At 46.7% G+C, this 144,179-nt stretch overlaps 1 long non-coding RNA gene across 1 annotated transcript; it reads left to right on the forward strand.

Moving 5' to 3' along the window:
* The first annotated feature begins 12,857 nt into the window (after nucleotides 1-12,857).
* LOC147122008 (uncharacterized) lies at nucleotides 12,858-103,444 on the forward strand. Its single transcript, XR_015075419.1, has 3 exons — nucleotides 12,858-13,137; nucleotides 91,754-91,803; nucleotides 102,689-103,444. It is a non-coding gene; the product is annotated as an uncharacterized LOC147122008 (long non-coding RNA).
* Nucleotides 103,445-144,179: the final 40,735 nt, after the last annotated feature.

Below are 144,179 nucleotides of genomic sequence, written 5' to 3' on the forward strand. Positions count from 1 at the left end.
GTATGAGAGTAGAATTGACTAAAGTGGACTGGGAAAACAGATTAAAGTGTAAGACGGTACAAGAGCAGTGGTCTACATTCAAGGAGATATTTCACATCTTTCAAGATAAATATATTCCACTGGAGGAAAAAGGGGAATAAAAGAAAAGACAGCCATCCGTGGCTTAGTAAAGTAATAAAGGATAGTATCCGACTGCAAACAAGGGCATATAAAGTAGCCAAATCTAGTGGGAGGATAGAAGATTGGGAAGCATTTAAAAACCAGCAAACAATAACTAAAAGATTAATTAAGAAAGGGAAGATAGATTATGAAAGTAAACTAGCAAAAAATATAAAAACAGATAGCAAGAGTTTCGACAGCTAGTAAGGCCTTCGATAAAGTCCCGCACAGGAGACTGGTCAAGAAGGTAAGAGCCCATGGAATCCAGGGTGCCTTGGCACATTGGATACAAAACTGGCTTAGTGGCAGAAGGCAGAGGGTGATGGTCGAAGGTTGTTTTTGTGACTGGAAGCCTGTGGCCAGTGGGGTACCACAGGGATCGGTGCTGGGTCCCTTGCTGTTTGTGGTCTACATTAATGACTTGGATATGAATGTAAAGGGTATGATCAGTAAGTTCGCGGATGATACAAAAATTGGTAGGGTGGTAAATAGCGAGGAGGGTAGCCTCAGTCTGCAGGACGATATAGATGGGCTGGTCAGATGGGCGGAACAGTGGCAAATGGAATTTAACCCGGAAAAGTGCGAGGTGATGCACTTTGGGGGGACTAACAAGGCAAAGGAATACACAATGAATGGAAAGACCCTAGGCAAGATGGAGGGTCAGAGGGATCTGGGCGTGCAAGTACACAGATCCCTGAAGGCGGCGGAACAGGTGGATAAGGTGGTAAAAAAGGCATATGGGATACTTGCCTTCATTAGCCGAGGCATTGAATATAAGAGCAAGGAGGTTATGATGGAGCTGTATAAAACACTGGTTAGGCCACAGCTGGAATACTGTGTGCAGTTCTGGTCGCCACACTACAGGAAGGATGTGATCGCGTTAGAGAGGGTGCAGAGGAGGTTCACCAGGATGTTACCAGGGCTGGAGCGCTTCAGCTATGAAGAGAGACTGGGCAGATTGGGTTTGTTTTCCTTGGAGCAGAGGAGGCTGAGGGGGGACATGATTGAGGTGTACAAAATTATGAGGGGCATAGATAGGATGGATGCTGAGGAGCTTTTTCCCTTAGTAGAGGGGTCAATAACTAGGGGGCATAGATTCAAGGTAAAGGGCGGGAGGTTTAGAGGGGATTTGAGAAAGAACTTTTTCACCCAGAGGGTGGTTGGAGTCTGGAACTCACTGCCTGAAAGGGTTGTGGAGGCAGAAACCCTCACAACATTTAAGAAGCATTTGGATGTGCACTTGAAATGCCATAGCATACAAGGCTACGGGCCAAATGCTGGAATATGGGATTAGATTAGGCAGGGCTTGATGGCCGGCGCGGACACGATGGGCTGAAGGGCCTCTATCCGTGCTGTATTACTCTATGACTCTATGACTCTAAAAAGAAAAAGGGTGGCTAAAGTGAATGTTGGTCCCTTAGAGGATGGGACCGGGAAACTAGTGGTGGGGAACATGGAGATGGCAAAGATGCTGAACAAATATTTTGTATCAGTCTTTACAGTAAAGGACACTAAAAATATCCCAACACTGGACAAACAGGGGGCAATGGGGGGGGGGGGAGGAGCTAAACACAACTAAAATCACTAAGGAGATGGTACTCAGTAAAATAATGGGACTTAAGGCGGATAAATCCCCCGGACCTGATGGCCTACATCCTAAGGTCTTGAGAGAAGTGGCAGTAGGGATTGTGGATGCATTGGTGATTATTTTCCAGAACTCCCTGGACTCAGGAAAGGTCCCGGCAGATTGGAAAACTGCTAATGTAACACCCTTATTTAAGAAGGGAAGTAGACAAAAAGCTGGAAACTATAGACCAGTTAGCCTAACATCTGTGGTTGGCAAAATGTTGGAGTCCATTATTAAGGAAACAGTAACAGAGCATTTGGATAAACATAATTTAATAGGACAGAGTCAGCATGGTTTTATGAAGGGGAAGTCATGTTTGACAAATTTGCTCGAATTCTTTGAGGATGTAACATACAGGGTGGATAAAGGGGAACCAGTGGATGTAGTGTATTTGGACTTCCAAAAGGCATTTGACAAGGTTCCACACAAAAGATTACTGATCAAGATAAGAAATCACAGGATTGGGGGTAATATACTGGCATGGGTGGAAGATTGGCTATCTAACAGAAAACAAAGAGTTGGGATAAATGGTTCATTCTCGGGCTGGCAATCAGTAACTAGTGGTGTTCCGCAGGGGTCAGTGCTGGGACCTCAACTCTTTACAATCTATATTAACGATTTGGAGGAAGGGACCGAGTGCAACATATCCAAGTTTGCCGATGATACAAAGATGGGAGGGAAAGCAGTGAGTGAGGAGGATATAAAAAACCTGCAAAAGGACATAGACAGGCTAAGTGAGTGGGCAGAGATTTGGCAGATGCAATATAATGTTGGAAAGTGTGAGGTTGTGCACTTTGGCAGAAAAAAATCAAAGAGCAAGTTATTATCTAAATGGAGAGAAACTGCAAAGTGCTACAGTACAAAGGGATCTGGGGGTCCTGGTGCAGCAGGTGATCAGGAAGGCCAATGGAATCTTGGCTTTTATTGCAAGGGGGATGGAGTATAAAAACAGGGAAGTCTTGCTGCAGTTATACAGGGTATTGGTGAGGCCACACCTGGAATACTGCGTGCAGTTTTGGTTTCCATATTTAAGAAAAGATATACTTGCTCTCGAGGCGGTTCAGAGAAGGTTCACTCGGTTGATTCTGGAGATGAGGGGATTAATGTATGAGGAAAGGTTGAGTAGGTTGGGACTCTACTCATTGGAATTCAGAAGAATGAGAGGCGATCTTATCGAAACATATAAGATTGTGAGGGGGCTTGATCGGGTGGATGCGGTGAGGATGCTTCCACTGATGGGTGAGACTAGAACTAGGGTCATAATCTTAGAATAAGGGGCTGCCCTTTCAAAACTGAGATGAGGAGAAACTTCTTCACTCAGAGGGTAGTAAATCTATGGAATTTGCTACCCCAGAGAGCTGCGAAAGCTGCAACATTAAATAAATTTAAAATGGAGATAGACAGTTTCCGAGCTGATAAGGGAATTAGGGGTTACGGGGAGAGGGCAGGGAAGTGGACGTGAGTCTAGATTCGGATCAGCCATGATCCTATTGAATGGTGGAGCAGGCCTGAGGGGCCGTATGGCCTACTTCTGCTCCTACTTCTTATGTTCTTATGTTCTTAGAACATGCAAGTACAATTAAACTGAATCAGCAATAAAGAATGCAAAGCATTCTGATCATTGTAATTGCGTGACATTTCCAAGACAATTATGGTAGTTATCAATATAGATTGATTGCAAAGGTGCTTTAAGTTTAAAGGAATGGAGGCGGCATTTTGCATTGAAACTGCCAACTCCTGTGTGGAAGTCCTTGGCCATTATTTGTCCTTAGCTCAGTTAGTGAATAGCTCCACTGGATCAATTGGGAATTTTCATCCTCTTCATGCCTGCCTGCCTGATAGACAATCTAAAGTTATCAGGCATCTTGTACCTCTGTGCCACTGCATTGGGTCTCCAAGAAGCACCTAGATTCCATTCTCAAAAATGGGTGCTGCTATTGACTAACTGCTTCAAAAAGGAGATGGATAAATAATCTTATTAGGAATGGAATTGAAAGTAATAGGGATAGACATAGCCTAATATGATCAAATAGTCTATGGGGCATGATGGTTCCTGAGCTTCTGGGATGTGGGGAGAGTTGTTGACTGTGGTGTGCAGATGACATTAGATCAGGGTTGAATAGGGGAGATATGATGATGTTTAAATATTCTGGAGTATGCTTGATTATCTTTGGGGACCAGGGAATATTTATATATAATTTTCCCTCAGGAAATTAAAATACTCTTTGATCCCAAACATACTCAAAGAAAACATTTTGGTGGAGCAGGCACACAACAAAGGACAAATGTCTCCCTGGGTAGAGGAAGGAGAAAATTGTTCAGGGAAGCTCCACTAAACTGCACTTTTCCTCAACTCCCAACAAATGTGGAATTAATGATGACTTGGGAATAGCCCTCACAGACCTCCCAGTCAATTAAAGAGGTATATAGTACAGAGGATCAAGCACGGGAGTAAACTGGGAGAAGGAGAGTTGCATTCCCTCATAAGTGGGCACAGTCAAGATCTCATGCTCATTTTGTGTTCCTAGGACTACAGAATAATTATGGATGTGTAGGATCATTCAGCCCATATTAGTTCATCCATCCTGAAGCATCCTATAGTTCGCTCCCTATTTAGAATCTAGTTGTGTCTTAAATGCATTCAGGTTTTTTACCCCCATCACTCTACCAGGAAGTCTATTCCAAGTGTTAATTACTCTCTGCGTGAAGAAGAACTTCCTGATATCAGTCCTAAAGTTAACTTTTACTAATTTGAACCTGTGTCTGCTTGTTCTACTCCCACAATTTAATATGAGGTAATATTCTGGATTTTCCTTTTCCATATCATTTACTATGTTATAAACCTCGATAACATCACCTCTCAGACATCTCCTTTCCAGGCTGAAAAGTCCAAGTGTCTCCAGTCTGAGCTCAGATGTCTTGACATCAGGAATCAGCCTTCTGGCTCTTCCTTGCACAGCCTCCAATGCTTGAATGTCTCCTTTGTTTCTAGGTAACCAGAACTGGACACAGCACTCAAGGTGTAGTCTGACCAGAGCACTGTACAGTTTGATCATGACTTCCTCTGACTTATATTCAACTATTTTGGCTATCTAATTCAACATTCTGTTGGCTTTGTTGATTACTGCTCTGCATTGGTTGGACATGTTGAGCATTGAATCTACTAAGATTCCTAAGTCCCTTTCCACTTCATTCTTAGCTATTGGAGTAGCTTGTATTGCTTACTTTTCTATACTATATACAGTACTTTACACTTGCTAAATTTCACCTGCCATTGATCTGCCCACATTCTTATTTTAACCAACTTGCTTTGTAATTTCTGAGCTGCTTGTCCCTTCCAGCTCAGTAACATGAACAAATGTAACAACTTTGCATTGAGTATCTGAGTCTAGGCCATTTATTTAATTGAGCAACAGTGATCCTACCACTGAGCTCTGGGGGACACCATACTGAGTACGTTACTCCCCCAACATAACTCCTTGAGTACTTGTTGCTTTCTACCCTTCAACCAGTTTCTTATCCATTCCCATGGTTTATTCTGAATCCCCACAGTTTTGAGTTTGGCTATTGGTTTTTTATGAGTGACCTTCCCAAATGCATTTTGGAAGTCAAGGTACACAGTCCACTTGGGATGTTATTTCTTCAAAGAGTCAAGGAGGTTAGTCAGGCAGGATTTTCCCCTTTTGAATCCATATTAACTAGGTTATCGATGTATAGATGAATCTTCAAGTTTGTTCCTGATAATCAATTCCATTATTTTACATGGAACAGAAGACTAATGGGTCTGTGGTTGCCTGTGTCTGTTTCGGCACCCTTTTCGAACACAGGTACCATATTAGCCTACTTCCAATCTACTTGTACTTGTCCACTGACTCCCTCATAATGATTGCTAGTCTCCTTCAGCACTCTGGATAAGTACCAACTATCCCTGGTGATTTGTTTGTTTTGAGCCATTTTAGTTTGTCTGGGACTTCCATCTCATTTATATCGCAGTCAGTAATTTTACTTTGGTTAACTCTGTAAAGGCCATATTGCCTCTATCCTCCTTTGTGAATGAGGAATCATTCAGAATATTAACTATCTTGTACTCAGTTTCAGCGCCATTTGCAACTTTTATAGTTTTCACCAGTTCTATAACTGCTCTCTTACTGTTATAGTACTGAAATTTTTTTTAACTAAAATAATGTTTTACTATTATGCATAGCCTCTGCTGCTATCTTTTGTTAGTGACACTTTTGAGCCTGTTGTGACTTGATATCCATGAACTTTCTGAAAATACCATAAATACCCTAACAAAAAGTACCCCACAGAGGCAAGATCAATAGAGTTGTGAATTTTCACAGAAACTGGCCTGAGAATTGCCTGGGAGAGACTCTTGGGCACCACCTTACTTTTCAACAATGTCAGCCTGGAGAAGAGTGGCTTAACAACCCTGCTGGGGAAGGAAAGGCCTGCCACAACTTGTTATTGGATCCAGTACTACAAAAGGAAAGAGAGCCCTGTTGACAAGTCAAGGGGTGAGTTTTGTCTGGTCACAATATGTTGCAACTATAGTGGGAGGATCTCCTATGTTCACAGTTCCTGGTGAAATTGCTGATGTGTTTACTAATGAATTTGTTACAAGTTATGTCGAGTTTGCTATCCACCACAAAATCATTTGGCAGTTTTGAAATTATTTTTAAAATGTGAAAATTACTTAAGCATCTACCCTGACATTGCAGGACAGGACTTGAGTAGGCATTACAGGCACAAATCGTGCAACAGGCTGTATTTAAATACAGACTGTAATTCTATTACATGATATAGAACCACACCCAGTTAAGTAAAATATTATATCTGTCCCAACCTGCACTATGCAATAAGATTTGAATGTTGAAATTGGCTGTATTAGTCTGCTCGCTGCTGTAGTAAAAATGTAGTTTCTTTGTCCAAACCTGGCTCTTGTCTGTACTAACACTTGAATAAAAGATGCTAAAAGAAAGTCTAAGGAAGAATATTGAAAAAGCAATTCCATAAGAGTAATTTTAACTTTTGGCAATGGCATAAAATGGGCAATATTGGATTGGACACTCGTTATACACACCTCCTGATTTTCCTTTCCATTGAAGTCCTGTCAGACTATTCCTCCCAGCAATCCAACTGAATTTCATCAGAACCAAAGCATTCTGCTGGCGTGTTTCAGCCAAGATCTATACATTCATCCAGCAACACATAATTCCACATTATGCTCTTAAATAAATGCACTGCTTTAATGTCATGGAGCTAAGAATTATGATTACCATTGATGTTGAAGATGGTATTATAGTGCCCAGTTAGGTAAAGATATGATGGTTGTCTCAGCTGTTGAATATATCCCTGGGGTGATATTAAGCCTAACAACAGCTTGCACTGATGTAACATCTTTAACATAGTGCTATATCCCATAGAGCTTTACAAAGAGGAAGTCAGATGCCAGCCAGGACCTTAGAAGGTGGGTTAGGGGAAGTGACCAGAGGTATGCTTGAAGAGCTGCATTTTGAGGAGGCTTTTCAAAGTAGGGAAATGTGTCAAGGCTTTGTGAAGTGAGTTCCAGTTTCATGGGGTACAGTAGGTCGGAGTTGGAAGAGTACTGGAGGGGGTTGTGGAGGTAGATAATGGAAGGATTTATAGACAAAGACGATAATTTTGTCCTGATTGCTATTTATCAACATTCTTAACCATTTAAGATAATGTTAGCAACTTTGTTAAAATAACAATCAGAGGAATTCACATAAATGTATTAATCAATTAGTTAAAATAGGGTAGAGAAGAATTTCTCCTTCCTCGATCATAAATTAGACAACGTTTATATGCTTTTAAAAAAGGTATAGGAAAAAATTGTTGAAGCTGCCTCAAACAGCAGCTATCTTACTTCCAAAAATAACCCAGACTTTAAAAACAGCCTTCAATTGAAACAAAATCACTGACTTGGACTGTGCTGTACTTGTTTACCTTCAGAGCTGTAACCATATGGGTATGACAAAAACCACAGTCTCCAGACTTACCACAGCCTGTAGCCACCAACGCACCCTCCTAGCTAACGGGTAGCTTAAAGGTTATAATGTATACTATACTTATACTTATGTGCAGTCTTATTAAGCCAAAATATCTTAACTAGCTTCACGCAATACATTACTCTTTTGAAGTGCAGAGGCTGTTGTTATGTAGGGTAAACATTTAAAGAAATACAACATTGTTCATATCACTGCAATCTCAGAAACTGGGAGGTTTTTGTTTTTATGTTAGGGATATGTTGTGAAAGAATGTAAAGGTAATAAAACTGTAAGGTCATGCAGCTCTGTGACCAGTCACACGTACAATAAAGAAAACTTCTTGTATGACGATTCTTTTGAACATTTCTTTAAATTGACTTCCCCTTTGGGTCCTATTACATGAACATTGTGCTGCTAAATCGTTCTGGGGGCTCTGGTTGTGATTTGAATATATCTGAGTACAGCTCCATTAACACAACATATTGTTAAGATGAAATTGTTAATTCAAGTATATAAGTAAAGAATGGATGGTTTATACATGTTAAAATGTTTTGTATCAATCAGCCTGCTACAGTTAACCCAGCATCCAAAGGATGCTGGATAGTTCATTAGGTTCCAGTATTTTCAAAGTGGTTCCTTTATAATAGACATATAGAAACAATAGGAGCAGTCCAGTAGATTAAGATGACCCAGGAACCATCCTAATGGCTGATAGGTAACCAGATGGTCAGAGGTTGAAGCTGTGTCCCCTGAGTAGTCTGATACATGAAGCAGTTTAGTGCTTGACCAGAAGATCAGAAATTCAAACTGCAGTGTTGCTTGTCATCCTGATTCACTTGTCTCAATTACAGGTTTAATCAGTTCTTATTTTTCCCTCCTGTCCTGAAGATGCTGACTGAAGCTTGAAATTCCATGGGAGTAGGGCTCTATCCAATATCTCACCCAAGTGCCCATTCTTCATCTTTGAGCTTAGATAATGAGGGTTGATGACTGGCTATTTGACTATGTGGGGCATGGCAGCCAAGCCTTATTTTCTCTTCATCTAATGTCCACACACACAGAGGCGGAGCTAAGGTCGATGGATTAGGGGATCTAAGTCCAGATTTGTCCGACTTGGCACTGTACAGCCACGCCAGTGTCTTCCAATGCTGCGTTGCCATTCACATCAGACTCAAAGTGGCAACACAATTGTGATCGGGAGTTTAAAAGTTAAGCGAGTAAATTATTTGCAGTCAGTTCTGGACAAGCCCTGACGTACAAAATTGGCAGACCTCAAAGTGATTGGGAGGGTCATGACCCCACTCCACCACCACCCCCAGTGGCTCTGCCAATGTCCACACACATGAATTTTCTAGCAGGGATCATTGGGTATTGATCAGAATGGGATCTTTGGCTGATTCTTTCCCCTGTCTAATGCCAACTGTACCACCACTGCTGCCTCACCCCAGTTGAGACCAGCTAACATAGCACAGACTGGGGAACAAACTTGCTGTGTATTGCTCAGTTCCATATCAAGTCAGCATTTATTCACTAAGCCACTGATTTAATCACTTCTGAGCTGGAGTTTCAAAGAGAGTTTGTGAGGAAGATGCTCAACCAGGGGAAGGTTAGAGATGACAATAGTCTTTTTCACACTACCTGATTCGCAACTATTCAGTCAATCATGGCCCTGCACTTGTAGAACCCATGGAAATATCTGCAGTAACAGCACAGACCAGTGCTCTGAAACAGAGGCAATTTTTAGTTTTTCCACAAATGAAACTTGCTTAAGAACTGTTCCAAGCTACCCCAATTTCTTGTTACATTTTTGGATCTTTAGGTAGGTATTCTACTTGGTTTCAGTATCACCAGCTATTCCTGTAAACAGACCTTTTGCATCCTAGACTGTAATGTACATTCTTGTAACTTGCAGAAACAGCTAGCAGTAGCCAATCATAACCCGTGTGTCGTGAGCATCAAGAAAGAATGCAATCTTCTAACAAAGATAAAAGTGCTTCATTTTTGTCGCAGCCTCTTTAATTTATCAACAGCTCTTTCTCTGCCCATGTTAACCACAGTGCTATGCTTCAGAATTAAGGTTACTGAACCATTGGTTATCAAAGCCAGTGGCAGATTATGTGCTTGTAACAAGCCTGTGCAGGAAGTTGGCTAAGTGTGGAAGCACAGCACAATGATCATGAACTGTGTTGAGACATATTGCTCTAGTGTATGTGTCAGTATTAATTCTGTGCTCTGAGAACAATTTTTAACAGAATTAAGAAGATTATCCTTTATTCTAAATAAGCCAAAATAACCCAAATAACTACCTGATTTGTAATCTGTTATCTACTTTGAGATAAGTTACACAACACAGTGATACTCAGACAGGGGCATTTTAGCAGCAAGTCAGGTATCATTAATAGTGGGAAAAAGAGTGAAGTTGCAGTCACAGGACTTGGTGAACAAAATGTAAGTCACCCATTGGGTGTGAGATGGAGACATGTTAGTGTATAGTGTACTTCCTAATAGATGAAGATATGAAGGAAGCAGGGACAAAGACACAGATTTAATGACCAAAAATCCTAAAATGTATTTAAATACTGTAGAAAATATTGCAAAAGAATTCAAAAGCTAACTCCATAGTTTCAAATCATGTATGAGTTGCTGCAAAGCATCAGTTACCTTGAAGGAAGGAGACTGAAGTTGGAAGGTGAGTCAGCCCATGTGTTCCTGTGCAGATCCTATGAGTTGGTTAAGAGCAGCACAGGCAGCAACCTGTGAACAGTTTGCCAGCCTGCCCACTCAAACAGAGAACCATGCATGAGAAGGTGGAGGGGAGGAAGACCTACTACACAGGACTGAACACAAACTTGGAATGGTAAAATGGTGTTTGTGTCACTGCATTTTGTGAGGTTTTGGCGAGTTAATTTTTAGCATAGTCAGAAGAAACCCACAATAAAAAACAAAATGGCTTCTAGTTGGAGATAAAGCAAAACCATCTTACAATATTTAATAACACATGGAGGTATGGCGGTTGCATTCAGTCAAGGAAATAATAGTGCACAGCCCTGTAATGTAATCTTACACTGACCATGAATGTACCACAGTAAATTACCCTTATAAAACAGAGCAATGCAACCTATATCTGACCACCCCAAGTAGTAACTCAATTTTTTAAATATGATACAAGAAAACCCAAGCCTGTGGTCACCCAATTTCCACACCGATATGCACTTTCCTGGAGGGGTCATTGTACAGTGTTCACAAGCAGGAGCCCTCCCCAATTGGGGGAGCCAACCACAGTATTCCACTAATGTTTCATAGTTGCCTAAGCCTTGGCAAGGTGGCATTAGTATGACTGGGCAGTAAAGGTAATACTAAGATACCCCTCCATATTTCTGTCAGTCAAAAAAATTACAAAAAGTCTTTTACTGGGCAAGGGGCCTGAAAATCAGTAAACACATTCTGTCCATCTTTGTGTCTTTTCCTTTTGTGATCAGGAGATGAGCCTCTTTAACTACTGATGATTTATACAATTATTCCTCACAGTAACAGGAGTTTGCATGGGAGGCAAAAACTTAATAACTGACCCTCCATGTCACAAAGCACAGAAGTAAAAACACAGGCTTTGGAAGTTAGGTTTACACTAGAGATTTCCAGGCAGTCCATTCAAAAAGTCAGACAGGTGGCAGTGGCGAACAATTCAATGTTGCCAACAGTGATAACAGAAAATGTTCCATGTTCTATATCTGTTGTACTTACAACATTTTTGAACAATTTTTTAAAAATCTATTAAGTTTGAACCTCTTTTTTCAGAAGGCTCTCAAAAAACCCTTCTCTTTACCTTGAATTTGGTCCCCCAAACATAGGAACATAGGCACAGGAGTAGGCCATTCAGCCCCTCGAGCCTGCTCCGCCATTCAGTTAGATCATGGCTGAGCTGTACCACAACCCCATTTACCTGCCATAGCTCCATATCCCTTAATACCCTTACCAAACAACAATCTATCGATCACAGTCTGGAAAGTTCCAATTGTCCCAGCATCCACAGCCTTTTGGGGGAGAGAATTCCAGATTTCTACTACCCTTCGTGTGCAAATAAGTGCTTCCTGATTTCACTCCTGAATGATCTAACACTAATTTTAAGATTATGTCCCCTTGTTCTTGATTCCACCACCAGAGGAAATAGATTCTCCATATCTACCCTATCGAATCCTTTTAACATTTAAACACCTCTATTAGATCACCCCTCAGTCTCCTATACTCAAGGGAATACAGGCCAGGTTTATGCAACCTGTCCTCATAATTTAACCCTCTAAGCCCCAGTATCATTCTGGTGAATCTCGGCTGCACTCCTTTCAATGTCAGTATATCCTTCCTGCGGTGTGGTGCCCAACATTGAACACAGTACTCCTCTCTCTTAATTCTCTTGCCTATTCCTGCTTAATATCCACTTTTTTCCAGGCTCTGAGACATTTCTTTTTGACAAAGGGTCTACACCGAAAACGTCAATTTTGTTCTCTCTGCAGACGCTACCTGACCTGCTTGAGTGTTTCCAGCATTTTGTTTTTATTTAGCTTTTTGACGCTGTGTTGTTCAAATGCGTGTGTCAACCAGCACAGGCGATGTAACATAATTTCTACATGACAGCGCCAACTTATACTCCTGTTGACAAGGACCTTTAATTAAAAAAATAAGACAATAGAACTCCTTTAAATAAGCACCATCACAAAGTTCAAAGGTCAACTAGGAAAGCCATGTCAGCATCAGATATCCTGCAATGTTTAAAGCCCTTCTAGTTACAGTAAATTTTAAGGAACTTTTCAAAGAAATTATTTTTGTTTACAGCCTGACAACCCCGCAGACATGAAAAGGATTTGGACACTTTCCCTCGAATTATTTTTTTTTATTTTGGGGACTTTAAATCCTTATTGGCCAGATGCCCCCGAGGTGGGGTAATCTCCACCCCTTCAGCGGGACAGTGGCGATATTTCACAGCCTACCTGGCATTGACATTCCTGGGCAAGCAAGCAGCTGCGCCGGCTGCATAATGAGCAGTGGGAGGCTGGAGCCTGGAGCGCGAGGACTGTCAGTGAGAGCCCTGTGCGTGTGCGCGCGCGCGCCTCTCTCATCAGCCGCTTTGACAGCTGCACACCCACACACATATACACCGTGCCTCTGACCCCCCTCTACCCGTGCCCAGCCATGCAGTCTCCTCATCTCAGGCTCCACCAAAGGGACCAGATGGATTAACGCACCTCCACTCTCTGGATGCCGCGCGAGAAACCATTCCACGCAGACAGCCCGGGGAATGGATTGGGGTTGGGAAAAGGATGAAACTTGGAAATGCAGCGCAGGAAGGTAAGTAAGCACATTGCTGGGAAATAAAGCGACGGCGCAGTCGGAATGTTTGACACGAATTGCGTTTGACTTTGCTGGGATTGGACGCTGTCTCCAATCCAGCCCTTGGTGATTGATGGTCACTGGAATGATGACCATGCTCCTTGTGGTTTGAATTTCCAAATTGTGATTTCGGCAGCAGTTCAATGGTTTTTGCTGCAGTCCTTCGCTATTCATTCCTGTGGAGGATTTTTCTCTCTCTCGGAGGATACATGCGGCAGCTTGTCTCCAGAAAGTCTTGTCTTCGATGAAAAGATTACCTCTGGGTCCTAAAGCCCCCGGATACAATTAAAAAATAAATACATATGTATATGGTACAACACTGGTGAAAGGTACCCGACTGTGTTAAATTGATCATCACACAAGTCAAGCGACCACTTGTGCCTTCCACTCATTCGAGTATCATAGAAGTGCTAGAGGGAATCATAATTGATTTATAATAGAATGTCATTACAGGTCAAATCAAACCTGAACATTTGAAGCAGTTGAAGGGCCTTCTCAATAAGTAATGTCTTTAATATTTGGTACTATTACTCTCTACAGAGTAATATTCACAGGCCTTAGAAGGGAGAAGGGGGGTTTAAAAAGTGTGTTACACCTGGAAGGAAACCTGCAGGAGTACTTCCTGTAGAGATTATTTTTTTCCACTTTATCCAGTTTATCCTAAGGGTCGTAAAACAGGGCAAAAAAGTGTGTTTTATTTTATAAAGCAATTTGATAGGACGAAATAAAAGAATTGGTCAACCTTTTTTTAAGGCTAGCTTGGATGTGTGAGCATGTTTTGTTGAGAAACCAAGGTGAAGAATCAAAACCCATGGTGCAGGACACTATCAAGGTTGAAAAGAGTGAAAGAGAAGACAATGTAAATCAGGAAGTAGTGATAAAATGATACCAAGCCTGAAGATTGTAGAAGGAAGGAAAGAATGATGATGGAAAGGAGTCATACAATTTTGATGTCATGGGGGAAAAACAAGCTAGAATAGGAGATTGCAGAATGAGTCTTGATTTCAACACAGTATGCAAAAATGACTGCAGTATAACGTTTAGCTGTTCTCTGAAAATCCTGGACTCAACTCAATACTTGCTATTAAGAGGGAGCAGTGTGACAGGATTGGTTAACAGAGAAAACAGAGAGTAAGGATAAACGGATCATTTTCCAGTTCGCAGACTGTAACTAGTGGGGTGCTGCAAGGATCAGTGCTTGAGCCTTAGCCATTTAAAATTTATATTAATGACTTGGATGAAGGGGCCCAGTGCAATGTATCCAAGTTTGCTGATGATACAAAGCTAGGTGGGAAAGTAAGCTGTGAGTTGGGCACAAAGAGCCTGCAAAGGGATGTAGACAGGTTAAATGAGTGGGCAGTAAGGTAGCAGATGGCGTATAATGTAAGAAAATGTGAGGTTATTCACTTTGGTAGGAAGAATAGAAAAACAGAATAATTTAAATGGTGAGAAACTATTAAATGTTGGTGTCAGAGAGATTTAGGTGCCCTTGTACAGGAAACACAAAGAGTTAGCATGCAGGTACAGCAAGCCATTAGGAAGGCAAATGGCATGTTGGCCTTTATTGCAAGGCGTTGGAGTACAAGAGTAAGGAAGTCTTGCTGCAATTGTACAGGGCTTTGGTGAGACCACACCTGGAGTACTGTGCACTATTTTAGTCTCCTTATCTGAGAAAGGACATACATGCCTTGGAGGCGGTGCAACAAAGGTTCACTAGATTGATCCCTGGGACGAGAGGGTTGTCCTATGAAGAGAGATTGCGTAGATTGGGCCTATACTCTTTTGGAGTTTAGAAGAATGAGAGATGATCTCATTGAAAAATACAAGATTCTGAGGGGGATTGATGGGGTAGAAACTGAGAGGTTGTTTCCCCTGGCTGTAGAATCTAGAACTAGGGGGCATAGTCTCAGGATAAGGGGTCGGCCATTTAAGACTGAGATGAGGTGGAATTTCTTCACTCGGGGTTGTGAATCTTTGGAATTTTCTGCCCCAAAGGGCTGTGGATGCTGAATCGTTGAGTATATGCAAGGCTGAGATAGATAGATTTTTGGACTCTAGGGGAATCAAGGGATATGGAGATCAGGCGGGAAAGTGGAGTTGAGGTTGAAGATCAGCCATGATCTTATTGAATGGCGGCGCAGGCGCGAAGGGCCGTATGGCCGACTCCTGCTCCTAAATCTTATGTTCTTAAAGACAAGCATATGTACCATGGTGCTGATTTTGTATTCGGTGTAGGCTGGTTGGTTCTGAATAGTGTAATGACTGCATCATTTTGTTTTCATGCTGCTCTTACATTTTTCCTGGTCAGCAGTGGTGAGGACATGGCAGGCAAAGCAAAGCCCTCTCTTCCACCCATGTTCCATTTATATAGATTATTATGGAATAAAAAGATCTTGTTATTTAAACGCATCCCACTGCAAAAGAGAGCCCCTTGGATTTCAACAACAGATTGGTGGCATAGTGATGGTACTGCGCCATTCTCAATTTGGGCCTGAGGTCGGCCACTTGACTGACTCCCTTCCTCTAATCAACCACTTTAAGCACTTTCCATTACCATAGACTTCTTGCCATTTAATTGGTCCTAACCCTTTCCGATGTATCTGGACAGAATATGGTGGGGACACCGAAGCTAACAAAGAGTAACAGAAATACGTGATGTGTTGCATAAACAAGTTTTGTGCTGTTTCCAGTAAAAAGAACGCTGACTGCTTTCATTTAAACATATTTAGGAATGACTGATTCACAACAATATTTCTTTCTTTGTTTTTCTCCGTAAAGGAGCCATCCTGCTTAACTGAGTAATTCAATCCTGTTATAAATATGACTTAGTGATTCAATGTAAGTATTTATTTAAGGCAATATTCCATGATAGGACTTCCAATAGGCTCATCCTCAAATAGTCACTGGAAATATCCTATCTGTACCCCATCCTTAATTTCAAAAAAGATTTATAATAAGTTTTAACTTTTTGAATTCACTCCCAAAGGAGTCTCTCAATTTCCAGGGCTGGAAATTCCAGGCCAGGAAACATAATGGGGTAGATTTTCAACTTGCTGTCCCTGCATAAAACTGGCATTGCAGATTGGGTGCCAGTTATAGAAACCACCCAATTTTCATTTCTATTGAAATCAATAGAATTACATAGAACTTACAACATGGAAACAGGCCATTCAGTCCAACCAGTCCGTGTTGGTGTTTATCCTCCACATGAACAGTTATTCCATTAGCCTTATCCATTTGTGGTTCTGCTTTTAATGTCGTATGAACCTGAACCCCTGAATCCTTCTGCTCTTTCATATCATCCACTCTTCCTCCATTTAAAGTATAATTATTCCTTTTGTTTTACCAAAATGTGCAATCTCACATTTACTGACATGGAATTCCATCTGCCACTTTTTTGACCATTCCACCATCTTATTAATGTCACTTTGCAGCTTCCTTTGGTCCTCAGAATTATTTACTCTGTCTCCTATTTGAGTATTATCTGCAAATTTGGACATCACTCCCTCTAGCTCTTTATCCAAATGACTGCTAGGCACAGTGAATAGAAACAGTTACAGAACAGAACCCTGGGGGTCACTGCTACCCATGACCAACCACCCTGAGAAACTGCCCATAACTCCTGTTCACTGTTTCTTCCCCTCAAACCAGTTTTTAAATGTATTTGCTACCCTCTAATTCATAGAACTCTAATTCCTCCCCTCTAATTCCATACACTTCAGTTTTCTTCAATAGTGTCCTGTGTAGTACCTTGTCAAAGATTTTCTGAAAGTCCATGTATACCACAGCCAGTGCATTTCCCCATCCACCATATCTGTTACCACTTCAAAGAGCTTCGGTTTGTCAAACACAATTTTCCTTTCTGTACTCCAAGGGAATACTAATTAAGTTTTTGCAACCTGTATTCATAATTTAACTCTTTATGTTTTTGTATCATTCTGGTGAATCTGCACTGTAGCCCCTCCAAAGCCAATATATCTTTCCTGAGGTTCAGCGACCAAAACTGAACACGTTCCTCCAGATGGGGACTGACCAAGGCATGGTACAACTGAAGCATTACTTCCTCACTTTTGAATTCCAACCCCTTTAAGATAAAAGCCAATATTGCATTAACCTTTTTGATTCATTTTTGTATCTGTGCACTAGCTTTTAGTGATTTATGTACATGGATACTTAAATCACTTTGCTCCTCCACAGCTTCTAGTCTTTCCTCATTAAGAGAATATTCCCATTTGTCTTTCTCAGATCTTTGTTTTTCTCAGTTCCAAAGTGGATGATCTCACACTTCCCCACATTGAACTCCATCTGCCGTAGTTTTGTCCACTCGCTTAGTCTGTCTATGTACCTTTGTAACTTTGTGCTCCTATCCACACAACTTACTCCTAACTTAGTGTTATCTGCAAACTTTGATACACAGCTCTCCCTTCATTCAAGTCATTAATATATATGATGAAAAGCTGAGACCCAGTACAGATCCCGGGGAGCACCACTTGTTACATCCCACTAATCAGAGAATGAACCCTTTATCCCTACTCTGTTGCCTATCTCCTAACCAATTCCCAACCTATATCACAAGGTTCCCTCCAGTTGCATGTGCTCTCATTTTTGCTAATCATCACCTATCAAATGCTTTCTGGAAGTCCATAGACACTCTTCTATCCACATTGTCAGTGACCTCCTCAAAAAAATCAACTAGATTAGTCAGACATGACCTACCCTTCACAAATTCATGCTGATTCGCTTTGATTAGCTCATACTTGTCCAAGTGCGCAGTCACTCTGTCTCTGATGATAGTTTACCATTAATTGTGGGGAAGCTACTGGAATCTAACAGGTCTGTAGTTACTTGCTTGCTCCCTCCCTCCCTTCTTAAATCATGGAGTGATATTTGCAATTTTGCAATCCTAAGGCACAATTTCTGAATTTAGAGATTTTTGGAAAATTATGACAAATGCATCTGCAATTTCCTCACCTACTTCTCTTAATGCCCTGGGGTGAAAACCATCAGGTCTTGGAGATTTGTCTATCCTAAGTCTCATTATTTTCTCCATTACCATTTTTTTACTGGTATTAAATCCACTAAGTTCCTCCCATTGACTTATTTTTAGGTTCCCTTGTACTACTGTTATTTTGTCCTCTTCCAAAGTGCTCATTTAACAAGCCTGCCATTTCCTTATGATCCATTATAGTCTCACCTACATCCATCTTTAAAGGGCCCACCTTCCCCTTTACCTCTCTTTTTTAGTACATTTATAAAACCTTTTTCTGTTAGCTTTGATATCCCTTGCAAGTTATTTTTTGATATTCTCTTTTTGCACCTCTTCTACTTTCTTTGTATTCCCTTTGTTGTTTTTTATAGCTCTCTAAGTTTGCTGGTTTTATGCTTTTCCTTGCATTTGTGTAACCCTTTTCCTTCAACTTGTTACTGTCTCTTACTGCGTTTGTTAACCATGGTTGCTTAACTGCACAAGAGGAGCCTTTTCCTCTTAGGGGTATGTATTGGTTTTGTATCATACCAAATACTTCTTTGAATACTTCCCACTGTTTGTCTGTAGGTTTACCCATTAACAGCTCAGTCCAATATACTGTGGTTAATTTATTTCTTATCCCTTCAAAACTTGCCTTACATAAATTCAAAACCCTGGTTTATGACTCTCCCTCTCAAACTTAATATTAAATTCAATCGCGTGGTTATTGTTTGGAAGACGCTCCCCTACCGTCAGATTGTTAATTCATTCTGGTTCGTTACTCATCACTAAATCCAGTATGGCCTGTTCCCTTGTCAGTTCTAAAACACATTGTTCTAGGAAAATGTCCTGGAAACATTCTAGAAATTCATTGGCTTTATGATTTGAGCAGTTCTGCTTCTCCCAGTCCATGTGGAAATGTAAATCTCCCATTATAACTACATTGTTTTTGCTACATGCTTTCCTGATCTCTGTATTTATTACCCCCACCCCAGACTATATCACTACTGTCAGGTGGTCTGTAGACAACTTATACTAGTTTTTAGTATTTTTCCAATCACTTGGATCTTAGTTTTGTTACTAAGCCTTAGACTCTGTAAAAAGTTTTTGGTACAAGCATCACACTTGTGAGATTATAATCAAATGCGTCTGAACTTTGTCATTGTGAAAATATTAAAGAGGTATTGTTTAAAGACATCACTTAAAGGGACTTGTCAGAGTGTAGGGAGAGATTTCAATCACTCAACTCCAGAAGAGCTAACCTCATTTATGTCAATTTGGTGTCATGCACAAGCAATATGATGGCTTTCCTTGGGTGTCTGTGATATTTCTAAATTAAGTCATTATGTTATGTATTCATAAAAGAGCTTTTCTTACAACTTTGTGGGGGAAGGGGATGGTATTGCCCCTTGTCCCATGAATAATTTGCATACATGTAGTTGCAGTAATTACAGTATTATGGGCTGGCATTGCTAGATATGCTTTAATCACTGATAACATAACATCTCAAAAAGGAATTCACTGCAGAAAGCACTTTGATACATTTTGACATATCAGGCGTTAAATAAATGTAGGGTGTTATATAACACATATAGTTAATGTTCTCTTAATAATGTGGGACCCATAGATAGGACACGTGATTTGTTACAGCAAGTGATTTTTTTTTAAATCACTGAGCTGCACTAGGAAACCAGTATTTTCACTGCCTCCAGATTTTTTGTGCAAAATAGCAGCACTTAGGCAGCAAATCAGGTAAGTGTAGAAATTCGATTGATCAGCCCACAACAAATCGCATGCCTACCCATAGGAAACATTACCCATTATAACAGATATAACATTAAAGAGGTGAAGGTTAACAGTGTAGTCCATGAGGGAAGAAAACATTTTGTATTTTTCTTAGGGTTAGAGACTCTGTGATTTTGCCAGCCGAGACGGGATCGCGGTGGGAGAGGTCGTTGGCGGGTCCCGGTTCCGCTCCCGGCACCAGCCACTCTGTGAAAAGGATTTTCCCCTGATTGGGCTTGTTAAGCCCGCCCTGCGCATTTGCCGGCCAATTAAAGGGAAGCGTCGTCAGCAGGTTTCCTTAAAGGGATCATGGCCACATTCATTTTGACAGTTGTGCTGTCGGTGTTCTACAGCATTGAGGTGCTGCAAACACTGACGAGCACTGCACAAAGGTGTACGGCTGCACCCAGGCTTTCGCATGACTCCCTCCATATGCTTATGGAGGGAGTCACAGCATGCAGGGAGATTCTCTTCCCTTCCAAGGGCAGAAGAGACCTCCCCAGGAGATCAACGCAGCCTGGTTACACATTGCACAGGAGGGCACAAGCAGGGGTGTGGTCAGGAGGACCTGCCTGCAGTGGCACTGTTGCTTCACAGCGCCAGGGACCCAGGGTCGAGTCCGGCCTCGGGTGACTGTCTGTGTGGAGTTTGCACATTCTCCCCGTGTTTGCGTGGGTTTCCTCCAGGTGCTCCGGTTTCCTCCCACAGTCCAAAGATGTGCGGGTTAGGTTGATTGGCTATGATAAATTGACCCTTAGTGTTAGGGGGATTAAATACGTGGGGTTACAGGGATAGGGTGGGATATGTGTTGGTGTAGGGGTTACGGGGATCGGGTTGGATATGTGTTGGTGCAGGCTCGATGGGCCGAAATGGCCTCTATCTGCACTGTGGGGTTTCTGTGATCTCAATAGATCACGAAACGTTACTGCAAATCCACACCCAACCTCATCCTGCTGTGCCACTCATCACATCCCCATCACTCTGCCTTCCCTATCCTACTCACACTAACTTATCTTGCACCTCCACCCATCCTTCTCTATCTACATTATCACTTCCCCATCTCACTAGCCACCCCTCACACTCACCCTCATCCTACTGCAAGCATACGAACTAACAACACACAAGGGTAGGCACTTGGGTGTTTTATGCAATGTTCATGTAAATTTTCTTGTAATGTGTTGTCAAACATTGAAATCTATATTTTCAACACTTTACCTTATTGGAAGGATCTGTGCTCACCTTTGGAAGTGTCTTAGTGAGTTGAGTTGCAGTGAATGTTGAGACATAACTTCCCCATCACCCCCCCCCCCCCCCAAATTGTGATGAGTGTGAAATGAATGGCTTCGACATTGTCGGGATGCTTTATGGTGCTGGTGTGGGGTGGTGTTAACCTGGCGCATCATGTGGCAGCCAGGGTGTACAGTGTCAAATGAAGTAAATCTGGCCATGGTGAGGCCATTGCTGGCCTCCCAGGCAGCAATGTTGTCGGGTGCTGATGCCCTGTGTTCTGTGCAGCATCAGGTGAATGCGGAGAAGGTTGGTGATGTTGGTGTTGGGGCTAATCGTGAAGGGATTCAGAGGAGCAAGGTGAGATTTTTTTCAAGGGCACCGATGTTGCTGGAATAGATGGCAGCTGAAGTTGAGATGACAGAAGCAATCTGTTAATGGTGAGAGCTTGCTCCAAGGAGGTGACAGTGGATAGAGAGTTTACTCCAAACACTTCCAAACTGCATACAGCTCAAAAGTGTCTTCCAAATCCTGAAAGCTTCTGACATTGGAAAGTGAGTAGCTGTGAAATGTTATCTTTCATACCACTTTTGCAGCTGTCACCTATTCACAGCAATGGGGAGACATAGAGATCTCTGAACGTCGGGAACCTCATTAAAAAAGTGGATAAATAGAAAAAGGCTGGCAAAATAGTAGTTAACAGGCATTTAACTATCTTAAATGCCTCCCCCGCTGCTTGGTGTCGGGTCTGTTCTGAAATCGCAGACCCAACACTTTGGAAACTTACATGGAGGCGGGTTCGGAGCAGGTTCCCAACCCACTGACAATCATTTTGATTTTGACAGCGGGACCCACCTCCAAACCCGCACTTTGAGCGCCGGCAAAATTCAGTCCTCTCTGTTCCCTTAATGTCATTCAGAAGCACCTTCAATGGACACTAACTGAAAAGTATCACAAACCCTATGTGGCATTGTCACTGAGGGATCAACCAATCATGTGACTCACATATTGCAAGGTGTCTTTTTAAGATCCTTTCCTGGTGTATTTTCTATATGATTATATTAGGAACTCTAAATAAGGATGCTGGATGCATGAAGTGTGTGCTCCTTATATACAAATTCAAATATTTACTGTGAGACAATCTCACTTATCCCTTTATCCAAAATAACATCAACAAGGCTCTCGAATTGCTCAGTTGGTGAATGCACGGCTTGATGTGATACTGAGCCGAACAGACCAAAAATCCTAGGTTCCATCCCTGGTCTGTGCTGTTTTTGTTGACCTCCGATGGGACTGCAGCAGGTGTGCTACAATTGGCCGCTGCACCCCTGGCCTAGGGAGGAACACAGCTGTAATAACCCCCATGACCGAGCAGCCTGCCAACAGTCACTGCCTTGCTTCACATGTGAAAAATGGCTACTTGGGCAAATGACTAGAGAACTATGGGTACTTGTAGAACTGTATTCGTGTGTTTGAGTGCCTTTACAGGAGAACATTTTAAAATTGAAAAGAGACCAAACATGCTGCCAGATCATTTTACACTCCTGTTTGGGTAAATATGTAGCTCTCTCTTAATAACTCCCATGCAGACTGTGGGGTGAAATTTCCTGTGGGGCATAATTGGAAAGTTACACCCGAATTTACCACCACCCCTGTGCCCATTTTGCCCGTTTCAATTTACACCTAAATTTGCTGCCAATCTCATTAGCATACAGTGCAACATAAAATTTGGCATAAGCAAGTGGAAATCAGCATAAACAATCGGGGCCTGAGGAAAGTGCAGAACTCATACCATATATTCCTTCCTTAAATATTAAAATTTAAAGTTTCAAGCCATCTAACCATCATTCATGCATTTTAAGCACAACATGTTTAAGAACATGCAATCGTGGAAGAATTTCAATTTGTAATGTGACTCATCCTGAAGCTGTAAAAAAAAGCATTGAAATAAACAGAAAATACAGAGCAAGTAGGCCTCATCAGAATAAACAGTAAAAAATGCTCAAAAATTGTGATAAAACACCAGAAAAATGACTGTTTCCTGCTGCGCCTAAAATTCTGGGCTAAATTTTGCACCCGTTTTGAACCAGTATAATTGCAAGGCATTCGTGTGCATAGCTCTTTAGACTGGGGGCGGAGCCATTATAATGATCCAAAAGGCATTTGGGTGTAAGGATCAATAGATGGGCATAAAAGATCGAGGAAATACACCCGTAGTGTAATTATGAGTGCCCGAATTTGCTCGATCTTTTATGCTGGGTAATTGCTTTAAGCCCCAATTACTCATGTCTCTGGATGCAACTATACAGGAAATTCCTATAAATGGGTCCTAAATAGATCCTAATAGGAGGGCCTTAGGACCATGGAGAACTGGCTTGAGCAGCTGTTTACCACAATGATGGAAAGTCAGGAGAAATTAAACTGTGATGGGATATGCTAATTGTGTGCAAGCTAAGTGCTTCACACAAAAGAATAGTATCCTGTGGCACGGTTTTCCCCACACAAGTTCTCTTTTTTTTTAACTTAATTGCTTATTACTGGTGCTACAACTTTCCTCATGCCTATTTTGCACATTACCGACCCCACTGTCTCTGACCTGGCAGCATTCTACTGTGCTGATGGTCACAATGTTAAATAACCAGCTTCTGAGTAGTTGAAGAAAACAAAAAACAAATAAATCATTAAGCACATAAAGGAATGATGGCAGATCAAACAACTTCTGGGCTTTTTGTTTCCATTTTTCTCCTCCCATCTTGCCTCCTTTCCTGAAGGCACTAACTATTACCAAGTTATGATTTCACAGATGCCATCCACCCAAGTGACCACTCTTCATGTGCGAGTAAGTGTTGGCAGGCAATTCGATTACGAATGGCTTTGCTTTTGAGGCCGATCCTGTTCTTGCCCAATATGCTTTCCAGCGGGGTCGGAGAAAGGAGGTCATTGGAAGGTTCTTTGAAACCCTGGATGATAGTTTTTTTCCTTAGCCCAGGACACTGGGATCAATTTTAGCACTCTTACTGCAGCCTCAGATGAAATCAGATAACTCATTGCAGTTTGGAGATTGGACCTGAGACCTTCTTGACTGTAAGTGTTCAGTATCATACTGTGTGGTGCTTTAGTGAACTGATCCCTTCAGGGAGCATTCCTGACTTTACAGGATTGGAAGTGTTTGGTTTATTAGGTTTTTTTTTATTCGTTCATGGGATGTGGGTGTCGCTGGCAAGGCCAGCATTTATTGCCCATCCCTAATTGCCCTCAAGAAGGTGGTGGTGAGCTGCCATCTTGAACCGCTGCAGTCCGTGTGGTGAAGGTACTCCCACAGTACTGTTAGGGAGGGAGTTCCAGGATTTTGACCCAGCGACGATGAAGGAACGGCGATATGCTTCCAAGTCAGGATGGTGTGTGACTTGGAGGGGAACTTGGAGGTGGTGGTATAAAAACAAAAAGTGCTGGAGAAACTCAGTGAAGAGAGAAACAGAGTTAACGTTTCAGGTCGATGACCTTTCATCAGAACTGGAAAAAAGCAGGAAATGGAACAGATTTTTAAGCAAGTGAAGAGGCTGGGAAAGGGGGGAGGGGATGAAAGAACAAAAGGGAAGGTCTGTGATAGGATTGAAGGCGGAAGAGGTTAAGAGACATTAAGAGATATTCAAGGCAAAAGGAGATGGTAATGGGACAGGTTAAGTAGATGAAGTGTAAATTGCGCTGACATGTAGGGGAGGAGAAAAAAAGACGGACGGAGTGTGGATAAAAAATATATATATATGATAGGGGCTGAGGTTTCATTTGGTCTATCTCTGACTCTTCCCTTCCCTTCCTTGACTTCTCCGTCTCCATCTCTGGGGATAGGTTATTGACAAACATTCACTACAAGTCCACTGACTCCCACAGCTACCGGGACCACACTTCCTCCCGCCCCGCCTCCTGTAAGGACTCTATTCCATTCTCCCAGTTTCTCTGTCTCCGCCGCATCTGCTCTGACGATGCCACCTTCCATACCAGTGCTTTTGACATGTCTCCCTTTTTCCTCAAGCGAGGATTCCCCTCTACAGTGGTTGACACGGCCCTTGACCGTGTCCGTTCTATCTCCCGCACTTCTGCGCTCACCCCTGCCCCTCCCTCCCGGAACCACGACAGTGTTCCCCTTGTCCTCGCCTTTCACCCCACCAGCCTCCACATTCAACTGATCATCCTCCGCCATTTCTGCCACCTCCAGCGTGATCCCACCACCAAATGCATCTTCCCCTCACCTCCCCTTTCAGCATTCCGTAGGGACCGCTCCCTCCGCGACACCCTAGTCCACTCCTCTATCACCCCCAACACCCCTTCCCCTTCACCCGGCACCTTCCCGTGCAAGCGCAGGAGATGCAACACATGCCCTTATACCTCCCCCCTTCCAACTGTCCAGGGCCCCAAACACCCCTTCCAGGTGAAACAGCGATTTACTTGTACTTCTTGCAATTTAGTATACTGTATTTGCTGCTCACGATGTGGTCTCCTCTACACTGGGGAGACTGAACGCAGATTGGGTGACCACTTTGCGGAACACCTCCGTTCAGTCCCTAAAGGGGACCCCGAGCTCCCAGTGGCCTGTCACTTTAATTCCCTGCTCCACTCCCACTCAGACCTCACCGTCCTCGGCCTCTTGCATTGTTCCACGGAAGCTCAGCGTAAGCTCGAGGAACAGCACCTCCTCTTTCGATTAGGCACTCTACGGCCCTCTGGACTCAACATAGAGTTTAACAATTTCAGATCATAACCTCGGCCCCTATATATATATATATAGATAGATAGATTTTTTTTTATCCACACTCTTTGTCTGTCTTTTTTTCTTCTCTCCCACATGGCAGCTGTCTTTCATTCTGCCAGCGCAATTTACACTTCATCTAGAGCCATCCTTTGTTTCTTAACCTGTCCCATTACCATCTCCTTTTGCCTTGAATATCTCTTAACCTCTTCCGCCTTCCATCCTATCACAGACCTTCCCATTTGTTCTTTCATCCCCTCCCCCCTTTCCCAGCCTCTTCACCTGCTTAAAAATCTGTTCCATTTCCTGCTTTTTTTCCAGTTCTGATGAAAGGTCATCGACCTGAAACTCTCTTTCTCTCTTCACAGATGCTGCCTGACCTGCTGAGTTTCTCCAGCATTTTCTGTTTTTATTTCAGATTTCCAGCATCTGCAGTATTTTCTTTTTGTATTGGAGGTGGTGGTGTTCCCATGCGCCTGCTGCCCTTGTCCTTCTAGGTGGTAGAGGTTGCAGGTTTGGGAGTTGCTGCCGAAGAATCTTTGGCAAGTTGCTGCAGTGCATCTTTTAGATGGTACACACTGCAGCCACGGTACGCCAGTGGTGGAGGGGTGTTTAAATGTGGTGGATGGGGTGCCAATCAAGCGGGCTGCTTTGTCCTGGATGGTGTCGAGCTTCTTGAATGTTGTTGGAGCTGCACTCATCCAGGCAAGTGGAGAGTATTCCATCACACTCCTTACTTGTGCCTTGTAGATGGTGGAAAGGCTTTGGGGAGTCAGGAGGTGAGACACTCACCGTAGAATACCCAGCCTCTTGACCTGCTCTTGTTGCCCCAGTATTTATGTGGCTGGTCCAGTTAAGTTTCTGGTCAGTGGTAACCCCCAGGATGTTGATGGTGGGGGATTCGGCGATGGTAATGCCATTGAATGTCAAGAAGAGGTGGTTAGACTCTTGCTTGTTGAAGATAGTTGCTGCCTGGCACTTGTGTGGTGCGAATGTTACCTGCCACTTATCAGCTCAAACCTGAATGTCGTCCAGGTCTTGTTGCATGCGGGCATGGACTGCTTCATTATCTGAGGAGTTGTGAATGGCACTGAACGCATCATGTAATGCAGTGATATTCTGAACGTATCTTGGCTTTTTTAGAAGTCGGTGCAGCAGTGAATACGTAACATAATATGGAATAGAGTAGGTGTTTCTTTACTGCAATGTTTTCCTCCATTTCCATTGACATCTAAACTCCACTCCCACCCACCGACCACCCCCTTATGCTCTATCACATGCTGTGTCAAGCAACATGACAGCTCATATTTGGTATCACACTCTGTATCTTTAGTATCAAGTTCTAAAACCAGTGGTCAATATTAAAAACACTCCTGTGATGAATCTGTTTGAATTCTTCCTTTCGTTCATAGGTTTATTTATTTCATTACAATGCCAGATGGCACACCTCAGTCAGAGCCTGTCTACTGAGCTTGAGCCTGCTCCTTCATCATGCCCATGTAGTTTACTGTATTGCAGGACACTCTCAGCTTTAGCTCCTGCTGCAAGCTGTAGACCCTCTTTGTCCTGTGCGCTCCCAGGCCACCCTCTCCTCCTCCACTGGGATATTCCTGCCAATAGAGCCTAAACCCATGCTCTCTAACAAAAATTCCCTATGTACTATTCAGTTCTGTTACTGCTGATACTTCAAAAAAAATCATTTTGTAAACTTCATTAACACCAAGCCTGACCTCAAATGAAGTACTCAGGTTTTGATTTGATTGTGCAGTTGCAGAATGCTGCATGAGTTCATCTTTCATTTAATTAACACCATATTGCATTTCAGAAACACCTTGAAGCACTTCAGATAAAATTAATTACTTTGAGATTCAGTAACTGTTGTTATAGAGGCAAACGCAACAGCTATTGTGTACACAAGAACCCAGATTCAGCAGGTTGATGAATGATCTGTTGGTTGAGGGAAGATTTATATCCCTTCATTTTTGGAGGGACATGAATCCTCAGAACAGAATGACCACAGACAAATTTATGCTTTCCACCATCTTTTACTCCATCAACTTTTTATTGTTAAAATTAGCAAATTCAGGAATGTTAAAATGTGTCACATTTAAAGGGCTCTTTATTGTAGGAGAAAATATTGGGAATGATCAGCGTTACCTTTAGATTAGTGCATTACACAAAAACAGTAAATGCTGGAATTTCTTAGCAGGTTGTGCAGCATCTGTGGAGAGACCAGATTAGTTAACGTTTTGAGTGCAGACACTTTTGTTTTGAAGAAGTGTCCACACCCAAAAAGTTAACTCGTCTGTTCTATCCACAGACATTGCCTGACCTGCTGAGTTTTTCCAGTGTTTTCTGTTTTTTTTGTTTTGGATTTCCAGCATCTGCAGTTTTTTGCTTTAAGTACATTACATTTCCGTTTCCTTCTGACCTGTGATGTTCCTCGCTTGCATTATATTCTTGTGTTCTGCAAAGACACTAGTAGGAAAATATAACAAAGACAAGCAGGTGCACAACAAACATGATGAGCATTAAACTATTCTGCAGTGTGTAATTTTTAATGAGCAGGAGCTTCTGAATGGTACAAATAAGTGGACTATTGATGTCTGAAATTTGAATTATTAACATCAGACAAAAGGAAGGGAAAAGACTGATATTGATGTGAGTACAGACTTACAAAGTCAAGGGAAAGTGATACTGCGATTTTTCTGACCTCCCAACCCCCTCAGGGGTTTCCTATATCCTCAATGACGTGTGCTAAGTGTTCATTATCCAGGGAGCTCCCTGCACTTAAATAGCATGCTTCCGGGGGAGCTCTGCTACAGTGCACACACAGAAGAAGCAAGTGATACCTTGCAAAAATTCTTCACATACATTGCAGATGGAGGTAACCTAACGAATAAGTTAGCTTGCCTGCCTTAGTCCACATATTCATTTTGATCAGAACTGCAGTGCAGAATATGCCTATTTACATTGGTTATGCATGTGAGGTCAACAAGAAGATGAGCAGTTAGTTTTTTTGGTGATTGATTTTGATTTCTATGACAGAAATCTTAGACCATGGCTGGCTGCCAAGGGATGAGCCCCCAGAGAGGCAGTGGCTGCCTAATGAATGGTCTAATGTGTCTGTGTATCAGTTACACAGTATGTACAACGTGTTGTGAATATCAGTGTCCAATAAGTGATGGGATTGCTTTGTCGAATTTCTTTTCCAATTTCCTTTCTGCGTGAATCTTGACTTCTGATTTATCTTTCCTAATTTCCTTTGTTATCTAAGTGGATGTTACTCACTCAGGCCTAGTAATTTATAAGTTGCCCACTTTGGTGATGAGCATTCAACATGCTATTCTCTGCTGTGGTATTGTCCTGGATCTTGCGCTCCTGTCATGGGTGGTGCTTTATTTATCATGATGTAGACATAGGCCTAGAAATTCAGTTGGGCGCACCAGCCATTAGCGCCTTAGGAGGAGTAGATCTCGAGCGCTAGGCGCTTATCGCCCGGGCGCAGCGCGATCTGCGCCTCTCCCCAACTTCAGGACACATTTAGCGCCGGCGCAAAGTCTTAGCGCGCACCCTGCTGCGCACGCAGATCATGACGTCATTTAATAGTGCAGCGCCCTTTGTGCGCCCCAAACCGGAACTTCACTCGCGCCGGCCCATTGTGCGCCGGGCGGCCCTAACGACTGTGAAGTGGAACGGTACACAGCCGAGCCGGGCCGCGGGGAGCGCTAATTAAAGAGCACTTACCCTGCACTATAAAGGCCAGCCATTTTGCAGCATTCACTCTTGTGCCATGGTTTTTTGGACAGAGACCAAGGAGGAGAGCTTACTGGTTTGGACCAACACTAGGACAGGTATTTTTGGCTCAGGCCAGAGCTTAGCAATTATCTTTGCCTTCATTGAGAGCTCAGTGTTTGCCAGCATATAATGGGGGCTGCATTGGGTGCCAACGCTGACTTTCAGCCTTATGCCAGAAGGGCTTACAGACGCCGTGAGAGTGGCAGCCCTGGCTAGACGCAGAGGGGGCAACAGGCGTCGCCAACTGAGGCCTTACCCATCCAGGGTATACCGCCAGCAGTCTTCCTATCTGACCATGTCTGCCGCAATGTGTGTTAGGAGGCTGCGATTCAGAAGGGAGGTCGTTGCAGACATCTGCCAGCTGCTTCACAGAGATCTGCAGCCACAGCTGATGCGCAGGACGTCTGTCGGTGGCAGTGAAGGTGACGGTGGCTCTCAACTTCTATGCCACCGGCTCCTTCTAATCCGCTGCTGGGGACATCGCTAACATCTCCCAGTTCGCCGTGCATTGCTGCATCCGCCAGGTGACAGAAGCCCTTTTCACAAGGAGACATCAATTCATCTCCTTCCCCATGACCCTGGACAAGCAGCAGCAGCGTGCAGTGGGATTTGCAAGAATAGCGGGCTTCCCCATGGTGCAGGGCGCCATTGACTGCACGCATGTGGCTTTACGGGCACCTCTTGAGCATGCCGAGGATTACCGCAACCGGAAGGGCTACCATTCCCTCAATGTACAGCTGGTGTGTGACCACAGGCAGCGCATCCTAGCTGTCAATGCCCGCTTTCCAGGCAGCAGCCACGATGCCTTTATCCTGCGACAGACAACTGTGGCTGACATGTTCCAGGCACAGCCTCCCCCAAGAGGATGGCTTATCGGGGACAAAGGCTATCCTTTGTGTACCTGGCTCATGACCCCGCTCCGCGCGCCCACGACCCCTGCTGAAGAGGCATACAACGAGAGCCATCAAGCGACTAGGAACATCATAGAACAAACAATCGGCGTCCTCAAGCAACGGTTCCACTGTCTCGATCGCTCCGGGGGAGCCCTCCAGTATTCGCAGGATCGAGTCTCCCAATTCGTCTTCGTTTGCTGCATGCTGCACAACCTGGCTATCCGCAGGACTCCGGCACTGCCACCTCACGTTGGACCACCACCTCAGGAGGAGGAGCATGAGGAGGAGGAGGACGAGGAGTACCAGCCCAGGAGGGAGGCACCAGGTCCAAGGGCCGCCCGTCGGCGGCTTATTGAACGTCACTTCTAGGCCCCCTGTCAGGGAATGGCATGTGCCAATGAAAGAACATGATTGCAGCCGCTCCGCAAGCCCTCAGCCGGTTAAGGCAACAAACACTTCAAAGATCAAACATGGACAATGTTAATAAATAAAATGCTTTATTGTTCAAACTCAGGTCCCTTCCCACATGAAAACCAAAAACAGACGAAACCCCCAAAAAACACTCAAACAAATTACTCGCTCCCACAACCTGGAGAGGATTAACAAAATAGTGCCACTAAAATGGCCGTCATTCTTGGCCTTCGTAAAAATCAAACATCACATCATCGGCCTTCAATAAACAAACATGCAAATCTCGGCCTCAAAAAACAAACACAACTGGCCACGCATTCGACTATTTGGCCTGCTAGGGCGATGCCTTGGCCATCTTTGTGTGGCCCCTGCCCGCCCTGCTGCTCCTCCTCAAAGTAAGGCCATTGGCTGCTGCAAGGCTGGGGGCAGGTGCCTGAGGGGCACATGTCGTGACGGCAGATGCCCTTGGGGGTCGGCCTAGTCGAGGTCTGGCCGTCGAGCGGTCGGCTGTTGAATGCTGCAGCTGTGGCTGGCCAGCATCAGTCGCTGCAGTAGCTCCTGCCAGCTCCACTGGGGGAGTGGCAGTGGCGGCTGGAGGAATGCGGGCAAGCTGGCGGATGGCTGGCGCTCGCTGGTCACCTGAGACACTGGCACTCGCCCGGGCCAGCACTGCAGCATGCGCACCAATCTGCCGAGGGACAGACCGCTGTGCTGCTGCAGCGCGCCGGGTGCCCTGGCGATGCCTAGCTGACACAGCGAGTGTGGCAGCAGTGAGTGCCCGTGTTGACCTGTTCACTGACTGCATCAGAGCAGCCATTGACTGGACGGCACCACTGATCACCTGGCCAGTCGCTGCCAGAGCTGCCCCGAATTCCGCCCGACTCACTGCCTGATCTGCCCCGAATTCCGCCCGACTCGCTGCCTGATCTGCCCGGAATTCCGCCCGACTGATGGCCTCTGAGGGCCCGAACTCGGTCACACTCCGAGAGAGGGACTCGATGGCCTCAGGCAACCGTGCCACTGCCGCCATGAGCTCCGTGTGCCGGCGCTCCGAGTCCGCGGACAAGTCCTCGAGGCGTTCCATCTCCTCGGCGAAGACCATCTCCGGACTGGGGGCCGGACTCTCCCTCTGGGGAGAAGGCCGCCGAGCTTCCACCCCCCTCCCGCGTTTCTGCAGGCCGCAGGTCCCATGAGCTCCCCTCCCCTTCGAAACTTCCGCCACGCTCCCCTCCAGGGAAGACGTGTCCCCTACATTGGCCTGGGTGGCCGCGGCTGAGGGTTCCCCTGATGAGCCGCCTTCCTCTTGCTCCTCCTCCTGCTCCTCTTCTGAGGGGCTGTCACTGGCAAGTTCAGGGACCTCCTCCTCACCATCTGAAAGCAGGAAGGCACAAGAGTAGCTTTAGACTGAGGAGAGGGCGTCAGCAAGGGATGCATGAGTGGTGGCATTCAGCGCATTGGTCGGACAGTGGCAAAGGATGTAGATCTGATGCGCAAGTGGGACGAGAGAGGTCCAAACGTGGATGTCCTTACCATTGGTGGCCAGAACAGGGTCGGCATCTCCACATGCAAGAGGGCCAATCACCCGGGCACCCATGATGCGCTCCACGCGATGTTGAAGCTCGGTGAGCGGCTGGATCTGGGGTCGGCCTCCCCCGGTCGCAGTCCGGCTCTTCCGATTATTTGCCAGCTTGGCCTGCAAGAGAAAGGATGGCCTCTAAGTACAGTGTGTCGCCCTGATCTTGTGTGCACTGCCTCCCATGGTGGAATAGCCTGGCCAGTGTGTTAAGTGCAGATTGTGCAATTGATGTTCATGCCTGTCCCATCGCTGCTGGCCATTAGGGCTTTCAGGTCCCTTTGCCCATAATGTGAGGTGCACATGCAAGGATGAGGAGGTCACTGGAAAGGGTACTCACCCTGACAATCCGCGTGAGGTCATTAAACTTTTTGCGGCATTGGACACCGCTCCTGGGGACCTCGCTGTTGGCTGACAGCTTGCTGGCGACATGCCTCCAGGCTCTCCTGTAGACGCGGAACGGCGCCCTCTTGCCATTGTGCGGGTACAAAACATGGCGCCTCTTCTCCACAGCACCAACCAGCACACTCAGATCACGCTCTGAGAAGCGCTGCGCACGTTCACGGGCCTTCTCCATGGCTTCAGGCGCTATTTGGGTCCAGCAGCAGTGTTCAGGCCTAGCTGCAGGGCTCCACTATCCAGGGCGTGGCAGCAGACACAGTCGACCCTTCCCCCTTAAGAGCTGGCCGGCGCCAGGGTGTCTGCTGTCAATCACGAGATGGCCGCACCTGCGCTGCGCCCGGCCTCGGCGCTATTGATCAGCACCTCCGGCTTAGCGCCCAAACAGAGGCGTCCAACACCAGTTTTAGTGCTCGAGCGAACTCTTAGGGCGAAGCTAATGAATATCGGAGAAGTGGCCTCGATTTGGCGGCGGGCGCAAACTTTAGCGGCCGCCCCACTTCACCGCCCCAAAAGTGGCTACAATGAATTTCTAGGCCATAAACTCTTAAACATACTTTAGATAATGACAAAATTGATTTTCTGTAAATCTTTAGCCGATACACTTTGATCTGAATGTGTTTTCTGGCTTGTGAAGGAGTAAGAAGAAAGTAATAGGCATCGCACGTGTTATACAATAGCCAATATGAAAATTAAAAGAGTAATTGTTAATCCTGGGCACTCTATCCCTCGCAGCATGTATAAGGATTTAATTTGATAGGAGACTCACTCTGCTAATGGGAACTGTCTTTTTGCTGTGAACACAGACAAAAGTGCTGGGAGACAGGTTGTAGTACTGTATATCACAGCTAATGTGATGATGGTAACCATAACCTATGTGTAGAATATAACCAGTTTCTGTTGTGCCACATTTGGCCCCTTTATACTGCGGGGTGGACAGGATTGTGCACATGGAGTTACTACAAAGTCATATTTATAATTTTACCATTGTGGCCACAAACCTTCCCCAGTGTCAGCAACAAGTATGTACAAGCCAGAATGGGGAAACTGGATTCAGAGCTCCCACCTGCTTACTGGCAGAATCAATGGTAAGTATTGGCAACAACAGCCCATGCCTCTGGTGGGAAGGACAAAACCAGCTCATTCATGAGGTGCAGTTCCTTACCTCTGGAGGCAAGTAGGCTGTCTCATTTATATAGCCTATCTCCGACGGCAAGGATGCAATATTAATAGAGTATAAAAATGCTACAAACTGCTTTGATTTCTGAAGTTGAATAGGGCAGAGGACTGAAGCAGAGCTTAAATGAAGCACTGCCAACCATAAATAGATCATTTCAAGAGTGTGTGAAACCCCTGCTCTGAGAGCATTACCTTCAACAACTTTGTAACAGCTGTGTGATGCAAGGACATTTATTACAAATAGCACAAGGGGTCAACGTGTCACTGCTAAATAAACAGATTAAAGCTGGTTCCAATTAAATGATTTTCAAAGCAATTTAGAGTTGATGTCAGATTCCACATTGGTGTTATATTGCCCAAGTAAATAATAAATTATAGCATTAAACACTCACATCCAACAATAGGTAACTTTCACAACCAGTCTAGACACATTTGTCAATAAAATATAAAAGTAAAAAATAAGAATAGCCATCATTGCATGAAATTTTGGTTAATGTGGGTTGTAAGTTTTTTAAACTAATCCTAGTTCTGCATCCTCCAGATGAAAAATACAGCCGGTACTGATTCTTTTATCTGTTTTTGCTGTTTTAAGAAGCAATAAATATTCTGTCACTGTGTGCATTTTGTTAACTTTACATTATGCTAAATCATGAAAATCATAATGGGGCGCTGCAACCCATTGAGGCTATTAAGTGGTGTGACACAAGTATGGGTTCCCCCCCATCGAAACCTCTGTTTTAGCCAATTAGCTGTGAAGGGGTATACCTAAACCATGAAAGAGTATCAAAAAAATTGATTAAAATTGCAAAGGAGGGGGTACTGGATCTTCCAGTGAGTTCGCATGCTCTCTTTGGAGTCTGGGTTTTGAACCCATCCCACACTGATAAGATGAAACTCATAAGAAAATAATAAAAATCAAGGAAGAGAAAAGACCATGCAGCTCTTTGAGCTTATCCTTCTCATATTTCACCCACTCAGCCTAGCATCTTGGTGCATCTTAAACTCCCCTAACCTCTTTGACTCTATTGCTTTACCTCCAGGATCATTTCCACTATTTATCATCCTTTGAGTAAATCATTTTTTCGAAGATGTGTTTTAAATTCATTTTCACTTTAAATTTATGTACTGTTGCAGTGACTGATCTGTAGGTAATACTCTAGGTTCATCTTATTTATGCTGTTTAAGACTTTATATACCTCCATTGAGCTCACTTCTCAACCTTTTCTCTAAAATAAGCCATCAGCTGCCTGTCCATTCTGTATTCCAGTTATTGGATTTGCAGTTTCTTACAGAGAACACTCAAACCTATTGGCCTAGAAATTCACTAGCCTTAGCGCCGCTTTTGAGGCGCTAGAGGGACTAGCGGCAGAGTTATGGCCAGTTTAAAAATTCCCTGGGGCCCTAAATCGGCGTTGCACCGGTAGCGCTGCGCCGGCACCGATGACGTCATCGGTGTGCGCAGCGTCCCGGTTGCCGTGGTAACCCGCCCGAACTCCGAAATTGAGTTGCGGCCGCCTCGCCCGTGGCAGCCGCAAGCAACGTTCTGGCAGAGGTGCCTTACTTCAGTTTGCGCCGGCGCATTAAAGGCCCCGCGGCGGCCGGCCACTTTCCCGCCGGCCGCCTGCCCGCAGCTCCCTCCCCGGACTTCTCCCCCCCCCCCCCCCCCCCAACCCCGGAACAGATGCAAGCCCGGCACTTGTCCGAGGTGCCGGGCTCATTTTTAAGCTGATTTGCGCGGGCCGCGGCCGGGTGCAGGCAGCTCCTCCTTAACGGGAGGAGGAGGCCTGCACGTCCCCAGCCTGCCGCACCGCATCGGGTGCCGCAGCGCCGGAATTGCGGCGCGAAATGGCAGTTAGCGCCGATGTACCGCCGCAAAGACCCTTCAGTAGCGCCGGCAGCCGTTTGGGCGCAGCGCCACTGAATTTTTGGCGCGCGCAGGGGACTTAGCGCCGGCACTAACTTCCGGCGCTAAAGCCCTGGCTAAGCCAAAACCCAATTTCTAGGCCATTGTAAATTTCTCTTTTAAGTTCTTTACATTTACTGCAATGATGGAGTGCATTGCAGTAAATGTAAAGAACTTAAAGAGAAAGCCCTTGTTGGGCAGGTGTGATATGAAGCTGCAGTTCATGGCAGTTGGCATCTTTGCTTCACCTCCTCTCTGTGCTGACTGTAAGGGTTCTGACTGAAATTCTTCTTCTCTGTTTCAAACCTGTTCTCTCTAGACACGAGTGAATAGCAAAAAAAACCCTGCCCTTCAGTACTCTAAATTATTATTTAGTCTTCTTAAAAGAGACCTTAAGAATGGTTTGGTTGGGAACTAAGAATGCCACCCTAGTGCAGTGGGGGGGGGGGGGTGTTCAGTTCAGCATTTTAGATTCAAGCATGTTGTTGGGATAGGGCTGAGGGACTGTTACTCTGCACCTGATCTGAAACTGCTGACACTTGCAGGGAAATTTTAAAAATCCATCGGAAGCCTTGCCTGCTGATTGCACAAACTGGAAATGATGGCAGGCAGTGCCCACAGTTATCTGATGATTTGCTTTAATGCTTGGAATATCGTCGGCAGTTTGGGCCTGAATTTACGATTTGCGCTGGCAGCAGGCGGATTGTAAAATTACTCTATAGGCGCTAAAATTGGAAAAGTATTCCTGGCAATCCTCATTTTAATGAACACCCAAAAAAATCAGCCATTTTTTTTCCCAGATCAAAGGATAAATTAATTTGACCAAAGAAGATTCAGTTTTCTAGAAATGAACTGACATTTATTGTACTTTGTAGTATTACAGCAATGAATGACCTTAACTTGCATTTTAAACCCATTATTATAATGCGGCTTTCCTGACCAGAAGCAATGTGAGCACTTTCCCTAATTGCTTCCTGTGCATCGAGCATCAATGCAGTATTACAGACAGCAAGGGAGAATTAAGGGCTGCACCACCAGATATTTAAAATTTTACTTATGTCATAGTTAGCACATTCTTCAAAAAAATTGTTCTTGTTCTTGTTGCGGGGGTGGTACTGGAGTGAGGACATTAAGGGGTCGATTTTAACTCAGCCGCGAGACGGGCTTTGAGGTGTGTGGGGGGTTAAAATCGCCAAAAACTGGGGGTCGGGACCCCCCCACCGCCTGGTTCCCGACCCCGAGCCATTTTAACCCAGGTGTCTCTGATGGTCCCGAATCAGTCCCGCCTGCAACAGGTGGGACTGGTCTTTAGGGCCCTTAAACAGCGCTAATTGGCCTTTATAATCCCATTTTAACAGGCCCTTGCCTGTTTAACCCTTTTCCCACGTAAAACACGCCTGGTGGGGATCACGCCTGTGAAACCTGGCGTGAGCACTATTGGCTTGCTGACTATCAGCTGCAGGTCAACCATTAAAGAGGAGATTTGATCAGTCATCATTTGCAGGTGGCAGGACTTTGTTGTTTCAGGCCTGGGGCAACTTTTACCAGGCTTAACCACACCTGTGGAAGGTTGGAGCCTCACGCACATCTCCAGTGTGACCTCCTGGGAAACCCCGCTCGCCACCTTCACTCAGCGCTTCCTCAACGGAGGCATATACCAGAAGCATGGGAGCCATTTATTTCCTTCCCTTCTGGGCATTAGATGAGCTCGAACACCAGAAGAACCAGGAACAACAGCAGCAGCAACAGGAGCGCCAGGCTGCTACTCACCCACCTTCTGGGGCCAGCGCTTGGAAGTGGCTTGAGAGCACCTTGCTGCACATCAGGGGGCCATGGGGACCCGTATCTGCACTGGCAGTCCTACTCAGAAGGACTTCCATGAAGGTCTGGTTTCTCTGTTCAATAGATGCCCATCGCTCCTCAAGAGATGTCATTCTATTATGAACACTCACCATGTTTTCCATACCCTGGCGACTTATCTCCTCCATGGAGGTTGCCATCCTTTCCATGGTGATGCGTTCATGCGCCAATGACTCCACAAAGGCTCTACTCATGTTCGCTATGGACTCCTCCATTTGCTCCACACTCACATCGACCCTGGAGACAAAACCTGCCAGAGACTCCTGCATCTGATCCTGGAGTTCCAGCCCCGCTGATCTTATGGATGGACCCAGAGACAGAGGGTCGACATGCAGCTGAGTCGAGCTGGCAGAGTCCTGCGCCCTCTGACTAGCACTCTCCACTGCTGTCCCTGTCTCCACAATCTGCTGATGCTCACTTGTGAGCTGTGATACACCAGGTGACAACACTACTCTATGTCCCGAAGGTCCCACCGAGGTGTGAGTGTCTGCGCTGGTGCTGGGTGCGCTGAATTCTGCTGACGCTGCGCCCTCAGAGGTTGCAGATTCCTCTGAGGAGTCTGGAAGCTCAGGCTCTTCCTCCTGGACAGTGGGGACGGGGGCTCTCGATGGTCCTGTGGGGGAGTAAAGGAAAGAGTTAGAGATGTGAGGTCAAGGTTACATGCACATTGCATATTGCAGATGATCATGGGTCCATCTGTTATAGCTTCAGAATCATTATTAGCGACTCATGCAATGTCAATGAGAGAGATGGAAAACTATTCTGTCACCAGCTTGCTGTGATGCACCCATCTGTCCGTCCCCCACTTGCGCCTCATCCTCCAGTCCTACGATCTCCAGGACCGCCTCCTCCCAGGGGGTGAGGTGGGCTACTGATGGTGGCCCTCCTCCTGTTTTCGCTCATTATCTTTTATTGTGAGCTCTCTTTACCTGCAATGAGGGAGACAAGTGGAGTTTGAATGAGAATGAAGGAGTGCGTGTAGAGAATACATAGCATAGATGCTTAGAAGGAGACAAAGATGGAGTGAGGTGGCAAGACCAAGGGCCCTCCCTGTGTGTTGTCAGTTGTTTTCATAGCATCAGAGTGATAGGGAGTGTGAAGGCTGCATAGTCGAATAGTTAGGTGAATGTGAGCATAGAGTGAGAGGGAATGGGTAAGGGTGCATGGATGTCAGTGTCAAGTGGGATGTGGAGGAAGAGATTGCTAAAGCTGAGTGCTGGTGAGGAGAGGCAATGGAGATCAGATTGAGAGTGATGGGAACTTCATACTCACTTTTCCAGTCTGCTGAAGGTCATGAAATCTCTTCCTGCACTGTATCCAAGTTCTGCGGGTAGCCGATAAGGAGTTGACCTCCTCTGCCACTTGCAGCCACGCAGCCTTTGCTGGGGAGGCATCTTCCTTCCTGATGAAGGGAAGAGCACCTCCTTGTGAGCTCTTGCTCCCTCCACTAAAGCCTGCAGGGCAACGTCGTCAAAACGGGGTGCAGACCTCGGTCTTTCTCTTGCCATTCTGCTTCCAGCTCAGTGTATCAGCAAATCCCAAAAGGTTGGCAGCCTGCAGAAGAAGCAAGGCTTGTTGCAGACCCTCAATGCAGCAGCAATGATGACGTCATATTCTGCGACTATCTGACTGGAAATACTCAATTGCCAAGGGTTCCCACACGTTGAAAATCATTTAGCCAATTGAGTTAAAATTGCATCAATCTCAGACCCATTTAGATTCGTGTGGGAAACACTAAATTCGGGGAACCTGACAATTCCCCGCACCTGAGTTAAAATTGACCCCGAAGAGTCAACCATATCATGTGGGACTAGAGTCACATGTAGGCCAGACCAGATAGGGGTGGTAGGTTCCCTCGTCTGAAGGACATTAGTGAGCTTGTTGGGTGTTTACAGCAATCCAACAGCTTTCATAGCCATTTTTCTGGATGGGATTTGAACTCTCAAACTCTGGATTGCTAGTCCAGTACCATAACCTGTAGGATACCATATCTAGCTATATAATAACACTGACTCTACTTCAAATGTAATTCATTGGTTGTCAAGTGCTTTGGGGCAACCTGCGCATACTGTGATAATGCATGTTCTTTCTTACCAAGAATACACATCCTCATGGGCAGTCCCTACACACTAATGCAAACATATACACACATAGACAATAGACATGCGTGGAACAAACGCCCAAGGAAGATTACATTGTTTACATGCAGTGGTTACGCATCCTTGATGGTGCAGTTGGCATGTTAGCCGCCTGGTGTGGAACTTAGCCACACAGCCCAGGAAGGTTCCAGATTTGATTCTCGGTCCGTACTGAGTTAGTTGATCTCAGTTGTGGTGGAGTACAGTGCTACAATTGGCCCCAGAGGCCTCTTGGATAGAGGAAGGGAGGAATCAGCCAGGATTCCTGCTCCTGACTACTATCCAGTGACACTTACTGAAAAATACATGCATTTGGGTGTTGGTTGAGGATAGGATATGATATGGCCACGTAACCTCCCAAGGTCAAGTAGCCTGCCACCACTCACTGTCTAGATTCACATTTGCAATTTGGCCAAGGTGCTAGAGGGTGTCCACTGCTCATTTAAATATACTCTAGCATCAGACAAGTCCTTAGAGAGGATGGGAGAAAACTGGGCATATATGATTGTTATTTTCTATAAAATTGAAAATTGAATTACCAAATGTTGACTGAGTTCTAACTACCAAGCTTAACTTACTAAATCCTCTACAAAATCCACTGTATAAGTCCCACCTTTATGCATGTTTTTATAACTCTGGAAATATAGGTGGGAAAATTTAAAATGCTGTGTCTCATATGGTTTTTGTTGTGTCTGTCAGTAGTAAGACACAAGACTGCAGGAGAATGGTACAACAGGTGTTTACTCAACGTGGCTCACTCTGGAACTGAACTGTACAGATTACTACTCAGTGCTATATACAGGTGTGGTCACTGCTGGTACTACAGGTCTGTAAAAAGTAGTTCCCCCCCCCTTAAAGGTATATACATTACAATTCCTCCCCTTTTAGATTAACAGTACCATAACACTCATTTAACAATTAAATATCAAACTAATTACAATTAACACTTTTTTAACATACAACGTTAGCTGAAAATAGTCCGTTTATATATTCAGTCTTTGGGGAGGCTTTCTGATCCTTTCTGGATAGCGCCTTTCCCGAGTGTCTCGCTCTTGGTGCAGAGGCGATTCTGGCACCCTGTCGTCGGTTGGGTCATCAGCTTCCGATGCTACTGTTTCTGGGGTAGATGCGACCTGTACGTCGGGTTCCTCACCAGGTATGTATGGGCGAGGCATGGGGTCGACTTCTTCCTGTGACTCTAGGATCTGGTCAGCATGGCGTCTCACGATGTTCTCCCCAACGTCCACTGTGTACATTAGTGGGCCCTGCCGTGTGCATATCATTCCTGGCTGCCATTTTTCTGTTCAGTAGTCGCGGGCCAAGACTGGTTGCCCTACATTGAAGCTCCTTGTTGGCTTCTCATGGATGTGCTGGAATTGTTTACTCTCAACATCTCTTCGTACGTTTAGTCTGAGCAAATCCAGGCACGATCTTAACCTTCGGTTAAAGAACATCATGGCCGGGGCCTGGTTGGTGACTGCATGTGTCGCATTCCGGTAGGCGAACAGGAAATTGTCCACCTTATGCTGCAGCGGAATGTTGTCATTGTACATCGCCTTTATTGCCGCCTTAAAGGTTTGTACGAACCTCTCGGCCAATCCATTTGTGGCTGGATGATAGGGGGCGGCTGTGTAATGCCTTACCCCATTCTTCTGCATAAACCTCCGGAACTCTTCGGACACAAACTGTGGTCCGTTATCGGAGCAAATCTGTTCTGGCAAGCCGTTCCTGGCAAAAATGGTCCGTAGGACTGCAATAGTTTTCTCCGTGGAGGACATTTTGATGACCTCAGGCCATTTCGAGTGCGCATCCACGGCTATTAAAAACATTGAGTCCATGAATGGACCAGCAAAATCAATATGCACCCGTTGCCATGGAGATGAGGGCCACTCCCATGGGTGTAGAGGGGCATGTGGTGGTGCATTTTGGACTTTCTGGCATGCTGAGCAGCTCTTGGTCAGGTCCTCGATTTGTTTATCGATTCCCGGCCACCACAAGGCTTTTCATTTTTATCCCTCCCAGATGACCCTCATGAAGCTCATTGAGCACTCTATCCCTTAACTTGGGTGGAATTACCAGTCGGGATCCACACATCAAGGTCCCCCGGCACACTGACAGCTGTTCTCTTCTTGTCGAGAATGCTGGCAACAGTGAGTCGCCATGTGCTGGCCATCCCTTCACCGTCAAATCATAGACCCGAGAGTGTGTCGGGTCATTTCGGGTCACCTTTTCTATACGAGCGTTAGTTACCGGTAGGTATTCAACTATAGTCGAATGAAATATTTTGACAGGATCCACTGCTGGTGCTTCCTCCGCAGTAGGCAGTGGCAGGTGTGATAGCCCATCAGCATTTCCATGCTGTTTCGTGCCCTTATATTCAATCTCATAGTGGTGCGCCCCTAGAAAGAGTGACCATCTTTGTAGTCGTTGTGCAGTCATCACCGGAACGCCCTTCTTCGGATTAAAAATGGAGACAAGAGGCTGGTGGTCAGTCAGCAAGGTGAATTTCTGCCCGTGCAGATAGTGATTGAACTTTTTCACTCCCCACACTAGGCTGAGGGCCTCCCTGTCAATCTGGGCGTAGTTACGCTCGGCTGAGGTTAGTGATTGTGATGCAAAGGCTATTGGCCTCTCTGAACCGTCCGAGAATTTGTGCGACAGCACCGCTCCAATGCCGTAGGGTGACGCATCACACGCCAACCGAATTGGTAGTGCTGGGTTGAAATGGGCCAATACCTCTTTCGATGTGATTAGTGTTTGCTCTTCTGGAAAGCTCGTTTACATTCGTCACTCCACTTCCTTGGCACTCCAGTTTGCAGTAGGGTGTTCAGTGGGTGTAGTATTGCAGACAAATTTGGCAAGAACTTATGGTAGTAGTTTACCAGCCCGATGAACGACCTCAGTTGTGACACGTTTTCTGCTGCTGGAGCCTTGACTACTGCCTCAATCTTTTCTGGGGACTTATGTAACCCCTCTTTATCGATAACGTGGCCACAATGCGAGATCTGTTTTTTTTAAAAGCTCGCATTTGGGGCGGCTAGCTCGGAGCCCATATTCCGTCAATCTAGTGAGCACCTGCTCCAGGTTGGCCTGGTGATCACTGTCATTTTCGCCCGTGACCAGGATGTCATCCAAATAACATTGGGTCCCTGGGATCCCTTGCAGGACTTGTTCCATTGCCCTTTGCCAAATAGCCGGAGCTGATGCTACCCCGAATACCAGCCAGTTGTATTGGTAGAGACCTTTATGGGTGTTGATTCTGAGGTATTTTTTTTGATGCTGCTTCTACCTCCATTTGCAGATACGCCTGGGCCAGATCAATCTTAGTGAACCGTTTCCCTCCAGATAGCGAGGCGAAAATATCTTCAATCCGCGGAAGTGGATATTGCACGGTGTGAAGGACTGGGTTCACTGTTACCTTAAAGTCCCCACAGATGCGAACCTTCCTTGGTTCCCCAGGCGTGCTGCTCAACGACTTTTTCATCACCGGGACAATGGGTGTAGCCCACTCGCTCCAGTCTACCTTGGACAGTACTCCTGAACGTTCCAAACTCTCCAGCTCTGCTTCGACAGCTGGGCAGATCGCATAAGGTACCAGTCTGGCCTTAAAAAATTTTGGGCTTGCGTTTTCTTCGATTTTAATTGTTGCTGTCATGCTTTTAGTGTTCCGAGTCCTTGCTGGAACACTTCTTTTGCGTCGGTTAGGATCTTTGACAGTCGCCCAGGTGTGACGTCGTCATCCTTTTTGGCAGCCACAGTCTGTGCCTGTATGGAATGCCAATCCAGCTGTATTTTCCGGATCCATTCACGTCCCAGTAATGGTGGTCCTCCATCTTGCAATACATACAGGTCTAGTTTTGGTGTTTCCTTACCGTTCTATATAACAGTCACCCTTATTTTTCCTTTGGGGTAGACTTTTTGCCCCGTGTACGTTTTCAAAATAATTTTTGTGTCTCTCAAGGGTATGTGTGAGAATAGCCGCTCATAGTCTCGTCGGTTTATGACTGTTAGGGCTGATCCTGTGTCCAATTCCATTTTTACCTGGACTCCTGCTATCTTGAGAGTGACCCAAATGGTTCGGTGATCCTCCGTTTTGATCACATTATGTAGTTTCAGACAACTCAGCTCCCTGCTTTCGGAGTCGGTATCACTCTTTTGTTCGTCTGAACCATTCTCCGTCACCTTATGTACCTTCTTGTACTTTTCTTTTGGAGATTTCTTATTGCTGGTTTTCTTTCCCGACCTGCAGACTCGTGCTATGTGTCCTACTTTTCCACACTGTCTGCACACTTTGTCTTTGAACCAGCAATCATTGTGGTCATGTGTTGTTCTGCCGCAGCGATAGCACTTCTCTGTTCTGTATGACATTTCGTTTGTGCCATATCCTTGCGGTCTCTGTTGTATCTCTGCAGCGCCCCGTGCTGCTGCTTCATATGATGCCGCAATGCTGAAAGCCTTGTCCAGCGTAAGGTCCTTTTCAGATGAAAGCCATTTCTGGGTTCCTTCACTTTGAAGCCCACACACAAACTTGTCCCTTAAGGTATCTGCCAGTCCCGTTCCAAACTGGCAGTGTTTCGATAGTTTGCGCAGTTCTGTTAAATATTCAGCATTGCTTTCATCCTTATGCTGGTTCCGTTTGTGAAACTTGAATCTTTCTGCTATCAGCAGCGGTGTGGGGTTTAAATGTTCCTGTAGTATCGTCACTATGTCTCCAAAACTCTCTTCCACTGGCTTCGCTGCAGTTACTAGATTTCGTAATAAGCCATACGTCTTTGCACCCATTAAATTTAACAATACCGGCGCTTTCTTGTCATCTGACACCTCATTTGCCTTGCAGTATACCTCTATTCGTTCGACATATGTAGTCCAATCTTCGACTTCATTGTCAAATGCGGTGATACTGCCACTCTTCGGCATTTTGGGTGTGGCTTAAAATGGCGCCTCCCGCGCTTTCCTTCCTCCCCCGCTGCTGCCAATGCCGCTCATGGCAATGGCGGCACCCTGTAGGTTTCGCGCGCTTCTCCTGCGCTGCTGCCAACGCTGCTCTCGGCGGTCCTCGTGGCAATGGCGGCGTCTTGCGGGTTTCAGCGCGTCCCTCTCCCTCTCCTCGACGCTGCTCGGCCCCTGAACACCGGCTGCGCCCTGTGCGCTCTGCCCTCTCTCTCTCTCTCTCTCTCTCTCTCTCTCTCTCCCGTCGACGCTGCTTGGCCCTTTGCTGTGCCGCTCGGTCGGGCTCTAGCCGGCCGCTGTCCGGGAAGGGTCTGCGCACTACCTGTTGCCAGCCCGTTTCGCTGGACCACTGCGACTGGAAAGCCAAGCATGGCTCTCAACAGCCTCCCCCGCAATTCTCGAGTCTCTGCTGGATGACTGGGCGGTTGCCCGTGGTCGACGCCCGTGTCTCTGGCCTTGACCTCCAATCTACTGGTCTCCAGGAACGAATCCCTGGGAGGTGATGCAGAGTTGCAAGTAGGATCGAATTTGCCTCGTCGCCAATGTTGTGTCTGTCAGTAGTGAGACACAAGACTGCAGGAGAACGGTACAACAGGTGTTTACTCAACGTGGCTCACTCTGGAACTGAACTGTACAGATTACTACTCAGTGCTATATACAGGTGTGGTCACTGCTGGTACTACAGTATACATGAGCTGTAAAAAGTAGTTCCCCCTTTAAAGGTATATACATTACAGTTTTGATTAAAATGGCAGCTATAAAATATGCCATCTGAGTGCAACTTATCTGTTAGATTTTACAGTAGTTCCCCTGTATGATTACAGCCTATGCAGTAACATACACTGCTTTTAATCTTGATATCTATCTGAAATGTCTCCTGAGTGATGGGATATACTCAGTAAACTGGTTTAACCTTCAGGCTATAAAATAATGATGTCACAGTATCTTAGGTCTCTAAGATTTGTGAACATCGAAAAACATCTCCTAATTGCTCCCTTTCCCTCCCCCCCGCTATTAGTACCAAGGTCGAGCAAGTTATTTTCTTCCCATTCCCTACACCAATAATGGTTCCTTTTACCAAGAAGCTGAGCAGGAAACCTACTAGCAAGTGTCTGTTAGTGCAAGGTAGCGTGTAATGGTTTCGGTTAATTATCATTCCCTAATAACAGGGGTGGTCCTAGTTAGACAGCTGGTAAGCCGAATTGTTTTAACTGGTTAAAATCCAGCAATATCTCTGTGCAGGCTTAGGGATTACTAAATCCTGGCTCTCGCCAGCAGCAAGCAAGTCCTCAGAGTTGTATCCCTATAGGGAGAGAGTGTGCATTTCATATCGGGCAAACACAAGTGCCTTGTACCAAAGCAGCCGTCTTTCACGTGAGCTTAGACAGAGGGTGTTGACAAGCTATTCAAACACAGAGAGGGCATTATAGTTGAACATGATCTTTCCTCACAGCTCAACCCGATCCTGTCATCGTCTGATCCCATTCACGCACTGGCAATTTCAGGCAGAAGTCACTAGGTAGCATCAGGAGTGTGAAACCCACCTCCCAAGCCCAGGGATGCTGCAACTACTGTACTGCCCTCACTACAACCCCAGCTGAGATTAGCTACGTTAACACATACTGGTACCCTTTTCCAACACCATTTCCTTCTGCGTCTGCCCTCGGGGAAAAAACTGTCCCCTAAGTCGCTTACAACTGCATTTTCAAACTCTCAACACAGTCTAGCCTTTGGCCCTCCATTCACTGCACCACTTCTACAGCTGTTGATTTGCTCAACTACTGTCTCACTTCCACTTTTAATCCTCGTCCCCAGCAAAACCTTCACTGTCTCCCATCCTAGTCATTCTTATGGTATGGCCCCCATCTCTGCTTCTCCAAGACCAACAGATACAATCTAACACACAGTTGGCTTGGCCATCCATTGCCAGACCTGGCTGGAGCACGTCACAGTGTACTGGGCTTCAGTTTCCTTTAGCATCCCCTACTCCTGGGATCATTCTGGAGGGTAAAAATAGTCCTCTGTTTCTTTTCTTTACTAACAACCACCTCCTTAATCCTGTCACCTCTAACAACAAGTGTGAGGAGATCATAGATTTCTTTGTCACTAAGATAGAGATAATCTATTCAGCTGCCTCTGCTGCTTCCCCTCCTTAACCTTGCCCACCAAGCCAAACCTTTCCCCCGGCTCGCCGTAACCTAGCCCTGAACCCGTGTATCTCTCTCGTTTCTCACCCATCTCCTCCCATGCCCTTCCCAAGCTCATCTTGTACATGAGACCAATCTCCTGCTCTTTTGACCCCATTCCCACTAAACTGCTAATCACCCAACTTTCCTTCCCACCTCCCAGGCTAGCTGATATTATAAATGCAATAGTTCCTCCTCAGGCATGACCCACCCCACCCCCCACTTTTTTTTAAAAGAATGAAAGTCAAGCTGGAGAAATTCTGTAAAATGTATAATCAACTTAAAACCACTTTTAGTTGATGGAGCTCTGTTGTCATCCAAGGCAGCTCTTCGGATAGATAATGTGACCATGATACAAAACTGGTGGACCTGCTGCCTCTCAGACAATGTAGACCTCCACTAAAGTACCATATTATGGAGAAATCCTCTAATTTGCATATAAGCCTGGTGCACGGCTGTGGGCTGGCTCCTGGTGTACTACATGGCATAGGAATGCACTGAACAAAACAGATGAGTAGTAGACATCAGGCCTCAGCGTCCGATAGCTCCCCAACTGAAGCATCACTACACTTCGGGCGCTTCTACTTGTCTTATCGGTCTCTTAATGACAGTATATAACCAGAGCTTTCTAATTGGGGCACTGTATTATAACTGTATTGTAACTGAGAGCCAGATAATGAGTGTAAAGTACAACAGAGACAATGTTAAAATCACCAGTGCTATGATATGGGTATGGTGTGTAATAGAAACGGTGGCCCTTAAAATGCACAGGACCATTAACTCTGGTGTTACGTTCCCGAGGCGGGACTTCTGCCTGTTGAAAAACGTGGTGGTAGCTCATTTAATTACTCTCTAGCATTTATGTAGTGTGACTTCCGTACAAGATGGGAGTCAAACTTTTTGGGGGGGTGGGGGAGGTGCCCAACTACTGGTCCAGCCTTTAAGTAAGAAATAGTTGAAAATTGAAGCAGAAGCCTGAGGTAGGTATAGGTAAGTAGTAAACTTTTTGCAAGACTGAGTTGAACGTCAGGATGTCGCAATAGATGCTCATGTGAGATTTTATGGCACCTCTCGAGAATGTTTTGTACAGTACTAGAGCAGCAGGCAGAGGCAACCAAAGAAGAGAGCAAGGCTTTGGAAGGAGGCAGAAAAGAAGAGCACAAAATTGTAATGAAACTGTGGTCCAAACACTCCTGGATGAAATGCAGCAAAAGAGAGAAAGGCTGCTGGGTGTTGGCAGTGACATCTCTCTCACCCTTAGAACTGCAGACCAGTGTCAGAAAAGAGCTCAATGACTAGGTGAAGATAGGCAAGGAAGCAGACCAACCACTCGCCCTTTTTTCCTTGCCACTATCACACTGTTCAACCTTTAAAATGACGAAACAAATCAAGTCACCTTTCACACTGCACCATGGTTCAGGGGTTCACTAAAAGGAATTAATTGCATGCACAAGCTTAAAACTTTTTCCTCCATCTTAACAGGGTAATACCAACCAATCTATAATCTCCGCTATCTGATGCCACTTGGGAGGCATCCTTCACATGCTAGCTTTCACTTAATGCACTTAATCTTGTTACAGGGTAAACTTGCACACAATGCTCGTGAAAGACAGGGAACCAGAGGCTATCAGAGTGACCCTCTGAGAAGCAGGCCAGTGAGCTGGTGGGAACGCACTCCAGTCATGTCATGGGAGATGTTGATAGGACAGTGTAGGCTGTAGGTTAGTGGGTGCAGAACTACACGTGCACCCATGACATCCTTGTAAAACAGCAGTCCTCACCTTCACTGTCTCCATCTAAAGGGGTTATGCTCATCCATTCTTAGCTAATGCCTCCTCTCGTGCAGGTCCATCACAGCAAGGAGTAGGGGTTAGCGAAAGACAATGTGGATGAAGACGATGATGATGAGACAGAAGAGACTAGAAATTTCTTCCTGGTAGACAATGATGATGAGGATCAGGTCAACAAGGCCCTGAACCGTGTTTCTCTGCTCCAACCCCCTCGATATCATCCCCTGCGTCACTTGCTTTCTCACTCCCATGCACCAGCTCAGCTACCTTCACTTGGGCAGTTTTGGATAGTGAGTATGTGCCACCAGGTTATTCACAGAGCATGAGGCAGCTGGAGGAATGGGGAGTGGGTGAAGATTTGCTAGATTCCCAGCGGAGGTAGATATAGGACATTGGTAAACATAGAACCAAGATCTCATGGGTACTCGCCTGAAAAGAAAGATGTTCAAGGGATATCTGTGACAGTCCTTCACCTCACAAGGGGCCCAGGATCTGTCAATGCTTCCTCTTCCACGAAAGCACAGCCTGCTGTTTTAGTGGTAGTTGGGGACAGATTAGATAGCACATTGCACACTGGCATTTAAACACTCAGGGCCGGGATGCAGGCAGCTTTATGTCACGGTTTCAGGATCTGATAGCAGCCATTAAACCATCCGCAAACAAATCCATGACCCAGTTCAATGTGGCTGGAATGAAGTTGCTCAAGACTGCTGTTTCTCCGGACAGTAATGTGCCAGGCATCAGGTCTTTGCCTCAGAGCACCACGCTAGTGGCACAGAGGAGGTGTGAGACCAGCAATGCCTCCTTCCTAGGACCAAGCTGCTGTAAGAAAATGACCACCACAGTCCCTTGGGCCTTTTGTACCACAGGAGCAGTCAACTACCTCTAAATCAGCCCTTGGGTTGCACTGGGGGAAACGCTAAAATATGAGGGAAAAAATGCATATTTAGACATCCAGGGGAAGCACGGTGTGAGGAAGGAGTAGGATGTCATTTTTGAATTGCTTGTAATAAGAGAGAGGATGCACTTATTTTGTTCCCAGTTATTCATGAAGATAATAAAGACTGGCATGGTCATATAGGGCCAAAGATGTTTGAAGTGCTGTGAGATTCTAGGATGCATTAGAGGAATTGGAACTTGCATTAAAGCATTGGGAAATGGAGTAAAGGGAGTACTTACAAAAGGAAACCTGTTAAACAGATGAGAACATTTCATTGATAGTTGAGTTCTGATGAAGCTGTCATGAAGAATCCAATAAATGTCAGTCTTCATTGTGCTTCACTCCATAATCTTCTTCTACCAAAACCTCTGGGGCCACTGCCCCAAGAATTTCCATGTCTAAACCTTTTTAAACTGCAAAGTTGTGCAGGGAATAACAAGCTATGCAAAATATATCCTCAGGAGCATATTGCAAAACCCCCTCCAGATCAATTGAGGTTGCAACAGCGCCTCTTTACAACCTGTATAGTTTTCTCAATTAGAATCCTTATACAAGCATGCGCCTCCACAGTTGCTGTTCTTGAACTCCGAGGGCTCATGATCTATTGCAGTGGGGCGGGTGGCGGGTACGCTTTGTCTGGTTACTTCAGATTCTTCCTTTGAGAGATCAGGGAAGGCAGAGTTCCTGAGGACAATAGCATCATGGGAACTTCCAGCAAATCTGGCATTGACATGCAGAATTCTTCGCAACTGGTGGCACATGATTGGTACATTCAATAAGTTTCTACTATTGGAGCTCACATGACTGCATGCGCTTCCTCTATTGCACTTTGGGAACCCCAGGAACTTGATAAAATTCTACTCTATTGCAGATGATCTTGGCTGCATGCCTTCATGCCAAAGGTAGCACAGATCTCCTAGAACCTCTTTGGTGAATCGCACTCTTCTCACAGAGTGGCTCACTAAGGACTTCATAGTATCAGCGTGGCCTGGAATATTTTTGGGGATGGGGCAGTATCTTGTAGGGCACAGTCACCTCAAAAGCTACCTCACCCTCTTTTCTTCCATCCTGTACTGCTTGTCCTCCAATAAAATGTCAAACAAAGGCAAGATCTGCTCTATCTAGCTGAAAAGGATACTGAAACATAACTATTACTCACACTCTACCTGTCCAGACATGAATACAAATACAAACAGACAGATGATACTGTGAGAGAGACACACCATTACATTTAGACCAGGTGTTCTGGAGTAGAACTCTTTGATGTCTCCCTTGATCAGTTAGTATTTAACTTACAGTGCAGTTATTCTACTACTTTTATTTTGCTCTGAATCATTCCCACTTTTAATCAATGCAAAATTGGCAGTATAATTTGGGAGTTGGATTAGTGGCCTGGCTCCGAGCACATTTCCACCATAGCTGTTCTGCTGCCTGCTCACCCTCCTGCCTCTGGAACAGGAGGGGGAAAAAACAGGTAATGTCTCATTTATTACTGGATTGTGGCCAAGACATTGAGGTACACAGTAGCATGGATGAGAACAATCAAAGTGACTAATTGTGGCCGATTGGCTACCTACCCAAAATCCCAAGTGGGAACTGCTGTGTGGCACAAGGGAAGTAACTTTGAAGTGCAGTCATTGTTGTAATCTTAGGGAAATATAGCAACCAATTTACACACAGCAAGGTCTCACAAACCGCAATGAGATAAATGACCAGATTTTTTTTTAAGTGATGTTTATTGAAGGATAAATATTGGCCAGGACACCAGTAGAGCTTCCCTGCTGTTCTCGAATAGTGCCTTGGGATGTTTTACATCCACTTGAGAGGGCAGACAGAGTCTTCGTTTAACGCCGCATCTGAAAGTCCAACAGTGCAGGACCCCCTCAGTGCTGCACTGAAATGTCAGCCTACATTATGTGCTCAAGTCTCTGGAGTCGGGCTTGAATCCACTACTTTCTGACCTTGAAGTGAAATTATTGAGCTCAGTATCTCAGAACTTGAGATGGAATTGGAGACAATCTGACACATCAGGGAGAGAGAGCAGTTTTGGAGCAAGAGTTTCTGAGGGTAGTCATCCCCCTGAATGAAAGGGAGCTGGCAATGATAAAAGAAGGAGTGCTGACTATCCACAGGTCAGGGAAAGTGAGGAGAGACAGACTAGAGCAAGAATGCCCATACCAAATTATCCTCTCTAACAAGTTTGAAAACACTGGTTTCTTTTGAGAAGGGTGATGTCTCTGTGCAGGACCATCAAATGGATGACAATGGCACTAAAAAGCATGAGATGGCTTGATGGGGGGTGGGGGGGGGAGAAGGAAGGAATCAGCAATTCAGTTAGGATTGCAGTAGTAATAGGAGACTCAATAGTTGTAGGGCTGAGCACTCTCTTTCTTTTGTAATTCAGACAGATGCTCTGTTGCCTCCCAGGTGCTAGGGTAAGGGACATACTGGAAAGATCATGGAAGGGGAGTCATCAAGGTCCAAGTGGGAACCAACGATTGTAGGAAAGAAAATATCTTCAATCCTATAAAAGGAGTTTGAGATTAGGAAGCTGATTTAGGAGCGGGATTTCAAGGGTGGTAATCTCCAGATTACTTCCTAGACACGAGCTGGAATAGGGAAGGATGGGAAGATTCTGGAGTTCAACATGTGGCCAAAGTAGTGGTGTCAGGAAGAGTGTTTCTGGGTCTTTGGCACTAATGCTGGGGAAGATGGGAGCTATTCCTCAAGGATAGGCTACATCTGAACAAGAAGTGAGGTAATAAACCATCAAAACAGATAAATAGGGAAGTGAAGAGTCATTTAAACTAGAAAGGTAGGGGGGCAAGGAAAATAAAAGCAATCAGAAAGATGAGATACAAGTTTAAAAGAATTCAACAAAAGGGGTAGCATACAGAAGGAATAAAAGGAAGAAAATGAAATTAACCAGGGAATGAGGTTTTAGATTGGACAAAGGGAAACATTTACAAAGGATAACATGCCTGTATTGGAATGCCCAGCGTGTGAGAAAGTGAGGGAATTAGAAGCAATTGAGTCACAGGAAGATCAATAGATCTAACAGAAACTTGGCTGCAAACTGGGAAGGAGTTTGAATAAAACATATCTGGTTATAATATTTTTTGGAGGGATAGATTAGGTAACAGAGGAGGAGGAGTGGCAATGTTAGTGAAGGAGGGGGACTACATGCTATAGAGAGAACTGATGTACACAAAAAGAGCCAATGGCCTAGAAATTCGGTATAGCCGCATTTGGGGCGCTAGTCCTGGCGATGCGCAAAGTTTAGCGCCAGGTGCAATTTAGCGCCACCTAGTGCGATATTGGGTTGCAGCGCCCCTAAAGGTGATTGCGGCGCTAAATCAGGCGCTGCACGCTAATCTTAAGGCACAAACCCGGCGGCGCAACCCAATTTCGCGGCGGCGGGGCACAGCAAGGGTGCTGTCAATAATCACTTTCCCTGAGACACACTGGCACCGGCCAGCTCTTAAAGGGGCAGGTCAATTGGCATCACCAGACACACTCACTGCCTTGTAGGCCTTCAAAGCGGTGGGAGCCTACCTGTGGCGCATCAGCCTAGCAAGACATGGAAAGGGTGAGGCAGAGGGCGGAACGCCTCGCTGATGGGGCATTGGATGCTTTGGTTGGCGCAGTGGAATCAAGGCCAAGGAAGATGGTCGGAATGTGATTTATGTTTTGGACAGTCTCCCGGGTGTGAGAGGCAGTTATGTGTCAGTGTATTAGTTTTGCTTTCTGTTGCCATAGCTTTCTCATGTTTGAAGGAACCACATTTTGTGTAATGAAACACTTTCTTCATTTACAATGGCCATGCCTGCTATTTACATGCATCTTGCCCTTCACAGGCTTGGGGGTATCAGACCGGTTCCATTCCTGTTCTTGGAATGGCAGCAAGCATTCCGTGAGAGGGGCCTAGAAGCTACTTCTGATCAGCCTCTGACGCGCAGCCTGAGAAGAGCCGCTCACGTAGAAGTTCAGGCCAGCAGGCATCTTCTCAGCCACTGACAGAGATGTCCTGCACCTTATCTGAGGCTGCAGATCTGGCTGAAGCAGCTGGCACAGCTCAGTCACTACCTCCTTTCTAAATCGCAGCCTTCTGACACACTGCTCCTCCGGCATGTTCATGTAGGAAAACTGCTGTCAGAAAACCCGGCCAGCGTAAGGTCTGCTGTGGCGACGTCTGTTGGCCCTCCTCTGTCTGGCCATGCCCGCCCCCCTCTCCCAGCGTCTCAGTGCCCTTTCCAGATGATTCAGCAGCAGGACGTTCCCCTCCAATGCAGCCCCCATAATAAGTGCCCACAGGGAGGTTCCCCGTTGTCAAGGCTCACCAACAGCAAGGTGATGGTCAGAAGGCTGAAGATCAGTGGTCAAATGGCTCTCAGTGTGCAGCTCAGCAACTCTTTGTAGCTCTCGAGGAAGTTGTGCTCCAAAAATGGCTGCCGCTTTTAAACCACACCAGTCCCCTTTAAATAATGCTCCTCCACCCCAAGAGCGACTTGGTAAGGTCCAGGTAAGCTGTCACTATTAGCGCCAGGCACTACGGAGGGGGGCGCCACTGAATTTCCGGTCCAGGGCGCCCAAAAGGTGTTGCACACTCAAATGATGTCATAATCAGCCTGCGCCCATGAGCGGGCGCTAAGATTTAGCGCCGGCGCTAAATGCATGCTCAGTATGGGGCGAGGCGCCTTGCGCCCACCCGGAAATTGGCTAGCGCCCCACTTCTCAGCCTCTTTAGGCGTTAATCGGTGGTACTAACAACCGAATTTCTCCCCCAATATTTTTAAAGATAAAATAGTAATTGTTAAGTTAGAGTTGTGCCACAGACCTGATAATTGTGGAAGGGAAATAGAAGAAAGAAAGACTTGCATTTATATAGCGCCTTTCATAGAAACATAGAAGATAGGAGCAGGAGTAGGCAATTCGGCCCTTGATCCTGCTCCGCCATTCAATGCCATCATGGCTGATCATCCAAATTCAGTACCCGGTCCCTGCTTTCTCCCCATACCCCTTGATCCTTTTAGCCTTAAGAAATATATCCAACTCCTTCTTGAATATATTTAATGAATTGGCCTCTACTGCCTTCTGTAGTAGAGAATTCCACAGGTTCACCACTCTCTGGGTGAAGAAATTCCTCCTCATTTCTGTCCTAAATGGCCTATCCCTTATCCTTAGACTGTGACCCCTGGTTCTGGACTCCCCAACCATCGGGAACATCCTTCCTGCATCTAGTCTGTCCAGTCCTGTCAGAATTTTATAAGTTTCAATGAGATCCCCTCCCATTCTTCTAAACTCCAGCGAGTACAAGCCCAATCGACCCAATCTCTCCTCATACGTCATTCCTGCCATCCCAGGTATCAGCCTGGTGAATCTTCGCTGAATTCCTTCCATGGTAAGAACATCCTTCCTCAGATAAGGCGACCAAAACTGCACACAATACTCAAGATGTGGTCTCACCAAGGCCCTGTACAACTGCAGCAAGACATCCTTGTTCCTGTACTCAAACCCTCTCGCTACAAAGGCCAACATACCATTTGCATTCTTAACCGCCTGCTGCACCTGCATGCTTACCTTCAGCGACTGGAGCACAAGGACACCCAGGTCTCGTTGCACTTCCCCTTCTCCCAATCTATTGCCATTCAGATAATAATCTGCCTTCCTGTTTTTGTTACCAAAGTGGATAACCTCGCATTTATCCACGTTATATTGCATCTGCCATGCTTCTGCCCAATCACCCAACCTGTCCAAATCATACTGGAGTTTCTGAGAATCCTCCTCACAGCACACACGCCCACCCAGCTTTGTGTCATCTGCAAATTTGGAGATATTACATCTAGTTCCCTTGTCTAGATCATTAATATATATTGTGAATAGCTGGGGTCCAAGGACTGATCCCTGCAGTACCCCACTAGTCACTGCCTGCCACTCGGAAAAAGACCTGTTTATTCCAACTCTTTGCTTTCTGTCTGCCAACCAGTTCTCTGTCCAAGTCAATACCTTGCCCCCAATCCCATGTGCCTTAACTTTACACGCTAATCTCTTATGCGGGACTTTATCGAAAGCCTTCTGAAAGTCCAAATACACCACATCCACTGGTTCTCCCTTATCTATTTTACCAGTTACATCCTCAAAAAATTCCAGTAGATTAGTCAAGCACGATTTACCTTTTGTAAATCCATGTTGACTTTGTCTGATCCTGTCACTGTTTTCCAAGTGCTCTGCTATTACATCTTTTATAATGGACTGTAGCATTTTCCCCACTACCGATGTCAGGCTTACCGGTCTGTAATTCCCCATTTTCTCTCTACCACCTTTTTTGAATAGTGGGGTAACATTAGCTACCCTCCAATCCATGGGTACTGTTCCAGATTCCATCGAATGTTGGAAGATGGTCAGCAATGCATCTACTATTTCTAGGGCCACTTCCTTAAGTACCCTAGGATATAGATTATCAGGCCCTGGGGATTTATTGGCCTTCAATCCCATCAATTTCCCTAACACCATTTCCCTACAAATACTGATTTCATTCGGTTCCTCCCTTTCATCAGACCCTATGTTCCCCGACATCTCTGGGAGGTTATTTGTGTCCTCCTTTGTGAAGACAGAACCAAAATATGTATTTAATTGGTCTGCCATTTCTTTGTTCCCCATTATAAATTCCCCTGATTCTGACTGCAGGGGACCTATGCTTGACTTCACCAATCTTTTTCTCTTCACATATCTATAAAAGCTTTTAGTCAGTTTTTATGTTCCGTGCAAGCTTACTCTTACATTCTATTTTCTCCTTCTTAATTAATCCCTTTGTCCTCCTTTGTTGAATCCTAAACTGCTCAGGTTCACTGCTTTTTCTGGCCAATTTATATGTCCTCTCCTTGGATCTTATGCTATCCCTAATTTCCCTTGTTAGCCACGGTTGAGTCACCTTTTTTGTTTTATTTTTATGCCAAACTGGGATGAACAAATTCTGTAGTTCATCCATGCGGTCTTTGAATGTTTGCCATTGCCTATCCACCGTCAACCCTTTGAGTGACATTCCCCAATCAATCCTACCCAACTCGCGCCTCAGACCATCGTAGTTTCCTTTATTTAAATTCAGGACCCTAGTCTCTCAGTCAACTACTTCATTCTCCATCTTAATGAAGAATTCTATCATACTATGATCGCTCCGACCCAAGGGGCCTCGTACAACAAGATTGCTAATTAATCCTTTCTCGTTACATAATACCCAGTCTAAGATGGCCTGATCTTCATGACCACTGGACATCCCAAAACGCTTTACAGCCATTGAAGTACTTTTTGAAGTGTAGTCACTGTTGTAATGTAGTAAACGCGGCAGCCAATTTGTGCATGGCATGCTCCCACAAACAGTAATGTAATAATGACCAGATCTTCTGTTTTAGTGATGTTGATTGAGGGATCAATATTGGCCAGGATACCGGGGATAACTCCCTTGCTCTTCTTCGAAATAGTGCCATGGGATCTTTTACGTCCACTTGAGAGAGTTGGCGGGGCCTCGGTTTAACGTCCCATCTGAAAGACGGCACCTCCGACAATGCAGCACCATCTCCATACTGCACTGGAGTCTCTGGAGTGGGACTTGAACACACAACCTTCTGACTCAGAGGCGAGAGTGTTACCAACGAAGCCACTGGCTGAGGAACCCGGTTAACAGATCAGAGAGATGAGTAGAAGTAACAAAAATTATTGTTCTAGAATATTTTAGTTACCCACTCACTGATCTGGACAAGGTGGGAGTAAATGGAGAAAAGTGAATAAAATTCCTAAGTGTGCAAGACTCATTCCTCATGCAGTATGTTTATATGCCTACGAGGTTAGCGGTATCACTAATTCTAGTTATGCGTAATGAAATTAATCAGGTAGATAAATTAAGTGTGGGAGAGCTCCTTGGGAATAGTGACCATAATATAAGGCTTAAGGTCCAAATAGAAAGGGAAAAAGTTAGTACAGAAACAAGGTTACGAGTATGGAATAGGGCAGATGTTAGAAAGTTGAGTGAGCTCGCTGAGGTGAGATGGAAAGAGAAATTGGCACACAGCACTGTAGATCAACAATGGGATATTTTTAAAAAGGTTGAGAGGAAGAAAAAGCAATTGAATATGAGGAGAGAATCTCAAAAAAAGTTAGTTTTTTAAAGTATTCTATAAAGATATCAGTAAAAAAAAATTGCTAAGTGTGAGGTGGGATCGCTGAGGGGATAGTGAGTTAGAAGAAGATAAATGGTAATTGGCAGAGATACTTACCAACTACATCGCATCAGTGTTTACAAAAGAGAAGGATATTGGGGAGATGGTGAATACTGAATTAGTTAAAAGCAAGATGAGAGATATAATAAATAAAAGGAAAGTATTAAAAACATTCATTAAGCTAAAGGAGGACAAAGTGCTGGGAACTGATTGGGTAAAGTCCTGAGGGAAATGGGGGAAGAAATAGTGGAGGCCCTAGAAATTATGGGGCAGTAATTCCTCCCCAAACGCGTGAGTACGGAAGGGGTACTCACGCGTCTGGCCGGAGGAAATGCCGGTTTTCAGCATGCACAGCGCATGCGCTGAAAACCAGCATTTCCTCTCCTCTAACCCAAGAGGTGAAGAGGCTAGCGCGTGCGCTGTAGGGGGCAGTGCGTGCGTCTTGGATTTCCTCTGTTTTGGGGGATTTACGCATGTGTAAAGGCCTCCAGTATTTACGCTTGTAAAAAGCACACGTAAGTATTTATTTTTACAGGTAAGTGGTGTTTTAATGCAATTTAGAAAAAAAATTTCCACAGGTTTATTATTTTAAAGAATCTACAATAAGGTAAGTTTAGTTTTAGACCCTTTTTATTAAAAATTTATTTTTTTCAAAAAAAAAAATTATTGTTTAAATTTTTTAAAACTTATTTATACTTAATTTAATGATTGGGATGTTTTTTTAAATTTTATTTAAAGTTTAAGTAGTGTTTTGGAGTGCAGTACTTTTCATGAGTTTGACAGTTCTTACTCTCAAACTTATGAATGAAGTTTCCCCTCCCCTGATTGGCTGAACAGTGCTCACCTGATCCCAGCCAGCACATCGCACTAACTACGCCACTGGGTCAGGTTAGCACAGCGCACCGACATCAGAACCGGGCCAGGGACAGGAAATCCACTGCGGGCCAGGTTTCAGATGTCGGCGCGCCGGGTAAGTGCACATCGGGGGCTTGCACGCGTGGCAAGCCCCCGACACCAAGTTCTGGGCCTATATTTCAGGGTTCAATTGAGAGTGGGTGTGTAACGGAGGATTAGAGGCTGTCTCGTGTAATACTAAAAGGGAGACAGAGCTAACCCAAGTAATTACAGGCCAGTTCGTTTAACATCTGTGGTAGGAAAAAATTCTAATACGTAATTAAACATGAAATGACTAAATATCTAGATTGAGAAAATAATTAGAAGCAGCCAACATGGATTTCAGAAAGGAAGATCGTGCTTGACAAACCTGATTAAGACCTTTTGAGGAGGTAAAAGATATGGTGGATGGGGGAAAAGCAGTGGATGTGAAGACTTCCAGACAAGAGACTAAAGGAGAAGATTTTTAGGGGTAGGGTAGAAAATTAATTAAAAACTGGTTAGAAGAGGGGAAACAGAGAGTAAGAGTTAAGGGTAGTTTCTCAGAGTAGTTGAAAATAGGTAGCAGTGATGTCCCCCAGGGCTCTGTCCTGGAACCACTTCTGGTCACTCTGTATAGCAATGATTTGGACAAAGAGCTAGACTGAGTTGTGTCCAGTTTTGTAATTGATACTAAAATAGGAGGCAGAGTAAATCATTCTGAGGACCAAAGAAAGCTTCAAGGAGATGATGAAATGGGCAAAAAAAAAGTGGCTATAGATATGTGAAGAGAAAAAGATCGGTGAAGTCAAGCGTAGGTCCCTTGCAGTCAGAATCAGAGGAATTTATAATGGGGAACAAAGAAATGGCAGACCAATTAAATACATACTTTGGTTCTGTCTTCACAAAGGAGGACACAAATAACCTCTCAGAGATGTCGGGGAACATAGGGTCTAATAAGAGGAAGGAATTGAATGAAATCAGTGTTTGTGGGGAAATGGTGTTAGGGAAATTGATGGCATTGAAGGCCGATAAATCCCCAGGGGCTGATAATCTACATCCTGGGTACTTAAGGAAGTGGCCCTAGAAATAGTAGATGCATTGCTGGTCATCTTCCAAAATTTTATAGACTCTGGAATAGTTCCCATGGATTGGAGGGTAGCTAATGTAACCCCACTATTTAAAAAAGGTGGTAGAGAGAAAATGAGGAATTACAGACCGGTAAGCCTGACATCGGTAGTGGGGAAAATGCTACAGTCCATTATAAAAGATTTAATAGCAGAGCACTTGGAAAACAGTGACAGGATCGGACAAAATCAACATGGATTTACAAAAGGTAAATCGTGCTTGACTAATCTACTGGAATTTTTTGAGGATGTAACTGGTAGAATAGATAAGGGAGAACCAGTGGATGTGGTGTATTTGGACTTTCAGAAGGCTTTCGATAAGGTCCCGCATAAGAGATTAGCGTGTAAAGTTAAAGCACATGGGATTGGGGGTAAGGTACTGACTTGGATAGAGAACTGGTTGGCAGACAGGAAGCAAAGAGTTGGAATAAATGGGTCTTTTTCCGAGTGGCAGGCAGTGACTAGTGGGGTACCGCAGGGATCGGTGCTAGGACCCCAGCTATTCACAATATATATTAATGATCTAGACGAGGGAACTAGATATAATATCTCCAAGTTTGCAGACAATACAAAGCTGGGTGGGCGTGTGTGCTGTGAGGAGGATGCAGAGAAACTCCAGTATGATTTGGACAGGTTGGGTGATTGGGCAGATGCAAAACAGATGCAGTATAATGTGGATAAATGTGAGGTTATCCACTTTGGTGGCAAAAACAGGAAGACAGATTATTATCTGAACGGCAATAGATTGGGAAAAGGGGAAGTGCAACAAGACCTGGGTACCCTTGTGCACCAGTCGCTGAAGGTAGGCATGCAGGTGCAGCAGGTGGTTAAGAAGGCAAATGGTATGTTGGCCTTTGTAGCGAGAGGATTCGAGTACAGGAGCAAGGATGTCTTGCTGCAGTTGTACAGGGCCTTGGTGAGACCACACCTTGAGTATTGTGTGCAGTTTTGGTTGCCTTATCTGAGGAAGGATGTTCTTGCCATGGAGGGAGTGCAGCAAAGATTCACCAGACTGATACCTGGGATGGCAGGAATGACATATGAAGAGAGATTGGGTCGATTAGGCCTATATTTGCTAGAGTTTAGAAGAATGAGAGCGAATCTCATTGAAACTTATAAAATTCTAACAGGACTAGACAGACTAGATGCAGCAAGGATGTACCCGATGGCGGGGGAGTCCAGAACCAGGGGTCATAGTCTAAGGATAAGGGGTAAGCCATTTAGGACTGAGATGAGGAGGAATTTCTTCACCCAGAGAGTGGTGAACCTGTGGAATTCTCTACCACAGAAGGCAGTTGAGGCCAATTCATTAAATATATTCAAGAAGGAGTTAGATATATTTCTTAAGGCTAAAGGGATCAAGGGGTATGGGGAGAAAGCAGGGACAGGGAACTGAATTTGGATGATCAGCCATGATCTCATTAAATGGCAGAATAGGCTCGCGGGGCCGAATGTCCTACTCCTGCTCCTATCTTCTACGTTTCTATATTTCCACGATGGAATTCAATGTCAGTAAATGTGAGGTGGCACATTTGGTTTAAAATAAAACAACAATTATACTTTGGGGGAAAGGTTGGGTGATGTGAACCTGAACCCATCTGCTCTTCCACAAGACATTAAAAGCAACATCTCAAGTAGATAAGGTTATAAAATAGCTAATGGAATACTGGATTTTATGGCAAGAGGTATAAATGTCAAGATACAATTATAAATTTATATAAAACTTCAGTAAGACCACAGTTGGAGTAGTGCGTGCAGTTTTGGGTTCCATACTATAGGAAGGACGTTGAGGCAATAGCAAGGATACAGCGCCGATTCACTGGGATGCTGTCTGGTATGAGAAATACAAATAAGATGTAAGATTTGGAAAATCGGGGCTGTTTTTTGTTAGAATAGAGGGTGTTTTGACAGATGTTTAAATTTACGAAGGGATGAGACAGGGTAGATGGGAACAGACTTGAGTCATTGAGAGGTCTAGAAGGAATGGACAGATGTAAGATTAAGTGCAAGAGATTTAGGATGGAGGGCAGGAGAAATATTTTTACACACACAAAGCTGTAAAATGCACTCTCTGCTTAGTGATTGAAGCAGAGACCATGTCAATATTTAAGATAGATAGATAGTTGAAGGAAAGAGGGATAAGGGAACAGAGTTGCAACACTGTGCAACCATTTACTGCCTTGGTGGTAGGCCACCCCTACACTGTTCATCTATTGTCCACTGAGAGAGCAGTAAGCAGACTCACTGCTAAAGGAGAGGGGTTGTAGGGCTAGACTTCCAGCAGTTCCACATCAAGCTGCAACACATTCAATCTCTGCAGTTCTCCATGAACAAGTGTGGAATTGAGCTTGTGACCACAGTTGTCCTCATTATCATTCCATTAGCACAAGTGTGGGAGCGCCATCACCACAAGATCTGCAGCAGTTTAAGAAGGACCACCATCTCTTAAGGGCAACAAGGGTTTGGCAATAAATGCGGCTTTGCCGGGGTCACTCATATCCCATGAACTCATTTCACTCATTCCACCAACCACTTCACCCACCCTACAGGGTACTTCAGTCCACTCCTTTCTAATTATGTGAGGCCTCTGGCAGGGTTTGCTAGTAATAATATGTTTCTGCTGCTAACAATCTACAAGATTTAAGACTTCTGAAAGTTGCTAACTGTTTCTTATTGTTATTAATTGAAAGCAGGATTCAAATGTTGTTATAAACCATAAGAACAAATCCCAAATGGCTTACTAATCTCTTCTGGGCCCTGGGATTAAACAACAACTCCTACCTCATTCCAGGGCTACATTATTCGAGATAATGGCCCAGAAATTTGGGTCGGAGGCTTCCCGCGGGTGCAAGCCCCCGACCTGCACTTACCTAGCGCGCCAGCCGTTGAGCTGTGGTCCCGCGTGGGATTCCGATCCTGGGCCTCCTCCAACTGCCGGCGCACAGTGCTTGCGTATCCCAGGGGCGCAGTTAGTTCGATGCGTCCCCTGGGATCACGTGGGCCATGGAGAGCCAATCGTAGCAGGGAATGCTTCATTCATAAGTTTGACAGGAAGAGCTGTCAAACCTATAAATACTATAAGCCCCAAAACATCACTAAAACTTCAAATAATTCTTTTTTTAAAAATCACATTTTTAAAATAACTATAAATTACATGAAATAACTATTTTAGACAATTTAAATTTTTGAAAAAAGTAATTACATTTTCTAATGGGGCTAAAAATAAACTTACCTTTAAAGTATTTAAAAATAAACCTGTGGAAAAAATGTTTTAATTTTAATTAATTCACCACTTACCTTGTTAAAAGCAGGCCTTGCGCCTGCTTTTTAAAAGTGTAACTGCTGGAGACTACCCTCCCGGAGAAACCTGCAAAAAGAAACGTAAGTTCGATGTGCACGCGCTGCCTCTCCGGCGCACGCGTTCCACTTGTCAACCCCTTCTTTCAGAGGAACGGAAGTGCCGGTTTCCCATGCATGTGCATTGCATGCACGAAACCGGCACTTTCGTTGGGCCTACGCGTGAGTACCCTGTGTGTACTCATGCGTTGGGACCCGAATTTCTGTTTGGCTGGGGTTTCCATTCCTGATCACTGTTTAGTGACTTCTGCTGGAAAATGTGTGCCTGTAGACACCTGTTGAGGGCAGGGTTGGGCTTGGCTGTGATGTCACTCGTGGCCTAATGTCCAAGCTCACATTTGAAAAATTGGCTATTTGGCTGAAGTACCAGACATCCGCTGTCACCCATGGAACTGAATCCAGTCACTGCTTCCAGCACAGGAGGGAAGAAAATTTAAAATCTAATTTTGAAGGGATGATGGCTAAAACACATTGGCAGCAATAAGAAATTGGACAGCAAGGATCTAAGTGATTGATTGTGACCAAGAATCTGCTTGCCTACCCTCCCAAGTAGGGGCTGATGTGTGGCATGGGGGCACATCCACAGAAAGCAGAAAACAAAAAATAAATCAAATAAATTTTCAAGCATTGAAGAGCCGAGGAGATACGGTCGCACTTGGAGTGCTGTGTTTAATACTGTTCACCACGGTAAAAAGAAAAATCCATGCAACACGACTGATGTCAACTGTAAAGGGGATCTGCTATGATGAACAAAGATTAGAGAAGCTCGGACTCTATGGGCTCGATTTTATTAATGGAGGCGGATTGAGGACGGGACTACTGCTCAGCAGCTTTCAGACCCGTACCCGGCTGCTGCCTCCCACCACTTCCGATTTTGGCATCATTGGCCTTGTTATGGCCGATGTGCGGGTCCCTCCAGGCAATTGCTTGGAGCATGTCAGTTTCTCGCGTCTGATGACGTGTTGTTTGTTTGAAAATTTAAATAGGCCATGTTCCCTTTGCATACGAATGTCATTGGGATGGCTTGATGCTGTATTATCTAGAAAGGGGAGGTGACAGTGTCTGTTCTGAGCAAAATTTAATGAATGATATTGCTGGTCATATTATTCCAGAAAGAGATTCATGATTTTTTGATATATGACTTTATTATCTGACAGTGAAATGAAAAAGATGCCAGATGTGTTCCAATCATTTGCTTAGTAATATCAATGCTTTTTTCTCTTAAAGGTGCAGGAATGGCAGCCCCAAAAACTAAGTCAGCAGCCAGGTTCAATGAGGGCTTTCTCCATGCTCTTGTTGAGGGATTTAGAGGATGTCAAGAGCTCCTCTTCCCTGGAAACGGAACGAGAAGGCCTCCTCAGCAAACCAAGGCAGCTTGGCTGCAAATTGCTGAGGAGGTGAGTGCGAGGTCTGTGTGCAGATGCAAATGGGTTTAGTGTCAAAAAAGATTTAATGATCTGCTGAGATCACCTAAAGTGTGGCCTCTGTGTTATGGGACATGGAAGTTCAAGAGTGAGGGCTCAGGGCAATTTCCATGTAGAATGATGGTGGTGACACTGAGCGCAAACCACCATTTATTGGACAGATGATGCCTGGAGTTTGAGACTGTCGGACTTGTATTCATCTCCATGTGCCAGCCACCTGTGGTTAAAGCGTTAGCCCAGGCCAACATCCCCAGCATCGAAGCTTTGACCACGCTCGATCAGCTCCGCTGGACAGGTCACATTGTCCGCATGCCCGATACGAAACTCCCAAAACAAGCGCTCTACTCAGAGCTCCGGCACGGCAAGAGAGCCCCAGGTGGGCAGAGGAAACGCTTCAAGGACACCCTCTAAGCCTCCTTGAAAAAGTTTAATGTCCCCACCAACACCTGGGAATCCCTGGCCCAAGACCGCACAAAGTGGAGGAGAAGCATCCGGGAAGGAGCCGAACACCTCGAGTCCCTTCGCCGGGAGCAAACGGAAGCCAAGCGCAGGCAGTGCAAGGAGCGCACATCAACCCAAGCACCCAACCCACCTACCCCTTCAACCACCGTCTGTCCCACCTGTGACAGAGACTGTAGGTCCCATATTGGACTCATCAGTCACCTGCAAACTCATTTTTAATGTGGAAGCAAGTTATCCTTGGTTCCGAGGGACTGCCTAAGAGAGAGAGAGCTTACACGAATCTGGCATGGATGAGTGCATCCCTTGCCTGACGGCCATCAGTGTGGTCGTCTGCTGCTGGATTGGCCACATCCGGCCTCGCAAGGCATCACTCCTCATCCTCCTCCTTGTCCTCTTCCTCGTCCTCTTCATTTTCCTCCAAGGAGGCTGTGTTCTGAGCCACTTGTTCATCCGGCAGCACTAAGCCGCGCTGCTCTCCCTCCGAATCTGACGACCAGGATGACGGGATGTAAATGGTTCCCATCCCGTTGTTATAGATTTCAGTTGAGGCAAGAAGCTTCCAAATGCACACTCAAAGTGGCCTGAAATTATGCCAATCAGTTCACACAGCAGATGGGTGTCAGCTTGAGCAGTCACAAGGTCAGTAGATTTGCAAAATCTTATCCCAAACCTCCAATGACACAGTTGTTGCATTTGAATGCCAGCCATGTTACAGGAGTGCTTTTAAAGTTCTGCACCAATAATGACTACAGATCATGTCCTCCACCAACTCGTCTCCTTGCAGCAGGACTGTTTCTGACAAGACGGGAAACAGGAGCCAGAGGCACAAAAATGGAAAACCTCTATCAAAATAGGATTATTAAGGCAGTTAACAGGATCTTAACTGCCTGTCCCACCGGTTGGAGTCGGGTCAGTTTGGGAGCAGCTGAACAGACACTCACTAAAATCGTGTGGGGGCGGGATGGGTGTCTGAAGCCATTTTTTCCGATTTTCGCAGCTGACCTACCTCCTCGGGGCTATTAACATCGAGCCCTAGGAGTCACTCTCCCTGTTTGGCGGAACTGGAGCCATTAAAATGGAATGGCTCCATTTCCTGCTCCATTTCCCACCAATTCCCCATTTTAATGTTGCTGCTTTTAGCAGTGTCCTTGCGATCACAAATGTTTAAAGCACATAAAAAAAATTTAAAGCCTCACTTTCTGCTACAGTTACTCCGCCCAATCAACTTCTTGAATTTCACACCCCACTTTGAAAACCTCTCAAATTATGTTCTGTAATAATAGTACTAATTCTGCACTCTCCTGGTTTCATTCCTATCTTTTCAGCCATAACTATAGAATCACCTGCAATGGCTTCTCTTCCTGGTCCCACACTGTCACCTCTGGCTTCCCCTAAGGATCTATCCTTGGCTCCCTCCTATTTCTCATCTACATGCTGCCCCTCGGTGACATCATAGAAACATAGAAGATAGGAGCAGGAGTAGGCCATTCGGCCCCTCAAGCCTGCCCCGCCATTCAATGCGATCATGGCTAATCATCGAAATTCGGTACCCGGTCCCTGCTTTCTCCCCATACCCCTTGATCCCTTTAGCCTTAAGAAATATATCCAACTCCTTCTTGAATATATTTAAGGTATTGGCCTCTACTGCCTTCTGTGGTAGAGAATTCCACAGGTTCACCACTTTCTGGGTGAAGAAATTCCTCCTCATTTCTGTCCTAAATGGCCTACTCCTTATCCTTAGACTGTGACCCCTGGTTCTGGACTCCCCCACCATCGGGAACATCCTTCCTGCATCTGGTCTGTCCAGTCCTGTCAGAATTTTATAAGTTTCAATGAGATCCCCTCATTCTAAACTCCAGCGAGTACAAGCCCAATTGACCCAATCTCTCCTCATACGTCATTCCTGCCATCCCAGGTATCAGCCTGGTGAATCTTTGCTGAACTCCTTCCATGGCAACAACATCCTTCCTCAGATAAGGTGACCAAAACTGCACACAATACTCAAGATGTGGTCTCACCAAGGCCCTGTACAACTGCAGCAAGACATCCTTGTTCCTGTACTCAAACCCTCTCGCTACAAAGGCCAACATGCCATTTGCCGCCTTAACCGCCTGCTGCACCTGCATGCTTACCTTCAGCGACTGGTGCACAAGGACACCCAGGTCTCGTTGCACTTCCCCTTCTCCCAATCTATTGCCATTCAGATAATAATCTGCCTTCCTGTTTTTTGCCACCAAAGTGGATAACCTCACATTTATCCACGTTATATTGCACCTGCCATGCTTTTGCCCAATCACCCAACCTGTCCAAATCATCCTGGAGTTTCTCGGCATCCTCCTCACCGCACACACGCCCACCCAGCTTTGTGTCGTCTGCAAATTTGGAGATATTACATCTAGTTCCTTTGTCTGGATCATTAATATATATTGTGAATAGCTGGGGCCCAAGGATCGATCCCTGCGGTACCCTACTAGTCACTGCTTGTCACTCGGAAAAAGACCCGTTTATTCCAACTCTTTGCTTTCTGTCTGCCAACCAGTTCTCTATCCAAGTCAATACCTTGCCCCCAATCCCATGTGTCTTAACTTTACATGCTAATGTCTTATGCGGGACCTTATCAAAAGCCTTCTGAAAGTCCAAATACACCACATCCACTGGTTCTCCCTTATCTATTTTACCAGTTACATCCGCAAAAAATTCCAGTAGATTAGTCAAGCACGATTTACCTTTTGTAAATCCATGTTGACTTTGTCCGATCCTGTCACTGTTTTCCAAGTGCTCTGCTATTACATCTTTTATAATGGACTCTAGCATTTTCCCCACTACCGATGTCAGGCTTACCGGTCTGTAATTCCCCATTTTCTCTCTACCACCTTTTTTGAATAGTGGGGTAACATGAGCTACCCTCCAATCCATGGGTACTGTTCCAGATTCAATCGAATGCTGGAAGATGATCAGCAAAGCATCAACTATTTCTGGGGTCACTTCCTTAAGTACCCTAGGATGTAGATTATCCAGCCCTGGGGATTTATCAGCCTTCAATCACATCAATTTCCCTAACACCATTTCCCTACAAATACTGATTTCTTTCAGTTCCTCCCTTTCATCAGACCCTATGTTCCCCGACATCTCTGGGAGGTTATTTGTGTCCTCCTTTGTGAAGACAGAACCAAAATATGTATTTAATTGGTCTGCCATTTCTTTGTTCCCCATTATAAATTCCCCTGATTCTGACTGCAAGGGTCCTACGCTTGTCTTCACCAATCTTTTTCTCTTCACATATCTATAGAAGCTTTTACAGTCAGTTTTTATGTTCCCTGCAAGCTTACTCTCATATTCTATTTTCCCTTTCTTAATTAATCCCTTTGTCCTCCTTTGTTGAATCCTAAACTGCTCCCAATCCTCAAGTTTACTGCTTTTTCTGGCCAATTTATATGTCCTCTCCTTGGATCTTATGCTATCCCTAATTTCCCTTGTTAGCCACGGTTGAGTCACCTTTTTTGTTTTATTTTCATGCCAAACTGGGATGAACAAATTCTGTCGTTCATCCATGTGATCTTTGAATGTTTGCCATTGCCTATCCACCATCAACCCTTTGAGTGACATTCCCCAATCAAGTCTACCCAACTCGCACCTCAGACCATCGTAGTTTCCTTTATTTAAATTTAGGACCCTAATCTCTGAGTCAACTACTTCATTCTCCATCTTAATGAAGAATTCGATCATATTATGATCGCTCCGACCCAAGGGGCCTCGTACAACAAGATTGCTAATTAATCCTTTCTCATTACATAATACCCAGTCTAAGATGGCCTGATCTCTGGTTGGTTCCTCAACATATTGGTCCAGGAAACCATCCCTTAAACACTCCAGGAATTCCTCTTCCACGGTATTGTTACTAATTTGGTTAGCCCAATCTATATGTAGATTAAAGTCACCCATGATGACTGCTGTGCCCTTATTGCACGCTTCTCTAATTTCCCTTTTAATGCCGTCCCCAACCTCCGCATTACTGTTTGGAGGTCTATATACCATTCCCACTAACGTTTTCTGCCCCTTGGTATTTCTCCATCCTCCAGCAACACAGCCTGAGTTTTCACATGTACGCTGATGATACCCAGTTCTACCTCTCCTCCACCTTTCTCGAACCCTCCACTGTTTCTATACTATCAGACTGCTTGTCCGACATCCCAGCACTGGATGAGTAGAAATTTCCTCCAATATATTGGGAAGACCGAAGCCATTGTCTTTGGTTCACGCCACAAACTCCGTTCCCTTTCCACTGATTCAATCCTTCTCCCCGGCAACTGTCTGAGGCTGACCAAGTCTGTTCGCAACCTTGGTGTCATATTTGATCATGAATTGAGCTTCCTATCTCATATCCATTCTATCACTAAGACCGCCCATTTCTACCTTCGTAATATTGCCCGTCTCTGCCCTTCTCTCAGCTTATCTGCTGCCGAAACCTCATCCATGCCTTTATCACCTCTAGACTTGACTATTACAATGCACTCCTGACCGGCCTCCCTAGTTCTACCCTACATAAACTTGAGCTCATCTAAAACTCTGCCGCCTGTGTGCACCCCAAGTCACGCTCACCCATCTCCCCTATGCTTCCTGACCTACATTGGCTCCCAGTTAAGCAATACCTCAGTTTTAAAATTGTCATGCTTGTTTTCAAATTCCTCCATGGCATCGCCCCTCCTTATCTCTGTAATTTCCTCCAGCCCTATAATCCCCCTAGACCTCTGCTCTCCACCTATTCTGGTCTTTTGAACATCCCCGATATTAAATGCTCCACCATTGATGGTCATGCCTATGGTTCTAAGCTCTGAAATTCCCTGCCTAAACCTGTCCACCTCACTACCTCTCCTCCTTTAAGACGCTTCTTAAAACCTACCTCTTCGACCAAGCTTTTGGTTATCTGCCCTAACATCTCCTTATATGGCTCGGTTTTGATAACACTCCTGTGAAGCACCTTAGGATGTTTTACTATGTTAAAGGCGCTATATAAATAGAAATAGAAAGACAGACTTGCATTTATATAGCACCTTTCACGACCACTGTACATCTCAAAGCGCTTTACAGCTAATTAAGTACTTTTGAAGTGTAGTTACTGTTGTTATGTGGGAAACGTGGCAGCCAATTTGCGCACAGCAAGCGCCCACAAACAGCAATGTGATAATGACCAGATAATCTGTTTTTGTTATGTTGATTGAGGGATAAATATTGGCCAGGACACCGGGGATAACTCCCCTGCTCTTCTTTGAAATAGTGCCTTGGGATCTTTTACGTCCACCTGAGAGAGTAGACGGGGCCTCGGTTTAACGTCTCATCCAAAAGACGGCACCTCCGACAATGCAGCGCTCAAGTCCTTGGGGTGGGACTTGAACCCACAACCTTCTGACTCAGAGGCAAAGTGTGTTACCCACTGAGCCACAGCTGACATTCATATAAATATAAATTGTTGTTGTAATACTATAATTGTTACTGTATGAAAGTCAACTTTTGAGCCTGCCATTTAAACTTAAGTAATTTTAAGAAAGGATCTTCGATCCTGTAACTAAACTTTAGTCAATAAGATTGGAGATGTTCAATGTTACTGGTGAAGGGGTTTCTTGTGCAGTCATTGATGTTTGCAATGCATTTGTTGTCTGTGCTTCCCCTCCTCTGACTATTTCTGTCTTTAATAGCTGAGAAACTTCCAGAATTCCTGGGTTTTGTGGTTAGTAAGAGAGAAAAGTTGTGGATAAAATGATCCCAAGTTGCCTGCTATAGGCTGAAGCGACAGATTCCTAATCTGTTAAATGCCATAATTTGACCACAATTACAAACACATTATAGGGTAGAAATTCCAGTCTGAATTACAAATACAGAGCAGAATAAAAACAACCTTATTAAAATGAGGTGATAGACACCCCCAGAAAATCACCAGGATTCGTGAGTACATTCTCTTGTGAAGCATAAAGCTGCAGAATCTGCAGTGAGTCATTCTGAAGCATATATTCAATTGGTGGAACACTTTAATTAGGATCCTGAGCCTGGCTGCTCCTGTGAGTGGAGTCACTGCTGTGCACATTAGATGTGGGTCAAGCTGCAAGAGGTGATGTCTGAAGTCAATGGGATATCCTGAAAAACTTTTAATTAATTGAAATGTCTAAGCTCAACATGTGACGACACAGCACCTCCCCCCGTATTTTATAATTACATAAATTTGTTGGGCCGTTGAAAGGTTTGCAGGCTATTTAATAGCCTGGTGGATGGTGAAATTCCAAATACAGTGGTTTTGTCACCAACTGTTTTCCTTTAAAAATACACAATACATATTAAATGTTATTTATTATTAATTATATGCAGAGAAGAATGTCTGCTATGCTGTCAAGCTTGACAATTTGCATATTGGCAAACTAAGTAGCCTCTAACTGCATGACCGCCTCTCTTGCCTGTGTCCTTACTTTGTACTATGTGTCACCAGGACTGATGACAACCGTCGACTAGCTCCTCCTCACTTCTGCCATACTACCTGACCCCGAGGCAAGTTGGAGCAAGCCTGGAACAGCTGGAGTTCAAATCTGTTCTTTAATTATATAAAATAAAAATAATGGTTTGGGTTTAAATTAGTGCCCTGTTGAGAAATGAGGGAGACATAAAATTGCTGCATTTAAAAAAAAAAACACAAATTAAATAAGTCATATGGCTCCTTTTAAACATACCAAATATTTAATATGTTGGTCTTTAAATAAATGATATCAGTCTTTCCAGGTGGCATCATTGATTCTCTCGAAGGTTTCAGCAGAGCAGTTTGGAGTTGCTTGCACACCAATTTCTCATGGCACCATTACTTTCTTGGCATTGCCCCTTGATGCTCCAGTTGAACTCAGTAGCTCACCATTGTGGCCTAGGCTCGCATGATAATAGGATGTGGGATGGTATGTTGACACACTCATCATAGACCAAGGAAGAAAGAAGCTTGTTTATATATTAGATTTGTTATAGGAGTAATTTTAAGAGTCTGTGCTCTCAGCAAAGAGCTTCACGTGCCATGAATGTATATTGGAAATTCAGGCTCCGCAAGATTTTTGCACTATTAAAACTATTTGCTCCCTGCGGGTGATGCTTCCTACTGGGAGTGCAACCATAAAATTATCTTTCATAGGTTTGTGGGAATTTTGTGCTCATTGTGGCAACCGTCTTACTACTTTGTCATGGCAATCTGAATGCATGGTACAGTATCTCCACAGTCTGCACTCTCGGTACAGTATCGCCGCAGTCTGCCCTCTCTGGAACAGTATCACTAAGTCTGCACTTTCAGTACAGTATCACCACAGTCTGCGCTCTCTGGTACAGTATCTCCACAATCTGAGCTCTTGGTACAGTATCACCACAGCCTGCGCCAATACCATTATAGTATCTCAACGCCAGAGTTGGAAAGGACACAGACCTCTGGAGAGGTGTGATCGGCAGAGAGGGGGTAGGGAAAGCCAACTCCACCGGTACCCTCCTCCTGTCGAAGTGCTTAGAACATGGCCTCGTCATAACCAACACCTTGTTCCGTCAGAGAGACAAGTACAAGGCTTCATGGCAGCACCCTCTTTCCAAGCACTGGCATCTGCTGGACTACGTCATCGTCCGAGTGAGGGACCACAAAGACGTCCGCATCACCCGCGTCATGACAGGAGCTGATGACTGCTGGACAGACCACCGCCTAATCCGCTCTGTCATCTCCATCAATGTAGCCCCAAAACAGCGGCGACAACAGAAACAATGCCGCAGGAAAATTAACGCTGGAGCACTCAAAGACCCCGCTAAGAAAGCCCTATTCAGCCTGCGCCTCACAAACAACCTGACGACTCCCAGTGATGCAGAGACACAGAGTGTCCACAGCGTCTGGTCTGCACGCAAGGCTTCCATAATCAGCACCTGTGAAGAGACGCTCGGTCACTCAACCGGGAAACACCAAGACTGGTTCGACGAGAAAGCTACTGGATCTCCTGGTTAAATAAGCCGCAAGCGCAAGGCATTCCTGATCTGGAAACAGCAACAGCACTCGAGAGCAAGAAAGCAGCTCTACAGAAGCCTGAAGGCCAAGGTCCAACAAAAAACTCGCGACCTAAAGAACAGATGGTGGGTGGAGAAAGCGCAGGAGATCCAGCAGCTAGCTGACAACACGACGTGCGTGCATTCTTTAGCGCAGTCAAGACCATCTACGGCCCAAGCACCCAAGGCCCTTCCCCACTGCGGGCCAAGAACGGAGAGGTACCCATCAAGGACAGGGAAGCAGTCAGTGCCCGCTGGAAGGAGCACTTCGAAGATCTCCTTAACCACGACTCTGTCTTCGACACGAGTGTCCTCAACTCCATCCCACAGCATGCTACCCACCACCATCTCAGCACAACCCCGGCCCGGCATGAGGTTGAAAAGGCCATCCGACAACTGAAGAACAGCAAGGCCTCAGGAGCAGATGGAATCCCTGCCGAGGCACTAAAGCATAGCGGAGAAGCACTACTGGCGCGAATTCATGAACTCATTTCTCTTATCTGGAAGGAGGAGAGCATGCCAGGGGATCTCAGAGACGCCATAATTGTGACCATCTTCAAGAAAGGTGACAAGTCCGATTGCAGTAATTACAGAGGAGTTTCCCTGCTATCTGCCACAGGGAATGTCATCGCAAGAATCCTCCTCAATCGCCTTCTCCCAGTGGCCGAAGAGCTCCTCCCAGAGTCGCAATGCGGATTCCGCCCACTAAGGGGCACAATGGATATGATCTTCACCGCACGTCAATTACAAGAGAAATGCAGGGAACAGCACCAACCACTGTACATGGCCTTCTTTGATCGCACAAAGGCCTTCAACACTGTCAACCGTGAGGGATTATGGAATGTCCTCCTCAAATTCGGCTGCCCTCAAAAGTTTGTCACTATCCTCCGCCTGCTTCACGACGACATGCAAGCCGTGATCCTGACCAACAGTTCCACCACAGACCCAATTCACGTACGAACCGGGGTCAAGCAAGGCTGTGTCATCACACCAACGCTCTTCTCAATCTTCCTTGCTGCAATGCTCCATCTCACCCTCAGTAAGCTCCCCACTGGAGTGGAGCTAATTTACAGAACAAACGGGAAACTGTTCAACCTCCGTTGCCTCCAGTCCAGATCCAAGGTCGTCCCATCCACTGTCATCGAATTACAGTATGCAGACGATGCTTGCGTCTGCGCTCACTCGGAGGTCGAACTCCAAACAATCGTAAACACCTTCACCGAAGCATATGAGAGCATAGGCCTTACACTAAACATCCGTAAGACAAAGGTCCTCTACCAACCTGCCCCCGCCACACAGTGCTGCCCCCCGATTATCAAAATCCACAACAAGGCCTTGGACAACGTGAACCACTTTCCATACCTCAGGAGCCTACTGTCAACAAGGGCAGACGTCGACGACGAAGTCCAACACCGCCTTCAATGTGCCAGCGCAGCCTTCGGTCGCCTGAGGAAGAGAGTGTTTGAAGACCAGGACCTCAAACCCGGCACTAAGCTCACGGTCTACAGGGCAGCAGTGATACCTACCCTGCTGTATGCCTCAGAGACATGGACCATGTACAGCAGGCACCTCAAAGCACTGGAGAGGTATCACCAACGCTGCCTCCGCAAGATCCTGCAAGTCCATTGGCAGGATAGGCGTACCAACGTCAGTGTTCTTGCTCAGGCCAACATCCCCAGCATTGAAGCTCTGACCACGCTCGATCAGCGCCGATGGACAGGTCACATTGTCCGCATGCCCGATACAAGACTCCCAAAAACAAGCGCTCTATTCGGAGCTCCGGCACGGCAAGAGAGCCCCAGGTGGGCAGAGGAAACGCTTCAAGGACACCCTCAAATCTTCCTTGAAAAAGTGTAACATCCCCACCGACACCTGGGAATCCCTGGCCCAAGACCGCACAAAGTGGAGGAGAAGCATCCGGGAAGACGCCTAACACCTCGAGTCTCTTCGCCGGGAGCAAGCGGAAGCCAAGTGCAGGCAGCGCAAGGAGCGCACGTCAACCCAAGCACCCCACCCATCCGCCCCTTCAACCACCGTCTGCCCCACCTGTGACGGAGATTGTAGGTCCAGCATTGGACTAATCCGTCACATGCGAGCTCATTTTTAATGTGGAAGCAAGTCATCCTCGGTTCCGAGAGACTGCCTAAGAAGAAGATAGTATCTCCACAGTCTGAGCTCTCGGTACAGGATCACCACAGTCTGCGCTCTCGGTACAGTATCTCCACAGTCTGCCCCCTCTGGAACAGTATCACCACAGTCTGAGGTCTTTGGTACAGTATCACCACAGTATGAGCTCTCGGTACAGTATCATCACAGTCTGAGCTCTTGATACAGTATCACCACAGTCTGAGCTCTCGGTACAGTATCACCGCAGCCTGCACTCTCGGTACAGTATCTCCACAGTCTGCCCCCTCTGGAACAGTATCACCACAGTCTGCCCCCTCTGGAACAGTATCACCGCAGCCTGCACTCTCTGGTACTATATATCACCGCATCCTGCGGTCTCTGGTACAGTATCACCGCAGTCTGGCCTCTCTGGTACAGTACCTCCACAGTCTGAGCTCTCCGGTACAGTATCTCAGTCTGAGCTCTCGGTACAGGATCACCACAGTCTGCCACCTCTGGAACAGTATCTCCACAGTCTGCACTCTCGGGAACAGTATCACCACAGTCTGCGCTCTCTGGTACTGTATCACCACAGCCTGCGCTCTCAGTACAGTAAAGCCACAGTCTGAGCTCTCGGTGCAGTATCACCACAGTCTGAGCTCTCGGTACAGTATCACCACAGTCTGCGCTCTCGGTACAGTATCACCACAGTCTGCGCTCTCTGGTACTGTATCACCACAGTCTGAGCTCTCAGTACAGTATCGCCACAGTCTGCACTCTCTGGTACTGTATCACCACAGTCTGAGCTCTCGTTACAGTATCACCACAGCCTGCGCTCTCTGGTACTGTATCACCACAGTCTGAGGCGTGTGGTACAATATCGCTGTCAGTTTGGTTGCTGATGATTTTGTGTCCCTCGGTGGTGGTTTGGATGTTGTCAGCACTATGCCTCACGGTATTTTTTTGGTGCTTTTATTCTGCATTTGTGGAATCTATAATCAAATCTCCTGTGGTGTTGCTCATGGTGAATTTGAGGCTTTATAAGAACAGGGTTTTATGCTGACTAGTATTACCAAGAACACTGACTTATCGGTATTGGATTAGCCCTTGGATCCGGGCTACTGAGATGGGCTTTCAGGGTCTAACAGTATTTTGAGGGGGGCACCCAGGGTCTGGGAATACCAGGAAGGGTTTCTGGAGTTCCGGGAAGCCTGGTGAGGGAGGTTCGAGGAATACTGGGGCAGATTCTGGGCTCTAGGATTACTAGAGAGAATTCTTGGATCTTGGGGTACTGGGGTGGGAGATCTCAAGATCTGGAATGATTGGAGGCTTTTCCAGGATCGGGTAACACTACAAATACAGTCTACGGCTTTGTGAGCAATGAGAGGGGGTCACAGGATCTGGGAATACAGGGGGAAGTCTGGACAGAGGATCCAGCAGGACTGGGGAAGGGATTTTGATTTTGGTTGTTGGGATCTGCCAGTATTGTGGGAAACCGAGTCCAATAGGCTTGTTGAGGAATTGGCCCCATTTAAACCATCAGGACTCAGTCCCCCACATGTTCCCATTCATCAGCCTCCTCCCTCAATCCGTCCACATCACCTTTTGTGCCCTCAGGTTCCCAACAAGTTTCCTGCTGCATAAAATTAATTAATGGAAAATAACATGCAATTTTTTGACACACACCTCCAGAGTGCAGAATTGGAAACTTTTGTGCGTATTCTTAATTATATACTGTTATTGTGGAGTAACACGGACAGCAACTTCCAGTGTCCGCACATGTGCAGTTAAATGCGGAAATCAGAAAGTTGCTGTTAGAGTTTCCCTGCTCCTCCACAAGCTTCACTACACTGGTCCCTCACCGAGAGATTTGGCATTAAAACACATGAAGGCTGTGAAGTTGCTATACTTATAAACGAAACATAGAAAATAGGAGCAGGAGTAGGCCATTTGGCCCCTCGAGCCTGCTCCGCCATTCAATGCGATCATGGCTGATCATCCAAATTCAGTACCCTGTCCCTGCTTTCTCCCCATATCCCTTGATCCCCTTAGCCTTAAGAAATATATCTAACTCCTCCTTGAATATATTTAATGAATTGGCCTCAACTGCCTTCTGTGGTAGAGAATTCCACAGGTTCACCACTCTCTGGGTGAAGAAATTCCTCCTCATTTCTGTCCTAAATGGCTTACCCCTTATCCTTAGACTGTGACCCCTGGTTCTGGACTCCCCTGCCATAGGGAATAACCTACCTGCACCTAGTCTGTCTAGTCCTGTTAGAATTTTATACGTTTCAATGAGATCCCCTCTCATTCTTCTAAACTCTAGCGAATATAAGCCTAATCAACCCAATCTCTCTTCATACGTCATTCCTGCCATCCCAGGTATCAGTCTGGTGAATCTTCACTGCACTCCCTCCATGGGAAGAACATCCTTCCTCAGATAAGGCGAACGAAACTGCACACAATACTCAAGGTGTGGTCTCACCAAGGCCCTGTACAACTGCAGCAAGACATCTTTGCTCCTGTACTCGAATCCTCTCGCTATGAAGGCCAGCATACCATTTGCCTTCTTAACCGCCTGCTGCACCTGCATGCTTACCTTCAGCGACTGGTGCACAAGGACACCCAGGTTTCGTTGCACTTCCCCTTCTCCCAATCTATTGCCGTTCAGATAATAATCGTCTTCCTGTTTTTGCCACCAAGTGGATAACCTCGCATTTATCCACATTATACTACATCTGCCATGCATCTGCCCAGTTGCCCAACCTGTCCAAATCATACTGGAGTTTCTCTGCATCTTCCTCACAGCACACACGCTCACCCAGCTTTGTGTCATCTGCAAACTTGGAGATATTACATCTAGTTCCCTCGTGTAGATCATTAATATATATTGTAAATAACTGGGGTGCTAGCACCGATCCCTGCAGTACCCCACTAGTCACTGCCTTCCACTCTTTTCTTCCTGTCTGCCAACCAGTTTTCTATCCAAAATAACAGAAAATGCTGGAAAAACTCAACAGTCCAGGCAACATCCGTGGAGAGAGAAATAGAGTCAACGTTTCGGGTCGAAACTCTTCTACAGAACGGAGAGAAAAGGCAGGAAGTGAAACAAAAGGCAGTTTGGGGGCTGGGAAATGGGGGAGGGGATGAAAGAAGAGACATTAAGAGATATTCAAGGTGAGATGAGATAGTAATAGGACAGATAAAGAAACAGACAATGGCTCTAAATGAAGTGTGAAATACACTGGCAGAGTGAAAGACAGCTGCCATGTGGAAGAGAGAGAAAAACAAAGAAAAGTCACAAACCAAAAGTGTGGATAAAAAATATAAAAATATAATAGGGGCTGAGGTTATGATCTGAAGTTGTTGAACTCGATATTGAGTCCGGAAGGCTGTAAAGTGCCTAATCGGAAGATGAGGTGCTGTTCCTCGAGTTTACGGTGAGCTTCCATGGAACAATGCAAGAGGCTGCAGACGGTGAGGTCTGAGTGGGAATGGAACGGTGAATTGAAATGACAGGCGACCGGAAGCTCGGGGTCACCCTTACGGACTGAAAGGAGGTGTTCCACAAAGCGGTCACCCAATCTGCGTTTGGTCTCCCCAATGTAGAGGAGACCACATTGTGAGCAGCAAATACAGTATACTAGATTGCAAGAAGTACAAGTAAATCGCTGTTTCACCTGGAAGGGGTGTTTGGGGCCCTGGACAGTGGGAATGGGGGAGGTATATGGGCAGGTGTTGCATCTCCTGCGCTTGCACGGGAAGGTGCCGGGGGAAGGGGTGCTGGGGGTGATAGAGGAGTGGACTAGGGTGTCTCGGAGAGAGCAGTCCCTACGGAATGCTGAAAGGGGAGGGGAGGGGAAGATGCGTTTGGTGGTGGGATCATGTTGGAGGTGGCGGAAATGGCAGAGGATGATCCGTTGAATGTGGAGGCTGGTGGGGTGAAAGCTGAGGACAAGGGGAACCCTATCGTGGTTCTGGGAGGGAGGGACAGGGGTGAGGGCTGAAGTGCGGGAGATAGAATGGATCCGGTCGATGGCCATGTCAACCACGGTAGAAGGGAATCCTCGGTTGAGGAAAAAGGAAGACATGTCGGAAGCGCTAGTGTGGGAGGTGGCATCGCTGGAGCAGATGTGGCGGAGACGGAGAAACTGGGAGAATGGAATAGAGTCCTTACAGGAGGCGGGGTGGGAGGAAGTGTAGTCCAGGTAGCTGTGGCTTGCAGTGAATGTTGGTCAATAACCTATTTCCAGAGAAGTCGAGGAAGGGAAGGGAAGGGAAGAGTTGGAGATGGACCATGTGAAGGTGAGGGAAGAGTGGAAATTGAAGCAACGTGAATGAAATTGTCCAGTTCGGGGCGAGAGCAGGAAACGGCACCGATACAGTCATCAATGTACCGGAAAAAGAGTTGAGGGAGGGGACCCGAGTAGGACTGGAACAAAGAGTGTTCCACATATCCCATGAAAAGGCAGGCATAGCTAGGACCCATGCGGGTACCCATAGCAACACCTTTAATTTGGAGGAAATGAGTGGAGTCAAAGGAGAAGTTGTTCAATGTGAGAACAAGTTCAGCCAGGCGGAGGAGGGTGGTGGTGGATGGGGACTGGTTGGGCCTCTGTTCAAGGAAGAAGCGGAGCGCCCTCAGGTCATCCTGGTGGGGGATGGAGGTGTAGAGGGATTGTACGTCCATGGTGAAAAGGAGGCGGTTGGGGCCAGGAAACTGGAAACTGTTAAAGTGGCGGAGGGCATCAGAAGATTCGCAAATGCAGGTGGGAAGAGACTGGACAAGGGGAGCAAAGAGAGTCGAGATAGGAAGAGATAAGTTCCATGGGGCAAGAGCAGGCTGAAACGATGGGTCTACCAGGGCAGTCCTGTTTGTGGATCTTGGGAAGGAGGTAGAAGCGGGCTGTGCGGGGTTGGGGTCTATGAGGTTGATGGCCATGGGGGGGAAGCTCTCCAGAGGAGATGAGGTCAGTGACAGTCTTGGAAACGGTGGTTTGATGTTCGGTAGTGGGGTCACGGTCCAAGTGGAGGTAGGAGGAGGTGTCGGAGAGTTGGCGTTCAGCTTCCGCTAGGTAGAGGTCGGTTCGCCAAACAACAGCAGCACCACCCTTGTCAGCAGGTTTAATGACAATGTTGGGGTTGGATCTGAGAGAATGGAGTGCTGCAAATTCAGAGGGAGGTAGGTTGGAGTGAGTGAGGGGAGCAGAGAAATGGAGACGGCCGATGTCGCGGCGGCAGTTAGCAATGAAAAGATCTAGAGAGGGTAATAGGCCAGAGGGAGGGGTCCAGGTAGAACGAGAATTCTGAAAGCGGGAGAAACGGGCAGCCGTGCGTGGGGAAGACTCCTGGCCAAAGAAGTGGGCATGGAAATGAAGGCGGCGGAAAAAGAGCTCGGCATCGTGCCGAGCTCGAAATTCATTGAGGTGGAGGCGTAAGGGGATGTTGCTTAAGCCTTTGCTGAGGACTGATCGTTGGGGGGTCAGAGAGGGGAAGGTCAGAGGAGATAGTGAAAACGCGGCAGGGGGTGAGAGTGGGAGAAGGGGGGTCAGAGGAAAGTGAAGGGGAAGAAGGTTCCGGAGGGGCGTTGGTGTTCAGGAGTTGATAAAGCTTGTGATCCTTGACATCGGAAAGGAAGAAAAAAAGTTTTTTGTTGAAGCGTCGGATGAGTCGAAGGATGAAATGGAACTGTGGACCCGGACAGCTTTGAGATGGAGTGCGTCGGTGCTACTGAAGAGAGAGGTCGAGAGTGTTCATGTGGCGCCGCATGGCGTTGAGCGTGGATCTCGATGCGGCGAGAGCAGTAGTTCGAGGAACGATGAATATCTTGGAGATATTTGTAATCCTGGGTGGATCCAAAACATGAAGGGTGGAAGTTTAGTTGGAATCCACGTGGAACAAGTCAGAACCGGAGACAGTTGCTGAGAAAATGATGTGGCTGTGAAACCGAGTCTTGGCAGATACCTGATCAAACACAAGAAGGGAAACTGAAAGCAGTGAAGATGAACAAGGTTGAAGAGCCAAACGGAGATCCCATTTTCTATCCAAGTCAGTACCTTACCCCCAATCCCATGTGCTTTAACTTTGCACGCTAGTCTCTTATGTGGGACCTTATCGTCCAAATACACCACATCTACTGGTTCTCCCTTATCTATTCCACCAGTTACATCCTCAAAATTCCAGTAGATTAGTCAAGCATGATTTACCTTTTGTAAATCCATGTTGACTTTGTCCGATCCTGTCACTGCTTTCCAAGTGCTCTGCTATTACATCTTTAATAATGGACTCTAGCATTTTCCCCACTACCGATGTCAGGCTTACCGGTCTATAATTCCCCGTTTTTTCTCGACCACCTTTTTTAAATAGTGGGGTTACATTAGCTACCCTCCAATCCATGGGAACTGTTCCAGAGTCTATCGAATTTTGGAAGATGACCAGCAATGCATCTACTATTTCTAGGGCCACTTCCTTAAGTACCCTAGGATGTAGATTATCAGGCCCTGGGGATTTATTGGCCTTCAATCCCGTCAATTTCCTTAACACCATTTCCCTACAAATACTGATTTCATTCAGTTCCTCCCTCTCATTAGACCCTATGATCCCCGGCATCTCTGGGAGCTTATTTGTGTCCTCCTTTGTGAAGACCGAACCAAAGTATGTATTTAATTGGTCTGCCATGTCTTTGTTCCCCATTATAAATTCCCCTGATTCTGACTGCAAGGGACCTACGCTTGACTTTACCAATCTTTTTCTCTTCACATATCTATAGAAGCTTTTACAGTCAGTTTTTATGTTCCCTGAAAGCTTACTCTCATGTTCTATATACTTAATTAATCCCTTTGTCCTCCTTTGCTGAATCCTAAACTGCTCCCAATCCTCAGGTTTGCTGCTTTTTCTGGCCAATTTATATGTCCTCTCCTTGGATCTTATGCTATCCCTAATTTCCCTTGTTAGCCAATGTTGAGTCACCTTTTTTGTTTTATTTTTATGCCAAACAGGGATGAACAAATTCTGTAGTTCATCCATGCGATCTTTAAATGTTTGCCATTGCCTATTCACCGTCAACCCTTTAAGTAACATTGCCCAATCCATCCTAGCCAACTCATGCCTAATGCCAGAAAATGTTTGGGCTTGTCCATTCAAGTGTAAGTGAATTGTTAATGGTGTGATAAGTCTTAATTACTAACAAACAACCTCTCTGGCACTGAAAATTTGCTTTTACAAGTGTGGTGTCTCATTCCTTCAGATTTTAATTATCATTGAAGATTTCAAAAAATTAAATAACTTTTTGTAACTTTTTTTCTTTCTGTCCTTTTTATCTTTCTTTTAATCCCATCTTTCTTTCCCACTCTTTATTTTGCTTTTTGTATATGATTTTACATTGAACTAAATATTATAATTTACACTTCCTGGTTTAGAATGTGCGTGTTCGCACAGGTCCCAGATCACCCGTAGAGAGCTCTGCACTGAAATGGATTTCCAGTAACAGTAAGTTGCTGCACAAAAGCTAACTGTCTGTGGGCAGTCTGTAAGCGTAACAAATAGCGAGCGCCGTTACTTCGCTGCAGATCGCAAAATCCGGCCCATTGAATTCAGTTTCACAATTTGCTATGGTGAGATTTGAACTCATTACCACAGGGTTACTAACCATAATACTACCATACCCTGCCTAACCTGGTTTATTGGTTTCTTTGGTGTCAGGACAATTCTTCAGAAAACTGTGAAGGGTGCTGCTACAATGACAAAAGTCTGATCCAGATCATAATTACTCAGAATGAAGTAGAATTAAACCTGATATAAAAACAAAATACTGTGGATGCTGGAAATCTAAAATAAAAACAGAAAATGCTGGAAATACTAAGCAGGTCAGGCAGCATCTGTGGAGAGAGAAACAGAGTTAACTTTGTTTTCCACAGATGCTGCCTGACCTGCTGAGTATTTCCAGCATTTTCTGTTAGAAATAGACCTGTGTGGAAAGGCATTATTGTGCTCATTGTGCCTGAATGTAAGATAATTTAATTCATAGTATTTGCAAGCCTCCATTCCAGAAGGTGGAATTCTCCATATGGTCTCAACTGTGCAAAAGGTGCAATGACTGCTGAGCATTTTGACGTTGAGATATAATGTGGAACAGCTGAAAATGTGCAGTAAATGAAAATTTGCAGCTGTCAAGTACACGAAACAAACAGCAAATCTCCTCCCTGTACTACACTAAGGGTTTAGCCTTTTCAAGGGCATTAGCAGAAACCTAAGCCATGGTCTTTGAACTAATTGCCTTCAGGATACCATTAACCTAGATGTGGGACTGTGTTGTTGGCTTCAAATTTGGGCAGCTGCACTATAAGTGCACAGAAAACAGATGTGGCTAAAACATTACCTTAAAGCAATAGGCATTATAGCCATTCATTTAAGAAAGTAAAATTGAAACGTTCAGCTGGTAAATGAATTACTCTTTATACAACTGAGCCATATAGACCAAGAAGGTCTTGGATTCCAGCCCTATTCTGTCCAGAGGTAGCGGATCTTAGTTGGGACAGTGTGAGAGGTACTACAGTGTACCTCGGGGCCCCTGTGTGAAGAATGGGGAAAAAGTCAGCCAGGGTTCCTGTTGTTGGTCAGTATCCAGTGACACCTACAGGAAAGCATGTGTGTTTGAACATCAGGAGAGGACAAGCTATTGCTCAGGTGTGATTCACTCCATGGTCAAATACCCTGATGACACACGCTGTCTAGGTTCACGTGAAGAGCGATCACGTGGGTGAGGTACTGGAGAGTGTGGTGCCTGTCGAATTTTACCCCAATATCTTCAGGGCAGGATGGGAAACAACTAGAAGAACAAAACTCATTGGATACTCATCAAATGAATATGATACCCCCCCCCCCCCCCCAAAACCCACCACCCAAAGCTGCTACTTTTCACAGCATGTACACAACTGTAATGACAACTCCAATGTACTGGTACACTTTCCTGTAAGTACTGTACGAATAAATTGGCTTCACAGAATGTAATAAATATTCTATTGTTCTGAATTAAAATTTAAAAAGGTAGAAACTGTCCCTATTCAGATACTGAAAACTGTCCTTTATCTCAAGAAGCTGCTCAATGGACCAAATAGAGAGCTCCAGCTCAATAAGACCACAGGTAGCCTGGCCTTACTGCCAGATTCTACAACTTTTTCACATTGAGTTGATAACTTTTCTTCTAAATGTTTTCAATGAACCCCTGGTTTATGGCGGACTGCATGTATCCTTTCTCATGTTGCGAAATCTCGCTAATTGCCCGAAGCGCATAGAGCAGGATACAAGTACCGTTGAAAAAGAAAAGAAGATGGGGTAATGCCAAGCTTGGGTTTCAAAGCCTGTAGATTGCAGTAGCTACTGCCCTGTTTCACTGCTGAACAAGGTCTATATTGCCCTTGTTTAGAAACTGGAACTGTTGTTCCCTTCTACCTTCAATGTAAACCAGGATATTTGCTCACAAGGTAGGGTTGGCACTGAGGAAGTAGGAATTGGGGCTTAAAACTCAAGATTATTCTCTGCAGATTCCATCTGTTAAACCTTTCTTTATAGACCATTCTTTATAATGATTTTGCTACAATAAGTACATAGAAGAAATCTTCCTTCTGTTTCTTTGGCTATTTTTGAAACTATTTGTTGCGTATGTACTTTTAAGAGAATAACTGGTCTCAGACTGCAGTACCGGCAGTGACCACCCCTGTATAAAAGGCGCTAGAGAGCCTCTGTTTTGTTAGATTCATTTATGCCTTTCACCAGTAAAGTTCTGTTTGAGACACGGACTAGCAGGAGAGAAACAATCATTCACGGACTTAACACTGGTGACGAGTTAGAAACGAACTTACCTGCAACTCAGCAGCAGCTCCGACGACGTGTTGAAGGTCGGAGCCAGAAGAAAGAAAAAAAAAAAATAGGCCATTGAAACTCGAGAAACGGGCGTCGACCGTCAATCATCGATTTCAAAACTTGCAGGAGAGACTGTCCAGAGCCAGGCTGGGTTCCTCGGTCCGTGGTTTCCCAGCTAATCGGGCTGGTGGCAGGTAGTGCTCTGATCCTTCCTGGGCTGCAACGGGGCCGGGCAGCGAGTCGGGAAGCAAGGAGAGAGAGAGAGAGAGGGTGGAGCATACAGGGCGCGGCCGGTGTTTCAAAGCTGGGCAGCATTCGGACCTCAGAAGAGGGAGGGAAGTGTCCCAGAGGGTCCGCTCCACGACGGGAAGATAATAAAAGAAAACGAATTAATATTTAACGCGCAGGAAACCGTGGAAAGCAGCGCTAACAACAGCGGGGAAGAAGGCAAAGCGCGGGAGGCACCATTTTAGATTTGCAAGATGCCGAAGACTGGCTGTATCACTGCTTTTGATAATACATTAGAGGACTGGACCACGTATGTGGAAAGAGTCGAGGTATATTTCGAGGCAAACGATATAGCGGAGGGGAAAAAGGCATCGGTATTGTTAAACTTAATGGGCGCTAGAACGTACGGCCTATTGCGGGACCTGATTACTCCAGCCAAACCGAAGGCAAAGAGTTTTAACGAAATTGTTGCTGTTCTACAGGAGCACTTAAACCCTGCACCGCTGTTGATAGCAGAAAGATTTAAATTCCACAGGAGAACTCAGCACAAAGATGAGAGCAATGCTGAGTATCTTACGGAACTACGCAAGCTATCAAAGCACTGCCAGTTCGGAGCAGGACTGGCAGATACCCTACGGGACAAATTTGTCTGTGGACTCCTGAGTGAAGGAACACAGAAGAAGTTACTCGCAGAAAAAGAGCTGACGCTAGATAAGGCTTTCAGCGTGGCAATATCGTATGAAGCAGCAGCCAGGGGAGCTGCAGAAATTCAACAAAAACCACAGGAATACGGCACCCACGAAATGACACGGGGATTTGCAAAATGTTATCGCTGCAGCAGAACTAACCATGACCAGAAGGACTGCTGGTCCAAAGACAAAATATGCAGACAATGCGGAAAGATTGGACACATTGCACGAGTTTGTAGGTCTGGGAAGAAGACCAGCAACAACAAAAAGGCTACTAAGGAACCGTACGAGAAAGTACAAAAGATGACGGACAGTAGTTCCGAAGACCAGATGAGCGATAGTGAATCCGGAAACAGAAGACTAAGCTGTCTCAAACTTCACAATGTAATCGCAAAAGAGGATCACCGAACCATTTGGGTCACTCTCACGATAGCAGGGTCCCAAGTTAAAATGGAATTGGATACAGGATCAGCGCTAACTGTCATGAATCGACAAGACTACGAGCGGCTATTTTCACACATACCCTTGAGAGAGACATCCATCGTCTTGACAACGTATACGGGGCAAAAAGTATACCCCAGAGGAAAAATAAGGGTGCCTGTCGAATACAATGGCAAGAAAATACGGAAATTGTATCTCTACATACTGCCAAATGGTGGACCATCGTTATTGGGACGGGAATGGATCAGGAAGATAAACTTAGATTGGCATTCCATTCATGCAATGACGGTGGACGGTAAAAAAGATGAAGACGTCACTCCTGGACGATTGTCAACAATCTTAGCTAACGCCAAAGAGGTATTTCAACAAGAACTGGGCACGCTTAAAGGCGTAACCGCCTCGTTAAAAATAGAAGAGAATGCAGTTCCCAAGTTTTTCAAAGCGAGACCGGTACCATATGCAATTCGCCCAGCCGTCGAGGCAGAGCTGGAGAATCTGGAGAAGGCGGGCGTGTTGTCTAAGGTCGACTGGAACGAGTGGGCGACACCCATCGTTCCTGTCATGAAGAAAACGTTAAGCAATAAGTCCGGAGAGCCAAGGAAGATTCGCATCTGTGGGGATTTCAAGGTGACGGTGAACCCTGTTCTTCGCACAGTACAATATCCTCTTCCAAGGATAGAAGACATCTTCGCCTCGCTGTCTGGAGGGAAGCGTTTTACAAAAATTGACCTAGCACAAGCATATTTGCAGATGGAGGTTGAAGAGTCCTCTAGGAAGTATCTCACGATAAACACTCACAAAGGTCTTTACCAGTATCATCGGTTGGTATTCGGAGTAGCATCGGCTCCGGCGATATGGCAAAGAGCGATGGAACAAGTCCTGCAAGGGATTCCGGGGACTCAGTGTTACTTGGACGACATCCTTGTAACAGGTGAAGATGACAGTGAACACCTTAACAACCTAGAACAGGTGCTCACTAGACTACGGGAACATGGGCTGCGAGCCAACCGCCTCAAGTGCGAATTTTTTAAGAAACAGATATCGTATTGTGGCCACGTGATTGATGAAGAGGGGTTACATAAGTCCCCTGACAAAATTGAAGCGGTTGTTAAGGCCCCAGCACCTGAAAATGTGTCGCAGCTGATGTCATTCCTCGGGTTGGTGAATTACTATCATAAGTTTTTGCCGAATTTGTCGACAATTCTGCACCTACTGAACGCCCTGCTACGAACAGGGGTAGCATGGAAATGGAGCGATGATTGTAAGCGTGCTTTTCAGAAGAGTAAGGACTTAATCACTTCAAAGGAAGTATTGGCTCACTACAACCCGGCACTGCCAATCAGGCTGGCGTGTGATGCGTCTCCCTACGGCATTGGGGCGGTACTGTCACATAAATTCCTTGATGGTTCGGAGAGGCCGATAGCTTTTGCGTCACGCTCGTTAACTTTTGCCGAGCGTAACTACGCCCAGATTGACAGAGAGGCCCTCAGCCTAGTGTGGGGGGTGAAGAAGTTCAATCACTATCTGCACGGTCAAAAATTTACTCTACTAACCGATCATCAACCTCTTGTCTCCATTTTCAACCCTCAGAAGGGTGTACCAATAATGACAGCACAACGGCTGCAGAGATGGTCCCTTTTCCTAGGGGCACACCAATATGACATCGAGTACAAAGGAACTAAACAGCATGGAAATGCTGATGGATTGTCACGTCTACCGTTGCCGACGGTGGAAGAAGAAGACCTTGCAGTGGATCCAATGGAGTTATTCCACTCGACCATAGTCGAATGTCTCCCTGTGACGAATGCAAACATAGAAAAGGAAACACGGAATGACCCGACACTATCACGGGTCTATGATTTAACGGTGAAGGGATGGCCAGCACATGGCGAACCACTGCTGCCAGCATTCTTGCCGAGAAGAGAACAGCTGTCAGTGTGCAGAGGAACCTTGATGTGTGGATCCAGAGTAGTAATTCCACCTAAGTTGACGGATAGAGTGCTCAATGAGCTTCATGAGGGTCATCTGGGTGGTGTAAAAGTGAAGAGCTTAGCCAGAGCGTTTGTGTGGTGGCCGGGAATCGATAGAGAAATCGAAGAGATGACCAAGAGCTGTGCAGGATGCCAGAAGGTCCAAAACGCCCCACCACAAGCTCCTCTGCATCCATGGGAGTGGCCCTCATCTCCATGGCAAAGGGTGCACATTGATTTTGCTGGTCCCTTCATGGACTCGATGTTTTTAATTGCGGTGGATGCACATTCAAAGTGGCCAGAGGTAATAAAAATGTCCTCAACCACCACGGAAAAAACTATCACAGTTTTACAAACCATATTCGCCAGGAATGGGCTGCCTGAACAGATTTGCTCTGACAATGGACCACAGTTTGTGTCCGAAGAGTTCCGGAGGTTCTTAAAGAACAATGGTGTTAAGCATTACACATCTGCCCCATATCATCCAGCCACTAATGGATTGGCCGAGAGGTTTGTCCAAACATTCAAGAAGGCTATCAAGGCAATGTGTAATGAAGATATACCCCTACAACACAAGGTGGACAACTTGTTTGCCTACCGGAATGCGACACATGCGGTTACCAACCAAACTCCAGCCATGATGTTCTTCAATTGAAGACTACGATGCCGCTTGGATTTGGTTAAGCCAAACGTCCGAAGAGATGTGGAGAACAGGCAGTTTCAGAATATGAATGAAAGGCCGACCAGGAGTTTTAAGATAGGTCAACCAGTTTTGGCCCGGGACTACCGCACTGAGAAATGGCAGCCAGGAACGATTTGTACACGACAAGGACCTCTCATGTATACCGTGGACATTGGGGAGAGCATTGTAAGACGACATGCTGACCAGATTCTAGAGTCACTGGAAAACGTCAACTCCACACCACGATCTGACACACCTGGTAATGAAATCGACGTTCCAATTGCAGCTACCGCAGAACCGGTAATGTTGGAAGCAGATGAACCAAACAATGACATTGATTCCGACTCAACATTGCCAGAAGAACCTGATACACCAAAGAGGCGTTATCCAGACAGAATCAGGAAGTCTCCTCAAAGACTGAACTTATAATTGCTTAAACTTAACCAATGTATCTAGCAACAGTAATTGTGATTGTAATTCGTTATCATTAGTTGTTAAATGAATGTTATGTACTGTTTATCTAAAAGGGGAGGAATTGTTGTGTATGTACCTTTAAGAGAATAACTGGTCTCAGACTGCAGTACCGGCAGTGACCATCCCTGTGGTGTATGTGCCTTTAAGAGCAATTATGGTGTATGTGCCTTTAAGAGCCCCAGGTGTGCGTAATGCCGGTAATTGCCACTTGGGCTATATAAGCCTGTGTATTGTGTATATCCTTTAGAAACCCCCCCCCCCCAGACTTGCTTAGTAAATACCTATGAACCAACTCCTGTCTTCAGTGTCTTTATCTACACACGGACACTACAACCCCTGTATAAAAGGCGCTAGAGAGCCTCTGTTTTGTTAGATTCGTTTATGCCTTTCACCAGTAAAGTTCTGTTTGTTTCTCTCCTGCTAGCCCGTGTCTCAATCATTCACGGACTTAACACTATTGACCAATAGTGGTAGGCTTTTGAGTTAAAATATTATCTTGGAGACGATCCTAATCAACACTATCCATCCCATTAAGTGCCCGTGTGTAGCTGTTGGATGAGCACAGGAATTGTGCTCGGCCGTGGACACTCAGTCTAGCCCCACATATAAATAATGGCTTAGAGGAGAGCACTCATGGAACTGTACAGCAGCTTAAACAAGCACCATTAAGAGAGGACAGAGGAAAGAAGAAGATAGGGGCCAAAAATAATAAGTTTCAGTCATTTACAGAAGCTCTTGGTCCTGTGTTCTGAACCAGGTGCTGCTGTGTTACAGGAGATATGAGCCCTGTACCACAGTTCCCATTTTTTCCCTTTATGTGCATGGTGACATTTTGCCTCTCTCTGCTTGCAGGACCAAGTTTCTCAGTAAAAACCGTGCCAGATGGGACACACTATCATGAGTACTGTGTTGTAATTTATTGTTTCAATCCACTAATTCAAATAATGAATCCCATCTGGGGCCATTTTTGACTGTGAAACCTGTCCACAATGAACTTGGCCTGTATGCAGAAACGGACCAGAATATTGCTGCCCTTAAAATGACAACAATAAACATAATGTTACAAGCTGGATTTCTCCACAGCAGGATTACGCTCACTTGCCAGAACAGTGAACTAAGGATTCTGTTTGTGAGTAAACTGCTGGATGCTTATATTTAAGATGGAGTCAAATTCCTCTTTAGGTTATTACCAATAGTGAATCATCACGCCAAATGTGTGATCAGCCTAAAATTCTTTTGTTAGTCCAATTATTGAAGAGATTATGACTGACATGTTGTCAACTGTGCAGTGATCTTCCATTGTGAATTTTGTAGCTTGGAAGCCCGAAATTTTCGTTGACAACCGTGACTGGTGGTTAACTGTTATAGCCATTGAAGTCATTGTGCTGTGTTCCTCAGGCAAAGATGGTCATCAGTTTGAGGATGGGATTTATCAGCGTTTATTTTGGAGCTTTGTTAAACACTGTTAAAATTGTGAAGGAAAATATTAAAAGGCAAAAAAATTTGTCATAAATATTGCAAAAAAAATTCTATAATAAAGATCAGAAAAGCAGGTGCATGCCATGAGTATTCATTCTCAGTGTAGCCTCTGTGTGAGTGTATTCTACTTGGACTTGTAGCTTAATCAGAATGCAGGGCAGGAAGGAAAATAACCAGTCAGAAGCAGCATTTCCCATTTGAAAGCATGTAAAGTAGATGAAAGAACTGGACTGGAATGCCAAAATCAGGTCAAAAATCACAATAGATTAAGTGGCCTAAGGGGAAAACTGGAAGATTTTCAGTAAAAATAAGTAAAAACGAAACCACTGATAAGTCACCTTGTTGTTCCTTTGTGCTGCTTAGTGGAATGGACAATAAGACAACTGATGCTGTCTTTGTGTTGCAGGGATTACCTCAGTGAAGGCACCATGCTACCTGCCAGCAGTCATGTGACAAGTAAGTATACACAACTATTACCTTTATTTTAAGAGGTGGACTAAGCAGTCACTAGGATTTCAGTAAAGTGTGATGTTGTGTCTGGAACTATCCAATTGAACTGTGAAAATCCGCCAGCAGTACAATTATGTGAGGGTAAATTTTCCATTGTATGGTCCTAGATCGTGAAACCCTTGAAAGAAAATCAGGCGAGGTGTAAAATTGGATTCCTATCGCCCTTTTTTGTCTGATGATAAAAGTTAAAATTACCCCCAAGAAGTGTGTTAGTACTATTTTAAAATATGTTGCATTACTTGAAAGTATATTGTACTACATCAAAGTGTACTAGCTTACATGTCATGTTTTTCTTTCTTATTATGTATCGGTACCATATGCCCAACAAAAATATTGCTGAGGGCTTTTACCAGTTTGTTGGATGCTATAGTTTTAATTGAAGGAGTATTGGCGGTGAAATCGGGTGGTAGTGCAAAATGGGCGATAATGAATCGGCAGCCCGTTACACACCCTGCTCGATGATTAGAATGGAAAAGAAAACCAGGCATTGTGTAAAATGGGCTGCTGGTTCATTATGAACTGTTTTGTGCTTTTGCCCAAGACCAGTTTCACCCTATAGTCTTTGTCGAATAATGTTTGACAATCCATTTCTCATTTGCTTGGCAAATACTCAGATGTGACAATACAGTCCGCAATGTCAAATATCACCTGATCTTGACCATATGACAACATGATAATAGATATGACATTGAGCTGTTTGCATTTCTTCTGGCCCAGCTGCCTCATTAAAATCCAAGGTGATTTTAACAGATAAAGGCTGAAAATATTGATTTATTTATAAATGCTGTCTCTACATATAAACCCTGAAATTGCAGTGTTGGGAATCTCAAGAGTTGTGCCTGCCATCTGTGCCAGCAATGGGGAAGGCTAGTCTTGCTGAACATTGCCCCTCTCATTAATTGTGATAAGCAGCCAGTGCCTGGAAAATGAGGGCTGGGAGCTAAGTTCAAGAATCAATCGTACTGCAGGAAAAGTTGGTAAAGAAACGAAAGAAAATATGCAAAAATAGCAACCTACACATCAAAATGCAGGAAGCAAAAAGCAGCGAACATACATACCGCAGGCACAGTGCATCACCAGTGCTGCAGTAAGTACAATCTACAGGATGCACTGCAGCAACTCACCAAGCTTACTCCATCCCTGTGAGCTGGATCATCGAGAAGGTCAAGAGCAGCAATGTCATGGGAATATTATCACTTCCAAATTGCACATTGTCCTGACTTGGACACACTGGGCCAATACCCTGGGATTCCCTAGTACGATAGCAGGGTTCGACCCAAAACGTCAACTCAAATTTCTGTCCACGGATGTTGCCTGACCTGCTGAGTTTTTCCAGCATTTTCTGTTGTTATCCCTGGGATTCCCTACCTGTTTCCATCCTGGAAGCATTATCACCACGAGGGTTGCAGCAGTTCCATTAGACCCACCATCTCAATTCAAATGAGGACCAAACCTGAAAAGGGTTTGGACCTCCTGCCATGGCTTTGAGTCAGAAAGCGCAGATGCCCTGCCCACTTCATGCAGTTTGAACATCTCCCCCTCAGAGTGCTTCCAGAACCCCCACAGACCCTGCAATTTGTGGAGGGTCCCTGTGCAAGCCCCGCCACCAATTTCTTTGGAGCGCCCCTCTGTTTGGGCCTCCCACAGGCACAGACAGAGGAAACTGAAGCTGGAGGCCAGGAATGCCCCTCGCACTTCATCAACATGTTTATGCTGAGCCCGCACCTGCTGGCAGCACAGGTCCATTTGGAGAAGCCCGAAAAATCCCAGACAGCATAGTGGAGCTGGAGCCCTAATGTAACGGGTCTGTGCTCCCATTTCCTCATTACTGCACCCGGGAACTGAGTGTTCTCCCAGCACAATGAAGACGGAAAAAAAGCCCTTTGCTGTCTAGATTCTCATATAAAAAATGGCCACCAGAACAAGGGTGGCTAATGCCCATGAAACCATACGCCCCCCAGCATGAGTCTCTACCCTCTAGTAAGGAAATCCAGAAGACTGTGACACAATTTTTAAATTAGAAGTAAGCCAATTTTATCTTGGGTAAAAGCAAATCAAGAATAAATGTCCTCACACACAAGTTTGTAAGATACAATGCCCCAGAAGGCAGCAGATGCAGATTTGAGGTGTTTAAAGGGGAGGTTGATATTTGGAAGTAAGGGTATTAAAGGTTATGGAAAAAGGTCAGGGGATTCGGATTAAAAATATTTTTTTAAATAGTAGAGCAGACTAACTGTCCTGTTCCTATGAGTTTGCACCTTCAGATGAAGAAGAAAGATAATTGGAGAAGGGAAAATAATTTTAATACGGTATTGGATGTTGTACAATCTGATACCATCATAATAAAAATTTGTACATAAAATATTGCAATAAGTTAGTAACTCAAATAAAATCAGTAAATTGGCTAAATAGGAATAATAAATATTGTATGTTTATTTTAGTGATCCCAGGAGGATATATAAAAATATAGAAATGTCTGATATTCGCAAGACTGAGCACTGCAGTTTGGATGCCATATATCATTATTTTTTAGTGGGTAATTATTTTCACAATTTTAGTCTTATTGGCATGTTTACTGTTTTTTTTTCTACTGTTGCGCTATGATCTTGGCAATTCTGAGTCATGAGATTCTACTGTAGTGATAAGCTACACTGGGATTGGGGACAACGAGCTCAAAGTGAGGCCAAAACCAAGCAATTTAACGATCTCACAGCCCTCGGTTCTTGAGTCAAACCCCATTCGGTTAAACACCATCAGTAGATGCCTCATTTAATGATTCTTTCCACTGCATGCGAAGAAGTTTGTGTGGTGTATCAGCCTGGCATGCTGCCCTTTCATCTGTGAGATGTGGCTTGGGAATCCAACTCCGATTGATGGGTTTCTTCATTCCCTGTTGGCAATAAGACAACTGCAATCATAGAAACATAGAAGATAGGAGCAGGAGTAGGCCATTCGGCCCCTCGAGCCTGCTCCGCCATTCTTTGAGATCATGGCTGATCATTCAAATTCAGTACCCTGTCCCTGCTTTCTCCCCATATCCCTTGATCCCTTTAGCCTTAAGAAATATATCTAACTCCTTCTTGGATATATTTAACGAATTGGCCTCTACTGCCTTCTGTGGTAGAGAATTCCACAGGTTCACCACTCTCTGGGTGAAGAAATTCCTCCTCATCTCTGCCCTAAATGGCTTACCCCTTATCTTTAGACTGTGACCCCTGGTTCTGGACTCCCCCACCATCGGGAACATCCTTCCTGCATCTAGTCTGTCTAGTCCTGTTAGAATTTTATAAGTTTCAATGACATCCCCGCTCATTCTTCTAAACTCCAGCGAGTATAAGCCCAATCAACACAATCTCTCCTCATACGTCATTCCTGCCATCCCAGGTATCCGTCTGGTGAATCTTCGCTGCACTCCCTCCATGACAAGAACATCCTTCCTCAGATAAGGCGACCAAAACTGCACACAATACTCAAGGTGTAGTCTCACCAAGGCCCTGTACAACTGCAGCAAGACATCCTTGTTCCTGTACTCAAACCCTCTCGCTGCGAAGGCCAACATACCATTTGCCTTCTTAACCGCCTGCTGCAACTGCATGCTTACCTTCAGCAACTGGTGCACAAGGACACCCAGGTCTCGTTGCACTTCCCCTTCTCCCAATCTATTGCCGTTCAGATAATAATCTGCCTTCCTGTTTTTGCCACCAAAGTGGATAACCTCGCATTTATCCACGTTATATTGCATCTGCCATGCTTCTGCCCAATCAAACAACCTGTCCAAATCATACTGGAGTTTCTCGGCATCCTCCTCACAGCACACACGCCCACCCAGCTTTGTGTCGTCTGCAAACTTGGAGATATTACATCAAGTTCCCTCGTCCAGATCATTAATATATATTGTGAATAGCTGGGGTCCAAGGACCAATCCCTGTGGTACCTGTTAAGTATGTGTATTGTATTGAACAATTAACACAAAGACTTAAACGTATAACTCAAACAGGTCTTTACTGGTTGGAGGTAGGGACTGCACGTAGGTCTTTACTTCATGCCCACAGGCGGGAACTGAGGGGAGATCAGTACCCACAGTACTATTTATACCCCTATGGCCAGGAGTGGTACTGCGCATCACTACGCCCTACAAGTAGTGCAGTCCTGTCCATAGGTTTAATGTAGCACACATATTACATACACAACATTCCTCCCTTCTTAGCTTTACAGTCATCTCCCCATTTAACATAACGTAATAACATATATACATATATAACTTCATGTCAAAACAGATCACAGATTCAATCTCTGCGGAAAATAGTTCACAGATTCAGTCTCTGTGGTGTAGTCGGTTCACGTTGCTGGAGTGACTCATTCAATAGTCCTTCCATGAATTTAACAGCTTGAACTTCCGAACTGAATTGGCTCCGTTCGGAGGGACCACGTGTGTGATCTGGTAGAGGTAATAATGGTTCAGATGGGTCATCTTCTGTTTCGACTTTTCCTTTTCTGCTTTTTGGAGACTCTCTGGGCTCCACTGTCAGCTGCCAGCTGCATGCGCAGTTCCTCCTTCTCTCCCTCCTTTTTCCGTAGTAGAGCCACCTTCTCCCGATGTTCCGTAGACTTTCGGTGCTCCTCCATGATTTCTGTATGGTGGGAGTCGAAGTTACAAGTTGGGCAGGACAGGACATAGTAATATTCGGTGTCGTCCTGATCTAGGCCAGCGAGAGGGTCTTCTATTTCCTCCATACCCAGCTGGGCGTTAGCCAGCTTTTGTTCCAAGTCCAGACATCTTTCCTGAAGAGACTTCTTCATGCGTACCTCTTCATCCAGCTTTTTCTGGGCTTTCAGCAAGTCGTTTACTAATGACCTCATTTGAGATTTTACTACTTCAACTTCTTTTGGAGATTGATTGATCGGACTATTCAATCCCTCTACCGGAGCAGCTGTTTCAGCGGTCTGTTGTTCTACGTTGACGTGAGTCAGCGTACTTTTGGCATCCAAGGGCTGCTCTGTTGCAGTCATCTCAGTCTGTGTTGCCACCTCAGCTCTTCCAATAACCTTTGAGAGCTCCGAACCCCTTTCGTTTGAATATTGAAGTTCGTGTTCAAGTTTTTCCCATTTCAGAGTCCTGTCCTTCAGCATATGCAGGAGTTGGCTGACCGTTAACTCCTCTGACATCAGACGTTTTGTGTGCTCCTGCTCCATTTGCTCCAGCAGCTGCTTCTGTTGTCTTTCCAGATGTTCCCACTCTATATCAAAGAACTCTTTCGTCGCATTCATCTCTTGCTCAAAACGGCGAATCATTTGTTCTAATTGCTGTTGCAGTTTGAAATGGAGTTGAGTTCGAGCCCGGTGTCCCTCAGAAATGTGCATGTCAGTAGACTGGACAGACTCAGAATTCTCTATCTCAGTGGAATTCTGTGCTGAAACTTTGTCTTTTGCACACGGGTTGGTCTTACCATCATCAGTTCCAGAGTCTGGGTTGATTATGTTCACCGAGTTCTCACTCGTTATTGTTTGTAGGAAATGCCAGTCGATATTCATTTTCCTAATCCACTCCCGTCCTAGTAGTGGAGGACCTCCTTCAGATAGCACATATAAGTCCATTATTTGACTTTCTTCGCCCTTGTGGACCACTGTGACCTCAATTTTCCCGATGGGGTACACTCTTTGCCCCGTGTATGTTTTCAATATGAGCTCCGTATCCTGTAGGGGAATATGTTGGAATAACCTTCCATAATCTTTCTTATTTATGACCGTCAATGCCGATCCAGTGTCCAATTCCAGTTTTACTTGGACTCCTTCTATCTGAAGAGTGACCCAAATTGTCTGGAGGTCTGCACCCTTACCAACGTTGAGTACCCTTAAGCTAGCCAGTTCAATACTGCTTAAGCCAGCCAGTTCATTACTGCTAGCGTCTGAATCGGACTCCTGTTCGGCCACCTTGTGTACTTTTGCGTATTTTCCTTGCGGTGACTTCTTGTTGCTGGTCCTCTTCCCTGACCTGCATACTCTCGCTATGTGTCCAAGCCTACCACAAGTTCTACATTCTTGGTTTTTAAACCAACACTGGTTCTGATCATGCGTTGTCTTTCCACAACGATAACATTTGCCAGAACTCACACCCAATTTGTGTGCACTGAGCTCCGGTGACCGTAGCTGCATTACTGCCGTGCCTCTCGCTGCGGCTTCGTGTGCTGCTGCCATAGTGACCGCCTTCTCAAGCGTCAGCTCATTCTCCTCGAGCAGTCGCTTTTGCGTATCCTGTTTAAATAAACCACACACAAATTTGTCTCGTAGTGCATCTGTCAGTCCCGTTCCAAACTGGCAATATTTCGCTAATTTACGCAATTCCAGCAAATATTCAGCATTGCTTTCACGCTGTAGCTGCCTTCTGTCGTAAAATTTAAATCGTTCCGCTAGCATCAGCGGCGTGGGGTTTAGATGATCTTTCAGGACAGTAACAATCTCATCGAACGTCTTATCCGCCGGTTCATCTGGTGATAACAGGTGTTTCAATTGCCCGTATGTCTTCGCACCCATTAAATTTAATAATGTTAGAGCTTTATCTTGGTCACGAATTTTATTGGCCTTACAATAATTTTTTACTCTTTCAACATATATGGCCCAATCTTCGAGGTCACTATCAAAGGTGCTAATATTCCCGTGTTTAGGCATTGTAGATTTGCAATTTCTCAGATTTTATTTTCTTTACTTGTTATCAAAGATGGCGGCTTCCCGCTCTTGCCGTCGTCCTCCGCCCACAAAATGGCGGTTTTCCCGCGCTTGGCGGTCTTCACACGTCCCCCGACGCCGTCTCCCTTCAGCCCCCGAGTGCGGCCCTTATCTTCGCTGCGATCGCCCGAGTGCGGCCCTTATCAGCGGATGCGATCGCTGGATCGCGAAGTGGCTCCCGACCGAAGCGGCTCTCGGCCCTTATCTTCTGTGCGATCGATAGCCCGCGCTGTGCACCGCGGCTCTCGCACCTTGAGCTTCTGCAGCCGCCGCGCCTTTCAGTCCGAGTGCGGCCCTTATCTTTGGTCCCGATCGCTGGCCCGCGCTGCGCCTCGCACTTGAAGGCGGCCCGGCCTTATCTCCGATCGCGATCGATGGCCCTTATCTGCTCCGACTTCCCCAGCCCTGTCTTTGCAGCCAACGCTGCACGGCTTACCCCACCACCTAGGTTGAACAAGGAAACTGCAGAAAGACTTCTGTCAGTCGCTGGAAGCTGTCAGGATGGCTGCTGCACTCCAGTGCTCAGTCGCTGATGGAGGCTTCAGAGTCCTAAGCCTGTCGCTTCTAGTGGGGTGGTGAGGTTTGAAACCTCTCTTCAACTGCTGCAGGGTAAGAACCTGACTCGTCGCCAGTGTTAAGTATGTGTATTGTATTGAACAATTAACACAAAGACTTAAACGTATAACTCAAACAGGTCTTTACTGGTTGGAGGTAGGGACTGCACGTAGGTCTTTACTTCATGCCCACAGGCGGGAACTGAGGGGAGATCAGTACCCACAGTACTATTTATACCCCTATGGCCAGGAGTGGTACTGCGTATCACTACGCCCTACAAGTAGTGCAGTCCTGTCCATAGGTTTAAAGTAGCACACATTACATACACAACAGTACCCCACTAGTCACTGCCTGCCACTCGGAAAAAGAGCCGTTTATTCCAACTCTTTGCTTTCTGTCTGCCAACCAGTTCTCTATCCAAGTCAATACCTTGCCCCCAATCCCATGTGCCTTAACTTTACACACTAATCTCTTATGCGGGACCTTATCGAAAGCCTTTTGAAAGTCCAAATACACCACATCCACTGGTTCTCCCTTATCTATTTTACCAGTTACATCCTCAAAAAATTCCAGTAGATTAGTCAAGCACGATTTACCTTTTGTAAATCCATGTTGACTTTGTCTGATCCTGTCACTGTTTTCCAAGTGCTCCGCTATTACATCTTTTATAATGGACTCTAACATTTTCCCCACTACCGATGTCAGGCTTACCAGTCTGTAATTCTCCGTTTTCTCTCTACCACCTTTTTTGAACAGTGGGGTAACATTAGCTACCCGCTAATCCATGGGTACTGTTCCAAAGTCTATCGAATTTTGGAAAATGACCAGCAATGCATCTACTATTTCTAGGGCTACTTCCTTAAGTACCCTGGGATGTAGATTATCAGGCCCTGGGGATTTATCGGCCTTCAATCCCATCAATTTCCCTAACACCATTTCCCTACAAATACTGATTTCTATCAGTTCCTCCCTTTCATTAGACCCTATGTTCCCTGACATCTCTGGGAGGTTATTTGTGTCCTCCTTTGTGAAGACAGAACCAAAGTATGTATTTAATTGGTCTGCCATTTCTTTGTTCCCCATTATAAATTCCCCTGATTCTGACTGCAAGGGACCTACGCTTGACTTCACCAATCTTTTTCTCTTCACAATATCTATAAAAGCTTTAAGCTTACTCTCATACTCTATTTTTCCCCCTCTTAATTGATCCCTTTATCCTCCTTTGTTGAATCTTAAACTGCTCCCAATCCTCAGGTTTACTACTTTTTCTGGCCAATTTATATGTCCTCTCCTTGGATCTTATGCTATCCCTAATTTCCCTTGTTAGCCATGGTTGAGTCAACTTTTTTGTTTTATTTTTATGCCAAACTGGGATGAACAAATTCTGTAGTTCATCCATGCGATCTTTGAATGTTTGCCATTGCCTATCCACCGTCAACCCTTTGAGTGACATTCCCCAATCAATCCTACCCAACTCGCGCCTCATACCATCGTAGTTTCCTTTATATTTAAATGCAGGACCTTAGTCTCTGAGTCAACTACTTCACTCTCCATTTTAATGAAGAATTCTATCATATTATGATCACTCCGACTCAAGGGGCTTCGCACAACAAGATTGCTAATTAATCCTTTCTCATTACATAATACCCAGTCTAAGATGGCCTGATCTCTAGATGGTTCCTCGACATATTGGTCCAGGAAACCATCCCGTATACACTCCAGGAATTCCTCCTCCACAGTATTGTTACTAATTTAGTTAGCCCAATCCATATGTAGATTAAAGCCACCCATGATAACTGCTGTTCCCTTACTGCACACTCCTCTAATTTCCCTTTTAATGCCATCCCTGACCTCTGCATTACTGTTTGGAGGTCTATATAACACTCCCACTAATGTTTTCTGCTCCTTGGCATTTCTCAGTTCTACCCATACAGATTCCACATCATCAGAGCTAATATCCTTCCTTACAATTGTGTTAATCCCCTCTTTAACCAGCAATGCTACCCCACCTCCTTTTCCTGTTTGCCTATCTTTCCTGAATATTGAATACCCCTGGATGTCGAGTTCCCAGCCTTGGCCACCCTGGAGCTATGTTTCCGTAATCCCAATCATCATATTCGTTTAACTCTATTTGTGCAGCTAATTCATCCACCTTATTACGAATGCTTCTCGCATTAAGACACAAAGCCTTCAGGCTTGTTTTTTTAACGCTCTTAGATCTTTTAGAATTATTATTTACTGTGGTCATGTTTGATTTAAACCCTTGATTTCTCTGTCTGCCACTTTTGTTTTTCTCCTTCCTGTCTTTTGCTTTTATCCTTGTTTCCCTTTCCTCTGTCTCCCCGCTCAGGTTCCCAACCCCCTGCCATTTCAGTTTAAACCCTCCCCCAGAGCACTAGCAAACTGTTGTTTATTAGTGTTAAGTGACTTGTTGGATTAGCATGTAATGAGCTGTTTGATTATTGTGGCAATTGATTGATCAGGTTAATGTGTCCATCATTGCAGTTATCTATACGCATTTATTTTGGATAGCAATTTGCTATATAGTATATCAGTGTGCTTTAAAGCAGACTTGTCAAGCCTCATTCACTTGGATTTAGATTCATTCATTTTGCTTAATAAATGTAGACTATTTTGATGTGTCTCAGTTCTTAAAAATACGCAGTTCTGTGTATTCAATCAACCTCACTCTTTTTGGTCCTAAATCTCACTCAACATGTTAACACGGAATGGGTACGATAGACTATTGGTTATGATACCAGAGGTACTATATGGTCCAGAGGTTGAGAGTTCAAATCCCACCATGCTATGTTGGGAATTTGAATTCTGTAAATCTGATTTGTGGGCTGGCACCAGATAAAATAACCACGACAGCTGTCAGATTATCGTAAAAACCCAACTACTTCACTAATGTCAATCAGGGACTGGACCCTGCCACCCTTCCCTGGTTTGGCCTACATGTGAATTTAGTCCCACTCCACATGGTTCAGCTTAATGTCCTCAGGGCATCTAGGGCTGGGCAATAAATGCAGCCTTGTCGGCGTCGCCCACATCCCGAGGGGAAAAAAAATTCCCTTAATGTCAACAGTTCCAGACAGACTGGGGTAGATTTTCACTTACAGTCCCGATGTAAAACTGGCATTGCAGATTGGCCGCCCATTAGCGAAACCTCCTTATTTTCATTTCCATTGTGGAAATGCAAATTGGACAGTTTCTATAACAGATGGCCTATCCCCAATGCTAGTTTTACACCTGGGCAGTAAGTTGAAAATCTACCCCAATATCTCAGTAATGTATTATATTTCTTGGCACTGTAATAGTATATTGCAGTAACTTGTATAGCTCTGTATGCAGCAGTGTTTAGATTTAGATGGCATATCATGATGATTTGCTGTATTTCTGTATACAGTAATGTTTGAATTGAGTCTTTATCACAGTGAATTACTATCTTCCTGTACATACGAACGTTTTGGTTAGTGTGTCTCAGTATTTTCCATCAAATAATACTTTATTTCAGTTTCAAATGCATGTCCCTTGTGTTTTTCTCTCTCAGCTCTTCTGAGAGACACAAAGGAGACTGGACTCCCACTGCAGACACACACATTAAGAGAATTTGAAAAGGTAGGTTGACTCCATCTTTCATCAAATAAATATAGAAAGGGTTATTCATCTCATCTTAGCTCATCCATCCACAAAAACTTTAATTTTCCCCCATCATGGCATCCAACTTTTTCTTAAATGATTCCAGAGTATTTGCTTCTGCTATCCTATCCGGAAGCCCATGCCAAATATTTATTAATGTGTGTGTGAAACAAAGGACTTCCTGACATCAATCTTAAATTAGCCTATCACCAGTTTCTTTTGAGATTCAGCAGTTAAAATGGAATGTGGAATGTGCAAACCTATCAAAATGTCAATCACTTTTTACAAGTATCTCTTTACTTCGAATTGAAGGAGTAATGTAGATCATCTACAGTTATATTTATCCAAAGAGACTACAAAATAAAGGAAAGATTAAAATAACAACTAAATGCTCAAATGAGGGGTGAGGGGAACCGTCCATTAAAATGTTGCAGTCATCAGTAATTAATGCATGACCTTCATGTACCAGTAGCAATTGCAGTTTTCCAAACACATGGATCTTTATGTTAGAGTTTGTTCTCCCAAGGGAAGGGGACGGTGGGGGTCTACATTAGCACTGTCGTGATCTTGTCAGTGATTTGAATATCTCGTTGAGCTCTTGGCCATTAAGATAACCCCCATTAGCCCTCCCTATTCCATGTGACCTACCGTGAACTGCATGGGCTTCTATTGGAACTTGCATTGCAATGTTTCTGGTACAGTTCAGCACCATCTGGTGTTATCAGTAAAGGGAACTGCTTTGATCTGAGAGGGGGCAGAAGGCAGGGTGTCTATTGGAAGCAAAAACATTCATTCTTCTGTTCAAGACAAAAGGCAGAGTCTGTATTTTGCAGTCGCTGGTATTTTCTGTTGGCAAAGGGACCTGCTTATTAATCTCCAAATTTTATTAAAAAGATAAACTGTACTAAATGTTTCCATTGCAATTCTCCAGTGTGAAATTATTCTTCTGGACTGCTTTATTGGCAATTAAGATTGTTAGGGGATTTCATTAGTCATTAGGCAAAAGAATAATAAAAGGAAGAAAGAAAAGAGAGCAACTAACGGTGCATAATTAGAATACAGTTATAAAAATAGCTGGCTAGGGCACTGGGGTAGAGCAAGTATTTCTGGGTTATGTGGTTGTTACTGGGACCCCCTAGTGATAATTCTGGCATTTGGAAAGCTCAGAATTTTTTTCACCTCAAGGCCCTCATTTAAAGTCTTTTTTAGAGGTAGTATATCTTTCATCACCTTCATCGACAGCTTGCGTTTTAGTAGAAGCCCCCGCTAGAGCACGGAGATGTGAGCAGCAGGACTGCTTCATCGCTACCAGCTAACCTCGAGGGTCCTTGTACCCAGAAAGTGAAGGTATCTCTGTACTGAGCAGAGACATTATGGATTGTTTATGTAGTGAAGCTGAGAATTAAACTATTTAGCGTGCACACTATATGTATCTCTGGGGGTATTTGTGTAACATGAGAGATCTTCCCTTCCTCCACCGCACCCCCTCCCATCGCTGCTAATACCACCCATCCCCCCCATCCCTGATTGTCGTCACTAACTCCCGCTCCCTCCGTTCCCAGCCTCTGCCCTCCCCGATCGTTGCCGAGTGCTATCCTCACTCTCGACGACTGTTACCCTCCCTTCCGACCCGATCGCACCCCTTCCCGACCCTCTGGAAAGATTGGGCTTCTTTAAAATAGCATAAAGGGATTTCAATTCCTCTCTGTACTCTTCTTCTTCTTAGGCAGTCCCTCGGAACCGAGGATGACTTGCTTCCACATTAAAAATGAGTTCGCAGGTGACTGATGAGTCCAATGCGGGACCTACAGTCTCTGTCACAGGTGGGGCAGATGGTGGTTGAAGGGGCGGTTGGGTGGGGTGCTTGGGTTGACGTGCGCTCCTTGTGCTGCCTGCGCTTGGCTTCCGCTTGTTCCCGGCGAAGAGACTCGAGGTGTTCGGCACCTTCCTGGATGCTTCTCCTCCACTTTGTGCGGTCTTAGGCCAGGGATTCCCAGGTGTCAGTGGGGACTAACCTTTAATGCACTGCTTACTACATTCCTGTCATATCCCTGTTTGGCAGTATTTTAACACAATCGTTAACCCATTAAAATAGCACAGACAGGGATTTAACAAGAATGTGTTAATCAGTTCACTAAAGATTAGCGCACAAAGGAAATTAAATCCCATATAATGTACCATATAATTGATCATCATCGGTAGTCCTTCTCACAGCAGGAACCATACGTGTACCATTTGGTGCTCCAAAAGGCTGTTGCATTAGCCTGCCACTTTTGTTGAATCCAATGGCCAATTAGAATACTAAATGTCAGGAATTCAGCAAATCAGTCAATTTGATTTGGTTTCTGTATCCATGAACAGGTCCATGGGCTGCCCAAATTGTACCTGTTTTCAAAAAAAAATGGTTGTTGCCCTCTCCCCTTCTTATCCTGTGGATCCAGGGTCACTAAGCTACTGTTTCAGGTGCCCATATACCATGTGCATGCCTCGGCAGCTTATATGCCACTTAACTTATTCACTAAGTAGGGACCAGCTGAAGAAAAACAATCAATGTATGTACAAGCACAGTACATGTTTTGTATTGTTAAATATTACTTTATTATATTAAATACAATCCATTTCTGGCCAACACACTTTAGGAAGGATGTCCAGGCCTTAGAGAGCTTGCAGAGATGATTTGCCAGAATGATACCAGGGATGAATGACTTCAGATATGTGGAGAGACTAGAGAAGCTGGGGATGCTCTCCTTGGAGCAGAGAAGGTTAAGGGGAGATTTAATAGAGGTTTTCTAAATTATGAAGGGTTTTGATAGAGTAAATAGGGAGAAACGTTTCACTGGCAGGAGGGTCAGTAACTGAAAGAAACAGATTAGAGATAATTGGAAAATGAACCTTGGGGGAGATGAGAATTGTTTTTATGCAGCGAGTTGTGATCGGTAATGCACTGCCTGAAAGGTTGATGGAAGCATAGACCTGTTGGGTTGAATGGCCCGTTTCTGTGCTGTAAATACTATGTAATATGTAAATTTCCAATCATACAGCCTGTGCGAAGAGCATATGACTTTTATAGCACCAGTGGCTGTCATGTGTAATTCATATCGTATCGGGTTATATAGGCTTGCAGTGAATGCTTCCTTAAAACAATAAAAGGCAATGGAAACAACATGAGGACTTTGAACGCAGTCTTCGCAGAAGATTGTTGTAATTTGGAATAATAGCGAATAATACAGAACAGCTGCATGTCTGGTTTCTTTGAGGAAAAACTCGTTCTTGCTGAGGGTACTATTAATAACTTCTTTCAAAGCACAAAAATTGATTTTGTCCAACATTAACTTGACGCCATCAGTAGTTTTCAGAGTGGCATGAGAGAAAGTGAAAGCACAGCGCATAATTGGTCCTGGCTCTTGGGAAAAAGAAATGTTAAAGTTTTTTTGAAGTGGCTGAGCCATGAGGTAACATGCCTTTCAAAGTGCTTCACCATATCAATAAGCAACGGGATGCACAATGACGGTATTGTCTGTTGCTCATCCCGAATGGTTTTGTTTGCTTTATCCATCTCTTCCCCCTGCCTCCCCACCCCCGCCTCAAACACACAGCTGGGGACAACCATCTTGCACCTCATCCAAGTGACCATTCTTCATGTGTTAGTTTTGACTTTAACTGATACATTTTGGTAGAAACATAGAAACATAGAAGATAGGAGCAGGAGTAGGCCATTCGGCCCTTCGAGCCTGCTCCACCATTCAATGAGATCATGGCTGATCATCCAAATTCAGTACCCTGTCCCTGCCTTCTCCCCATATCCCTTGATCCCTTTAACCTCAAGAAACATATCCAACTCTTTCTTGAATATATTTAATGAACTGGCCTCCACTGCCCTCTGTGGCAGAGAATTCCACAGGTTCACCACTCTCTGGGTGAAGAAATTCCTCCTCATTTCAGTCCTAAATGGCTTACCCCTTATCCTTTGACTATGACCCCTGGTTCTGGACTCCCTGGCCATCAGAAACATCCTTTCTGCATCTAGTCTGTCCAGACCTGACAGAATTTTATAGGTTTCGATGAGATCCCCTCTCAATCTTCTAAACTCCAGTGAGTATAAGCCCAATCGACACAATCTCTCCTCATACGTCATTCCTGCCATCCCAGGTATCAGCCTGGTGAAACTTCGCTGCACTCCCTCCATGGCAAGAACGTCCTTCCTCAGGTAAGGTGACCAAAACTGCACACAATACTCAAGGTATGGTCTCACCAAGGCCCTGTACAACTGCAGCAAGACATCCTTGTTCTTGTACTCGAACCCTCTTGCTACGAAGGCCAACATACCATTTGCCTTCGTAACCGCCTGCTGCACCTGCATGCTTACCTTCAGCGACTGGTGCACAATAACACCCAGGTCTCTTTGCACTTCCCCTTCTCCCAATCTATTGTCATTCAAATAATAATCTGCCTTCCTGCTTTTGCCACCAAAGTGGATAACCTCACATTTATCCACATTATAGTGCATTTGCCATGTTTCTGCCCAATCGCCCAACCTGTCCAAATCCTACTGGAGTTTCACGACATCCTCCTCACAGCTTACCCTCCCACCCAGCTTTGTGTCGTCTGCAAATTTGGAGATATTACATCCAATTCCCTCGTCCAGATCATTAATATATATTGTGAACAGCTGGGGTCCTAGGACCGATCCTTGCGGTACCCCACTAGTCACTGCCTGCCACTCGGAAAACGACCCGTTTATTCCAACTCTTTGCTTTCTGTCCGCCAACCAGTTCTCTATCCAAGTCAATACCTTGCCCCCAATCCCATGTGCCTTAATTTTGCACGCTAATCTCTTATGTGGGACCTTATCGAAAGCCTTCGGAAAGTCCAAATACACCACATCCACTGGTTCTCCCTTATCTATTTTACCAGTTACATCCTCAAAAAATTCCAGTAGATTAGTCGAGCATGATTTACCTTTTGTAAATCCATGTTGACTTTGTCCGATCCTGTCACTGCTTTCCAGGTGCTCTGCTATTATATCTTTTATAATAGACTCTAGCATTTTCCCCCACTACCGATGTCAGGCTTACCGGTCTATAATTCCCCGCTTTTTCTCTACCACCTTTTTTGAATAGTGGGGTAACATTAGCTACCCTCCAATCCATTGGTACTGTTCCAGAGTCTATCGAGTTCTGGAAGATGACCAGCAATGCATCTACTATCTCTAGGGCCACTTAAGCACCCTGGGATGTAGACCATGACGCCCTGGGGATTTATCGGCCTTCAGTCCCATCAATTTTCCTAACACCATTTCCCTACAGATACTGATTTCTTTCAGTTCCTCCCTCTCATTAGACCCTATGTTCCCCGGCATATCTCGGAGGTTATTTGTGTCCTCCTTTGTGAAGACAGAACCAAAGTATGTATTTAGTTGGTCTGCCATTTCCTTGTTTCCCATTATAAATTCCCCTGATTCTGACTGTAAGGGACCTACACTTGACTTCACCAATCTTTTTCTCTTCACATATCTATAAAAGCTTTTACAGTCAGTTTTTCTGTTCCCTGCTAGCTTACTCTCATATTCTATTTTCCCTTTCTTAATTAATCCCTTTGTCCTCCTTTGTTGAATCCTAAACTGCTCCCAATCCTCAGGATTATTGCTTTTTCGAGCCAATTTATATGTCCTCTCCTTGGATCTTATGCTATCCCTAATTTCCCTTGTTAGCCACGGTTGAGTCACCTTTTTTGTTTTATTTTTATGCCAAACTGGGATGAACAAATTCTGTAGCTCATCCATTCGGTCTTTGAATGTTTGCCATTGCCTATCCACCGTCAACCCTTTGAGTGCCATTCCCCAATCAATCCTACCCAACTCGCTCCTCAGACCATCGTAGTTTCCTTTATTTAAATTCAGGACCCTAGTCTCTGAGTCAAATACTTCATTCTCCATCTTAATGAAGAATTCGATCATATTATGATCGCTCCGACCCAAGGGGCCTCGTACAACAAGATTGCTAATTAATCCTTTCTCGTTACATAATACCCAGTCTGAGAAGGCCTGATCTCTGGTTGGTTCCTCGACATATTGGTCCAGGAAGCCATCCCGTAAACACTCCAGGAATTCCTGCTCCACAGTATTGTTACTAATTTGGTTGGCCCAATCTATATGTAGATTAAAGTCACCCATGATGACTGCTGTGCCCTTATTGAACGCTTCTTTAATTTCCCTTTTAATGCCATCCCCAACCTCCGCCTTACTGTTTGGAGGTCTATATACCACTCACACTAATGTTTTTTTCCCCTTGGTATTTTTCAATTCTATCCATACAGATTCCACTTCATCAGAGCTAATATCCTTCATTACAATTGTATTAATCCCTTCTTTAACCAGTAATGCTACCCCACCTCCCTTTCCTTTTTGCCTATCTTTCCTGAATATCGAATACCCCTGGATGTTGAATTTCCAGTCTTGGCCATCCTTGAGCCACGCTTCCGTAATCCCAACCAAATCATATTCATTTACCTCTATTTGCGCAGCCAATTCATCCACCTTATTACAAATGCTCCTCGCATTAAGACACAAAGCCTTCAGGCTTGTTTTTTTAGCACTCTTAGACCTATTAGAATTATTATTTATTGTGGCCATGTTTGATTTAAACCGTTGATTTCTCTGACTGCCACTTTTGTTTTTCTCCTTCCTATCTTTTGCTTTTATGCCAGTTTTCCTTTCCTGAGGAGAGGAAATGAGGAGAAGAAATAGAAATTAAAGGGTACAATCCTAAAGGGGGTCCATGAACCGATGGACCGAGTGGTATATGTGCACAAATTGTTGAAGGCAGCAGGGCTGGTTGAGAAAGCAGTTTAAAAAGCTTATGGGATCCTGGGTTTCATGAATAGAGATAGTGGGCTCGAATTTCATCGGGCCGTTGAGGCGGGATTGGAGGCGTGTAGGGGGTTAAAATTGCAAAAACTGGCGGGCGGGCCCAACCCCACCTCCATCCCGCCTCCAAGCAATTTTCATTAAATCGTGTCTACTGGTCCCATCTCCGTGGCTGTTAAGGCCCTGAACAAGCACTAAATTGCCTCTATAATGCCATTTTGATAGGCCTTTGTGATTTTAACCCTTTTCCCACGTGAAGCACGCCTGTTCTGAAACTTCTGCTCTGCGTCTATCCGATCCAACCCTTTCATAATTTTATGGGGAGCAGTAGCACAGTGGCCATGTTACTGGACTTGAATATTAAGGGAATTAAGGGATATGGGGATAGTGCAGGAAAGTGGCGATGTGGTAGAAGATCAGCCATGATCTTATTGAATGGCGGAGCAGGCTCGAAGGGTCAAATGGCCTACTCCTGCTCCTATTTCTTATGTTCTTACGACGGTGAAACCTGGCGGGAGCACAATTGGACTGCTGACTATCAGCTGCAGCTCAACCATTAAAGAGGAGATTTGATCAGCCATCATTTGCAGGTGGCAGGACTTTGTTGTCTCAGGTCTGGGGGAACTTTTAGAAGGCATAACCACAGCTGTGGAAGTTTGGAGCCTGACACCTGTTATGTTCATTAATAAATAGACATTCTTATTATGAACACAGCTAGCTTTTGCTAGTTACTTTATTGAGCACATGTGGACTTGTACAGCATCTTGTAGAGGCTTCCATCTTGACTGCTGCCTTGTGGGTAGCCTAGCCTCATGGGTAATGTAGTCTTAATATAATATATAGCTGGGTAGTGTAGTCTTATACAGCTCTACGGCTCCACCTAGTGTCCACTATAGAATTACATGCTATTGATCACTACAACACCCATCACCAGTGTGACCTCCTGGGAAATCCCTCTCGCCACTTTGAGCGCTTCCTCAACTGAGGCATATACCAGAAGCATGGGAGCCATTTATTTCCTTCCCTTCTGGACATCAGATGAGGACGAAGACCAGCCACGGCACCAGCAGAACCATGAACACAGCAGCACCAACAACAGCAGCGCCAAGCTCCTCCTCACCCACCTGAAGCTGCACAGGCCAGAAGGGGCCAGCGCTTGGAAGCCCGTCGGCGCAGGAGATACCCCCCAAACAGGGTCTACAGACAAAGGGTCAGCTACCTCAACATGTCTGAGCAGCAGTGCCAAAGGCGGCTCCGACTTTCGCGAGAGGTAGTGGGTGACATCTGCTCAATGCTGCAACAAGACCTGGAGCCCAGAGGACCAGGTGGACAACCCTTACCAGTGGCCGTCAAAGTCACCACCGCACTCTCATTTTTTGCCTCAGGCTCATTCCAGGGATCAGCAGCAGACATCAGTGGCATCTCCCAGGCGGCCGCACACACTTGCATCATGCAGGTAACCGATGCCCTCTTTGCCATCGCGCACAATCACATCCATTTCACCAGGGGTCAAGCAAGTGTCACAGCACGTGCGGTTGGATTAGCTAATCTGGCAGGCTTTCCAAGGGTGCAGGGCGTCGTTGACTGCACACATGTGGCCATTAAGACACCCCATCGCAATCCAGGTATTTTTGTTAACCGCAAGGGCTTCCACTCCCTTAACGTTCAGCTGGTGTGTGACCACAAGAAGGAAATTTTGCCTGTTTGTGCCAAGTACCCTGGCAGTTGCCATGACTCCTTCATACTGCGCCAGTCTAGTGTGCCTCTGCTATTCAGTCTGCCAGACCCAACTTAACGGATGGCTACTTGGAGACAAGGGCTATCCCCTGAAGACGTGGCTAATGACGCCGTTGAGGAGCCCATCCAACAAAGCTGAGGAAAGCTACAACTCCAGCCATAATCAAGCAAACCATTGGTTTGCTGAAGATGCGCTTCAGATGCCTGGATAGATCAGGTGGAGCCCTGTAGTACTCAGCAGCCAGGGTCTCCAGAATCGTCATGGTTTGCTGTGCACTTCACAACATGGCACAGCGTCGTGGCTCGCAGGTTCCTGAGGACCAAGTGGCTCGTCACATATCCTCCTCCGATGAGGAGGAGAGCGAAAACAAACATCCTGCAGAGGCCCATCAACCAGCGGCAGCAGTACGCGAGAACATTGCTGCCCAGAATGCAAGGAACGCACTCATCTTGGCCAGATTTGCTTAGCCTAGCCAATCAAGCACTTTTGCCTCTCCGCTTCTTACCTGAGCATTGACAATGGCCAAGAACCAGCGGATTCCTAGCAATTTGACCACTATACTGACAATTGCAAATAATCCTAAGCCCTCAATGTGGAAGTCCCATTCGTGAAATGACACACGCCACAACTACAGCAGTAGCCATCAGATTTTTTATTTACAGTAATCATCTGATGGCTTTTTAACATAAAACATCAAATTTCACCCAAGTGACTACCCTTGTGACTATTTGTGCAGTATCTTTCTCTTACGCGTGCTCCTACGTGGTGCTTCCCCTGTGGCTTCAGCAGATGTGGAGGCCCCTTGCTCACTTTCTTGCTGCTCCTGTCTCGACACCTTTGGCGGGCGTCCTCTGGGGTTGCGAACCTGAGGGCTCGCCAACAGTCTGCTGCTCCTGCGGCTGTGCAGGGGTTGAGGCGCCGATCTCAGTTGTGTGTGGACTCTGACTGAGGGCTCTGCAGTGGCATGGAAGTGTGAGCGCTTGAAGAGGAGCCCCCACTTCCTTGATGTCTGCCACCAACTTCCCTCTCATGGGTCAGGTCCCCCTCAGCGCTTGAAAGTGGCTTGAGAGCACCTTGCTGCACATCAGGGGGTGCCATGGGGACCCATATCTGCACTGGCAGTCCTACTCAGAATGACTTCCATGAAGGTCTGGTTTCTCTGTTCAATAGATGACCATCGCTCCTCCAGAGATGTCATTCTATTCAGAACACTCACCATGTTTTCAGCACTCTGGCGACTTATCACCTCCATGGAGGTTGCCATCCTTTCCATGGTGATGCGTTCATGCGCCAATGACTCCACAAAGGCTCTGCTCATGTTCGCAATGGACTCCTCCATTCACTCCACATTCGCAGCGACCCTGGAGACAAAACCTGCCAGAGACTCCTGCATCTGTTCCTGGAGTTCTAGCACCGCTGATCTTATGGATGGACCCAGAGGCAGAGGGTCGACATGCAGCTGAGCCGAGCTGGCAGAGTCCTGCGCCCTCTGACTAGGACTCTCCACTGCTGTCCCTGTCTCCACAATCTGCTGATGCTCACTTGTGAGCTGTGATACACCAGATGACAACTCCGAGGTGTGAGTGTCTGCACTGGTGCTGGGTGTGGTGAATTCTGCTGAAACTGCGCCCTCAGAGGTTGCAGCTTCCTCTGAGGAGTCTTGAGGCTCATGCTGTTCCTCCTGGCTAGTGGGGACGGCTGCTTGCGATGGTCCTGTGGGGGAGTAAAGGAAAGAGTCAGAGATGTAAGACCAAGGTTACATGCACATTGCATATTGCAGATGATCATAAGTCCATCTGTTAGAGCTTCAGAATCATTATCAGTGACTCATGCAATGTCATTGCGAGAGATGGAAAAATATTCTGTCACCAGCTTGCTGTGATGCGCCCATCTGCCAGTCCCCATTTGGGAATCTTTCTCCACTCCCATGATCTCCAGGACCGCCTCCTCCCAGGTGGTGAGCTGGTCTACTGATGTTGGCCCTCCTCCTGTCCTCGGTCTTTCCCTCTTATTGTGAGCTCTCTTCCTGCAATGAGGGAGACAAGTGGAGTTTGAGTGAGAATGAAGGAGTGAGTGTAGAGAATCCATAGCATAGATGCTTATAAAGAGACAAAGATGGAATGCGGTGGCAAGACCAAGGGCCCTCCCTGTGTGTTGTAAGTTGTAATTGCATCACAGTGATAGGGAGTGTGAGGGCTGCATAGTCGAATAGTTAGGTGAATGTGACCATAGAGAGAGAGGGAATGGGTAAGGGTGCATGGATGTCAGTGTCAAGTGGGATGTGGAGGAAGAGATTGCTAAAGCTGAGTGCTGGTGAGGAGAGGCAATGGGGATCAGATTGAGGGTGATGGGAAATTCATACTCACTTTTTTCCAGTGCGCAGAAGGTCATGAAACCTCTTCCTGCACTGAAGCCAGGTTCTGCGGGTTATTGACGAAGAATTGACCTCCACTGCCACCTGGATCCACACAGCCTTGGTTTGCTGGGGAGGCTCCTTCCTCCCTGAAGAAGGGAAGAGCACCTCTTTTTATTTGCTCTTGCTCCCTCTACTAAAGCCTGCAGGGCAACGTCATCAAAGCGGGGTGCAGACCTAGGTCTCTGGCTGGCCATTCTTCCTGCAGGTGCCTCTAACATGCAAGGGTAAAAGCTTAGCAGTCTGCAGAAGAAGCAAGGCTTGTTGCAGACCTTAAATGCAGCAGCAATGATGATGTCATCGGAGGCGACTTTCAGACTGGAAAAACTCATTGGCCATGTGTTCCCACACGTTGGAACTCAATTGGCCAATTAAGTTAAAGTGGCATCATTTTCCCACATCGATTTAGAATCGGATGGCTAACACAAAATGCAGATTACACAACCCCAGCCCGCCCCAGTATCAAAATCCAGTCCATAGAGTACAAAAGCGTGGAAATTATGATGAACCTGTATAAAACACTGGTTCGGCCTCAACTGGAGTATTGTGTCCAATTCTGCACTTTAGGAAGGATGTGAAAGTCTTAGTGAGGGTGCAGAAAAGATTTATGAGAATGATTTCAAGGATGAGGGACTTTGTTACGTGTATAGTCTGGAGAAGCTGGGGTTGTTCTCCTTTAGCGCAGAGAAGATTGAGAGGAAATTTGATAGAGCTGTTCAAAATCATGAGGGGTCTGGACAGAGTAGATAGAGAGAAACTGTTCCCATTGGCAGAAGGGTCGAGAACCAGAGGACACAGATTTAAGGTGATTGGCAAAAGAACCAAAGGCGACATAAGAAAAAACTTTTTTACGCAGCGAGTGGTTAGGATCTGGAATGCACTGCCTGAAAGGCTGGTGGAGGCAGACTCAATCACAGCTTTCAAAAGGGAGTTGGATTGGCTATTGACCTTTGTTCAAAACCAAGAATAATCAGCACAGTGTAGGAGTCTACGTACTCCCTAGCAAAAAATACTGAACTCGGAGAGGTTCAACAGAAAAGGTTTAATTGTTGAGGCTGCATGCTGAACACAAAATGGAGTCAGAGACTACACAAAGTACGACTGCCTTTCATCAGTGCACAGCTTCGACTGCTCCTCCCCCGCTCTGGGCTTAACTATGTTGCAGATCGAGTTTCTTAAAGGTGTGATCCTTCTTAAAGGCATGACGCCTGATTTATAGTCTACGGACCAGAAAGCGGATTGTGTCCTTTCTGTGATCGGTACGCCACACAGCTCCCCCCAGAATCCGCTAGTAGGGAGTGTACGAACCGGCGTGCCGGCTTGATGGCATGGCCGGAACGGCTCTTGGCGGTTGGTGTCGGGAGTGGGGCGGTCGGACGCGTCGGGCTCTTAGGCGGTCTGCCCCGCGGTGGGGGTTGGCCCACTTGAATGGGTTCGTCGGGCTCTAGGTGCACCAGCTTGAGCCAGTCGACCGACACCTTGTCAGTTCTGCCGCCCACTTCGAGGAGGAAGAACTCGTTCCCCGTCTGGAGTACCTTGTAGGGTCCGTCGTATGGGGGCCGTAGAGGTCCTCGGTGGGCGTCATGGCGCACGAAAACAAATTTGGCCATGTACAGGCTACGTGGTACGCGGGTTGCTGGTTCGCCGTGCCGGCCGGTGGGTACCGGAGCGAACTGTTGTGCTCGGTTGGCAAAAGCGCGGCGTTGCTGATCAGCCGACCAGGGGGTCGTGGCGGTGGGCAGGAACTCTCCGGGTACGCGCAGCGGCTGGCTGTACACGAGTTCCGCCGCCGAGGCTTGCAGGTCTTCCTTGACCGCGGAGCGTAGGCCGAGTAGCACCCACGGGAGGTGGTCGAGCCAAGCCTCGTCCTCGAGGCTGGCGCAGAGAGACGCCTTCATGGACCTGTGGAATCGCTCGCACAGTCCGTTGGCTTGCGGGTGGTAAGCCGTGGTGCGGTGAACGGCTACCCCGAGGTTTCGGGCGATGGCGGCCCACAGATCAGAGGTGAACTGCGGGCCTCTATCCGACGTCATGTCGGAGGGGATGCCGAACCGAGCGACCCAGGTACCGATGAATGCCCTCGCGGTGGTGGTGGACGTCAGTGGAATGGCCTCGGGCCAGCGGGTGGTACGGTCCACGATTGTCAGCAGGTGCGTGTGACCTTGTGATGGCGGCAGGGGGCCGACGAGGTCGATTTGGACGTGGTCGAACCTTCTTTCTGGCACGATGAACTCCTCGAGTGGGGCTTTGACGTGCTGGTGGATTTTGGCACGCTGGCAAGCTATGCAGGATCTGGACCAGACGCGCACATCTTTGCGCAGGCCGCACCAGACAAATCGGTTGGCCACCAGTCTAATGGACGCGCGGGTGCCGGGGTGTGAGAGGCCGTGGACGATGTCGAACACCCGTTTTCGCCAGGACGTCGGGACTACGGGGCGGGGTTGCGCCAAGCAGGTGTCGCATTTGACTGTGATGGCGGATGGGTCGCAGGTGACGTCGGTCAGTCGCAGCCCTGGGAGGGTTGTGGGCGTGGAGAGCAGATCGGGGTCAGTGCATTGCTCCGCTGCCAGTTGAGCATAGTCCACTGCCAGGTGGACGGCGGGGCGGGATAGGCAGTCGGCCACCACATTGTCTCGACCGGAGACGTGCCGGATGTCCGTGGTGAATTCGGACACCGCGGCGAGCTGGCGTTGTTGCCTGGCTGACCACGGGTCTGCAGATTTCGCCATCGCGAATGTCAGGGGTTTGTGGTCGACAAACGCGGTGAAGGGGCGGCCCTCCAGAAGAAATCTAAAATGGCGGACTGCCAGGTACAGTGCGAGGAGCTCGCAGTCAAAGGCGCTGTATTTGGCCTCCGGGGGGCGCAGTTGGCGGCTGAAAAAGGCCAGCGGTTGCCAGGCCCCGTCGACCCACTGTTCGTACACGGCGCCGACCGTGTGGTCGGAGGCGTCCGTGGTGAGGGCCACCCTGACGTTGGGCTGTGGGTGAGCGAGCATGGTGGCGTCGGCGAGCGCCTTTTTGGTCGAGTCGAAAGCGGTCAACATGTCCGCCGACCACTCGATCGCCATTCTGTCTTTCTTACCACGGAGGGCTTTGTATAGAGAGCATGAGGGAGGCCGCTCCGGGAATGAAGTGGTTGTAAAAGTTGATCATCCCCAAGAACTCCTGGAGGCCTTTGATGGTGATAGGCCGGGGGAACTGCTGGACGGCTTGCACCTTGGCGGGCAGGGGAATGGCTCCGTCCTGCGTGATGTGGTGGCCGAGGAATTCGATCCTGCTGAGGCTGAATTGGCACTTGGCTGGGCTGATGATGAGCCCGTGCTCACTGAGCCGCTGGAACAGGCTGCGGAGGTACTCGATGTGTTCCTGCTTGGAGGAACTAGCTACCAGGATGTCATCCAGGTAGACAAAGAGGAACTTCAGGTCCCGGAGGACCGAGTCCATGAGCCGCTGGAAGGCCTGGGCCCCGTTTTTGAGGCCAAAGGGCATTCGGGGGAACTCGAATAGCCCAAAAGGGGTGATTATGGCTGTCTTGGGAACGTCCGTGGGGTGGACTGGCACCTGATGGTAACCGCGCACCAGGTCGACTTTGGAGAAGACTGAGCGGCCGGCCAGTCTAGCCGAGAAGTCTTGAATGTGCGGTATGGGGTACCGATCGGGCATGGTGGCGTCGTTTAGGCACCGGTAGTCCCCGCAGGGGCGCCATCCCCTGTCGGGTTTGGTGACGATGTGGAGTGGGGAGGCCCAGGGGCTGTTGGAGCGGCGGATGATGCCGAGCTGTTCCATTGTGGCGAACTCGGCCCGCGCGATCTCCAGCTTGGCCGGGTCCAGCCTGCGGGCGTGGGCATACACCGGTGGGCCTGTGGTGGGGATGAAGTGTTCTACCCCGTGCTTAGCAACCGTCGCGGAGAAGGTCGGGTTGGTGAGGGCTGGGAACTCAGCCAGGAGTGCTGAGTAGTCGTCCGTTGAGCGGGCGCGGCACTGCCACGCCATTTCGGCGGGTTGGGGGGGAGCCATGGCGCCCAGGATAGGTGACATGGTGTTCATGTCCATGAGGCGGCGCCGAGGCATGTCGACCAACAGGCCGTGGGCGCACAGGAAATCCGCACCGAGGAGCGGGGAGAGCACCTTGGCAGTGATAAACTCCCAGTGGTAGCGGCGGCCTGCGAGGTCGATGGTGACGGTGCGGGTGCCGTACGTCCGGATGTCGGTGCCGTTGGCGGCAGCCAGCGCAGGGCCGCAGCCGCCTCGCTGGATCTCGAGGGCGGACGCGGGGATGATGCTGCGCTGTGCGCCCGTGTCGCATAGGAAACGGCGTCCGGAGGCGCTGTCCGTAACGTACAGCAGCGCGCCTGCTTGCCCCACGGCCATCGTGTAGGCCGGTGTGGGGGCGGTTGGAAACGTGCAGGGATGGCTGCAGCGACGTGCCCGTGCGCCGAACCGGGTATGGAAGTAGCAGTAGTCCTGGGTCGGAGGGCTTGGGGGACGTGGGGGCCTGGGGGGCCTCGTGGCCGAGCTGTGTGGCCGCGCGATAGAGGGTGGAGCGCGCGCCGACGCTGCGGAGGCCAGGTCGGGGGTGACGGCGTGGTTGGAGTTGGCGGACAGGAGCTTATCGGCTTCGTCGGCCAGGGCCTCGAGGTCCGTGAGGCTGGATGCCACGATCGCCGGGCGGATGCTGGGAGGTAGTTGGCGGATAAAGAGCGTGCGGAAGAGGGAGCCGGGCGGTTTCTCGTCGGTCAGAGCAAGCATGTGTGAGAGCAAGTCTGACGGCGTGGAGTCACCGAGGCCCGGGAGGTCGAGGAGGTGGCAGTTGCGCAAGAAATGGGAGGCTGTGAATTTTTTAATGAGCGCGGCCTTGAGATGTGCGTACTTGCCTTCCTCCGGAGGGTTTTGTAGTGTTGTCCAGACTTTCGTGATTGTGGAGCCACCCAGGGAGGCGAGGAGGTAGTCGTACATCGTTGCGTCGGCGGTGATGCCGCGGAGTCAGAATTGCGATTCGGCTTGAAGGAACCAGGCGGTGGCCAGGTTCTCCCAGAACTCCGGCAGCTTCACAGAAACTGCGTTTGTGTCAGCCATGGTTACGCTTAGGAGTCGTCCTGAGCGTCGGGGTCACCAATGTAGGAGTCTACGTACCCCTAGCAAAAAATACTGAACTCTGAGAGGTTCAACAGAAAAGGTTTAATTGTCGAAGCTGCATGCTGAACACAAAATGGAGTCAGAGACTACACAAAGTACGACTGCCTTTCATCAGTGCACAGCTTCGACTGCTCCTCCCCCGCTCTGGGCTTAACTATGTTGCAGATCGAGTTTCTTAAAGGTGTGATCCTTCTTAAAGGCATGATGCCTGATTTATAGTCTACGGACCGGAAAGCGGATTGTGTCCTTTCTGTGATCAGTACGCCACAACAATCTGATGCCCTGCATAAAACTATATTTAGGACCAAGAAAGGCCTAATTAACCTGGGTTGGTATTGACGCCAGTTGGAATTTGTAACAAGGCACTATCACTCCATGTGTCACAAACCCATCATGACATAAAATAGAAACAATAAACATATTGAAAGAAAAAAAATTGCAAGGCTACGGGGAAAGGGCGAGGTAGTGCGACTAGCTGAGGTGCTCTTGCAGCGAGCCGGCACGGGCTCGACGGGACCAATGGCCTTCTTCTGTGCTGTAACCATTCTATGATTCTATGATCATTCTATGATTCTAGTCTGTATGTCTGAGACCACAGTAGATAGTACACTTGCCCACTGAGCCATCAGGGGAAATCCTGACATTTTCTGTTACTAATTGGATATTTGGGAGAGGGCTATGGTTTTTATGTGTTTTGATTGGCAAACTCTAATTTCCTCCCAGTAGAAAACCACATTGTAAAAATGTCATTTAAATTTGAAAATGTAATCAACCTGGCCATTAATAGGCACCGTGCTGTCTTCCTACAGGTTTTTCTGAAATAGGCACCTTGAACTAATTAATACACACCGCTATTGCCTCACATTGCAGCCAACTATTTTTCCCTTGTTCCACTACAGAACCTATCGTCGGTTAAACCACAGTCTAGACCAGTGATCCTGAAATCACCATTGATTCCACCAATTTACTTCTGTGTGTACGTGTTGTAATGGGAAACTCTTTTGAGCTTATCCATTTTATACTTGTGTCTTCCAGTTGTGTAATCAGTTGTCTTGGGAAAAAGAGACTAAGGCAGCGAGCTAATGGTTATTTCTGCCAAACAGGATGCAGAGCTAATGGCCCAGAAATTCGGGTCCCAGCGCGTGAGTACGGACGGAGTACTCATGCGTGGACCCGATGGAAGTGCCGGAATCTTGCATGCACTATGCATGCGCGGGAAACCGGCACTTCCGATCCGCTGAACCAAGGGGTTCAGAGGTCGAACGCGCGTGCGCGTTGAACTTCCTTTTTTTTTCAGGTTTTAACGTGCGGGTAAGTCTCTACATTTTAGAAATGTAAAAAGCAGGCGTAAGGACTTCATTTTCAAAGGTAAGTGGTCAATTATTTTAAATTAAAACATTTTTTCCACAGGTTTTTTACTTTTAAATACTTTAAAGCAAGGTAAGTTTATTTTTAGAACTTTTTTTATTAAATTTTTTTTTTCAAAAATTTAAATTTTTGTTTAAAATAGTTATTTAATGTCATTTATAGTTTATTTACAAAGTGTGATTTAAAAAAAAAAAAAAATTATTTGCAGGTAAAGTACAGTTTTACAGCCTCAGCATTTATACGTTTTGACAGGTCTATCTGTCAAGACTTATGAATGGAGCATTCCCTGCTCCGATTGGCTGCCTGTTGCTCACGTGATCCCAGGGGACGCTTCGCACTAACTACGCCCCTGGGACACGCCAGCATAGCACGCCGGCCTCTGGGACAGGCCTCGGAGAGGAATTCCACGCAGGCCAAGAGGTCAACTGCCGGCGCGCTAGGTAAGTGTAGGTCGGGGGCTTGCACCCGCGGGAAGCCCCCGACCCGAATTTCTGGGCCAATGTTCAGGATAAAGAGAAGAATTGAAATAAGACTTTGATAAGGAGAAAAAAGATTGAATGATGGCCCCAAAAATGTTTATGCTAAAGTAATTATTGAATTTCATGGTATACACAACTAGTGAAATTATTGACATTGATAGTATGATTTTGAATTCATTCCAGATGCTTTTTTTGCACCCAGATGCTTTTTTTGCACCCAATGTAAAAGTCTGCTTCCATAATGTTGTTTGATGGGTGACTAATTTTCCTGGACTTCAGTGGCACAATGGTTTACCCTCTGTTGTGGTGGGAAGTGCAGCTGAAAAATTTATTGAAAATATACAAGGCTGTTTCTTGACTCAAACTGCCAATGAAGTAACCAAAGATAACCATATACAGTATTATATCTAGTAAACCTAACCTCATATTGGGCTTCCATGCAGGGGAACATCTGGGCAACAGTGACCATAACATTATACGGTTTCAATTGGCTGGTAGAACTAGAGGTACTGAGAATCTACAACTCGTACCAGATTTCAGAAGGGCAAACTTCGCAAAAATGGCAGACGATTTGGAACAGGTAAACTGGCTAACCCTACTGGGTGGTGATGAGACCGAAGTAGAATACAAATGGAAAGATTTTAAGAACAAGATAAAGAATGTGGAAGGCACATATGTGCCCAAAGTCAAAAGAAGGGAGTGTAGTAAAAAAAAGCCAAGGTGGCTGACTGGTCATGTTCAAAGACAAATAAGATGCAAAAACATTTTTTCTATAAATTAAAGGCATTTAATACTCAACTAAACAAAGGTAAGTACAAAGAACAACTAAAGAAAACAAAGGCTGCTATTAGATCAGCTAAAAGGATAATGAAAAAGAGGATTTTAGACAATTGTAGAATTGTAGAAGTAATGGGAAAAGCTGTTTCAGTTATGTGAAGAGTCAGAGAACTGTCAAAGACTGTATTGGGCCATTGAAGGATGTTCAAGGACAGGTTACGAAAGACTCACCGGGTATGTCAGAAATATTAAATTAGTACTTTCCATCGGTCCTCACTATTGAAGATGATGCTCGACTGTTGGAATTTAATGATGACTTTAATAATAAAACTAGTAATATTAACGTAGATGAACATATTGTTTTAGATAGGATTAAGAATCTGAAAATAGATAGAGCATCCGTGCCAGATGATATCCACTCGAGAGTCCTCCAGGAGATGGGACACATGCTGTGTGAGCCCCTGGCTTGTATTTTTAATAACTCACTGTGGATATGGTAGCATAGTAGTTAAGTTACTGGACTAGTTATCCAGAGGCCTGGACTAATGATCCTGAGTTCAAATCCCATCATGGCAATTTGTGAATTTGAATTCAGTTAATTAAATAAACCTGGAATAAAAAGCTCGTATCCATAATAGTGACCATGAAGCTATTGGAACCAGTCAAACTGGTTCACTCGTCCTTTAGGGAAGGAAACCTGCCACTTTTACTTGGTCTGACCTATATGTGACTCCAACATTGTGGTTGACTCTTAACTGCCCTCTGAAATGGCCTAGCAAGCCACTCTATTGTATCAAACTGCTACAAAAAAGTACAATAAGAATGAAACTGGACAGACCACTCGGCATCGACCTAGGTATCAGATTCGGGCACAACAAGGTCGACCCTGCAAAGTCATCCTCACTAACATCTGGGGACTTGTACCAAAATTGAGAGAGCTGTCCCACAGATGATAACAGCCTTACATAACCATATTCACACAACCATACCTATCAGCCAACATCCCAGACACATCCATCACCCACCAGCAGGACAGACCCACCAGAGGTGGCGACACAATGGTATACAGTCGGGACCTCAACATTGACTCCGGACCCCATGGAGTCTCATGTCTCTCAGCTGATGAATCAGTACTCATGTTGAACACCACTTGAAAGAAGGGCACAGAATGTACTCTGGGTGGGGAACTTTAATGTCCATCACCAAGAATGGCTCGACATAGCTGCCAGACTAGACTTGTGGTGGTGAGAGAAGCAACACGAGGGGAAAAACCCTACTTGACTTCATGCTCGCCAATCTACCTGCCGCAGATGCATCTGTCCATGGTAGCAGTGACCGCCGCACAGTCCTTGTGGAGACGAAGTCCCGTCTTCACGCTGAGGACACCCTCCATCATGTTATGTGGCACTACCACCGTACTCAATGGGATAGATTCAGAACAGATCTAGCAGCTCAAAACTGGACACCCACGAGGCAGCAGCAGAAGAATTGTATTCCACCACAATCTGTAATCTCATGGCCAGGCGACCAACTCTGGTTCAATGAGGAGTGTAGAAGAACATGCCAGAAGCAGCACCAGGCATACTTGAAAATGAGGTGCCAACCTGCTGAAGCTACAACACATGCATGCTGAACAGCGAAAGCAGCATGCTATAGATATAGCTAAGTGATCCCACAACCAACGGATCAGATCAAACCTTTGCAGTATTGCCACATCCAGTTGTGAATGGTGGTGTGGACAATTAAACAACTAATGGGAGGAGGGGGGTTCCATGAACATCCCCAATGCCAGCACATGAGTGCAAAAGACAAGGCTGAAGCGTTTGCAACCATCATCAGCCAGAAGTGCCGAGTGGATGATCCATCTCTGCCTCCTCCTGAGGTCCCCACCATTGCAGATGCCAGTCTTCAGCTAATTCAATTCACTCCACATGATATCAAGAAATGGCTGAGCACACTGGATACAGCAAATAGGTTATGGGCCCCGATACCATCCCGGCTATAGTGCAGAAGACTTAGCCTCCAGAACAAGCCATGTTTCTAGCCAAGCTGTTCCAGTACAGCACTGGCCTCTACCTGACAAAGTGGAAAATTGCTCAAGTATGTCCTGTCCACAAAAAACAGGACAAATCCAATCTGGCCAATTATCGCAGCATCAGCCTACTCTCCATCAGCTGTCATTGATAGTGCTATCAAGCGACATTTACTCACCAATAACATATGCACTGATGCTCAGTTTGGGTTCTGCCAGGACCACTCGGCTCCTGACCTCATTACAGCCTTGTTTCAAACATGGACAAAAGAGCTGAATGCCAGAGGTGAGGTGAGAGTGACTCCCCTCGACACCAAGGCAGCATTTGACCGAGCGTGGTACCAATGAGCACTAGTAAAATTGAAGTTATTGGGGATCAGGGAAAAATTCTCCACTGGCTAGAGTAATATCTAGCACAAATAAAGATGGTTGTGGTTGTTGGAGGCCAATCATCTGAGCCCCAGGACATCACTGCAGGAGTTCCTCAGGGATGTGTCCTAGGCCCAACCATCTTCAGCTGCTTTATCAGTAACCTTCCTCCATCATAAGGTCAGAAGTGGGGATATTCGCTGTGTTCAGTTCCATTCGCAATTCCTCAGGTAATGAAGCAGTCTGTGCCCGCATGCAGTAAGACCTGGGCAACGTGCAGGCTTGGGCTGATAAGTGGCAAGTAACATTTGCGCAACACAAATGACCATCTCCAACCATAGTTGAATCCCCCACCATCAACATCCTGGGAGTCACCATTGGCCAGAAATTTAACTGAACCAGCCACATAAATACTGTGACTACAAGAGCAGGCCAAAGACTGGGTATTCTGCGGTGAGTGACTCACCTCCTGACCCATCGAAGCCTTCCCACCATCTACAAGGCACAAATCAAGAGTGTGAGGAATACTCTCCACTTGCCTGGATGAATGTAGCTCCAGCAACACTCAAGAAGCTCAGCACCATCCAGGACAAAGCAGTCTGCTTAATCAGCACCCCATCCACCACCTTAAATATTCACTCCCTCCACCAGTGATGCAACATGGCTGCAGTGTGTACCATCTACAAGATGCATTGCAGCTATTCACCAAGGCTTCTTCAACAGCACCTCCCAAACCCGCAACCTCTACCACCTAGAACGACAAGGGCAGCAGGCGCATGGGAACACCATCACCTCCAAATTCCCCTCCAATTCACACACCATCCTGACTTGGAAATATATCACTGTTCCTTCATCATCGCTGGGTCAAAATCTTGGAACTCCCTACCTAACAGCACTGTGGGAGTACCTTCCCCACACTGACTGCAGCAGTTCAAGAAAGCGGCTCACCACCACCTTCTTGAGGGCAACTAGGGATGGGCAATAAATGCTGGCCTTGTCATGAATGCCCACATCCCGTGAATGAATAAATGAAAAATACCTCTGGCATGGTTCCTGTAGACTGGAAGGAGGCTAATGTAGTCCCCATTTTTTTTTAAAAAGGTGACAAGACAGACCTAGGTAACAATAGGCCTATTAGTTTGACACCGGTAATAGGAAAGATGCTTGAGGGAATCATTAAGGATGCAATATATGATACTTGAATACAGAGGGACATATTAGGGACACCTGGGGTGGAGATTACCTCTTACAAAATATCGGTAAGTGCAAGGAATTCAGGGCCAGCGTGATCTCTTGGACTAGTTTCGCTCAGCTAGATGGGTCGATGAGGAATTTCCCAGATTTTTTTCCACCAAATTGGCCTGGGTTTTTAATATTTTTTGCCTCTCCCAGGCGATCAAATGGCTTTTGGGTGGGGCGGTGTATATTTATTGTGATGCACAAGATATCGCAACTGTGTGGGACAGGCTGGATGGACCAGAGGGTCTTTACCAGTCAGTCATTGTATGTATGTTCATAAAGCCAATTCCATGCTTCCTAGGAATTGAAATATCACCTTATGCAAGAAGTAATTTGGGATAGTGTGACCTGGGCAAACTGAACCCTTTTGTCACTACTGGATAGTATGTTGTAATTTCACTCCATCTTGCATTACTTCAGAAAATATATGGCGGTTTGGTGCCAGTTCATGAAGGGTTAAACCAGACAGAACAGTCAGATGAATTCCTTTGGAAACTTCCTTGCAGAACTTGGGATAAAGCAAATGCTTTTCAAAAAGAGAGGAATGGTCTGGCTTCTTAGTGAACCAACAGAATACTGTCTGAGGTAATTACATGTGTCCCCACAGAGCTACATTCTACCCCATTCCTCATGATCAGGTCATGCTGCTGCACGAAATGTGTGTGACTTTATACTTGTATAATGCTTTGAAAGTAAATGTGTAAGACACAGGAAACTTGAACAATGACAACAATCTATGCAACCTATAAACACCAAGGCATGACAATGACATGCTTTCTGTCCCATTGACTCCTGGTTCAAGGCAGCAGCATTCATTCTCAGGGTATGGGCATCACTGGCAAGGCCAGCATTTATTGCCCATCCCTAGTTGCTCTTGAAAGGATGGTGGTGGGCTGCCTTCTTGAGTCCATGTGATGAAGGTACTCCCGCAATGCTGTTAGTTAGGGAGTTCCTGTTTTAGGTCCACTCAGAAATTGGGCTGGCTTGAGTACAACACGCACTGTGCCTGCTCTGCATGCGTTATCCTGGCATGGATGCAGTGTAGGAACCGGCCGCCACTGAAATGGTAATTTAATTTTTTTTTTAAATTCATATGGAGCCAGGAAGTGCATTTCTCGGGACTGCTGCTGACCGCTGTCCTCACCGGACCCCCCCACCCCTGCCGGGCACTCACCTGAGGGCTGTTGCCAGCAAGGCAAGCGGCATGAAATTCATATGCTGTAATGGGTGAGTTGCCTGTGGAGCTCACCTAAATTAAGTCCAGAGATCCAATTTTAGGACAACCTTGGGCTTCCCGGTTAGGGCGCACTGTTTGCGTAGTGCCAATTCTGGGCTCAAAGACAAGCACAGGTAAATTTCTACTCTCTCTTCTCTTTCACCCCTCTGTCACTCCCCCTCTCCCTCAGCTCTTTTCTCCCTCTGACTCCAGTCTCTCTCTATCGCTGGGGGGAATTTTAACTTTAACTATCCCCACCCTTCCAACCCACCCGTTTGTTTAAGTGTTAAAAATGTGAATCCCGACCTCAACCGCCTCCAACCTGCCCACTTCCAGTTTTAGCGGAGGCAGGACACTAGGCAGGACAGGGGTGGGCAGCCAATGTGCTGCCAGGAGGTGGGCGGTCTATTTAAATATTATAATGAGGCTGGAAGCCTCTTTAACACCCACTGTAGCTGGTTGGGTTCTACACACTTCGTAAAACTAAGCAGCTACAGCAAGGTGAGGACTGCTGCATCCAGGAGGTAAGTGCCTTTACACCTACCTCCTGAATCCAGGGTCCATGCCTTACCCTGCCCCTCTGAAACCCCCCCCCCCACCCCGCCTCCAATGCCACCATGAGGCCACCCCCATCGCCCCGATTTTTGTCAGACACCCCCACTCCCCTGGTCCCCACGACCCGCGATCTTCGGCAGAACCCCCTGTATTCCTCCGACCTGCGACCTTCGGCAGGACCTTCGCCCATTCTACCGGGTTTCCCAACAACCTTGGAGCCCCCTGCCCCCAACCCGCCTTCTCCATTAAAATTCAGCCCTCTCTCTCTCTCTCTCTCTCTCTCTCTTCCGTCAGCTTAATACACTTTCTGAAGTTTATAAAACACAAAACAAATGCTACAACCTGTGTGCAATCAATATACTGTCATTTCTATCTCACTTTCTGTCTCACGGACACTCATACATACACAGCCTGGGGGAGAAATTGGGTATAGCCCCGCTTGGGGCACTAGAATTGGCAGTGCGCAAATTGTATCGCCAGGCACAACTTATCGCCACCTCGAGCGATATTGGGTTACATCGCCCCTAAAGGTGATTGCGGCGTAAAATCAGGCGCTGCACGGGACTCCTAAGGCGCTAACCTGGCGGCGCTACTCAATATCTGGGCGGCCGGGTGCAGCGCAGGTGCTGTCAATAATCGATGACCACGAGACATGCTGGCGCCGGCCAGCTCTTAAAGGGATGGGTCATTTAGGATCAGCAGCCACACTCATCGCCCTGTAGGCCTCAAAATTGGCGCTGTGCATTCTGTGGCGTTACAAACTTTGACCAGATGGAGAGGGTGAGGCAGAGAGCAGAGCGCTTTACCGATGGGGCATTGGATGCTTTGGTTGGCGCAGTGGAGCGCCGGCGAGCAGTGCTGTACCCTGACAATGGCAGGAGGCCTCATCAGAACGAGTACCGCAGAGCTTGGAGGGAAGTTTCTCAAAGAGTCAACTCCAGCAGTGTGGCGCCCAGGACTCCTGTGCAATGCAGGAAGAAGTTCAACGATCTCACTCGGGTCGTTAGGGTGAGTGGCTTTTTGGCAATCTTCTTCATCCCTCCATCTGCACCTGACTTTATGGCCAGAGGGTGCGCAATGCCCCTGTGATGAAATATATGCCTTCATCAGCCCATGTGTTTTACCTGCTTGTATTGTGTGAACCGCCCCCTTTTGTTCCTATTGTGTGTATTGGCTACGCCCCTGTCTTTTGCCATATAAAGGTCTCAAAAGCTGTATGAGTCATTCCTACCAGACGAACCCGATGTGGGAAGACCTGTAATGCTGCAATGTTCTTAGTGATTAAAAGCCTTTAGTTGAATCCTTAAACTCCTTGGGCTAGATTTTCAGTATAGACAGTTTTGGGGCGCTAACCTCAGCGCCCGCCCGAAGTTAGCGCCCACCCCAAAGTAGCGCCCCGTTGCCGGAAATTCAGTGGCTTCGCCCTAAGAGAGTGGTGGAGCGCTAAAAGAGGCGTTGCACTCCTACCTTTAGGCGCTAAGCCGGCGGTCCAGAGGGATAGCGCCCAGGCGGGGCGCAGCACGGGTGCGGTCATTTTTGCACTGACAGCAGACCCCGTGGTGCCGACCAGCTCTTAAAGGGGGAAGGGACGAATTGGTCTGCTGCCACGCCCTGCACACTGCAGCCTTGCAAAGAGGCCTCAACACTGCTGCTCAGCCCCAGGGAGTCATGGCAACGCCAGAGAAGGCCCGTCAGCGTGCCCTGCGCTTCTCAGAGGGTGATCTGGACATAATGGTCACAGCTCTGGAGGTGAGGCGCAAGATCTTGTTTCCAGAGAGTGGGAGGAATCCAACCCACCATGACTACACCAAAGCCTGGAAGCAGATCGCCCAGAGGGTGACGTTCACCGGCGAGGCCCCCAGGACCCACAAACAATGCCGTAAGAAATACAACGATCTGACCAGGATTGTGAAGGTGAGTAGCCTTTCCAGTCTCCTCCTCATTCTTGCATGTACACCTGACATGATGGGCAAAGGGACCTGAAAGTCCTATTGGCCAGCCCTCAGCCAGCAGCATTGGGACAGTCATGAGCATCAAATGGCCATTCGGCACTCTACACTTTGGCCAAGCTATTCCACCATGGGAGGCAGTGCACAGTACATCAGGGCTTCACTCTGTCCAAGCTATTCCACCATGGGAAGCAGTGCACACTACATCAGGGCTTCACTCTGTCCAAGCTATTCCACCATGGGAAGCAGTGCACACTACATCAGGGCTTCACTCTGTCCAAGCTATTCCACCATGGGAGGCAGTGCACACTACATCAGGGCTACACTTTGGCCAAGCTATTCCACCATGGGAGGCAGTGCACAGTACATCAGGGCTTCACTCTGTCCAAGCTATTCCACCATGGGAGGCAGTGCACACTACATCAGGGCTTCACTGCGCACTTACAGCCCGTCCTTTCTCTTGCAGGCTAAAGTAGCGTTTAATCGCCAGGCCCGTGCCAGGGGTGGCCGCGCCAAGCTGCAGAAGCTCACTCGGCTGGAGGAGCGCGTGTGTGTGCTCATGGGAGCCCGTGTGATTGTCCCCACAGCGTGCGGTGTATCCGACCCTCCACTGCCCGGCAATGGTAAGGACCTCGCCTTTTGGCCCTCTCGCGTCGCACTGGCCCACCCGAGCTACCTCCTTTGCCACTGTCCCACCAATGCGCTGAATCCCACCAGTCCTAACTCCCTCGCTGACGCCGTCTCCTCACTCTGAAGCTACTCTTGTGCATTCCTGCTTTCAGCTGGTGACGACCAGGACCCTGAAGCTGCCAGTTACAGCACCTCCGACCAGGAGGAGGAGGAGGAGCAAGCCGGACCTTCGGGGGAACAGTCACGTCCCGCAGGAGAGGAGGAAATGCTTGACACCTCCTCACTGGACGAGTGCCTGGAGGAACTGTCGCAGGGCAATGCAGCTTCTGGGACCAGTGGCGTCCAGCCACCCAGCAGCCGTGCGCGTGGCCCGCGGCCTTCCCCCCCAAAGGGGGGAAGGATCAGAGGGGAGTGCTGCTGCTCGGCACACTCGCCGTCACCAACGCGGCAAGGGTCCCCTAGTTCGGCCCCCTCCTCCCCAGCGGGAGAGTCGCGACTCCAGTCCGGACACCTTCACTTCGGAGGAGGTGCGGAAGCTGGATAAGATGGCCGACGACTCGGACCAGCGCCACACGGAGCTCATGAGCGTGGTGGGGCGCATGCCTGAGGCCATCGAGTCGCTGGCGACCAGTGTGCGCGAGTTCGGGGCAGCAACTGCCGCGACTGGCCGCATGCTGACTGATGCCGTCAAGACCCTGGCGGATGTGATGCGCGCGCACACCAGGACCACAGGGCCACTCACTGCTGCCACACGCGCTGTCTCAGGCAGGCATCGCCAGGGCAGGCGCCGCGCTGGACCATCCCAGCAAGCCGCCCGTCGGCTGATTGCTGCGGATCCTGCAGTGCGGGCCCGGCCAAGTGCCACCGCGCCACAGCACCAGCCAGCGCATCCCAGACGCCAGCTGGCCCACATTGCGCCATCCGTCGCCGCCATTCCCCCTCTGGGGCGTCAACGGCAAGCGGCTGCAGCTGATGGTGGCCAGGCTCAGGTGCGCCACTCAGCAGACGGCCCCTCGAGGCCCAAACGCCGTGTAGGCCGCCCCCCAGCGGCATCTGGCGGAAGGGCATCTGAGCCTCAGGCGCCTTCCCCCAGCCTCGCAGCAGCCACTGGGCAGAGCTTGCGAAGGAGCAGCAGGCAGGGCAGGGGAGGCAAAATGCTGGCCAAGGTCTCGCCCTCGCGGGCCACTCAGTAGAGGGTGTGGGCAGCTTTCCTTTAATATGGCGGTGGCCATCTTTATTTTGCCCATGGTTGTGCTTTTGGAGGGCTTATTTTTTGCGTTAGGCCGACGTTGAGGCCCGGTTTCAATAAAGGTGGAGTGGCTCCTCCCCAGTTTGTGCGAGTGAGTCGTTTGTTGGGCTTTTTGTGGGGCCCGTTTATTGTTTTTGGGGATTCATGTGGGAAGGGCTTTTCATTTTTGTGCAATAAAAAATTATCTTTATTCATGCAGTCTCCATGGTTGTTCTTCTTAGTGTTTGTTGGCTTCGCCGGCTGAGGGCTTGCGGAGCGGCTGCATTCATCTTCCCTCATGGCCCCTGGCCATTCCCTGACAGGGGGCTTAGAAGTACCGTGTAATAAGGTGGCGTCGTGCGGCCCTTGGCCCTGGTCGCTCCCTCCTGGGAACGTACTCCTGCTCCTCCTCCTCCTCCTCATGCTCCTCCTGCTCCTCCTCCTGAGGTGCTGGTCCAACGTCAGGTGGCAGTGCCTGAGTCCTGCGGATAGCCAGGTTGTGTAGCATGCAGCAAACCACCACAAATTGGGAGACCCGGTCCGGCGAATACTGGAGAGCTCCTCCGGAGCGATCAAGGCAGCGGAACCGCTGCTTGAGGACCCCAATAGTTAGACGAAGCAGGTGGCAGATCTCTGCAATCACCTCCTTTCGGAATCGGAGCCTTCTAACACATCGCGCGGCACTCATGTTTAGGTAGGAGCGCTGCTGGCAGTATAGCCTGACTGGGTAAGGCCTACGTGGCCGACGCCTGTAGCCCCCTCTGCCTCTAGCCAGGGCTGCCCCTCTCACAATGCGTCTGCGAGCCCTACGGATATGGCGCTGCAGCTGCGCGTTGGCACCCCATGCAGCCCCCATCAAATCCTGGCAAACAGTCTAATTTCCAAATGGCCACTTGCAGCGCTATTGCCTGAGTCCAAAAATACCTGCCTCTTGCTGCTTGAAACCAGTTAGCTATCCTCCTTGTTGTGTCTCCAGAAATGCGTTGCACAAGACTGTTTTCTGAAAAAAGGATGGCCTTTATACTGGAGAGGACGTTCCCTTTAATTAGCGCCCCCCGGGGCCCGCGCTGGTTGTGTTGCGTTCCTTTTTCCAAACGCTCCGGCCGCCCGCCGCACAATGGGGCGGTCCGACTGAAGTTTGCAATCGGGGCGGCCAAAGGGCGTTGCACGAGGATGTGACGTCATTTTCTGCGCGCGCATCCGGGCGGGCGCTAAACTTTGCGCCGGCGCTAACGGGCAACTTAATTTGGGGCGGGGCGCAAACTGCGCTGCGCCCGGGCGCTACACGCATAGCGCCCGGAAATCACTTCTCTTAAGGCGCTAACTGCTGGCGCAAGCTACTGAAAATCTAGCCCCTTGTCTTTGAGTTATTGAAGGCACATCAATTTTAATCACTAAAACACCAGGATGGATCGACTCCTGAAACCAGAGCGCTTGGATCTGGACCCCCATGCCTCAGACGCAGCCATACAGTTCGGACACTGGTTCCAATGCTTCGAATTTTTCATTGCAAACTCATCCACCACCATCGCAGCCGCAACCGCTACCGGAGACATGAGACTGGGAATCCTGCGAAACTGGGTGAGCCATCGGGTCTCCCCTCTCATCCAAGATGCCACCAGCTACGGGGATGCCTGCACCATTCTGAAGGCCCACTACGTGCGACCAATAAACGAGGTGTACGCCAGGCATCTTCTGACTACTCGCACGCAGCGGCATGGTGAGTCACTAGAGGACTTTATACTAAGCCTAAAAGTACTGGGCAGAGACTGTAACTGTAAAGCCGTGTCTGCCATCGTGTACACGGAGGGGCTGATTCGAGACTCCCTTATTGCGGGCCTCAGCTCAAATTACATTCGGCAGAAACTGTTTGAAAAGGAGGGACTGGACTTAAAACAGGCTATAGATATAGCGCGATCGCTGGATATGGCCCAGAAGAACTCTGAATCCTGTTCCCCAGGCCACGCGGCCCACTCCGCCTCGTGCGCGCCGTGGGGGCCGCCATCTTGGAAGCCATCTTCACCTCCCAGGTCTCAGGCCAGCCCAGCACCATCGGAGCCCCAGCCTCCACCCAGGAGCCCCACTACTGCCGCGATGCATCGGGGCCCGAAATGCTACTTCTGCGGCCAGGACAAACACTCCAGGCATCTGTGCCCAGCGAAGGGCACCACCTGTTTTAAATGCGGGAAGAAAGGACACTTCAGCAAAGTCTGCAGAGGGAACCCCGCCTCCAACTCCACCACCGCCGCGTGCGCGCCGTGGGAGCGGCCATCTTGGAAGCCATCTTGTCCACCCTCATGGAGTCCACCACCTTGCCCCGACTACACGGACCTCCAGGACCCACTGGTGGCCTCGATCACAGTGGATCAATCCAGGCCGCATCCGTTGTCTAAATCGATGATGGACATAGAGGTAAACGGGAACAAGGTTAAATGCTTGATTGACTGCGGGAGCACCGAAAGCTTTATTCATCCTAGCCTGGTAAAACGACTTTCACTAACGATAGTCCCCACACAGGGCAAAATCGCCATGGCCGATAAGACTCATACCTCAAAAATTACAGGTTTCTGCGCGGTTATGTTGTCGGTAAAAGGCAATGATTACAGAGATTTTAAACTATTGATAATGCCAGATCTCTGTGTGAGCGTGATCTTGGGTCTGGACTTCCAGTGCCACCACCAAAGTATCACGCTTACCTACGGTGGGTCCCAGCCGCCCCTCACAGTGTGCGGTCTGGCTACCCTGAAGGTTAAGCCGCCCTCTCTGTTCGCCAACCTCGCACCCAACTGTCGACCCATAGCGACCAAGAGTAGGCGGTACAGCTGGGAGGACAGACGGTTCATTGCGTCGGAAGTAGAAAGACTCAAGCGGGAGGGTATCATCGAATGCAGTACCAGCCCGTGGCGCGCCCAGGTAGTAGTAGTTAAGGGTAGCGAAAAGAAGCGGATGGTGATAGATTATAGCCAGGCGGTTAATCTATACACCCAGCTAGGCGCCTACCCTCTGCCCCGCATAGTGGATATGGTTAACCAAATCGCACAATACCGGGTGTTTTCCACCATCGACCTAAAATCGGCATACCACCAGCTCCCCATTAGGCCGGAGGACCGTCCATACACCGCCTTCGAGGCGAACGGACGTCTCTACCACTTCCTCAGAGTCCCCTTTGGGGTAACGAACGGGGTCTTGGTCTTCCAGCGGGAGATGGACCGCATGGTCGATGAGAACCAGTTAACAGCCACCTACCCATACCTAGACAACGTCACCATCTGCGGCCATGACCAGCAAGACCACGACTCGAACCTCGCGAGATTTCTGAAAACCGCCCTCAGACTCAATCTCGCCTACAACGAGGATAAGTGTGTCTTTAGCACCACGCGCCTCTGTATCCTGGGCTGCGTGGTGGAAAACGGGGAAATCGGTCCGGACCCCGACTGATTGCGCCCCCTACGGGAGCTACCCCTACCAAACACTCCCAAGGCCCTGAAAAGGTGCCTGGGGTTCTTCTCCTATTACGCCCAATGGGTCCCCAATTATTCCGACAAAGCCCGTCCCCTCCTGAAATCAACGTCCTTCCCGCTCACGGCCGAGGCCCACGCCGCCTTCAACAGCATTAAACACGACATTGAGAAGGCCACGCTGCGGGCAGTGGCGAAAACATCCCTTTCCAGGTCGAAAGCGATGCGTCCGACTTCGCTTTAGCAGCCACCCTCAACCAGGATGGGTGGCCCGTAGCCTTTTTCTCAAGAACCCTCCAAGGGCCCGAGATCAGGCACTCCTCGGTAGAGAAGGAGGCCCAGGCCATAGTGGAGGCAGTGCGGCACTGGAGGCACTACCTAGCCGGCAAACGCTTCACCCTGCTTACCGACCAGCGGTCGGTAGCCTTCATGTTTAACAACAAACAGAGGGGGAAGATCAAGAACGACAAAATTCTCAGGTGGCGGATCGAACTCTCCACGTTTGAGTACGACATAATATATAGACCGTGGGCCCTCAACGAATCCCCCGACGCCCTATCACGAGGGATGTGTGCCAGCATCCAGGGGGACAGGCTACAGGGCCTCCACAATGGCCTCTGCCACCCGGGGGTCACCCGGCTATTCCACTTTATAAAATCCCGTAACCTGCCCTATTCCATCGAGGAGGTCCGGTCTATGACCAGGGACTGCCGCACTTGTGCGGAATGCAAGCCCCGTTTTTTCAGGCCCGACCGAGCCCACCTGATCAAAGCTACATGGCCATTCGAGCGCCTGAGCTTAGATTTCAAGGGACCACTCCCCTCCACCGACCGCAATGTGTACTTTCTCAACATTGTGGACGAGTACTCCCGCTTCCCATTCGCCTACCCCTGCCCAGATATGACCAGTGCCACGATCATCAAGTGCCTCGGCAAACTGTTTTGCACGTTCGGCATGCCCAACTACATCCACACTGACAGGGGGGCGTCGTTCATGAGCGATGAACTGCGCCAATACCTGCTGTCAAAGGGGATAGCCACGAGTCGGACCACTAGTTATAACCCCCGGGGTAATGGGCAAGTGGAGAGGGAGAACACGACAGTGTGGAAGGCGGTCACCTTAGCACTAAGGTCTAAAGGCCTCCCCACCTCCCGCTGGCAGGAGGTCCTCCCAGACGTACTCCACTCGATAAGGTCGCTACTGTGTACGGCTACTAACGCCACTCCCCACGAGAAGATGTTTGTTTTTCCCCGCAAATCAACCTCCGGAGTATCCCTACCCTCGTGGCTCTCCACCCCAGGGACAGTCCTGTTACGGAAGCATGTGAGGGGCCACAAAACGGATCCCCTCGTGGAGGCAGTACACCTACTCCACGCAAACCCACAGTACGCGTACGTCAAGCACGCCGACAGGCGTGAAGACAGCGTCCATAAAGGACCTCTCCTCGGCAGGAAGCGACGACGACGACCCATCACCACCACCCCCAGAAGAACCTCCACCATCCCCAGAGGTATCCTCACCGCCCCCAGAAGTACCTGCAACACCCCCAGCACATGGGTATGCCCAGGAGGGCACCACGGACTCCCGGTCGGAACCCGAGGTACTGTTGCGACGTTCAGGAAGGACTATCACACCCCTGGACAGACTAAATCTGTAGAAGGGGTGAATGTGATGAAATATATGCCTTCATCAGCCCATGTGTTTTACCTGCTTGTATTGTGTGAACCGCCCCCTTTTGTTCCTATTGTGTGTATTGGCTACGCCCCTGTCTTTTGCCATATAAAGGTCTCAAAAGCTGTATGAGTCATTCCTACCAGACGAACCCGATGTGGGAAGACCTGTAATGCTGCAATGTTCTTAGTGATTAAAAGCCTTTAGTTGAATCCTTAAACTCCTTGTCTTTGAGTTATTGAAGGCACATCAGCCCCAATGGCCATCTGTCAGCCAGCACCCATGGCCCTTTCTGGGAACGCACACGCACATTCAACTCAGGGCATACTGTAAGGGCTGATCCACCATGGGGGGCATGAGATGACAACTCAGGGCAGCATGTTTCATCACTTCCTGTCCTTTCTCCTGCAGGCCAAGCTGGCCAGGAACCAGAGGGAACAGATTCATACCGGAGGAGGCCGTCCTCAGCTGCAGACACTGACGGACCTGGAGGAAAGAGTCCACCAGATTGTTGGAAGCCGGATGAGTGGTCCTGTCACCACTGGAGCTACCGACCCCATTGTGCACAGCGATGGTAAGGTCATCACCTTTTTGAACTGTCTCCTTCCACTTGTTCCCCCCACCAGCATGCTTTTTCACTCTGGACCCATGTCAGAGCATTGCTGCACTCTTGCATCCCTTGCTGCCACCCTGTCCTTTTGCTAAAGCCACTCTTCAACCTCCCTGCTTTCAGATGCTGCATCACCAGCTCGGGAGCCGGGCCATCAAGCTGCCAGGGACACTGACTCCGGAGGCGACGAGCAGGAGGAAGCTGGACCATCCGTACCACCCTCGGGCGAGCCAGCCCATCTGCAGACTGGGGATAGTGCTTCCCTGGAGGGGAGCGGGGGGGATGGCTCTGAGGAGGAACCAGTTGCAGGAACCAGCGGGCTCCAGCAACGCAAGGCGGGTAGGGAAGCTCGGGAGCCGTCTCCCCAGAGGGCGAGTCAGGCCACGATGACTGCGGCACAGAGCGCAGAAGAGGTGCGTTCCCTCACAGAAATGAGCGCCCAGGCTCGGCTCAGGCACACTGAGCTGATGGTTGCAGTGGCAAGGATGCCTGAATCCATCGAGACACTGGCAAGGAGTATGCAAGACTTTGGGGCAGAACAGGCGAGGAGTGTACAAGACTTCGGGGCAGCACAGGAAAGGAGTGCCCAGGACTTCGGGGCAGCCCTGGAAAAGACTGTCCAGGGCTTCGGTACATCACTGGAAAGGACTGTCCAGGGCTTCGGTACATCACTGGAAAGGACTGTCCAGGGCTTGACCGAATTACTGGCAAGGACTGTCCAGGGCTTCACCGAAGCACTGACACCTGCCACTCAAGTGCTGAGTGCTGCCACACAGTCACTCGCTGGCCTCATGCAGAGGCAGATTGAGGCCACGCAAGCACTGACTGCTGCCACCCTCGATGGATCAGGCAGGATTACCCGGGGCCCTTGCAGCACCACAGCAGGCCAGCAATCTGTGGACCAGCCGATTGGTTCGCATGCTGCGGTGCTGCTCCGTCAGAGTGCCAGTATGTCGGCTGACCACGGAGCAGGTGTCCGCTCTCAGGATGTCAGCATTCCTGATGCCACCGCTGGCACGTCTCCACTGCAGCTGCCATCACCTGCAGGACAGACTGCTTCCACCCATGCCCAGTTGGAGCAGTCAGCATCCGGGCCCTCCAAACCCAGAGTCCGTCCAGGCCGTCCCTCAGGGGCATCTGCGCTTTCAGACAGTCAGCAGGCGTCCCCCAGCCTTCATGCAGCCACTGGGGTCCCATTACGGAGGAGCTGCAGGGAGGGAAGGGGCCGTTCTCGCAAGAGAAGTAGATCACCATCAAAGGGAAAAGAGTAGAAGGTGCTGCTGAGATGCCTTATTTCTAGAAATCAAGGCCGTGGATGCTGGTATGAATGTTAGTAATGTTTTGGATAGTCTCCCGGGTGTGCGAGTCACTTGGTCTGAATGTTAGTAATGTTTTGGATAGTCTCCCGGGTGTGCGAGTCACTTATGCGTTAGTTTGTTAGTTAAGCTTTCTGTTGCCATTGCTTTGTCATGTTGGAAGGAAGCACATTTTTCAAAATAAACAAATTATTTTATTGACATTGGCCATGTCTGCTATTTACATTCATACTGGCCTTCATAGGCTTTGGGTTATCCGAATGGTTCCATTCCTGGTCTTCGATTGGCACCAAGCATTCCGTGAGAGGGGCCTAGAACCGACTACTTATCAGCCTCTGACGGACGGCCCTTCCAGTTTCTGGGACCCTCCCGCCTTGGTCCTCCTCCTCCTCCTCCTCCTCCTCTGCTGGTCTTTCAATGTCTGCTGGCATTGGCTGGGTGCGCAGGGTGGCGAGGTTATGGAGCATGCAGCAGACAACGACGAAGTGGGAGACTCGCTCTGGTGAGTACTGCAAGGCGCCTCCCGAATGGTCCAAACAGCGGAACCGTTGCTTCAGCATGCCGATTGTGTGCTCCACAATGTTCCTCGTCGCCTGATGGCTGACGTTGTAGTGCTCTTCTGCAGGGGTGCTGGGCGAACGGAGCGGGGTCATCAGCCATGGGCACAGAGGATAGCCCTTGTCACCGAGAAGCCAGCCTTCTGGGTGAGCCGGGGCCTCGAAGGTCTGCTACTGAAGTCTGGCGCAGGATGAATGCGTCGTGGCTGCTGCCTGGGAACTGAGCATTGACCGCGAGGATCAGCTGCCGGTGGTCACAGACCAGCTGCACATTCAAGGAGTGGAACCCCTTGCGGTTGCGGAAGTCCTCAGGATTCAAAACAGGCGCCCGCAAAGCCACGTGCCTGCAGTCAATGGCGCCCTGCACCATGGGGAAGTCCGCTATTGCCGCGAAGCCCTCTGCGCGCTTCCGCTGCTTCTCCGGTGTCGCGGTGAAGGAGATGTACTGCCGCCGCCTTTTAAACAGGGCATCTGTTACTTGCTGGATGCAGCTATGCACCGCAAACTGGGAGATGTTGGCAATGTCCCCAGTTGCTGCCTGAAAGGAGCCGGTCGCATAGAAATTCAGTGCTACTGTAATCTTGACAGCCACCGACAGAGAGGTCCTGCACCTTATCTGCGGCTGAAGATCTGCCTGAAGCAGGTGGCACAGCTCAGTCACCACCTCCTTTCTGAATCGCAGCCTCCTAAGACACTGCTCCTCCGACATGTTGAGGTAAGAGAACTGCTGCCTGAATACCCTGGCAGTGTAAGGTCTGGTGTGGCGACGTCTGTCGGCCCTCCTCCATCTGGCCATTCCTGGCCCTCTCTTCCATCTCTGTGCCCTTTCCAGATGGTCGAGCAGCAGGACATTCCCCTCCAAAGCAGCCCCCATAATAATAGGTAACAAGAAATTATACAGGGTGTAAACGCTCACCAGCAGCAGGGTGATGGTCTGAAGGCTGAAGGTCCTCTGGCAGCGCTGGGTCACTAGTGATATGGCTCTGAGTGCAACTTTGTGAAAATCTCAAAGAAGTTGTGCTCCCAAAATGGCTGCCGCTTTTATACCAGTGCAGTCCCCTTTAAAGAGCGCCCCCCCCAAGCCCGAGAGCGACTGGGGAACGTTCCTTATTAGCGCCAGGCGGAACGAAGGGGCGCACCACTGAATTTCCAGTCCGGGGCGCCAAAAAGGCGTTGCACACTGAAATGACATCATGACCTGCCTGCGCCTGCGAGTGGGCGCTAAGATTTAGCGCCGGCGCTAAAACCCACTCAATATGGCAAGAGGCGCTAGGTTCACTGCGCCCGGCCGAAAATTGGCTAACGCCCCACTTCTCGGCCTCTTTAGGCGCTAATCGCTGGCGCTACCAACCGAATTTCTCCCCCCCCCTATCTTTTAAAAAGACAATGGGCTGGATTTTCCGATTGGAAGCTTCCTGCGTGCGGATGCCTCCGATCGGGAAAAATCTCCGAACTTACCTGCTGGCTCCATAGGTCCCAACACTTCCGATCCTGGGCCTCTCCAGGTCCATGCGCGCAGAGGCCCAGGTATCCTAGGGGTGCATGCAGTTCGCAAGCATCCCTGGGATCACGTGGGCCATGGGGAACCAATCAAAGAAGGGAATCCCCCTGCACGCTTTTGACAGGTCTCTCTGCATAGATCTGTCAAAAGTATGAATGGGGATCACATTAAAAAACAGTTAAACATTAAATAATTTATTTTAAACCACATATTTAAAATTACATTAAATTAAATATTTTAAACATTTAATTTTTTTTTTTAATCATTAAAGTTTATTACCGGGCTAAAAATAAACTTAAAAGTATTTTTAAAATTATAAATGAGTGGGGAAAAAAATAAATTTTTACTTTTTTAAACTCTTATGCTGGTAAAAGTACCAGGCGTAAGATTTTTAAAGTTTTTCAGCGGGCAGAGGTTGTGCAGAAAGCGAAACTCCCTGCCCACGGAGGCCCTTTGCCCGGGCAGGCAGATGATCTGTCAAGAGGATTATTGACAGATCGGAAATGCTGGTTTTCAGTGCGTACGCTTCGTATGCCTGAAACCGGCACTTGCGAGGCCCCTATGGGTGCGTACACACCTGTGGGGGTCGGAAAATCCGAGCCAATGTAAATTTTACTTCAGTAAAGCTTTAGAAATCTGTACTCTCGCTTTTCTTCACATAATTGAGCTGTAACTGGTAGAAGCTAAAGAAATATCTTCTCTTAGTACAGCTGCCTGAATGGTACTGATGCATCCTGGGAAATTAGGTACACTGCACAATCCAAATTCAGCTCATAGTCTCATATCTCTGGGAAAATGCTCAAATCCAAACCCTAGCTTTTCAGAGAGGCTTAGTTAGACCTTCAAGTAAAAACTTTAATGAAAGTATTAAAATGCTCAAATGGATAAATTTGATCATGATCTTGTGAGATTTTTCATCTTTGGAAATATTAAAATTTGTTTAAACCCTTGATAATTAGAAATTTCAGTTATTAAAAAATGAATGGTCATCAAAATGTTTAGATGAAGTTTGACATTTGCTCTACAATGCTACCCAATGGACAGATCCTGCAATTGCATGCGGTCTCAATCCAAGTGTTTTAAGTAAGGGAATTGCACAGAATTACAGGGGCTTTGTGAGGTAAAACACAGCACAGGGCTAAGTGCTCTAAATAGGAAAACCATATTACAGTTGCCATCTAAAATGTTTTCAGGTGACAGGATATACTAATTTTAATAATATATAAATGTAGCTTCCATTTTGAGCATGAGTATTTAAAATTATTTTTCAACTAAGGGAGCCAGTAAAGAAAAAATAAGAAACCATGGGCAAAACATTCCATTTTTGTCACAGTTAGCATTGCAGAAACAAGGCTGCAAGCATGAGATGGAAATTAGGAATTAACAGCAATGGAATGTTTTTGAAAATATAACTAGAAAGGAAAACTTGTATGTATACATGTCTTGCAGAAATGTTTCAAACCACCTCTGTGCAATAAATTACTTTGAAATGTAATAATTCATTAGGCAAATCAGCAGTCATTTTATCGACAACACCCTAAAACAACATGTTGAAGCAAGGAATGTTAGTTAGGACACTGGGAGAACTCTCTGCTCTCCTTTGAATTGATTTTTTTCACCTCTACCTGAACCACTGGACTAGGCAGTTTAACATTTCACAAAAGGACAGCAGCTGCGACTCTCAATATTGCATTAAAGCTTTATATTAATAGCGAAGCACAAGAAGTTCCCTGACTGTTCTCTCTGACCTGGAAATTGTTTGTATGATTGACAGGTGCAATATAGAATTAAAATAGCTGCACAGTAAAGAAAACATACATATATTTACCTCTGACGCTAGATTCTTTTTTACCAATTAGCATATAATAATAAAATGTAACACCGACAATACAATACTGACAACCCCTCGGTATTGCACTGAAATGTCAGGCCTAGGATATCACCCAGGGGTTTGAGGCCCTGATAATGAAATGCTGCTTAAAGAAAAATGCCTAACAACCGTAGACACTTCTGTCTGTCTCAGTGAAGAACATTCATTTTGAAGCTCCTTTTGACTGAGTAGATGTCATGATATGAATAGATCAGTGATAACTTAGTGGGCAGTAACTACACTTTATATGGCACCTTTAACTTGAAGAAATGTACCAAGGTGCATCACAAATAGACATTTGTTGAGGTTAGGAAAGGTAACCAAAAAGTTGGTCGCAGCTAGGGATTTTGATACGGTTTTTAAAGGTGGAGAGACAGAGATGTTTAGGAAGAGAGTTCCAGAGAGTAGAACCTAGGCAGCAATAGTGGCACACTAGGGAGGAGGGGCTGAGCAAAAGACTAGAGATAAAGGAACAGAAGGGTTATAGGGCTGTAGGATATTTCAGAGATAGGGTGGAGTGAGGCCATAGATGCACTTAAATTTAAAATTCTTGTTCTTATCCTTAATAAGTTGGAGGACCGGCAGCCGTGTAGATCAGTGAAGACACGGGTGGTGGGCAAGCAAAACTGAGTGCTGGGTAAGAAAGTTGTGGCAGAGCTTTGGACATTTTGGAATTTATGAAGGACGGAGGATAAAAGGTTAGTAAGAAGCGTGCTAGAGTAGTGAGGTCTAGAGGTGACAACGATAGGTATAAGGGTTTTGGTATCTGAGGGGCGTAGATGGGCAATATTGCGGATGTAGAAATTATTTGCATTAGCGATGGATAGGATGTGGTGTTTAAAACTCAGTTCAAAGTTGAACACGCAAAAGTTGAGAATAACCCAAAATGGTGGCCAGAGAGGGATGGAGGCAGTTGCAAGAGAGCAGAGTTTGTGATGGGGACCAGAGATGATGGCTTCGGTCTTCTGACTGTTAAGCTGGGGGAAGTTGTGACTTGATGCCGGACAAGCAGTCTAACGGCACTGATGCAGTTGAGGGATTGAAAGAGTTAGTGTTGGATGTTGTAGTGTATGTGCCTTTAAGGGGAGAACTACTTTTTACAGCTCCTGTATACTGTAGTACCGGCAGTGACCACACCTGTATATAACCCTGAGTAGGGATTTGTACTGTTTAGTTTTAGAGCAACCCTCATCCAGTAAACACCTGTTGATTGTTCCTCTGCAGTCTCTGTCGATTATTTGAAGGACACACTACCTAAAGATTCACGGATTCAACATTGGCGACGAGGTGATTCGAACCTACCTGCAACTCTGCAGAAGAAGGCCGATTCCATCAGTGCGGGCGTCAACCATCCTGAGAGGACTTGAGGAGGCTGTGGAGAGCTGGGCTTGGTTCTCCAGCCGCGACGATCCAGCGCAGCGGGCTGGCAGCAGGTACGGCGCAGACCCTTCCCGGACAGCGGCGGCGGGAGCCGACCGACAGCACAGAAAAAGGCCGAGCAGCGTCGACGGGTAGGAGAGAGGGTAAAGCGCACAGGGCGCAGCTGGGGTTGAAGACCGAGCGGCATCAACGAGAGAGGGTGAAGCGCGCAGGGCGCAGCCGGGGTTGAAGACCGAGCGGCGTCAACGAGAGAAGCGCGCAGGAAAAGGCACAGAGCGCGGCCGGTGTTCGAGGGCTGAGCAGCGTCCGCGGGGGAAGAAAAGAAAGCGCGGGAGACGCCATTTGGGCCGCAGCGGAGAAGAAAGGGAAGCGCGGGAGATGCCATTTTGAGCCAGCGGAGAAGAAGGGAGAGCGCGGGAGACGCCATTTTTAGCCAGTCTAACCACACCCAGTGATGCAGAAGAGTGGCAGGGTCACAGCGTTCGACAATGAAGTCGAAGATTGGGCAACATATGTAGAACGCATAGAGGTGTACTGCAAAGCGAATGAAGTGCCAGATGCCAGGAAAGCACTGGTATTGTTGAATTCCATGGGTGCAAAAACGTACGGCTTACTGCGAAACCTAGTCACCCCAGAGAAGCCAGTGGAAAAGGATTTTGAAAGCATAGTGGCAATCCTACAGGACCACTTAAACCCCACACTGCTGCTGATAGCAGAAAGATTTAAGTTTCACAAAAGGAACCAGCATAAAGATGAAAGTAATGCTGAGTATTTAACGGAACTGCGCAAGCTATCAAAACACTGCCAGTTTGGAACGGGACTAGCAGATACTTTAAGGGACAAGTTTGTGTGTGGGCTTCAAAGTGAAGGAACCCAGAAACGGCTTCTATCAGAAAAGGATCTTACGCTGGACAAGGCTTTCAACATGGCAGTATCACACGAAGCAGCCACACGGGGCGCTGCAGAGATACAACGAAGACTGCAAGAATATGGCACAAATGAAATGTCATATGGAGCAGTGAAGTGTTATCGCTGCGGCAGAACA

This window comes from Somniosus microcephalus, chromosome 3 (genome assembly GCF_052327205.1).
Source record: "Somniosus microcephalus isolate GS21.2 chromosome 3, FLI_Smic_1.0, whole genome shotgun sequence".
Lineage (NCBI taxonomy): Eukaryota > Metazoa > Chordata > Chondrichthyes > Squaliformes > Somniosidae > Somniosus > Somniosus microcephalus.